This window comes from Lepidochelys kempii, chromosome 16 (genome assembly GCF_965140265.1).
Source record: "Lepidochelys kempii isolate rLepKem1 chromosome 16, rLepKem1.hap2, whole genome shotgun sequence".
Lineage (NCBI taxonomy): Eukaryota > Metazoa > Chordata > Testudines > Cheloniidae > Lepidochelys > Lepidochelys kempii.
This window is the reverse complement of record NC_133271.1, coordinates 6,284,684-6,388,347: the sequence shown is the minus strand read 5'-3', so window position 1 is coordinate 6,388,347 and position 103,664 is coordinate 6,284,684. Positions and strand designations below refer to the sequence as shown.

Here is a 103,664-nt window from a genome sequence, read left to right as displayed (position 1 = left end):
CTGCTCGCTACTTTCCAATCCACATGAAACGGGACCATTACCAGCCCAACTGACAAGTGTCACTTCATACCTCTGCATGCTATTTTGTAACACACTCACTCCTGACTCCTACAACTTACTTCCTGCTGTACTCACCGGGATGGGGGAAAAATCTTTGTTTAAAGCTGTCAAAACAAAGGGAGCTTACCACTTCAGAGATCTTGCCAAATTGGGAGAGGGGGTGGACAAGCCGCAATTTCTGCTTAAGGGAAGTGGATAGCACTGCAGTATGATCAGAGCAAGAAAGAAAAGGAAAGCCACTGAGACCTGAATTGCTTGTGCCTCCATCTAGCCATGAAAAAGGACAAGTCACTGGCCAAACTCCCAGCATATGAGGACAGTTTTCAAGAGCATGTCAAAAGAGCATCTTGGCAAACAAAGATATGAATGTCTTTGCTCATAGATAAACCAGATATTTGACCACCATTGCAAGATGGATGGAAAAGTGTGGATGATGAACAATCTCCTGTATTCTTTAAGAGCCCAATGGCATCTCAGTTTCTATAAGACCTTACTTGTGCCTGTCCAAATAGGGGTCACTGCAGGATCAACTGTGTCTGAAGTCAGAACAATCTTCCCTGCACAGAATGTGTCCATGCCAATGCCGTGAAGACCATGGTAACCCATACAGAGATCTCAACAGAGATCATAATGATAAACAAGATGATAATGATATTGACTAGAATTGCCACCATCACTATTACATTTCAATAATACCTGTACAAATTTCGCAAAGAAATTCAATGTTATGTCTTGAAATAATACACAGAGTCATTAAACTAACAGAAACAAATGAAAATTTATCCAAGTGCTCATTTTAACGTGTTGATGGTGTCATTGTTTATCCCTGTTTCTATGGTAAAGGACCACTGGACAGTTCCACATCATACTTCATCTCCATAATAGGCTTTCAAATGATGTATGATGTATTATGTGAGTATATAGAGAAGTTACACTAAGTCAATTAAATAGGTGGTTTGGGATATTAGCCACTCACCTATTAATCGAAATTATTTTCAGTGAAAGCAGGACACTGGTGTGACATTGCACCCCATATTCTTCATGGTGATATTATTTTTATATGTTTATGGCATAATTGTGATGCATTTTGTACAAGACGGTGCATGTGAGGTGTCATTGGAAAACTTATGATTGATTATCTTATTTGTATGCATGTATCATTTGTAAGCAGAGTCAGGATGAGCTCCACCCTGACATCTGGTGGTGAGGTGTGGCAAGTTGTGGAAAAGAACTTCAGGGGCTGATCTCATTTGCATAGGCACACCCACCCCGCCTAGAATGAGGCCATAACTGCCCAAATGGTCACTTTGGCTGTTGTGGGATCCCCAGTGTCTCTGTTATTGGGGCGGGAAGAATAAATTGTTATTACCCTGATTATGGGAACTGTGCTTGGAACTGTACTTGGCCTTTTGTTATGCTGGAGGGACTCACCATCAACTAAGTAGCACTCGCTAGGCAAGGGACATGGGTTCCAAAACTCTGTGAATTGTGAGAGGTGTGAGACAGGTATTAGTACCTGGTGGTGTGGGCCATTTTGTGAGGGCCTAAAACATCAATTGCACCTCTGTCTCTCTCCACTGTGGAATGTCAGAGCTAATTTTGGGTCTATTAAGAGTCTTGCTACACGTACTGTGCTGAATTGACTTATAGTGCACCAGCACTAAGGCTCCCACTACTGTGAGCTGAAATCACTGAGCGCTGTGTCAAGTAGTAGGGAGCCTAGAAGATCTAGAGTGCAGTGATGCTGTTTGTGGATAGGCTGGTGGAGTGTTTGTGAGACGGCAAGGTGAGCTGGGCAGAGCGGAGCTGTTCATGAGATGGCGGAGTGTTCGTGAGACGGTGAGACGAGCTGTGCAGAGCGGAGCCGTTTGTGAGACAGCGGAGCAGAACAGAGCCCTGTGCAGCAGTCGGCTTCAGGACACGTAAGGTGCCCCTTACCTCTTTCCCCCACACACAGGCACATTTTAGCCAGACGGGGGAGTAAAACTCTGCAGATGAACTTTTGAACTCTGGGGCTGGACTTTTTGGACTTCGGGTGATTTGTGGATTGCTGGACTCAAGAGAGTTTGGGTTCTGGGACTCAAGAACCCGAGGGAAAGGATGTGGCCCAATTTGCTGGGGTGGGTCTTTGTTCATGGTTTGGTTAATGAACACTAGTTGTGGTGTTTCCCCAATTTAATGCTGATGTCGTTTACCTCATGTTATTAAAGATTCTCTGCTCCACCGAGACTCTGTGCTTGCGAGAAGGGAAGTATTGGCTCTTTGAGGCGCCCAGGGGGTGTGTAAGATTTTCCCAGGTCACTGGGTGGGGGCTCGAGTCAGTTTTGTATTTGCTTTGATGAGAGGGAACCCCTGCGTACTGAACCCGGCCCTTGCTGCTATCAACTTGGCCTGGCAGAAGGATTACACATTTTTGTATCTGAAGTTATGAATATTGACTATGTATCTGTATTTCAAATGTAGTTACACCTGGGTGACACCCTCTAGTCAAGATGCTTCCAGTCTAGATAGGTGGTTGGGAAGGGCAGGTTCAGGGTAATGGATCTTTAGGAAAAACAATAGGACTTAGGAGAAGCTTATTCCCCACCTGGTGAGCCTTCCTGAGGATGCTCCAGACAGCCTGTAAGTAATGGCTGCTATGATGGGCTACTGAAGGAGAAATAGAGCTCAAGAACAGGTTTGCAGAGTTGGAAAATGAAGAAGGGGCTCAGCAGGTAGTCACTGAAGGTGGAAGGGCAAGGAAGAAGAGAAGAGTGTTTAGTCCGATCGGAAAAGGGGAAGAGTCAATGGAGACTACACCAAATATGAGCACTAGGAGGATACAGGATGGGTTGAAGAGGATTACAAGGGAGAATAGAAATGGAAAGAACTTGCAGCCAGAGGGAACAGGGGATAGACCGGAGAATCGCACCGTCACCAGGAAAAGGCAGGTCTACGTGATCAGGGACTCCTTACTGAGAAGAATGGACAGGCCTATAATCATAGCTGATCCAGAGAATAGAAGGGTGTGCTGTCTTCCAGGTGCTAAGATATGGGATGTGGACCTGAGGTTGAAAAGGATCCTAAAGGGAGCGGGAAAGAATCCACTGATCATCCTTCATGTGGGAACAAATGATACGGCTAGATTCTTGCTGGAACGTATCAAGGGAGACTATGCCAGGCTGGGGAAGACGCTTAAGGAAATTGGGGCTCAGGTGATCTTCAGTGGGATTCTGCCTGTTCCTAGAGAAGGGCAACAAAGGTGTGACAAGATTATGACTATCAACAGATGGCTCAGGCAGTGGTGCTATAAGGAGGGCTTTGGGATGTATGGCCACTGGGAGGCCTTCATGAACAGACGACAGTTCTCTCGGGATGGACTTCATCTGAGTAGGGAGGGAAATAGACTTCTAGGATGGAGTCTGGCACAACTGATTAAGGGAGCTTTAAACTAGGAATTTGGGGGAGATGGTTGGGAGATGTCCACGTAATCTCCATGCCGGATTTTAGCATTTAGAGGGAAGAAAATGAAGTAAGAAAGGATACAGCCGTGGGTAGGAGAATATAGATAAGGAGGAAGGGCAGTGTGGATCCCAGTCTAATAGGTCATACTGGCTGTAGAATGACCGGGCCTAATCGGGTACAGAATGTGAGCGAGGCCAAACAGCAAAAATGAAGATGTTTGTACCCCAGTGCGCGGAGCCTGGGTAACAAAATGGAGGAACTGGAGCTACTGGTGCAGGAAATGAAACCAGGTATTCTAGGGGGAACGGAAACAGGGCGGAAGAGTCGTCAGGACTGGAGTGCGGGTATGGAAGGGTCTGTGCTGTTTAGGAAAGACCGAAATAAAGGCAAAGGTGGTGGAGTCGCATTGTATATCAAGGATGAGGTAGAATGTAAAGAAATAAGAAGCGACGGAATGGATAAGACGGAGTCCGTCCGGGCAAAAATCACATTGGGGAAGAAAACTTCTAGATCCTCCCCTGGGATAGTGCTTGGGGTGGGCTATAGACGGCCGGGGTCTAATTTGGATATGGATAGAGCCCTCTTTAATGTTTTTAATAAAGTAAATACTAATGGGAACTGCGTGATCATGGGAGACTTTAACTTCCCAGATATAGACTGGAGGACGAGTGCTAGTAATAGTAATAGGGCTCAGATTTTCCTAGATGCGATAGCTGATGGATTCCTTCATCAAGTAGTTGCTGAACCGACAAGAGGGGATGCCATTTTAGATTTGGTTTTGGTGAGTAGTGAGGACCTCACAGAAGAAATGGTTCTTGGGGATAATCTTGGTTCAAGTGACCATGAGCTAATTCAGTTCAAACTGAACGGAAGGATTAACAAAAATAAATCTGCAACTAGGGTTTTTGATTTCAAAAAGGCTGACTTTCAAAAATTAAGGAAATTAGTTAGGGAAGTGGATTGGACTGAAGAACTTGTGGATCTAAAGGCAGAGGAGGCCTGGGATTACTTCAAGTCAAAGCTGCAGAAGCTATCAGAAGCCTGCATCCCAAGAAAGAGGAAAAAATTCATAGGCAGGAGTTGTAGGCCAAGCTGGATAAGCAACCATCTCAGAGAGGTGATTAAGAAAAAGCAGAAAGCCTACGGGGAGTGCAAGATGGGAGGGATCAGCAAGGAAAGCTACCTTATTGAGGCCAGAACATGAAGGGATAAAGTGAGACAGGTTAAAAGTCAAGTAGAGTTGGACCTTGCAAAGGGAATTAAAACCAATAGTAAAAGGTTCTGTAGCCATATAAATAAGAAGAAAACAAAGAAAGAAGAAGTGGGACCGCTAAACACTGAGGATGGAGTGGAGGTTAAAGATAATCTAGGCTTGGCCCAATATCTAAACAAATACTTTGCCTCAGTCTTTAATGAGGCTAATGAGGATCTTAGGGATAATGGTAGCATGACAATGGGAATGAGGATATGGAGGTAGATATTACCATATCCGAGGTAGAAGCGAAACTCGAACAGCTAAATCTGGAGGACCAGACAATCTTCATCCAAGAATATTAAAGGAATTGGCACATGAAATTGCAAGCCCATTAGCAAGAATTTTTAATGAATCTGTAAACTCAGGGGTTGTACTGTATGACTGGAGTATTGCTAACATAGTTCCTATTTTTAAGAAAGGAAAAAAAAGTGATCCGGGTAACTACAGGCCTGTTAGTTTGACATCTGTAGTATGCAAGGTCTTGGAAAAAATTTTGAAGCAGAAAGTAGTTAAGGACTACTGTCATTGAAGTCAATGGTAAATGGGACAAAATACAACATGGTTTTACAAAAGGTAGATCGTGCCAAACCAACCTGATCTCCTTCTTTGAGAAAGTAACAGATTTTTTAGACAAAGAAAACACAGTGGATCTAATTTACCTAGATTTCAGTAAGGCGTTTGATTCAGTGCCACATGGAGAATTATTAGTTAAATCAGAAACGATGGGGATCAATATGAAAATTGAAAGGTGGATAACGAATTGGTTAAAGGGCAGACTACAGCGGCTCCTACTGAAAGGTGAACTGTCAGGCTGGAGGGAGGTTACCAGTGGAGTTCCTCAGGGATCGGTTTTGGGACCAATCTTATTTAATCTTTTTATTACTGACCTCGGCACAAGAAGTGGGAGTGTGCTAATAAAGTTTGCAGATGACATGAAGCTGGGAGGTATTGCCAATACAGAGAAGGACAGGGATATCCTACAGGAGGATCTGGATGACCTTGTAAACTGAAGTAATAGTAATAGGATGAAATATAATAGTGAGAGGTGTAAGATCATGCATTTAGGGATTAATAACAAGAATTTTAGTTATAAGCTGGGGACGCATCAATTAGAAGTAATGGAGGAGGAAAAGGACCTTGGAGTATTGATTGACCACAGGATGGCAATGAGCCGCCAATGTGATATGGCCGTGAAAAAAGCTAATGCGGTCTTGGGATGTATCAGGCGAGGTATTTCCAGTACAGATAAGGAGGTATTAGTACCGTTATACAAGGCACTGGTGAGACCTCACCTGGAATACTGTGTGCAGTTCTGGTCTCCCATGTTTAAGAAGGATGAATTCAAACTGGAATAGGTACAGAGAAGGACTACTAGGATGATCCGAGGAATGGAAAACTTGTCTTATGAAAGGAGACTCAAGGACCTTGGCTTGTTTAGCCTAACCAAAAGAAGGCTGAGGGGAGATATGATTGCTCTCTATAAATATATCAGAGGGATAAATACTGGAGAGGGAGAGGAATTATTTAAGCTCAGTACCAATGTGGAAACAAGAACAAATGGATATAAATTGGCCATCGGGAAGTTTAGACTTGAAATTAGATGAAGGTTTCTAACCATCAGAGGCGTGAATCATAGAATCATAGAATATCAGGGTTGGAAGGGACCTCAGGAGGTCATCTAGTCCAACCCCCTGCTCAAAGGAGGACCAATCCCCAACTAAATCATCCCAGCCAGGGCTTTGTCAAGCCTGACCTTAAAAACTTCTAAGGAAGGAGATTCCACCACCTCCCTAGGTAACGCATTCCAGTGTTTCACCACCCTCCTAGTGAAAAAGTTTTTCCTAATATCCAACCAAAACCTCCCCCACTGCAACTTGAGACCATTACTCCTTGTTCTGTCATCTGCTACCACTGAGAACAGTCTAGATCCATCCTCTTTGGAACCCCCTTTCAGGTAGTTGAAAGCAGCTATCAAATCCCCCCTCATTCTTCTCTTCTGCACACTAAACAATCCCAGTTCCCTCAATCTCTCCTCATAACTCATGTGTTCCAGTCCCCTAATTATTTTTTTTGCCCTCCACTGGACTCTCTCCAATTTTTCCACATCCTTCTTGTAGTGTGGGGCCCCAAACTGGACACAGTACTCCAGATGTGGCCTCACCAATATTGAATAGAGGGGAACGATCACGTCCCTCGATCTGCTGGCAATTCCCCTACCTATACATCCCAAAATGCCATTGGCCTTCTTGGCAACAACGGCATACTGTTGACTCATATCCAGCTTCTCGTCCACTGTAACCCCTAGGTCCTTTTCTGCAGAACTGCTGCCGAGCCATTTGGTCCCTAGTCTGTAGTGGTGCATGGGATTCTTCCATCCTAAATGCAGGACTCTGCTGTTGTTGTTGTTGAACCTCATCAGATTTCTTTTGGCCCAATCCTCTAATTTGTCTAGGTCCCTCTGTATCCTATCCCTACCCTCCAGGGTATCTACCTCTCCTCCCAGTTTAGTGTCATCTGCAAACTTGCTGAGGGTGCAATCCACACCAATTTCCAGATCATTAATGAAGATATTGAACAAAACCGGCCCCAGGACCAATCCTTGGAGCACTCCACTTGATACCGGCTGCTAACTAGTCATGGAGCCATTGATCACTACCCGTTGAGCCCGACAATCTAGCCAGCTTTCTATCCACCTTATTGTCCATTCATCCAGCCCATACTTCTTTAACTTACTGGCAAGAATACTGTGGGAGACCATGTCAAAAGCTTTACTAAAGTCAAGGAACAACACGTCCACTGCTTTCCCCTCATCCACAGAGCCAGTTATCTCCTCATAGAAGGCAATTAGATTAGTCAGGCATGACTTGCCCTTGGTGAATTCATGCTGACTGTTCCTGATCACTTTCCTCTCCTCTAAGGGCTTCAGAATTGATTCCTTGATTCCACTGCTCCATGATTTTTCCAGGGACTGAGGTGAGGCTGACTGGCCTGTAGTTCCCAGGATCCTTCTTCTTCCCTTTTTTAAAGATGGGCACTACATTAGCCTTTTTCCAGTCGTCCGGGACTTCCCCGGATCGCCATGAGTTTTCAAAGATAATGGCTAATGGCTCTGCAATCACATCCGCCAACTCCTTTAGCACTCTCGGATGCAGCGCATCCGTCCCCATGGACTTGTGCTCGTCCAGCTTTTCTAAATAGTCCCAAATCACTTCTTTCTCCACAGAGGGCTGGTCACCTCCTCCCCATGCTGTGCTGCCCAGTGCAGTAGTCTGGGAGCTGACCTTGTTCGTGAAGACAGAGGCAAAAAAAGCATTGAGTACTTCAGCTTTTTCCACATCCTCTGTCACTAGGTTGCCTCCCTCATTCAGTAAGGGGCCCACACTTTCCTTGACTTTCTTCTTGTTGCTAATGTAATCCTTCTGCCAGGCCAAGTTGATAGCAGCAATGGCCGGGTTCAGTACACAGGGGTTCCCTCTCATCAAAGCAAATGCAAAACTGGCTCGAGCCACCACCCAGTGACCTGGGAAAATCTTACACACCTCCTGGGTGCCTCAAAGAGCCAATACTTCCCTTCTCGCAAGCACAGAGTCTTGGTGGAGCAGAGAATCTTTAATAACATGAGGTAAACGACATCAGCATTAAATTGGGGAAACACCACAACTAGTGTTCATTAACCAAACCATGAGCAAAGACCCACCCCAGCAAATTGGGCCACATCCTTTCCCTTGGGTTCTTGAGTCCCAGAGTCCCAGAAACCAAATGTCTCTTGAGTCTAGCAATCCACAAATCACCCGAAGTCCAAAAAGTCCAGCCCCAGAGTTCAAAAGTTCATCTGCAGAGTGTTACTCCCCAGTCTGGCTAAAATGTGCATGTGTGTGGGGGGGAAGAGGTAAGGAGCACCTTACGTGACCTGAAGCTGACTGCCCCACAGGGCTCTGCTCTGCTTCGCTGTCTCACGAACAGCTCCGCTCTGCACAGCTCTGCTCTGCATCTCACGAATGCTCTGCCAGCCTATCTACAAACAGCACCACTGCACTCTAGATCTTCCAGCTCCCTACTACTTGACACAGTGCTCGGTGATTTCAGCTCTCAGTGATTTTAGCTCATAGTAGTGGGAGCCTTAATGCTGGTGCACCATAAGACCAAAGTGAATTCAGCACAGTACCTGTAGCAAGACTTTTAATAGACCCAAATTTAGCTCTGACATTCTACAGCGTAGAGAGAGACAGAGGTACAATTGGTGTTTTAGGCCCTTACACCACCAGGTACTAATACCTATCTCAAGCCTCTCACAATTCACAGAGTTTTGGAACCCATGTCCCTTGCCTAGTGAGTGCTACTTAGTTGATGGTGAGTCCCTCCAGCATAACAAAAGGCCAAGTACAGTTCCAAGCACAGTTCCCATAATCAGGGTAATAACAATTTATTCTTCCCGCCCCAATAACAGAGACACTGGGGATCCCACAACAGCCAAAGTGACCATTTGGGCAACTATGGCCTCATTCTAGGCGGGGTGGGTGTGCCTATGCAAATGAGATCAGCCCCTGAAGTTCTTTTCCACAACATGCCACACCTCACCACCAAATGTCAGGGTGGAGCTCATCCTGACTCTGCCTACACTAACATACCTGAAGAAACCCTTCTTGTTACTCTTAACATCTCCTGCTAGCTGCAACTCCAGGTGTGATTTGGCCTTCCTGATTTCACTCCTGCATGCCCGAGCAATATTTTTATACTCTTCCCTGGTCATTTCTCCAATCTTCCACTTCTTGTAAGCTTCTTTTTTGTGTTTAAGATCAGCCAGGATTTCACTGTTAAGCCTAGCTGGTCACCTGCCATATTTACTATTCTTTCTACACATTGGGATGGTTTGTCCCTGTAACCTCAATAAGGATTCTTTAAAATACAGCCAGCTCTCCTGGACTCCTTTCCCCCTCATGTTATTGTAACCCTTCTGCCTGTCAGAGTTGGCAGCAACAAGGGCCGGGTTCAGTATCTAGGGGATCCATTCCAATAACACAATGCAAAACCGGCTCGAGCCCCCACCCAGTGACCTGGGACAAATATATACTACCCCTGCTAGGCGCCTCCAAGAGGCAATACTTCCCCTCTGGCAAGCACAGAGTCTGAGTGTAGCAAAAAGCCTTTTAATAACAGAGAGAAACAATGTGGCATTATGTTGGGGAAACACCACCAACAGGATTCATAACACAACCCATGAGCAAAAACCCACCCCAAGCAAATTGGGGCGTGTCCTTTCCCTTTGGTTCTTGAGTCGAGCAACCCAAAATCACCCAAAGTCCCAAAAGTCCAACGACCCAAAAGTCTCTGTCCCTGGTCAGGGCAGCCCCAGAGTTCGAAAGTTTATCTGTAAAGGTTTGTCTCCCAACCTGGGTGGAGATGGGGGGCAAGGGGGGGTTAAGGGGCACCTTACGTGGTCCAAAGCTGATTGCCCCCGCTCTCCATAAGGCTCCACTCCACCAGCTGCCCCCATGAGTTGCTCCAGGTATCCGACAAACTGCTCTGCTCCACCAGCCGCTCTGCTCCGCCATATGTCTTCAGGCTCCCCCACTACTTAACACAACACTCAGTGATTTCAGCTCTCAGTAAGTTCAGCTCTTTTGTGATTTCAGCTTGTAGTAGGGGAGCCTCAGTGCTGGTGCACCATTGGCCCAAAGCGAATTCAGCTCAGCAGCCTGTAACTAGACTCCTAATGGAATCAAAATTAGCTCTGATATTCCACAGTGGAGAGAGGAGAAAGTACAATTAGTATAGAAGGCCCTCACCAGGAGGTCTATACTACCAAGGATTAATACCTATCCCCAGCCTCTCTCTCTTCACTGGGTTTTGTAACCCATGATCCCTGCCTAGTGAGTGCTGCTTAGTTGATGGCGAGTCCCTCCATCATAACAAAAGGCCAAGTACGGTTCCACTGTCCTTGATTCACATAATCAGGATAATAACAGTTTATTCCTGCCCCAATAACAGAGAAACTGGGGCTCCTAGAGGAGCCAAAATGACCATCTCGGCAGGGTGGGTGTGCCTATCCAAATGAGATCAGCCCCTAAAGTTCTTTTCCACAACCCACCACAACTCGCCACCAGATGTCAGGGTAGACCTCATCCTGACTCTGCTTACATCATTCTCCCAAGGGATCCTGCCCATCAGTTCCCTGAGGTTGTCAAAGTCTGCTTTTCTGAAGTCCAGGGTCCGTATTCTGCTGCTCTCCTTTCTTCCCTGTGTCAGGATCCTGAACTCGACCATCTCATGGTCACTGCCTCCCAGGTTCCCATCCACTTTTGCTTCCCCTACTAATTCTTCCCGGTTTGTGAGCAGCAGGTCAAGAAGAGCTCTGCCCCCAGTTGGTTCCTCCAGCACTTGCACCAGGAAATTGTCCCCTACACTCTCCAAAAACTTTCTGGATTGTCTGTTCACTGCTGTATTGCTCTCCCAGCAGATATCAGGGTGTTTGAAGTCTCCCATGAGAACCAGGGCCTGCGATCTACTAACTTCCATGAGTTGCCAGAAGAAAGCCTCGTCCACCTCATCCCCCTGGTCCGGTGGTCTATAGCAGACTCCCACCACGACATCACCCTTGTTGCTCACACTTATAAACTTAATCCAGAAACACTCAGGTTTTTCTGCAGTTTCATACCAGAGCTCTGAGCAGTCATACTGCTCTCCTACATACAATGCAACTCCCCCACCTTTTCTGCCCTGCCTGTCCTTCCTGAACAGCTTATATCCATCCATGACAGTACTCCAGTCATGTGAGTTATCCCACCAAGTCTCTGTTATTCCAATCACATCATAATTCCTTGACTGTGCCAGGACTTCCAGTTCTCCCTGCTTGTTTCCCAGGCTTCGTGCATTTGTGTATATGCACTTGAGATAACTCGCTGATCGTCCCTCTTTCTCAGTATGAGGCAGGAGCCCTTCCCTTTTGCGTTCTCCTGCTCGTGCTTCCTCCCGGTATCCCACGTCCCCACTTACCTCAGGGCTTTGGTCTCCTTCCCCCGGTGAACCTAGTTTAAAGCCCTCCTCACTAGGTTAGCCAGCCTGCTTGCGAAGATGCTCTTCCCCTCTCTTCGTTAGGTGGAGCCCGTCTCTGCCTAGCACTCCTCCTTCTTGGAACACCATCCCATGGTCAAAGAATCCAAAGCCTTCTCTCCGACACCACCTGCGTAGCCATTCGTTGACTTCCACGATTCGACGGTCTCTACCCTGGCCTTTTCCTTTTACGGGGAGAATGGATGAAAACACCACTTGCGCTCAAACTCCTTTATCCTTCTTCCCAGAGCCACGTAGTCTACAGTGATCCACTCAAGGTCATTTTTGGCAGTATCATTGGTGCCCACGTGGAGAAGCAGGAAGGGGTAGTGATCCGAGGGCTTGATGAGTCTTGGCAGTCTCTCTGTCACATCGTGAATCCGAGCTCCGGGCAAGCAGCAGACTTCTCGGTTTTCCCGGTTGGGGCGGTAGATAGATGACTCAGTCCCCCTGAGGAGAGAGTCCCCGACCACCACCACCCGCCTCCTTCTCTTGGGAGCGGTGGTCGTGGAACCCCCAACCCTAGGACAGTGCATCTCATGCCTTCCAATCGGCGGAATCTCCTTCTGCTCCCTTCCCTCAGATTTATCACCTAGTCCACTCTCCGCATTCGTACCTGTGGAGAGAACATGAAAACGGTTGCTTACCTGTATCTGCGTTGCTGGTACGTGGATGCTTCCCTTTCTTCTTCTGGAGGTCACATGCTGCCAAATTTCTTCACCATCCTCCTGTCCCCGCTGCGCAGCCTGCTCTGAATCTTTAGAACATTGTGTCCATAGAAGCATATCCTGACGTCTGTCCAGGAAATCTTCAGTTTCTCTTCTGCAACGCAGGGTCGATACTTGTTTCTCCAGACCTTGAACCTTCTCTTCCAATATGGAGACCAGCTTGCACTTTGTACAGACAAAGTCGCTTCTGTCCTGTGGAAGAAAGACAAACATGGCACATCCAGTGCAGGTCACAACAGCTGAACGCTCCCCATCCATATTACCTTCCTTCTACGAGCTTCCTCAGGAGTTGTAGTGACTACTCAGAGAAGCCGGCAAAATGTAAGCCTCGGTGGGCTCTCCCCAGGCGAACTCCCAGGCAAACTCCCTCTGTTAGCCTCTCTGCTGTTTGCCGCTCACTGGCTTTTTATAATAGTCAAGCCCACTCAAGGCTCACCTGAAACAAAGCACTCCCAATTCACACTTTTCAAACAAACAACCAATCAAGCACACGGTCAAACTGCCAAACTGTCCCCACAACAGACACTCAGATACTCACCAACACAGCCTCCCTAATGCAGCCCTTAGCGTACCTCCTCTCAGACAGATCCCAGGGAAACTCCCCCTGTTAGCCTCTCTGCTGTTTGCCGCCCAGTTCTGGAACAGCCTTCCAAGGGAAGCAGCAGGGGCAAAAGACCCATCTGGCTTCAAGGTTAAACTCAATAAGTTTATGGAGGAGATGGTATGATGGGATAACATGATTTTGGCAATTAATTGATCTTTAACTATTCATGGTAAATAGGCCCAATGGCCTGTGATGGGATGTTAGATGGGGTGGGATCTGAGTTACTACAGAGAATTCTCTCCTGGGTATCTGGCTGGTGAATCTTGCCACATGCTCAGGGTTCAGCTGATTGCCATATTTGGGGTCGGGAAGGAATTTTCCTCCAGGGCAGATTGGAAGAGGTCCTGGGTTTTTTTTGTCTTCCTCTGTAGCATGGGGCACGCGTCACTTGCTGGAGGATTCTCTGCACCTTGAATTCTTTAAACCATGGTTTGAGGACTTCAATAGCTCAGACATAGGTGAGAGGTTTATTGCAGAAGTGGGTGGGTGAGATTCTGTGGCCTGCATTGTGCAGGAGGTCAGACTAGATGATCACAATAGTCCCTTCTGACCTTAATATCTATGAATCTATGAGTCTATGAGACTCAGCAAGGTATGCAAGGGCATGCGACCAGGCCATATGACTCAGGGCTCCATTTTGGGATGTCTGTATTTTTCCACAAACTGGTCTAGGAACCAAGTTTAAAACAAAGGGTTCCTGCCATATGCTAAAGCTATAAAAGGCAGGGAGTGACATCATCTGTTGTTCTTCACTCCCCACAGAAGAGGACTCCTGGAAACACCTGAGGAACAGAGACGGAACTGGGGGAAGTGCTGGACCCAGGCTAAAGAAATTTATAGCCTGTGTATGGAAACTGGGGAAACCCAAGCTGCAAAGCAAAGGCAGCTTGTGCCTTGAGAATCTGTGAGCCTGCTTGTATCATCACTCAGGGTGAGAAACTGTTAATTCAAATCCTATCCTTCTAGCATGTTAAGCTTAGTTTGCGTTTTTGTTTATTTGCTAGGTAATCCGCTCTGATCTGTTTGCTATAATTTATAATCACTTAAAATCTATCTTTTGTCGTTAATAAACTTATTTTATGTTTTAATCTAAACCAGTAAATTTGGAGTGATGTTCTTGGGAATCTTAGCTCGAGGGACAAGGGCTGTTGCATTTCCTTCCACATTGATGAAGAGGCAAACTAGATAATAAATTCATACTGGTCAGGGTTTTGACAGCTCTGGGGTTCTAGACTGGGAAGCTGGTGGTTATTTTGGCTATAGCATCTCTATTGTTGGTTCATGCAGTGGCTGGTCAGCCTGTGTGTGTCCCTACCTATGTGAATGCTGGTGGAAGTGTAGGACTGGGAGTTAGCCTGAAGTTTGTCACAGCAGCACAGTGTGAGGGGGAGCCCAGACTGGTGAGTCAGAGGGCTCAGTGGTACCCCAGTTATAGGTGGCACCCCAGGGAGAACCCATCACAACTGGAATGTGCATTTGATTTTTTCTTCCTAAGTGAAGAGCTTTGCACTTCATAGAATAGAATATCAGGGTTGGAAGGGACCTCAGGAGATTATCTAGTCCAACCCCCTGCTCAAAGCAGGACCAATCCCCACTTGTCTTTATTGAATTTCATCTTGTTGATTTCAGATCAATTCTCCAATTTGTCGAGGTTGTTTTGAATTCTAATCCTGTCCTCCAAAGTGCTTGCAACCCCTCCCAGTTTGGTGTCATTCGCAAATGTTATTAGCATACTCTTCACTTCATTATCCAAGTTGTTAATGAAAGCCCTGAGATATTTGGGATTCTGAGCTATGGAGAACCATTACAACTTCAGAGCAGAACACTTCTCACATGGAAGATGGGATGGATCCAGCACTGCTATGGTGCTGCAGGGAATCTTCCCACTTTGGGGGATTTAGTGGCTAAGGTTTACAGTGGCACTATCTTCTGTTATGCCAGTAGCATCTAGAGGCCTCAGCCAACGGCATGGTCCCGTTGTGGCAGGTGCTGTACAAACACAGAGTGAGAGACCGTTCCTGCCCCAAACAGCTTGCAATATAAATAGACAATACAGACAAAGGGTGAGGGGAAACAGAGGCTCAGAGAGAGGAAATGACTTGCCTGTGATCATTCAGGAGCTCAATGACAGACCCAGAAACAGAGCTCAGATCTCCTGACTCCCAGCCCAATGCCCCATGCATGGATAGAAAGAGACACATGGCTGGTTACAATTGCTGATTTAAACACTATTACTGAGATGCTTCTCATTCCTTTTAGACAAGTTATTTTTGAGAGGGCCCGATAACTTGGTCCCAGAAGAAGTGGTTTGAGAGACTTTGAAAATGGATATAAGGGGTTAGGCTGCCAGCTGTCCTGCCCAGGAGGAGTCACTGTTGGACAGGCCAGCTTTGAGTATCCCGACCGTTGGGTGTAGATGTGGGAGCAGAGACTCCTACAATGTATATGGTCCATCAGATGTGATCCTCCAGCAGGCCTGGGAGTTACAGACATTATACCGCCCGCAGTCCCACCACTGTGTATTGGGCTGCAGTTAGAATGTATCAGATAAGTAGCCATGGGCCTGGGCAATAGGTGGAAAGGGGACCTCACCTAAGCCTCACCTGGCTATTCTTGTCTCTCTTGAATTAACACTCGACTCTAGTGCTATTGGAGATCTGCTAAGATCCTGATTGTTAATAATTGATAGCACTTTTCACATAAGTATGAACTGTGAGTTCTTGTAATAGTATTCTTACTCCTGAAATCCCTGGTAGTTTCAGTAGCAGATGGTATGCTTCTGAATGTCCTGTTTTACAATATTACATAGTGTTGCTGTGCACTGTTAAATAGTTCCTGCATTCCACCCCAGAGATGGCTGCAATCCAGTGTTTTCCTAAGTGAATTGATTAACTTTTGCAAAGTGCTTTGATTATCCTGGCTTAAAGGTGCAGTAAGAAAAGGAGTACTTGTGGCACCATAGAGACTAACCAATTTATTAGAGCATAAGCTTTCGTGAGCTACAGCTCACTTCATCAGATGCATATCGTGGAAACTGCAGCAGACTTTATATATACACAGAGAATATGAACCAATACCTCCTCCCACCCCACTGTCCTGCTGGTAATAGCTTATCTAAAGTGATCATCAGGTGGGCCATTTCCAGCACAAATCCAGGTTTTCTCACCCTCCACCCCCCACACACAAATTCACTCTCCTGCTGGTGATAGCCCATCCAAAGTGACAACTCTTTACACAATGTGCATGACAATCAAGTTGGGCTATTTCCTGCACAAATCCAGGTTTTCTCACATCCCCCCCACCCCCATACACACACAAACTCACTCTCCTGCTGGTAATAGCTCATCCAAACTGACCACTCTTCAAGTTTAAATCCAAGTTAAACCAGAACATCTGGGGGGGGGGGGGTAGGAAAAAACAAGAGGAAACAGGCTACCTTGCATAATGACTTAGCCACTCCAAGTCTCTATTTAAGCCTAAATTAATAGTATCCAATTTGCAAATGAATTCCAATTCAGCAGTTTCTCGCTGGAGTCTGGATTTGAAGTTTTTTTGTTTTAAGATAGCGACCTTCATGTCTGTGATTGCGTGACCAGAGAGATTGAAGTGTTCTCCGACTGGTTTATGAATGTTATAATTCTTGACATCTGATTTGTGTCCATTTATTCTTTTACGTAGAGACTGTCCAGTTTGGCCAATGTACATGGCAGAGGGGCATTGCTGGCACATGATGGCATATATCACATTGGTGGATGTGCAGGTGAACGAGTGTTACTCCAGAGTTCCACACGATGGCGCCTTTGTTCTGGCCTCTGGACTTCTGTCCAGGCCCCACTGGGAGAATGTTATCAGAGAGTTTGTAAATAAAAAACCTGGCATGGGATTATTATTGGTGCCTTCGCAAAAAGAAAAGGAGTACTTGTGGCACCTTAGAGACTAACCAATTTATTTGAGCATGAGCTTTCGTGAGCTACAGCTCACTTCATCTCACGAAAGCTCATGCTCAAATAAATTGGTTAGTCTCTAAGGTGCCACAAGTACTCCTTTTCTTTTTGCGATACAGACTAACACGGCTGTTACTCTGAAACCTGTCATTATTGGTGCCTTGTTATCCATGGGGACTTGGGCTGCAACACCAAGTAGAAACAGCATGAGAAAAAAAGGGAAAGGAATGTGAGATTTTATTCTACGTTGCAGCCGCAGGGCACAAAGTGCCTGTATTCTGCACCTTGTGCTGGCCCAAGCACATTGTCAGCACTTAATAAAAACAGAATTAATAATAAATCATATGACTTAATAATAAATGAAATTTAGCTATGACTCAGTAATGCACTTTTTATCAGGAGATTTCAAAGCACTTTACACAGGAGGTTGGGCTCATTATCCCCATTTTACATACGGGGAAAACTGAAGTACAGACAGGGGAAGTAACTTGCCCAAGGTCACCCAGGAAGTCAGTGGCAGAGCTAGGAATAGAACCCAGGTCTGCCAACTCCCAGTCCAGTGCTCTAGCCCTTAGAAGTGCCCCTCCCCTGAGTGACATTATACACCTGCCTACCCAGCTGGCCCCATCTGCCCACCTCCCTGGCATCCACAATGAATTTCTAGACATTATATAGAGGACAATTTCCTAATTCAAATTTCCAAATTCCTCCCTCCATCCCCACCAACCCAGCTGTCCCTAGATTCTCCCCCAAGCCAGCTAGCAACCCCCTTGGGCTTTCCCACAATCATCCACTGTCCCCCTTGGGTGCCACCCAAGCTCTGCCCCCCAACTTTTCCCAGCCACCATCCTCATCTGCCTTCATCTTCCTCCCTCTCCCTGCATAGCACCACAGTCAGCTTCCTATCCTACCACCAGCCCCCCCACTGGCCCCTGGATACCTCCACAAGCCCAGTGTCCCTTAATTGCCCCTGGCTTTTCCCAGCCACCTCTCCCCATATAGCCCCCCAACTGCCCCTAGTTTCTGCCCAGGTACTGCTACAAACCTATCTGCCCTAGCTTTCTCTCCCAGACCCCCTGCAGCATGCACCAAGCTGCCAAGTTTTGTGCAACTCCCTGCCTTCCCCCCAGCTCAGGCAGGGAATATTACCCTTAAACTATAGATTCATACATTCTGAGGCCAGAACTAAGGGACCATTGTGATCATCCAGTCTGACCCCCTGTATAACATGGGCCAGAGGCATGCCCTGAATTCATTCCTGCTTGAACCAGAGCAGAACTTTTAGAAGAAAACATTTCTGATTTAAAAACTGACAATGCTGAAGATTCCACCACAACCCTTAATAAGCTGTTCCAATGGATAATTCCCCTCTCTGTCAAAAATGTACATCTTATCCCCAGTCTGGCTTCAAATTCCAGCCATTGCATACTGTTCAACCTTTCTCCGCTAGACTGAAGAACCTGCTGTTATCAAATTTCTGTTCCCCATGTAGGTACTTACGATGGTGATCAAGTCACACCTCTTCTTAAGTTAAATAGATTGAGCTCCTTGAGTCTATCACTGTACGGCAGGTTTTCCAATCCTTTAATCATTCTTCTGGCTCTGCTCTTAACCCTCTCCAATTCGTCAACATCCTTCTTAAATTTTGGGTACCAGAGCTGGACACAGTATTCCAGCAGTGGTCACACCAGTGCCAAATACAGGGGTAAAAGTAACCTCACTAGTAAAATGTTTTTAATCCTTAGTCCCAATTATCAGTCACAGTTTTCTGTTCTTTCTCCCAGCTGATTTGGCTCATATTGTTTTCAGCTTTGTGAAACTGGCCCTTTTAAAGCACCAAGTATATGTATTACTGGCTTGGACTTTATTCTGTTTGCACGTAATATAAGTTTGCATGTAAACTACCACTAATATTTAGTTCTGTGATAAATTCCTCTTTATCTCCCAAGACAAGGTCTAATATAGAATTTCCCCATGTTGGATGCAACATTTTTTGAATTAGGAAATTGTCCTCTATATAATGTCTAGAAATTCTGCAGATTTTTAGTACTGTCTGCATGAGCCCTCCAGCATGTCACTCAGATTGAAGTCCCCCATGATCACATAGCTTTTTTCCCATTATAGTTAGGTGCTTAATGAGCAGGTAGTCCTCTTCCCTAGTATGATCTGGTGCTTTGCAGCAGACACCAACTAGTACCCCTTGTGATGCTGGCAGCCCAGATGCCAGCTCTTGCCCGGGCTGCAGACATTCGCTAAGAACGGACAACCTCATAGCTGGAGACCAGATCAGGTCACTTGTGAGTTGCTTTTGCTCAAAATAGGTATTAATCTTATAAGAATGTATTTAGTGTTTTAAACTCTGAAATGCTTGAGTGTTGCTACCTGCATTAATCTCACTGATAATATCTATTTCCCCTGTTATAAATTTAAGTGTTTGCTCTGAAAATGTAAACCCTCCCCCCCGAGTCAGGAGAGACACATTGGCAAGTGTAAAATACTAGTTTGACACAGGTCTTATCTTCTGCCCAACAAAAGAAGGCCCATAGACACCAGACAAGCCATTGTGAAACATCAGAGGAGAAAAGACTTTGTTGTTTGCTCCCCTGCCTACCGTTGAAGAGGAGAAGTATAAGTGAACTCATCTCATCATCCTGAACTCTGGGAGAAGGCTCTCCCAGCACTGTAAAAAAACTACCCCCACAAGGGGAGTAGCCACCAGCACTGGGCCCAGCGCTGGTGCACTGTCTACACTGCCACTTTACAGCGCTGAAATTTGCAGCGCTCAGGGGTGTGTTTTTTCACACCCCTGAGTAAAGTGGCAGTGTAGACAAGCCCTAAGAATAGACAGATTACTACAATGCTGTCACTTTTAGGCTCTAGATGGTTACTCATTTGTGTGTGTTAGGTTGCTTTAACTTGTAAATAACTCTCTTATTCCTTTCTCCTAGGTAATAAACCTTTAGACAGTTTATTTCAGGATTGGCTACAGGTGTTGTTCTTGGTGTAAGATGTAGGGTACTAACTGGTCTGGGGTAAGTGACTGGTCTCTTGGGACTGGAAGCAACCTGAACGTGGTGTGATTTTTAAGTGACCATTTATCACTAAGTCCAGATTGTCTGGGTAGCAAGATAGATAGGAGAGTCCAAGGCAGTGATCCCCAAACTGTGGGGCACACCCCCCCCAGGCAAACACAGAGAAATTTTTTGCGGGGGTGCACAGCAGGGCCAGGGCCAGCCCCCACAGGAGGTCGGGAGAGAGCACCACGCTTCCAGACCCACTCCACCCCCAGCCTCACTCCTCTCCCCCAACCCCATTCAGCCCCCAGTGTTGGGCCTCCAGGCCCAGCTACACCCTCATTCCCTCAGACCAGCTCTGCCCCCAGCCACAGCTCCACTCCACTCTGCCCTCAGCATTCCCTCTCCACCCTCAGACCAGCTCCCCCTCTAGCCCCAGCTCCCCCGCCCCCATTCCCCACTTCTGTCCCCAGCTCCATCTTCTGCCCAAGCTTGGTTGCTGAAGAAACCTTGGCTATGCAGTACTCAGGGGTGGGGCGCGGACAGTTTCCGTTATTGGCATGTGGGGGTGTGACTGAAAAAGTTTGAGCACCACTGGTCTAAGGGGACTGTCTGTGACTCCAGGGTAAGACATTTGCCCATGAACTTTCCTAAATAATAACACCTAGCTCTTAGGCAGTGCTTTTCATCACTACATCTCAAAGCATTTAGAGGAGAGGAAAGTGATCAGGAACAGTCAGCATGGATTCATCAAGGGCAAGTCATGCCTGACTAATCAAATTGCCTTTTGTGACGAGATAACTGGCCCTGTGGATGAGGGGAAAGCGGTGGACGTGTTGTTCCTTGACTTTAGCAAAACTTTTGACATGGTCTCCCACAGTATTTTTGCCAGTAAGTTAAAGAAGAATGGGCTGGATGAATGGACAATAAGGTGGATAGAAAGCTGGCTAGATTGTCAGGCTCAAGGGGTAGTGATCAATGGCTCCATGTCTAGTTGGCAGCCGGTATCAAGTGGAGTGCGCCAAGGGTTGGTCTTCGGGCCGGTTTTGTTCAATATCTTCATTAAAGATCTGGAGGATGGTGTGGATTGCACCCTCAGCAAGTTTGCAGATGACACTAAACTGGGAGGAGAGGTAGATACGCTGGAGGGTAGGAATAGGATACAGAGTGTCAAAGTTTGACTCAGACTCACAATTTATCAGACCACTCTGTTTTATTAGCAAAGCTGCTCTGCTAATACATTTAGAAGTGAGCCCCCCCAAGTGGGGCTTGTGTCTTTTAATTTATACAGTTTTTTGGAGAACAAGTTACAGAGAAGTTACAGACAAAAGAAGAAAAAGATTTTAGTCACCACCCTTCGAGATCCCTGAGATCAGTCACGTATCTTCAATTACCTGCCACCCTTAACAATCTCCTTTAACAGCTTCCAGTTAACTGAACTAATTGCCCTTCACACCTTCCATTCTGATGCCTGCTTCTTAGACGTGCTGGCTCTATCCTAATTGCTTCTCCATTCAAAAGCTAACTGTCCCTAGTGTGCTCCCTCAGATACTTTGTAACATGTTTTGGCATGCCCTCTCATATACAATGTATCCAGCATGTCCCCTTATACAACGTTATACTTATACAATGTTATACTTCCACAAGAAGGACCTAGAGAAATTAGAGGGTTGGGCCAAAAGAAATCTGATGAGGTTCAACAAGGACAAGTGCAGAGTCCTGCACTTAGGACGGAAGAATCCCATGCACCGGTACAGACTAGGGACCGAATGGCTCGGCAGCAGTTCTGCAGAAAAGGACCTTGGGGTTACAGTGGACAAGAAGCTGGATATGAGTCAACAATGTGCCCTTGTCGCCAAGAAGGCCAAAGGCATTTTGGGATGTATAAGGAGGGGCATTGCCAGCAGATCGAGGGACGTGATCGTTCCCCTCTATTCAACATTGGTGAGGCCTCATCTGGAGTACTGTGTCTGGTTTTGGACCTTACACTACAAGAAGGATGTGGAAAAACTGGAAAACATCCTGCGGAGGGCAACAAAAATGATTAGGGGACTGGAACACATGACTTCTGAGGAGAGGCTGAGGGAACTGGGATTGTTTAGTCTGCGGAAGAGACGAATGAGGGGGGATTTGATAGCTGGTTTCAACTACCTGAAAGGGAGTTCGAAAGAGGATGGATCTAGACTGTTCTCAGTGGTAGCAGATGACAGAACGAGGAGTAATGGTCTCAAGTTGCAGTCGGGGAGGTTTAGGTTGGATATTAGGAAAAACTTTTTCACTAGGAGACATTGGAAGACTAGGTGAAACATTGGAATGCGTTACCTAGGGAGGTGGTGGAATCTCCTTCCTTAAAAGTTTTTAAGGTCAGGCTTGACAAAGCCCTGGCTGGGATGATTTAGTTGGGGATTGGTCCTGCTTTGAGCAGGGGGTTGGACTAGATGACCTCCTGAGGTCCCTTGCAACCCTGATATTCTATGATTGTATGAAAGCTCAGTATTATGATCTCCATTTTACCTATGGGGAAACTGAGGCACACAACAATTAAAGTGACTTGCACAAGGTCACCGGTACCTGCTATATAGGCAGGAATAGAACCCACCTCTCCTGAGTCCCACTTGAATGCACTATCCACTCGTCCTCACTGCCTCTCACAGACCAGGCTCTAACCATTGACTTTAACATTCCAGTCATGCCAAGCTTCCCATCGGGTTGCAGTAACCTCAGCTAGGCCACATACAGGAGCAGCTCCAATTCCCCTGGCCCCTAGCAGTGGTGTCCAGGCCGTGAAAGAATTTCTTCTCATCTCCCCCACAGTGTCTTAATTTTGCTCTTGACGTCCTGATTGTGTGCGAAACGCTGCACCTTTGTGTCCCCTTTTCACCCTTTGGGGGTTACTTTACGGCCCGGGTTCTGATTTGCATACTTAGAATCACAGAATCATAGAATATCAGGGTTGGAAGGGACCTCAAGAGGTCATCTAGTCCAACCCCCTGCTCAAAAGCAGGACCAATCCCCAATTAAATCATCCCAGCCAGGGCTTTGTCAAGCCTGACCTTAAAAACTTCTAAGAAAGGAGATTCCACCAGCTCCCTAGGCAACGCATTCCAGTGTTTCACCACCCTCCTAGTGAAAAAGTTTTTCCTAATATCCAACCTAAACCTCCCCCACTGCAACTTGAGACCATTACTCCTTGTCCTGTCCTCTTCCACCACTGAGAATAGTCTAGAACCATCCTCTCTGGAACCACCTCTCACGTAGTTGAAAGCAGCTATCAAATCCCCCCTCATTCTTCTCTTCTGCAGACTAAACAATCCCAGTTCCCTCAGCCTCTCCTCATAAGTCATGTGTTCCAGACCCCTAATCATTTTTGTTGCCCTTCGCTGGACTCTCTCCAATTTATCCACATCCTTCTTGTAGTGTGGGGCCCAAAACTGGACACAGTACTCCAGATGAGGCCTCACCAATGTCGAATAGAGGGGAACGATCACGTCCCTCGATCTGCTCGCTATGCCCCTACTTATACAGCCCAAAATGCCATTGGCCTTCTTGGCAACAAGGGCACACTGCTGACTCATATCCAGCTTCTCGTCCACTGTCACCCCTAGGTCCTTTTCCGCAGAACTGCTGCCTAGCCATTCGGTCCCTAGTCTGTAGCTGTGCATTGGGTTCTTCCGTCCTAAGTGCAGGACCCTGCACTTATCCTTATTGAACCTCATCAGATTTCTTTTGGCCCAATCCTCCAATTTGTCTAGGTCCCTCTGTATCCTATCCCTACCCTCCAGCGTATCTACCACTCCTCCCAGTTTAGTATCATCCGCAAATTTGCTGAGAGTGCAATCCACACCATCCTCCAGATCATTTATGAAGATATTGAACAAAACTGGCCCCAGGACCGACCCTTGGGGTACTCCACTTGATACCGGCTGCCAACTAGACATGGAGCCATTGATCACTCCCCGTTGAGCCCGACAATCCAGCCAGCTTTCTACCCACCTTATAGTGCATTCATCCAGCCCATACTTCTTTAACTTGCTGACAAGAATACTGTGGGAGACCGTGTCCAAAGCTTTGCTAAAGTCAAGAAACAATACATCCACTGCTTTCCCTTCATCCACAGAACCAGTAATCTCATCATAGAAGGCGATTAGATTAGTCAGGCATGTAAGTGATTCTTTGACATTGATAGGCACAGATGCCAGCCATTGAGCAGCTGTGCACCAATGGGCCAGGCTGGTGCCTGCAGCTCAGGGCCTGAGCCCTCTGTCCCCAGCCCCCACCCAGGACCCAGGCGGGAGACGCAGGGAAGGACAGGCTTGTGCCACGTGAGTGCCTCCAGGCATGGACGATGCTGGGCTCTATGAGTCAGGCCTGGGCAGGATGGGGCCTCTGGGATGGGACAATCTGGCCTGGGGAGGTCTGGGGGCGTGGCTGCGGACCATAGAGAGGGGCTAGAGCGGCTCGGCCAGAGCGGAAGCGAGGAGCGGGAGGGCCGGAAGCCCGCGCCGTGGGGAGGAGCCGGGGCCGGGGCCGGGGCGCTGAGGTGGGAGATCTGGCCGGGGCAGTGCGAAGCTGGCCGGGGCCTGGCTCGTGGACGGGGGGAGCCTGAGACGGGGGGGTCCTCATTGGCGGGCTGGGGCCAGCAAATGGCTGCAGCGGGGCTGCCGGGGGCCCAGGGGGGCCCAGAGGGGGCGGGCGCGCTGCCCTCTGACAGGCGCCTGCCCGGCCTCGCCCTCTGCCCGGCACGGAGCTGCCGCGCACGCCGGTCCCGTGTGTGTCAAGCCGCTGGCGGAGGGTCGGTTATTTAACAGTCCAGCTCCTGCATTATCGCGAGGCAGGCTGGAAATGGGAGAGACTGTGCCCGCTTAAAGGGGCCCCGGTAGGGTGGGAGCTCAGCGTCTAGTCGCCCTAGACCACTGCTCTGTAGTGGCGGATGCTAAGACCTAGAGCCACTTGTGCCAGCGCTGGGGCTAGTGGGAGCCCTGCTGCAGGCTGGGTTCTGGTCGCTTGGGGCATTTGCATCGCTATCTTAATTAAGCCTGCTGAGCTGATGGAAACCTCTTTATACGGCTCCCTAGTGGAGAGGTGGTTTCTGGGGCTCCTTGCATCTTGCACCAAGGCCATGCTGTCTGCATCTGGGGTCATTATCTTATCAAGTCCCTCTTTCTACCTGTAGCCCAGTACCCATGACCGGTGCTCTCCTGTCCACATGCACAGGAGACGATGGGGGTTTTGCTAAGAACTACCACAGTTCCAAGCTTCTGAGGGGTTGTTACGAACTGTGAGTCAAAGGTATATATGCTGTTTAACCTGTTGTTCCAGATTACAAAAAGTTCTCAATTGGCTACAGCCTTTTACGGTCCATATTATTGTCTTTGAAATCCAGCTGTAGTCCATCAAGATGAAAGAGCAAAGAGGGAATATTGTCAAGCAGGAGAATAGTTTTACTTCTCATTTATTGTATGGCATTAGCCAATTCACTGGTTTGTGCCTCAGTTTCCCCAGCTGTAAAATGGATACCATTATAATAATACCTGTCTCACAGGAGTGGGGTGAGAATTAATGAATGTTTGTAAAGGTCTTTGGGATCCCTAGATGAAAGGTGCTATAGGCATGCACACTGTTATTAAAGTGTGGTGTTAATGCAGATAATTGAAAAAGTCTCAGGGCTCAATCCTTCTCTCAGTGAATCCAGTGGAAGCAGGATCAGGCCCTAAATGTGGAGCGGCAGCAGCAAATTCTGGCTACATGTGCGTACCCCATTGAAGTCTCAGTCCCCCATGGGCCATCAGCAGTGTTTGAACCTGGAACCTTCATCACCAAAGCTTAGATGTCTACCTCCTAAGTTAAAGGACAAGGTCCATTAATTGTCAGCAGTAGCAGGCTGGTGCCTCTTGTGTGGACCACTCCCAGAGCGAGAGATGCCGCCCACTTTGCAAATGTGTTCTATATTCCCCCACCCCCCGCAGCAGGGTAAGCCTCTCATGCGTGTCTGAGCTGACCTAGAGTTCGTGTCTGTTTAGATGCCAGTTCTATAATAGCCTCTGCCTTGGGCCAATAGCTGGGGGTTGAAACCCAAAATATAGACCTTTACCCTTCCCTGAGGAGGATAGATAACAAGGTTGTAAAGTGACAAGGTGGGTGAGTAATCGCTCTTATTGGACCAATTTCTGTTGGTGAGAGAGACGAGCTTTTGAGCCACACAAAGCTGCTATTATGGTCTCTCTCACCAACAGAAGTTGGTCCAGTAAAAGATCTTACTTCCCCCACTTTGTCTCGCTAATATCCTGAGACCAACACCCTGCATTACCACCCCACTTGGGGTTGGCCCACACAGAGTGTAGCTGCCTCCTACTGCCCCCAGCTAATAGATCTTGTTCTTTAGCTGACGTACTAGAAGCTGTGCTTTTGTGCTGAAAGTCCCAGAGTCAAACACTGCTGACAGCCTGTGTAGGGGGTCACTGTATGAATATGTACATGAATAACTAGGCCCATATGTGAGCATTTGTAGTATTAGGGCCTCTGTTTGTTGTGACCTTTCACATGTGAACAATTTCATAGTAAATGTTAGTGTCCGTCTCGGTAGTATGGAGCCTTAAAGAGTTGCTACCTTAAAAAATAAAAGTAGAAAATTCATTAAGAAGCCATTTCTGTTTGGGGACAAAAAACCAGAAGAAAATCATTAAGGATCAAGTCAAAGGGAATTTAAAAACAACGCCACAGCACACCACCAAATGTTACGGTACGAACACCAGTGATTGGTAATGTGAATTTAGAAATTTCTCACTTTCCCTATGTGTGTGTTTGCTGCTTCCTGTAAAAAGCTGCTGTTCCTTCCTTCTATGACTCTCAATAAGTTTGATCAGACAGGAGAACCTTGCTACTCTGCATGACCCCAACCTGGGACGTTTCTACCTTCTGTAACGAACAGGCACCAACTTCCCCACTCTGTTTATTTTCAGAGCCCTTTGGTGACAGAATGACAGTATGGATGTTGGGGATAGTCCCCTTCTCCCAGACAGCATCCTCTATGAGATTTTCCTGTACCTGGACCACGTAGATGTGCTCTCGGTGGGGTTGGTGTGTCGGCAATGGCATGCGGTGGCCCGGGATGAGTTCCTGTGGAAGGAGCTGTTCTATAGATACTACAGGGTCTCTCGGGAAGTGCCACGGCACCCAGGTCTGGTATTTTTAACTATGTTTAGTAAGTTATCAATTTTGCATTGTTGAAAAGGGCTGGGTTAGCTGACTGGTAGACCACAGTCCTGTTAATTCACAAAACAGGAACAGCATTGGCAGCAGCACAAGATTTCCTCCATGCAGCCCTGCCAGTTTGCCCCCCTCTGACCTGTAGGGACCCCATCTCTGACTGATGGTATTCTATAAAGGCCCATCCCTGGAAAGCTAAGCACTGAGATGTGTGCGGGACATGCAGCTCCCAGTAGATTATTTAATCCTTGGCCTCTTAGACAGGTCAGTGTGACATGGGCACTGGTCCATGTGACATGAACTCGGGATTGCAGTTCAGGGAACATCAGCCATCACATAGTGACCTAGAGGGGAAAGGGTCTATTGCCCATCAGACCCTGTTGAAAATTGTGGAATGGAATTTGCTGAAAATTCAGAGATTTCCCTCCCCTACCCCATCCATGTCTAAAATTTAAAGAATTTTTTTAAACCCGTCTGCAGACTGACAGTTTCTTACAATACCTAGACCAGGCTGCTGGGTGATTATTGCCCCTTTAAGAAGGGCATAAGCAGGTACAACAAATCTCATGTTTATGGTGGTGTTGTGTTATCCACTTGAGGTCTCACTTGGCCTTGCACCTGAACATCTTCAACCACTGGTTGAGGACTGGCCAAGGAAGACAACAGTGGTCCTTAACCATGGATCACCAGGTCATATTCCTAGTGTAGACAGACCCTTGTTGCTGAGAGGACTCAGGGACTGGGCATTGCCAAGATGCATACAAGTCCCACTTGGGAGGTGCAGGCTTTATCATGATTCTGCGGAACTCTGCTCCCCACCATATGACATGTACAGCAGCCATGTGCTCATCCTCCAGTTCCACTCCCGTGGACGAGAGTGGGAAATCAAGAGGATGCAGAGGCAGAGAATGCCTGACCTTCCTGCTGAGTGAGGCAGGAGAGTCATGCTGTGAAGAATGAGTGAGCAAAGAACCCATTCTTGGGGGAGGGAGAAAAGTACAAAAATGGCTGCAAAAATCCACTTGGCTTCAACCCTGCAGCCTTTAGGATCTGTAGCTCCAGCATGGGGCTGCTGCCTGTTTTCTGAACCCTGAAGGTTTTCTCTGTCACCGTAGACCCTTGGATAACTGGCTTTTAGCTGTAACCAGCATAAGTAAATGCAAAATGAAGATGTATTTAATATTTCCACGTTAGTTTTGTTTGACTTGTGCATGTGCTCCTCTAATTCCTGTTTACTCTGTGGCCATAGCTGGCAAACCTGTTTGTTAGCTGCTGTTATGTCATTGGACCCATTAGTGCAGTAGAGTAAGTCCAGGAATTTGGTTGGGTACTTCCCCAGCTCTGTGGGGGGCTGAAAACAAAATAGCTAGAGCACTTGGTGCACTGGCCTGTACTGCTCTCCCTGTGTGACATACCTGTGACAAGAGGCCGATATTAAAGGATACTGCCAACAAAATGAGTGGCTGAACTGGAGTTTCAAAGAGGTCATCCACCCTAGGGGACTGATGGAAAGGAGCAGAGCCCCCCAGTCTGGTCAGTAGGTAGGTCTGCCTGTGTCAAGCTGCCCCTGTTGAGAAGGGACTACAATGTCAGGGTTCCAGTTCAAACCTAGGGAGAAGCATCATGTCTGTAGGTCTGTAGGTTCAGTAAATGGGATCCAGGGGCTGCTGTGACTAGGAGCATTAGTGGAATGCCAAATTAGAGCTGTGACCCATCTAGCCCACTCTTCTGTCAAGCAGGGGCCGGTGCTGGATACTACAGAGGAAGGTGGAAGACTCCCTTAATGGACGGTTGTGGAATATGCTGCCCATGAGTTTCTTCCTAGCCCTCAGTTAGTGGCTGCTTTATACCCTGCAGCAGGAGAGTGGATATCCCTAACTTTTGAACTATCTGACATAACTATGGATGTTCTCATTACCTATATAAAGATCAGCTCCTCCTCTGAATCCTTGGCCTCATCAGTCCTCAAACTGGCCTGTGGAACTCACTGCCACAAATTATGCATTTGTTTAAAAAAAATCTTTCTTTTGAGTCTTAAGCTTGTGACCTTTCATTTTCACTAAATGTCCCCAGGTTCTTATATTGTGAGAGGTCCTGAGGTATTTTTGTGCACCTCTGTTGCATCTCCTCTCTAAATTAAACAGGCCCTGTTCTTCTCAGTCCCACTTCATCTAGAAGCCTCTTCAGACCACAGACCATTTCTGGACTTCTCATTTTTCTATCTCATTGTTGGCAGAGGGAACAGAACGGAACTCAGCATTTCAGATGAGGGTCCCCAATTAATGTATATAACTACCACAATAGTTGGACAATGGCACAGACGCCTAGGGAAGTCATGGAAGCTCCTTCACTGGAGGTTTTCAAAAGGAGGCTGGACAGCCGTCTGTCTTGGATGGTTTAGACACAACAAATCCTGTGTGTTGGCAGGGGGTTAGACTAGCTCAGTGGCTCTCAGCCTTTCCAGACTACTGTGCCCCTTTCAGGAGTCTGATTTGTCTTGCGTGCCCCCAGGTTTCACCCCACTTAAAAAATACTTGCTTTCAAAATCAGACACAAAAATACAAAAGTGTCACAGCCACACTATTGCTGAAACATTGCTTCCTTTCTCATTTTTACCATATAATTATAAAATAAATCCATTGGAATATAAATATTGTACTTCCATTTCAGTGTGTATATAGAGCAGTATAAACAAGTCATTGTATGATATTTTAGTTTGTACTGACTTCGCTAGTGCTTTAGATGTAGCCCGTTGTAAAACTAGGCAAATATCTAGATGAGTTGATGTACCCCCTGGAAGACCTCTGCATAATTCCCTGGGTTAAATGTACTCTTGGTTGAGAACCACTGGACTAGATGACCCTCGTGGTCCCTTCTAATCCTGTGGTTCTATGACGATGTAATATTCTTACTAATGTCTATCCCATTCCTTATGCATCCTAACATGTGGTTTGCACCTTAACCTCTGCTCAGGGCTCAACAATAGGCATTCATTGGACTCTCCATGGTGATTCCTACATCTCGCAGTGTGGCTTAGAACCCACCAATGTTTCTGAGTTAAAATCCTTCAAATAGATGTTTCCTTGTATTTATTAAGATGGTCAGAGAAAATCTGATTAGCAATGGCTGCGACTATGGCAGCCTTGTCTATACTTGGGCTCCTGCCATTGCTAATGCTAGTGAGAAATATCAAGTCCCTGTTATAGACAAGTCATGTGGCTTTATGGCTTCCACTTATGCTGAGCTTTGACTCCTCCCTCCTATCCGCATGTGTTGTAGCTGCTGTTTCCTGGTACGAGGACTTCCAGAGGCTCTATGACACCATCCCCTGTGTGGAAGTGCAGACCCTGACGGAGCACAATGACCAGGTCTTACACCTTAGCTTCTCCCACACAGGTTACCTGTTTGCATCCTGCTCCAAGGACTGTACAGTTAAGGTAAAGGGCATGCAGCTTTTGTTCTGAGGGGTTTATTCACTCATCTAAGCTGGCCACATTCAGGTTCCAGCTGTGAAAATCTTCCGTTGAGCTCTTATATGCTGACCCTCTCTGGTTAGTGCCGTCAGGCCTTCTAGTCAGGAGCTGTGGGGAGGGATTCTGGGGCTGAAACTTCTTAGTGTCCAGAAAGCAGAGGAGGCATGATGGGCAGGTCAGGAGCATCTGAGTTTGTGGGGCTTTGGGCCATCCGGACTGCTCAGTCTGGCCCTTCTCCGAGTGGCTGGTTATCACTGTGACTTCTGGGACTCCTTTACTAGACCTCTTTTACTTCCTTTACAGGGCTTAGTGCATTTCTTGTGTGATGTGGCTCTCCTAAGTGCATAGAAATCAAGGAGGGGAAGCAGGGGTTGTGGAGGTTATGGGCAGGTTGCATAGGGACAAGGGTTTGGCTGGGGAAGGAGTGGGAGTTGGCTTTGCAAAGCAGTCTCTGGATGCATAGACTGTAAAGCCAGAAGGGACCATCATGATCGGCTAATCTGACCCCTGCTCATCACAGGCCACTGACCCTTCCCCACCCGCTCCTGTAACAGACCCCTAATGTAATTCCCTTGCCTGAGCTCTCCCTCGCTGAGATTTCTGACCTAAGCCCCAAGCCGTGTGCTGTCACCCCAGCCTGGGCAATGATTGGACAGGGATTAGGAGAGTAGGAAGGGGACCCAAGAAACAAGTGAGACATAGACATAGAATATCAGCGTTGGAAGGGACCTCAGGAGGTCATCTAGTCCAACCCCCTGCTCAAAGCAGGACCAATCCCCAATTTTTGCCCTAGATCCCTAAATGGCCCCCTGAAGGATTGAACTCACAACCCTGAGTTTAGCAGGCCAATGCTCAAACCACTGAGCTATCCCTCAGTGGTGTGAACAGTTTTGTGGGTCTAGGTGTCAGGGCTCCTGACTCTGCTACTGACTCGCTGTCCCTGTGGGTGAGTCATGTCCCCTCCCTGTGCCTCATCTGGGGGGCTCTGCACATTGACTGGGTTCACTTGGCCCTAACCTGGGGAAAGCTGGCTGGGTGCAGCAGGGTCCAGCCTGACTGCTGAGGTGGCCAGTGGCGGTGTGGAGGTTGGAAGGTGGACTAAGTTAAGGCCAGGTATCCCTAACTAGACACCAACTCCATTGCCAGGAACCAGGGAATCCTGTCAGACTGCAGTGACTTCTGCTAGCATAGGGCCTGGGCCCAGCTCCAATCCCACTCGCATTGCACTGGGGCCCACTGCAGTCAGAAATGAAGATGGTCACAGGCCCTTCCCCCAGCCGGGGGATGTGACCAGTGTTCCCTCTAATTTCTTACGCACGTGTGCGGAATGAGTTTTGTTATGGGCACCAATATGAAGGTGATGTGTGACATGACCCTGTGTGACACATCACCTTCATATTGGTGCCCATAACAAAATTCATGTGGTGGGCTTGGGGCCGAGGGGTTCAGAGTATGGGAGGGGGCTCAGGGCTGGAGCAGAGAGTTGGGGTGTATGTGGGGAGGTACAGGCTCTAGGCTGGGGATGAGGGGTGCAGGCTGGGCCGTGGCTGCAGTGGGAAAAGAGGACTCTTCCCAGCCCTCTCTCACCTCAGCAGCTTGGGGCCAGGGGAGAGGTGCTTCTTCCTGGCCCCAGCAGCTCCAGTGGGGCTGGCCTGAGCTGAGAGAGGGGCTCCTCTCCCTGGCAGCTCCGGCAGGCCTGGGTCGGGCCGAGGCAGGGGCTCCTCTCCTCCGGCCGCGGCAGGTCCACGCTGGGGTTGGCGGTGAGGGGCGCCTCTCCCTGCCACAGCCCTGAGCCCCTGCGCATGGCTTAATCGGGGGCCACGCAGCTTAGAGGGAACCTAGGAAATGACCCTAAAATGAACCAGGAGGCAGAACTGAGCTCTCAGAGGAACAACTGTCCTGAGTGCTGCAGAGCACCAGCCCTCTGAGGCTGAGGGAATGATAGTAACGGGGCAGTGCACTGGTTGGGGCCAAATTCATCGAAGATCTTCATAGCAATGACTGCAAACCCTCCGGTTCCCTTCTGAATGGCTTTCTGGCAGCGAGGCTGGGGTTAGCACATCTCCATCTGTTTGCTTCCGTGCCTCCTGACTGGTGCTCTGTGAATCCTGGTTAATGACACGCTCTGAGTGAAACAGCCTGCCCTGTCCCCTTTGTCCTCAGATCTGGAACAACGAGCTGGCCATTTCCCTGCTCCACAGCTCCAACATGAGGCTGTACAACTGGAGCTACACCCAGTTCTCCCAGTTCAACTCGGATGACTCCCTCCTCCTGGTGTCAGGGGTCTTTGTGGGGCCTCGCAACTGCTCGTCAGGAGAGATCGCTGTCATTAGCCTGGGTAATGCTCATTTCAGCTTGGCTCTGCCTTGGTGTGAGTGTGGAACTGGCTGGATAGCCACAGACTCAAATTGCCCTTGGAAAGCTGAAGGTGGCAGGACGGAGGGGCTGTGACTTGGCCCATGGCTAGGAAAGGGACTGGATGGGTTTTTCATGTCCCTTTTTAAAAGGGACCTTTGGCAGACTCTGATGCTGTTGAAAGTGAGGCACTGATGCCGCAGTCAGGCAGCAGGAGAGCAGGCAGTGGGCAAGCTTTCCCCCACAGCTCAGTCCTGAGGCTACCCCATCTCCCAGCTCTGCCAATAGCCTCTGAGTCACAAAACCGTTAGCTGGTCTTTTCCTGTCATATCACAGAGCTTTGCTGATGAACATCCCTCTTGGCCTGGATTGCCCTCTGCTGCTCCAGTCCTGGGACCATATTAATCTTGAGTTACAGTATCTCCTGCTATCTCTATCCTGGGATCCCTACCCAAGTGGAGGCTTCTTACAGGGATGGATTGGCTCAAAACCTGTGGGCCCTTGTAAATCGACAGTGACGCTCACTGCGCCGAGAAAGAGAGAGAGCCCTTGTATGATGTAGGGGAATATCTTGGCTGCTAGTTACCATAGCGCCACTGAAAGGCAGAGTGTGTTGGGAATCCACACTGATGATAAGCTGTAAGAGGGACCATCCATCTTTACATCCACTCTGCTTCAGGGATCAGCTGGGCCTCTGACTTGAATCCCCGTCCTGTGGGTCCTGTCTCTTGCTTCACTGGGGTCCTTTCTGTGGAGCTGTATTATCCTCCCCCTTTCTCCTTCCCTACAGAGAACTTCACGCTCCTCTCCAGGGTGAGGAATAAACCCTATGATGTGTTTGGCTGCTGGCTGAATGAAACCAACTTGATTTCCGGCAACCTGCACCGAATTGGGCACATCACCTCCTGCTCTGTGCTGTGGCTGAACAATGCCTTCCAGGTGTGTCCCAGGGCCATGCTTCTCCAGACTCTGGGTTGTTTAATAGCCTGGACAGTTCCCGTCAGCTGGGTGTGAGACATTGACTCTCTGACATCACTGCTGAGCCCCCTTTTTGGGGACCGATGCCTTAGAGAACCCTGGGCACTGCCAACAGGGGTGAGGAACGGAGCACTCTCCCACGATCATGCCTCCTGTAGTGGGAGTTAGGGTCGTTCTGGGAGCAAATACAGTGATAGCATGAACTTGGGAGAAGGTTAAGAGGGGTGGAGAGCTTAGGCTCAAGGTAGAGTTGGCTCAAGGCGGCCCTCCAGTACCCCGTTGCCTCCCTGGCACAGCACCCGTTGCAGTGGGCACTTCCCATGTGGCTCTGTGCTGTCTGCTTCCATGCACTCGTGTTGTTTTAATGGGGATGGACACTGGAGTCCAGCCCAGGGTCTCATTCTGGAAGGGACCAGAGGATGAGCCATGGTGAGCAGGTGGGTTAAGAGTCATTGGATGCCTTGATGGGTCCTGTGAGAGCTGGGTGCCTAGGGCTGGAGTCTGTCAGCTGTTGCCAACCTGCCATCATATCTGGGTGCTTGGCCTTATGGGACACAGGTGCTCACTGGACAGGGAATTAATATGGCCACAGATGGGCCAAAGAATCCTCCTTGCTAGAGGAAATGAGGGAAGTGAATGTCATGTGACTTGTTGGAGGAAGTGCTGTCTCGCACTTTGCGGCTTCCAAGGAGGGGGATCCAAGCACTGCTCCTGCTCTGTCATGGGTTCGCTGTGACCTGTGGAATTCACTTACCCATTGTGCCTCAGTTTCCTCCTTGGTGAAATAGGGAGAACAGTTCCTCCCCCTGGGGGGCAGGTGTTGGATAGGGATGTTGAGCTCAGTCTGCTTGTTGCGCTTTGAGATCCTCGTTTGACAGGCACTATCTGTTTGTACAGCTCTCCTCATTGAGCCTTACTACAGCAGGCTGTATTGGCAGGTATTGTATTTCTATTGGCAGGCTGACCCCTTGCTTCTCCATAGCAGATGGGAGTATTATTATTAGTTTGCCACTTGTGCCCCTTCCCCTCAGTTCTTTAGGCTCAAGCATGCTCTATTCCATCTGCCGCCTCTTGCATCAGTTACTACAAACTGCTCCGGAGAAGGTGGACAAACACTGCCTGGCAGCCCATCGCTGTCTTGTTGCTGGCCCCGGCAGCCCTATAGAATGAGAATAGCTCCTTCATCTTTCACTGAGTGCTATGAAACCTCAGTCTTTATTATACAAGCACCAGGGATCTGTCAGTGCTGAGCAAACGTTGAAGTGTTAACCCTCGCAGCCCCTGAGAGGTAAGGATTTAATTCCCCCATTTTACAGATGGGGGGAAAATGAAGCCTGGATGTTGAGTTCCCCAAGTTCTGAGCCAGACCCTGTAAGTCCTTTTTCTACCCGTTAGCCTGTACTCCCTTTTTAATGGTGTTGACAATTTGCAGGCCCAAAGAAGTGGAGCATTCATGTCATTGGCAGCCTATGTCAGTGCAGATTGCGAGATGAAGCAGTCTGCAGGATGAAGTAGCTGCAGTGAAACCCTCCCAAAGGAAGGAAATGGAGAAACAAACTCTAGGAAGCAAATTGGTAACTGTTTTTCTGCTCCTAGAATGGCCAATCATGCCGAACCAGTGGTCAGAATAGAAGCTTTGTTCCTGAACCTATGTTTGTTAGGACAGGCGGTGTCAGCTAGAGGACTAAAGCAGAGAACTCTGGGTTCTATTCCCAACTCTGCCACTGTCTGGCTGTGTAACCCTGGGTAAGTCACTTCCCATCTTACAGGTGGGGAAACTGAGGCACAGAGGGGACCTGCTATACTGGCCCATCTCCAGGGAGCTCCATTCACCATCACTTGTAAAGTGCTTTGACAGCCTCTGTTGAAAAGCCCTAAAGGGCACAGTGCTGTTTAGAGAGGGCTCCCTCTCTCGAGGGTTTGGGGCTCCTATGAAGTCTGTTGTAGAAGTGATTCTGAGCCCTTTTGTGCTCTCTGGTACTGTTTGGTCACAGCGAGAAGGCATCTGCGCACTCTCTCCCCTCTGTTAACAGGGCATAGAGTCTGAGAATGTGAATGTAGTGAAGAGACTGTTCAAAATCCAGAACTTGAATGCCAGCACTATCCGGACAGTGATGGTGGCAGACTGCAGCCGCTATGATGCCCCGGACCTGCTCCTGGACTACAAGGAGCAGCTGGCTGCTGCTACCTCTCCCTACCAGGTCTTCGACCTTGGCAGTGACAGTGAGGAAGAGGAGGTGAAGCCCAAGCAGAAGGTGATGCCAGAGCCAGTGGCGCAGGCATCACCGGGTGGTGGGAGCGGGACAGCAGAGGATGGGCTGCAGCAGTTCCTGGATGACATCCTTGAAGGCCGTGTGATGCCCGTCCTGAGTGAGAGAGAGCTGGAGACGAAGGTGGCAGAGCTGCTTGCTAGGAACCGGACTAAACCGCCTGAACTAACCCAGCTCCCCACAGAGGCCAGTAACAAGAAGAAATACTTAATCTTCACCACAGGATGCCTCACCTACTCTCCACACCAGATAGGTGAGTAGCAGAGCTCTGCCTTGCTCGGGCTCCCACTGGGCTCTGACGTTCACAACACAGTCTGAGGGACAAAGCTGGGCAATGACAGTCCACTTGCTGACTCAGTGCCTTATTGTAAGTGAACTGCTGTTTTAGTGCAGAGGCTCTGGTCACCTCCTAGCACAGTGGATTTCTGTTAGGTGCCTTCTGTAGTTAAGGTTTCAAAACCGCTTCCATTATAACCCCTTTCCAAAATGCTTCCCACCAGGCTGTGTTTTTCCAGACTTGGTCTCTGGCCAAAGGTGAAACTTTCTGGGAAGTTTATGCAAAATCCTGTCCGCTGTTTTGAGATTAAAAAAAGTTCAACTCCCTAGAACTTTTTAATAATAAAAATCTAGCCACCCCTTGTATTTAGTTACAGCTAGAGAAATGTAAATCTTGTCATAGCCAGGGACCTGTCTGAGGGCTCGAGCCCTTGCTGGGTTTAAGAGCTCCGAGCGTCTGCAAGCTACGTACTGAGCATGCACAGCAGATGTATTTTTATTTTTTCTTTCTGTAGTACTTAGAAAACTGCAGGTGCAACCAGTTATATGGGAGCTCTTGGCAATGCTGACACCTTATATGTCTCTGATTCTCCCAGTTTGGCTTGTTCTCCTTGAGACTCAGGGCAGCTTGGAAGAGGATCAGCTCAGATCTGAGTGCTCAGACCTCCAGCATATTAGGGCTTTGCACATTCAGCCAAAGCATTCCCACAGACGGCACTCTCTAAGGTCTGGAACCCCACTTTTAAGTGGTCTAATTGTAGAAGGTTCAGTGATTTCCAGCCCCTGCCTCATTCCCTTGCGGAGACAGAGCCACAGCCACAACACTAGTGCTGGCAGCTGACTGCCAGAGTCCCAGGTGACAGCCTCTTTGGAAGGGGGCTTTCCCTCCACTTTTCCGTCCCCCATGCTGGAGCCTTGAGTGGGAAGAGCCCTGTGGGGCTAGGGCAAATGCTAGAGCTGTGAGGAGTGTCGCCACCAGGAATGGGAGTGGGGACAACTGATCCTTCCCCCACCTACCCCCTAGCTTCTTTTCAAAAGGTGCCTAAGAAACAGAGCCCAAGGCCAGGGAGGAACCAACCACCTCTAGTACAAGCAGAAGGGGAGGGAGTGGGAAGCTGCTCTTGGTCTCCCTGCTCTGCATCTGTGGTGAAGTGAACTTTGCATCTTCCTGGTTCCTTCCCCTGCCTGCACTCCCCAATTCAGCCTCCATCCCCTCCTGCTCTCTTGGCTCTCATCTGATTTTACCACCTGCCTGAGCCAGAAGGGAAGGCTTTCCAGGTTCTAAGTTTGTAGAAAGCAGTTAAGATGAGCCACTTGGGAAATAGTCTTTGATCATATAATTGAAGCCTGACTCCTAGTGCATGATATACACAAGGGGCAGAGTTAAGGTCATGTGTCCAACCCTAGCTTTGGCATTTTGTGACTTTATCTGTGCACTGTAACACTGCAATAATGTAGAACTAGCATCTCTAGGTTCCACCACCAGCAGGCTGTAATATTCTGCCGTCTGGTCTTGTGTTGGTGTTGAGAAAAGTACAGCCCATCCTCCAACTTGGCCTGACATCACCTTTTCAGCATGGGCCCTGGTGGCTACAGGATGCTCCATCTGGATGTGAGCAGTCAGGTCCCTTGGATCAAGGCTGCATATTGCATGCTGGGACCTGTAGTGTACATAGGCTGAAGCACCATGTGAAAAATGGAAAACAACTGCAAATTATGTGCAGCCCTTGGGCTCCTGTAAAGCTGCCAGCATAGTCTTCTGTGGGATAGTTATGGTGCCTTTGAATTAAAGGGATTTCTTAACTTGGAACTATTGCCTAAAGCAGAGAGAGTGATCTTATACCAGGGCAAACCACTGGCTTCTTCCTCTCCCAATGGCAGGCATCACAGAATGTTTGCTGAAAGGTTTGTGTGTAGAACAGGCCTCCTGCATCTGCTCTCTGCCCCAAGGACTTGGTATTTAAATTTACTTGCTGCATGCTTGGAGCACACTGCTCCGATGGGTTGGGTGCACTATTGGAAGTCTTACATGCCCTACTGGTGTGTCATTGACTCACGTGAGACCAGAGTTCAGTCCTGCTACCAAAGCTCTTGGCTTCACTCATCTGACCTGTGCTGCTCTCTGGCAGGTGCTTTGGTGGCTTCCCTTTCCTCCCATGCTGCAGGATTTCTCTGCCAGACCTAGGTTTGAATCCAGGAAATGTGCTACTTAGTCTAATATTCAAATGAAACCTGTCACAGGAGCCAGGGAAAAGGTCATCTCCTTTTCCTATTGAGGTCCAGGCAAAGTTGCGACCCAGGGCCCCTGTTATAGGCTCTCAGCTGCGTCTCATTTGGGCTGCTGGGATGGATTTCCCCAGCCACCTCCCAGACAGGACCTCAAAGCTGGAATTCAGCTGTAATGGTGCTGTGCTCATGTGGTAAAACATCCCTCAGGGAACCTATTTGGTGCCCCTTTGTGCTGTACAGAAAACAGGTGTGACTGGGGTCCTAGTGGGGGCCAGCTGTGGTCACTCAATTAGGGTGAACCGCAAAGAATGGGGCAGACAAACCTGGTGGATATTCCAATACTTAGATTTACCAAGCCAGCATAAAACAGCTTCTGAGTAACCAGTAAGGTAATAAAGAAGTACAAACAACACAGTTCCCTTAAAGTGATCCAGCCTCAAGCCTCCATCCAGGTACCCACATCAGATATGATGAAATTTATGTAAATCTTACTTCATCATATAAAAGAAAAGGTTCTACCAATCCCAAAGAATCGGACACATTATCTTCCAGGTTAATGAATATTCCAGATCTTACCCAAATACACGCTACAGCCAAGTCTTATTAACTAAACTAAACTTTATTAAAAAACGAGAGAGAGAGTAGGGTTAAAAGACCGACAGACAGACAGGAGTTCAATTCATTGAGGTGCAGATTGACAGCAGAGATGGTGAGCTTCATAGCTGCAAAGAGTTCTTTCAGAAATAGGTCATTGGACTATAACCTATGTCCAAATATCATATTCAGGGCGTTCCCCCAGCATAACTAGGAACTCAGTCTTGCAACTCAAACTTCCCCTGATGAAGCCTAAGCAGCTCTGAGATGACAGAATCAGGACCCAAGGACCTTTTATACAATGTCATGTTTTTGACAAGTTGGAGTTCAAAAGGTTATTAGCGTGACTTTGAAGGAGGTCCATCACCGGTACTTAGCTATAGAATTAACATAAGGCAGTTTGCTTGTTCCTCCACCAGTCACAGTACATTTCAAAGAGAGATGAATACCGAGAGATCCCATTTTTACAATCATTTCAATGCTAGGATGTTCTTTTGACCTCTGAATTATCGGAATACAGCATAGGCAGGGACTGTTGATTACGTTGTTGACCCTACTCATACATGTGTAAATACCCAAAAACACAAACATTCTCTCCCCACATGTCTTATGAGGGTTTTTGATTTTGCAGGATGTTTAACCCTTCCTAGCCATGTGTCACAACAGGCTTTTCATGTGACTCTGGTCCTGCCCACAAGCTGATGCATTGTGGGCACAATCACTGAGGGCTTGTAAATTGCCTTGATCGCCAGATAAAAACCACCAGGCACAGCCACATTTAAATAATAACAGTAATGCCAGCTCTCACAGTGCTTTTCATCAGCAGATCTCAAAGCACTTTACACACCTGGTTGGTACCCTCCCCGTGAGGAGTGAACGGGAAAGTGGCCCAAAAAGGCTGGCAGTTGGGGCACTTCCACACTTCTCTGTGCTTCTCTACACTTCAAATGCAGCTGTAGCACTTCAGTGAAGATACTACCTGTGCTGACAGCAGGGTTCTTCCATCCACCTCCCTGAGAGGTGACAGCTATGTTGACAGCGCTAGGTTGACGGGAAATTCTCCTGTGTGAACCGGTCAGTATAACTGTCGCTCAGGGATGGGGATTTTTCACGCCCCTAAGCAATGTAGTTATACCAATCTGATTTCCTAGTGTGAAGGCCTGAAGTGTGTTTTACTGAGAACTGGTAGTGGTGTTGAGTGTGATCGTCCCAGGACTGATCCAGCTTGGAGGACTCAGAGCTGTGGCTTGGGAGCTCTCTGCCAATTACTGAAGGGGTTGGTGCAAGATCCTTAGCACAGAGCTTCTCTCTCAAGAGTGAGTTTAAAAAGGTGTAAACCAAATGTCTGACTACACCCCCCCTCCCCCAACTCGGTTGTCTCTGCATACATATATTTGCCTTTGCAGGATGCCTCTGAGGAATCTGTTGCAAATGACTACAGTTAAGATTCTGTCATAGGTATTTTTAGTAAAAGTCTAGGACACCTTACTTGACCTCCTTTGTACAAGATTTGGTGCCACTACATGACTTTGGTTGTAACAATGATCTACAGTTCATATTAATAACATCACAAAGTGTGAGCAATAAACAAAGATTCACAGAAGGCTGCATCCTGTCCCTGACTTTTACTAAAATACACTTGTGGGGGACTAACCGTCAGTCAGAGCGTTGCCAGGGGCTGAACTCCAGCAGCTGCTCCAGTCCCGCCACTGCTCCTGTGGCAAGGGCTGATGGCTGCTGCTCCGGCCCCACGGAGGTGGACCCGGCCCCACGGGGCCACCGCTCCAGCAGTCAGCCAGCCAGCAGCTCTGCCACTCCCGGGGCTAGCCGCCACTGTGGAAGAAGTCAGAGGTCCTGGAAGGTAATAGAATCCGTGACCTTCATGACAGAATCGTACTCTTACAACTCAGTTAACTTGTTCCCAGGCAGCAGGGAAGGGACCTTCTCTCAGGACTGGAGAAGGAGGATCCTGGGAACTACAGGCCAGTCAGCCTCACTTCAGTCCCCGGAAAAATCATGGAGCAGGTCCTCAAAGAATCAATCCTGAAGCACTTACATGAGAGGAAAGTGCTCAGGAACAGTCAGCATGGATTCACCAAGGGAAGGTCATGCCTGACTAAACTAATTGCCTTCTATGACGAGATAACTGGCTCTCTGGATGAAGGGAAAGCAGTGGACGTGTTGTTCCTTGCCTTTAGCAAAGCTTTTGATACGATCTCCAACAGTATTCTTGCCAGCAAGTTAAAGAAGTATGGGCTGGATGAATGGACTATAAGGTGGGTAGAAAGTTGGCTAGATTGTCGGGCTCAATGGGTAGTGATCAATGGCTCCATGTCTAGTTGGCAGCCGGTATCAAGTGGAGTGCCCCAGGGGTCGGTCCTGGGGCCGGTTTTGTTCAATATCTTCATAAATGATCTGGAGGATGGTGTGGATTGCACTCTCAGCAAATTTGCGGATGATACTAAACTGGGGGGAGTGGTAGATACGCTGGAGGGCAGGGATAGGATACAGAGGGACCTAGACAAATTGGAGGATTGGGCCATAAGAAATCTGATGAGGTTCAATAAGGATAAGTGCAGGGTCCTGCACTTAGGACGGAAGAACCCAATGCACAGCTACAGACTAGGGACCGAATGGCTAGGCAGCAGTTCTGCGGAAAAGGACCTAGGGGTGACAGTGGACGAGGAGCTGGATATGAGCCAGCAGTGTGCCCTTGTTGCCAAGAAGGCCAATGGCATTTTGGGATGTATAAGTAGGGGCATAGCGAGCAGATCGAGGGACGTGATCGTCCCCCTCTATTCGACATTGGTGAGGCCTCATCTGGAGTACTGTGTCCAGTTTTGGGCCCCACACTACAAGAAGGATGTGGATAAATTGGAGAGAGTCCAGCGAAGGGCAACAAAAATGATTAGGGGTCTGGAACACATGACTTATGAGGAGAGGCTGAGGGAACTGGGATTGTTTAGTCTGCGGAAGAGAAGAATGAGGGGGGATTTGATAGCTGCTTTCAACTACCTGAGAGGTAGTTCCAGAGAGGATGGTTCTAGACTATTCTCTGTGGTGGAAGAGGACAGAACAAGGAGTAATGGTCTCAAGTTGCAGTGGGGGAGGTTTAGGTTGGATATTAGGAAAAACTTTTTCACTAGGAGGGTGGTGAAACACTGGAATGCGTTACCTAGGGAGGTGGTGGAATCTCCTTCCTTTGAGGTTTTTAAGGTCAGGCTTGACAAAGCCCTGGCTGGGATGATTTAATTGGTGATGGGTCCTGCTTTTGAGCAGGGGGTGGGACTAGATGACCTCCTGAGGTCCCTTCCAACCCTGATATTCTATGATTCTATGACTGCATCAGGAAACCACCACTGCAGTAATCGTCTGGTCCCGGTTAAACCTAGTTCCAAGGAGATTATAGCCGTTGAAAGGAAGTGTTTTGTGTTTGCTTTTGGAATTGCTCTGGCTGTAAACAGTGGGAGTGAAGGGACTAAACACCCCCATCCTAGCTGCAAACCTCACTGGAAGGGCACAAATGATGCTTTGGGCTGGTGCCACAGGAATAGCCAGCAGAGGAGAGTGCCGAGGGACTGATGCCCTGTACTGTACCATGACTCTCAGTCCCCACCCGAGCCTTGTCATAAAGGAGTCAGTTCCCAGCCAGGGTCCCCCATGTGGGTTTCCTCACTCCTAGCAGCTTGTAATAAGGTTTCAGAGGGACGCTCCTTGCTCTGGAGCCTGCAGGGAGCTCCCCTCAGTCCTTTGGCTTTTGAATGTTACCTATGAGTCAGGCAGCAGCAGCGCCCTCTTGCAGAGCAGACTAATCCCCCTTTTTGCCTCTCTTTCCCCTGAAGGGATTAAGCAGATCTTGCCTCATCAGATGACGACTGCTGGACCGGTGCTTGGGGAGGAGAGACGTTCGGACGAGTTCTTTGATTCGCTGGATCATGTCATCGACATCCACGGTCACATTATTGGGATGGGCCTTTCTCCTGATCACAGGTGGGTGTGGCAGGATGCAAGGCACAGCAGAGCAGAGGGTCTGCCATGGGGATGGAGCCACTGGCCACCAGCTGATCACTTTAAGTGTAGTTAGTGTGTGTGTGTGTGGGGGGGGTGGTTCCAGAGCTTGGTGACTTTTTTTATTTAAGAAGAGCAAAGGGATTGTCCCTTTCCTCCATGGACTCATTAATGCGTGTACACAGGCACAGACTAGACAGGCCCTTGGTATTTGAGATCTCTTCTCCCGGCCCCTGGCACAAAGCAAAATGCATGGAACTTAATGTGTCTATTAGCAGGGTGATAAGCCAAGTTGGCTCTGCTGGGGTCTAACCCTGGGTTCTGAAAACTATCAACTACAGCACTGTGCAGAGGAATGTCTCCATGCTGGCAGGGAAGTGACCCTGCAGCCAGGCACGGCATGCATAAGCTGCTCCATGCCAGAGGCTGCTGTAGTGGGGCACTGGACCCAGAGGGTGTTTCGGAGCGTAAATGGCTCTTGCATGTAATCATGGTGGTGCTTCGCTCATGTGCACAGAGTTAAACTGGTCACAGGATCTGGGGTCAGGAAGGAATTCCCCTCTCAAGCAAGTCGGGGAGAGAGTTGAGAGGACTCTCCATTAGCTCAGCTGAGTGTAGCTTGCTCTTGAGTGCAGGGACCCGGGGAGCTTGGGCTTTCCTCTTGTCTTGTATGTTTCTGTTTCTCCTGTGTGTGTGTGAGAGAGAGAGAGAGACAGAAGTGGGGGAGGGGCGCTTGATTTAGCCCACACCGGGGAAGTGGTGGCCAGGAGTCTTGGCTGGGAGGGATAGGAATGGAATTGGGGACCAGCCAGATGCTGATTCTAGTAACTGCATGCAGGAGCTGCCTAAGGAGATGTTTTCCCCATCTGTGTGCTCTTGTTCTGGCTCTGTAGCTGGGCCAGGCCCTCTGAGTGGCTGGCTCGATAGAGGAGCTTGGTGTATAAAATGAACTCTCCTTGGAGTTTCCCAGCAGCACGTACTTAAAGGCCCCTTGTTAGGCACTTGGGGGGTTCCGACTTGCAGAACTGAGCAGGGATGGAAATGGCTTAATTGAAATCTTAAAAATAATTCATATAAACATCTGTTTCCAAAACTCCAGGCTCCTGATCCTCCAGAGTCTGTAACCCAAACACCACGGCTGCGAGCTTGCACTGGAGAGCCAGGCAGTGAAACCAGCCAGTGCCCTAGCACAGCCATGCCAGAGAGGTTTTCTAGACCGGATGGTAATGCAGTTACTGGAGCAGTGACCCAGCAGTGTAACCTCTCCCCTCCTGTCCCCTAGGTACCTGTATGTGAACAGCCGGTCCTGGCCGCGGGACTGTGTGATCTCTGATCCCATGCAGCCACCCCCCATCGCAGAGGAGATTGACTTGCATGTGTTTGATCTGAAAACTATGAAGGAGGTGAAGCGAGCCCTCCGCGCGCACCGGGCCTACACCCCCAACGATGAATGCTTCTTCATCTTCCTTGATGTCAGCAGGGACTTCGTAGCCAGGTGCCCAGTGGGCCTGTCCCTCTTGGCCGCAAAGCTAGTGGGATGGGAGGGGAGAGAAACCCAGTTCCCCGGACCTCTGTGCTGTGCTCCTTGGTTTTTTGTTATAGAGCTAGGTCTGTGGCTGAGATGGGGTAGATTCTGCAGCACAAGGCCCAGCCTCGGAGGCACTCAGGCAATTCCTTCAGCAGCGCGACTTACCTGAAAAACTAGGCTTGTACCGAATGGGATGACTGCCAACCACGTGCTCAGTGCAGTGACGAGGCTAGCAGTCAGTATGTTATGCTGTCCCCGCGCTCTTGATTTGACAGTACTGGGTGAGGGAGCTCTGGAAGGTGGTATCTGGGGAGGAGATAGTCGAGGCTTCTGGTGGTTTGGGATTGTGGAAGGAGCATGTTGATGGGTAAGTTAACTCTGAACCCTAAAGATGACACTGATGAGTACCCATTGAACTGAGCAGCACAACTCACACCAGCACTACTGCAAACTCAGACAAACACCCTTGCATCGATTCCCCTTGGCTCCTTCTTGGAAAGGTTTTCCTCACAGCTGTGAGGGCTGGACACAAGCTGGGTCAGTATTTTGGGTGTAACCCCAGGCCTTAGGGGAGAGGCACCTGTTTCCTCCATATATTTTTGAGGCTTTTGGGGAAGGCGGGTTAGGGCCCCTTTCCCTCTGGCCGAGCTGGGTTCTTACTGGTGTCTTCTGTTCAATGCAGTGGGGCAGAGGATCGTCATGGCTACATTTGGGACCGGCACTATGACATCTGCCTGGCCAAGCTGCAGCATGACGACGTGGTCAACTCGGTGGTATTCAGCCCCATCGAGCAGGAACTGCTCCTGACAGCCAGTGATGACACCACCATCAAAGTGTGGCGCTCCCCCCGCACAGTGCGCATCCACCAAGCCAGGAAACCTAAGCCCCGGAAGCTGCTCTTCTCCTGGCTCATGAACCAGAAGAGCTGAGCCAGGCACCTGCTCATGCTGCTGCCTCACTCCAGCCACACCCTCTATTGTGCTTTGGACAGTGGGAGCGTAGATGGAGAGTAGCTGTGTGCAAAAGGTCCTGGAAGGATCCTACCCCAAGAGAGAACCTCGCGCTCCCGCCAATGGCTCGCATCTGACAAAACTGTTACAAACTGCAGCCTGTGAGCTGGGTCCGATCTGGGCCTTAGCGGGTCACTGCAGGGCAAATTCCCCGTCCACATCTCACCAGTGCTGCTAGGCGGTCACGCTACTTGCAGCCAAGCTTTGGTCACTGATCAGCACAGACTCTGGTGGCTTATTTTTCTTCGAGAGCTTGGGATCTAGCCTCACTGAGAGCTGTTGGCTGCAAAGCAGTTTGCCAAAGGGAAATGTCGCAGCACTGCTCTTGTCACAACTGGACTGTTTTAGTAGCTGTTTTATTGATGTCTGTTTGCAGGAGGCGCTGACGGTGTTACTGGTTAGCTAGGTCCTGAATACAAACTGGGAAGCAAAGAGACTTTCAAAAGAGGCGCTCGCTCTAGAAGGGCACAGCATTATGGCACGTGCATTGGCTTGCCAGCACTAAGATTCTGCTGACGGCAGCTAGCAACTTTCTGCCCCACGTCTCCACCTCGGGCCTACCAGAGCCCAAGGCAAGCCTCGGTTGCTGCTTTCCAGTAGCTGTGAGCCTGTGCATCTCCACCACTGGCTTCCACACAAGGGTACGTGGAGAGCTGGTGAGTCACATGGGACAGATCTTGATGAGCTGCTAAATAACATTAAGATGCTACAGTTGCGTTGCCTAATGTGGTGTTTTCCAGGCAATCCACTGCAGTGGTGATCACAAAGCTGAGTTTCCCCCTTCAATGAGGGCAGCTTATGGGCTAGAGTTGGCCATGAGTGTAGCTCATGCTGTGACAGTTGGAAACTCTTGGTATTTGGTCTGCAGGACATAGCAGGTGCCTATGCCATCCCAGCTGACACCGAGTTGCTCACTAACTGCTACCTGGCTGAGACCTGTCCAAGTGCTCTTTCACTGGGGGTGACTTCTCCCTGCTATGGTACTGGCCTCCCCAAGCGCCTTTAAGTTCTCATCTAACAAATCATCTCAGGAAACAATGAGTCAGTCTTTGCTGTGCTTGGTCATGCTGCACTCCTGGTCTCACCCAAGTCCCCTAGAGCTGGGTGTGATGAGGCAGCCTGGGGAAGCCAAGACTGATGGGGGCTTCTAAAGCCAGCAGTGGGAGATGAGGGGAAAATATCTCACTTCCAGTAGCTGGACCTGGTCAAAGCTGATCCCTCTTTAAGAACTAGTTTGTCTTTGAAAACAGCCCTAGGATTTTAACTGGGTGTCTGATCTAGGATCCAAATCCACAGGCCAGGATTTCTGAGGTGCTGGTAACCGCAGCTCCCAGTATCTTCAAGCTGCATGTCTCAGCAGCTTTGGACATAGCAGGCTGGAATTTGGAGGCCTCTGAACTGGGAAGCAGTGGCTGTGGCCTGCACAGCAGGGACGGCTGGGGAGGAAGAGAAAGTTGCGTACTTGTTTGTTGTCTGTACGCTCTGCTTTCGGTCAGTCCTCTGGGCTGCAGCCTCTGTGCTGTGTGGACATGGAGGGTTTGAATTCCTCTTATGCGGGCTGGCAAGATTAATAGTGTTGCTCCCCTTCCCCCAGCAGCAGGCTCCAGGGGCTCCACCCCCATCTCCCCACCTGCAGTTCACATACCAGGTCTGTCTTGTCACTAGCAGCAACAACTGCCCCAGAGAGCAGGGAGTTTGTGTCTGCAAATGGTTTGGAAAACATGGATACTTCCCTTGGAGCTGTTTGATCATTAAGAAAACTAAATTCACTCCCCCGTGTGGGGATTTTTTAAATAGCTGGGAGATTGTGTGAACCCTTCTCCTGCTTGCTGCATTGGGCTTAGTGCTGGCTCCACACTGCCTGGGCACGGCAAGGTGGTCTGTTTGTTCAGACATTCTGCTCTTCGCTGCAGAGTGGCTTTCTACTACACAGGATCCAAGCTCGAATCGTCAGACGGCCTCATCTTTAGATGAGGTACAAGCCCATGTTTGTAACTGCCCAAAACAACCCCCTCTAGCCAAGAACTCTAGTACAGAGGCAATACGCTAGGTGGGCCTGTCCTTAGGATCCAGCAAGGACTTGAACATTGCACTGCTGACTGGGGCAGTGCCTGGAATAAGGAGAGACCCTCCTGACCCCCCACTGAGTCACAAAGTGTGGGTGAGTGGCCTAGGTGCCATCTGCCCATTCAGCATAGAGAGAGGCCCACCTTAGACCAGCACAGTAGGCAGGGAGCTGAACCGGGGTCTCCCATATCCCAGCTGTGTCCTAACCAGGGCCTGAATGGTTAAAGTGGGCCATGATTGCTGCTGCTGTTCACGTAGCCAAGCCCCTCAGCATGCCATTTACCCTGGGCTGTGGGGCTTAGGCGGCAGCTAGGCATCTGGCTGCCTAGAGAGAGCCAACAGGGCCCAGGCCCCAACCTAGCAACTTTAAGCACTGAGTGAGTTTAAGCTTCTACAGCTTTTTGTGGGAGTTTCATAGATGGCTGTGGAGCCCAAATGGGGATTTAGGTACCATGGGTGGAGCTTGGTGTCAGTGGCCAATGTTAGGCTGGGGGGTGATGTGTGGAGGGCTGGAGAAATGAGCACGGTTGTGGGAGCTGAAAGTAGTATGCTGAGGCGCTGGGAGTCTGAGCTGTGTTCTTGCCACAGCCCCATGATGGTGATGGCTGCCTGTTTTCCCTTCCCTGAAATGGGGCAATACATGTATTTCACATAGGCCATGAGTGGCTGCTGGGGCAGTGCCAATGAGCCATGACTCACAGGGGCAGGTTTTTTCTTTTGAACAAAAGTTTACAGACTGGTGGGGCTTTAGGCAGGTAAGCCCCTTTCTTCCCAGTCCCACATGCACATGTTGCAAAGTAAACTTGCCAGGGTAGGGCCTGCATCTGAACAGCTCTCGGCACCTCCAGGACCCAGTATATGCTACCACAGTAAGGGGGTGGGGGGGAGGGTTATTTGTCCTGTTCTTTAGCGAAGGGAAGGGAAGGAAAGGAGGCCATGGCACACAAGGGGTCCCGCTTTCAAAGCCTCCAGCCCATCAGTTTCACAGGAACGGTTTCTAGTTCCCATTCTTGATGGTGCTGCATGTTGTCCCATTACTGTCCAACCTTCCCTTATGATACAATACTTTATTAATGGTCTCACTCATACAACAGCACAGAGGACACTTCATTTCACATTTAGAGCCTGTGCTGTTTGGACACATCCATGAAAGGCTGGAGCCTAGTGCTGGTTCTAGAGAAGGTGTTGCAAAGCTGCTAATGGAGGAAATATTGGTATGGCTAAGCTAGCACACCGCAATCACCAAGCAGCTCAGGCCCCTGGAAGATTCATCAGCTACATCAAACTAAAGACATTTCCACAAGTGCCAAACACCCACACTGAGTTCTGAACACAGTCATGCCTCAAAGGAGACACTCTGCAGAAGTAAAACCCCATCTGGGGGTGAGGAAATGCTATGATAATGAAGCCACTTCTGTATATGGCTGTGTAAAAAATGGAAGTGTGGGGCAACCTTAAAGCCAGGCCTCATTCCTGCTAGCTGTTTACACTGCTGCTGGCTGTTGGAAAGCAGTGTGCCCATCCTTGGGTGCGCTGCAAAGAGCTGTGTTAGCATCTCCAGGCGGAGAGCTCCCGCTCTGTCTACATAGTGCTAGTGCAGCTAAACAGGAGGACCCACACTTTTAAAGCCCCTCTCACCAAACTTGTTCCTTCATCATAAGGCCGCCTCCTCTTACCCTCAGCCACTCACGGGCTGCCTGCAGGTGGCCTGGTTTCAGAGCTGCAAGAGCTCGGCCCCTGAGCTCCTCACACAGGAGCCTGGCCTACTGCACTTCTGTTTGATTAACTGTGGGTATGATTTGTTTGCTTTTGACTTTTGCTCCTGAGCAACCCTACCACAACAAGCCCTCAGCACTGATTTCTCTCCCCCGTGACTGGTGTACTAGCCTAAGGTTTCTTTCCCTCACAGGCTTGTGGGTAAAGAGGCTTGAATTTTACAAGAATCCTCCCCTGCATGGCTTAGCAAAAGACTCCTGGATTAAGTTTAGAAGCATGAGCAACAAGGGTGATGTCGTGGTGAGAGTCTGCTATAGACCACCGGACCAGGGGGAATGAGGTGGATGAGGCTTTCTTCCGGCAACTCACGGAAGTTAGTAGATCACATGCCCTGGTTCTCATGGGAGACTTCAATCACCCTGATATCTGCTGGGAGAGCAATACAGCGGTGCACAGACAATCCAGGAAGTTTTTGGAAAATGTAGGGGACAATTTCCTGGTGCTAGTGCTGGAGGAACCAACTAGAGGCAGAGCTCTTCATGACCTGCTGCTCACAATCTGGGAAGAATTAGTAGGGGAAGCAAAAGTGGATGGGAACCTGGGAGGTAGTGACCATGAGATGGTCGAGTTCAGGATCCTGACACAAGGAAGAAAGTAGAGCAGCAGAATACGGACCCTAGACTTCAGAAAAGCAGACACTGACTCCCTCAGAGAACTGATGGGCAGGATCCCCTGGGAGAATAACATGAGGGGGAAAGGAGTCCAGGAGAGCTGGCTGTATTTTAAAGAATCCCTATTGAGGTTACAGGGACAAACCATCCCAATGTGTAGAAAGAATAGTAAATATGGCAGGCGACCAGCTTGGCTAAACAGTGAAATCCTTGCTGATCTTAAACACAAAAAAGAAGCTTACAAGAAGTGGAAGATTGGACAAATGACCAGGGAAGAGTATAAAAATATTGCTCGGGGATGCAGGAGTGAAATCAGGAAGGCCAAATCACACCTGGAGTTGCAGCTAGCAAGAGATGTTAAGAGTAACAAGAAGGGTTTCTTCAGGTATGTTAACAAGAAGAAAGTCAAGGAAAGTGTGGGCCCCTTACTGAATGATGGAGGCAACTTAGTGACAGAGGATGTGGAAAAAGCTAATGTACTCAGTGCTTTTTTTGCCTCTGTCTTCACAAACAAGGTCAGTTCCCAGACTCCTGCACTGGGCAGCACAGCATGGGGAGAAGGTGACCAGCCCTCTGTGGAGAAAGAAGTGGTTCGGGACTATTTAGAAAAGCTGGACGAGCACAAGTCCATGGGCCCAGATGCGCTGCATCCGAGAGTGCTAAAGGAGTTGGCAGATGTGATTGCAGAGTCATTGGCCATTATCTTTGAAAACTCATGGCAATCGGGGGAAGTCCCGGACGACTGGAAAAAGGCTATTATAGTGCCCATCTTTAAAAAAGGGAAGGAGGAGGATCCTGGGAACTACAGGCCAGTCAGCCTGAACTCAGTCCCTGGAAAAATCATGTAGCGGGTCCTCAAGGAATCAATTCTGAAGCACTTAGAGGAGAGGAAAGTGATCAGGAACAGTCAGCATGGATTCACCAAGGGAAAGTCATGCCCGACTAATCTAATTGCCTTCTATGATGAGATAACTGGCTCTGCGGATGAGGGGAAAGCAGTGGATGTGTTGTTCCTTGACTTTAGCAAAGCTTTTGACGCGGTCTCCCACAGTATTCTTGCCAGCAAGTTCAAGAAGTATGGGCTGGATGAACAGACTACACGGTGGATAGAAAGTTGGCTAGATTGTTGGGCTCAACAGGTAGTGATCAATGGCTCCATGTCTAGTTGGCAGCCGGTATCAAGTGGAGCGACCCAAGGACGGTCAGTCCTAGGGCCGGTTTTGTTCAATATCTTCATTAATGATCTGGAGGATGGTGTGGATTGCACCCTCAGCAAGTTTGTAGATGACACTAAACTGGGAGGAGAGGTAGATACGCTGGAGGGTAGGCATAGGATACAGAGGGCCCTAGACAAATTAGAGGATTGGGGCAAAAGAAATCTGAGGAGGTTCAACAAGGACAAGTGCAGAGTCCTGCACTTAGGACGGAAGAATCCCATGCACCACTACAGACTAGGGACCGAATGGCTCGGCAGCAGTTCTGCGGAAAAGGACCTAGGGGTTACAGTAGACGAGAAGCTGGATATGAGTCAACTGCATGCCGTTGTTGCCAAGAAGGCCAATGGCATTTTGGGATGTATAAGTAGGAGCATTGCCAGCAGATCGAGGGACGTGATCATTCCCCTCTATTTGGCATTGGTGAGATCTCATCTGGAGTACTGTATCCAGTTTTGGGCCCCACACTACAAGAAGGATGTGGAAAAATTGGAAAACGTCCAGCAAAGGGCAACAAAAATGATTAGGGGACTGGAACACATGACTTCTGAGGAGAGGCTGAGGGAACTGGGATTGTTTAGTCTGCGGAAGAGAAGAATGAGGAGGGATTTGATAGCTGCTTTCAACTACCTGAAAGGGGGTTCCAAAGAGGATGGATCTAGACTGTTCTCAGTGGTAGCAGATGACAGAACAAGGAGTAATGGTCTCAAGTTGCAGTGGGGGAGGTTTAGGTTGGATATTAAGATAAACTTTTTCACTAGGAGGGTGGTGAAATACTGGAATGCGTTACCTAGGGAGGCGGTGGAATCTCCTTCCTTTGAAGTTTTTAAGGTCAGGCTTGACAAAGCCCTGGCTGGGATGATTTAGTTGGGGATTGGTGCTGCTTTGAGCAGGGGGTTGGACTAGATGACCTCCCGAGGTCCCTTCCAACCCTGATATTCTATGACGATATGGTGATATGGTGCTGGCCAGGCAGATTTGCTAGTGTCTTTCAAGGCAGTTGTGTGAAATGGACAGCTGGAGCTGTGATACAGCTATCCCATTACTGACTGGACTCAGAGGGGAGGTTGTATGAGGCTAGGATCACAGGCCATCACTGGTCTGTTTCCCAGCTAAGAAGCAGGTATCCACAGCTGGCTCAGTGAAATACACATACAGCACATTTCAAGCTGGTAATTCTCAGTGCATCCATGCACAAAACAGCACCACGGCAGGAGCTTCAGTACAAGTCTCAGCTACCTTCCGCCTGCCTCGTCCATGCGTACTTTACATCCTCTGAACAGCAGCACTGGGGAGGGAACAGCTATGCCTCCATTGGCTTTCCAGCCCCCACCTTTTCACAAAGTGGGTGCTGCATGGCACAGGTGCCATTTAGCTTCTCAAGCACTCTGGAATTTTGTGGACACAGACCTTGCTGCAGCTGAATGCATCATAGCCACCAGCAGGGGGAAGCCAATCAATTCCACTGACAGTAATTGAAGGGAGGCAGTAAGCTGAAATAATTGGGGGGTGGGGGGAGGGTAGGCAGTCCTGCATGGAAAAGCCATCAACCTTAGCACAGCTGGTAAGCGATGGGGTGGGACTCTCAGCCCTCTAGAGAACAACATGAAAAGCAGGAAATCTTTCAAGTGACTTCCTCAGAAACTAGGACCCCTTCTCTCCCCCTCCACTCTGCCGTGCTTAAACAGGCAGCAGCCCAACTGTGCCCTCAGCTGGAACAGGCTTGCTCATGCAATAGGACCCTCTTCCAGGAGATGGATATAACAGGTGGTTCCTTCTGTGCCAGAGCCGGGCTCCTCTGGTCAATATTACAGCCTGGATGGAACCAGGGGGTCTTCTCCAGCATGGGAGCACTGGGGCTCTAGCAGGAAGCCAGAGCAGGCTTTTGGGTGAATTTATACTAGGAGGGAAGGTGCAGCAGTGACAGCGCAAGCATCCCCCAACACCTCATGTGTCACACAGGGATCAACGGGGCCACTAACAGCATCCAGGCCTGTGCAGCAGGGCGCAATCGCTTGCTGGAGCCACCACACTTTGCACAAAATGTGGTCTAACAAGCACAGCAGCAGCCATTTGCTGCACAGCAGGGGAGTCTGGATGCTGCTCTCTTTGGAGTCCTCTCCCCTCACTGTTTAGGATAGCAGCTCCTGGGGGCAGGGGCCCAGCACGATGTGGAACAGGGCTGTTTCTGCAGTGCCAGTCCCAGCCATCCTAGGGAGGCTTTGAACCTTGGCAAAAAACTCATCCCAACACCTCTCCACAGGGAGGGAGAGCCAGAGAGCTCCAGCACAGCACCTTGGTCTCTCCTGCCACAAGCCCTATATAGAGCTGGCTTTGGGTTCCACCCCAGCCACCAGACTGAATCTTGGACAGAACCCACAGCAGATGCCAATATACAGTATGTGCCAGAGATGCCTTTCAAACCTCGGGGTCCCTGCTAGGGCTTTAGGCCAGAAATCTCCACTTGTCCCCTTACTGCCTGACTGCTCAACCCCCCAAAGGCAGCTGTACTCTAAATCCCCAGAGCTTGCAGTGGAGGGACAAGCCCAGCAGTGACACTGATGTTTCTCAAAAAGCAGGCCCCGGCCACTGAAGACAAAGCTAATACTTCCCAAAGCAGGGGAGAGCTCACCTCCCACTACCTTCTGCTGCAGCAGTTTAACTCTGCCATGGCCTTGTCAGTGGACCCTCCCAGGGCTGGAGGACGGTAGTATCAAGAGTCAGGCTGGCCCCTGCGAACAGCCAATCAGCTGCTCAGTCTACAGGAATGTGTGGTCTCCAGCCTCCTCAGGTAGGGAAAGCACTCTTAGCAAGTGCCCAAAGGCTCAGGAGAGTCACTGCAAGGGGGATTTGGAGAGTGCACGTAACAGAAAACAGGCTCCTGGCATAAAGGGGAACAGGCTGGAGAAACAGCTAGTTCCTGAGGGGTTGGGCCCCATCTGGGCACAGTGTTCTGAAACTGAACAGCCCCCAGGCCTGTTGCCACTGGGCATGCAGCAGCACTGCCTCAGGGCAGGGAACAGTGGCTGGAGTCAATGTAGGGCTGGGAGAGCAGAGAGACCCAGACAGCTTGCTGTGGAGTACTGTACAGACTGGAAGCCTGGGGCAGTGCAGGCACTCAGACCCCAGCCTGCTCCAGTGACCCTCCAGTATCTAGAAGTTGGTCTTTAAACTGAGCTGATTTAATTCCCTTTGACTCCCATGGAGCAGCTGTTTTACATCTGTTTATTGGCAGCTGGAGATCATGGAATTGGCACCTCTTTGGATGGGGAGTTCTGCATACAGATAATCCTTCCCCTGCCCCCATCCCTAGAGAACCAGCCACTGCTCCTGGCCCAGAAATGAGAGATGTGTAAATAACGGCTCAATAATAGTGGCCTCTCAGCTGGGGAGCAGTGCAGTGCTGGAGACCCCTGCTGGCTTACTTCTCTGTGGGCACGAGCCAATATGCACCCCTTTAGTCCTGGCAGAAGCTTCCCGTCACCCTAGCCTAGAATCAAAACTCATCTCCACTGACTGATTTCTGACCTCAGCTGAGGTGTCAGGAAGGGCTGGGAGGCGTATGGGGCCAAGTGGACCGAAGCAGGCAGCTGCCTACGCTTGAGTGGTGGCCTACAGTGAGACAGCCTGTCACTGGTCCAAGCTAGGACAGCGTGAAGGCAGAAGTGTCTCAGCTCTGTAGACCAAGTGGGGAACACACAATTTCTCTCTTTAGAGGACACATCAGCGGGGCTATGGCCTTCCTCCACGGAGAGGGCCACAATCTCACAACCCTGGATTCCCTTGCATTTGCTAACTGGTGATCGTTCCACAGAGAATTCCTTCCCCTGCACACAGGCAGCGGATCACTGATGCTAACTGGAAGTGGGGCTGTTGCTCTCTGGGGGCTCCAGCCAACCACCGGGAGCACCTCTGACATGGGCAGCAAGGCCAGCCTCTTTGCCTGTCCTCCAGGCCAGAAGAGCAGGGGAAGGGTTGGACAGGGCTGGGACAACACCTGAAGGATGGTTCAAAAAACAGCTAGCTGGGTGCTTTGGCCAAAGAGAACCTGAAGGTTTGTATTGGTGGGAGAAAACAGGACCCATGGGGAGAGGAGACAGAAAACCACAAATAAGGCTCTGAAGTGACTAATGGCCACTCTGGAGTTACAGGTGACCACCACAGAGTAACTCTGAGGGGCCAATTAGCCACAATGGCAACACACTGAGGGGGACCCATTCTCCACGAAATAGAAAAACAACTGGGGCCACAGTGCAAGGAACTCAGGGAGGGAAGAGTACACAGGGAAAGCCCTAAGACAGTTTCTAACCAAGCAGTTGCAGACTGGCTGGCTGGAGAGAGCACACTGAGCTGGCCAGGCTGCTCTGGAGAGCGTGACCGCGAAGGAAGCCACCAGTCAGTGCTACTGAAAAGCTACACACAGCAATCAGGGCTGCAGTGGCTGTTAGTCCCCCAGCCTTGTAAACAACTAACCCCCCTTGACAGAGTGAAGAGCCCAAGAGTTCACATTCAAGATCTCCTGCCGCCTGGGGGAGGACACTCGGTGGGGGACCAACGACTCCAGGAGAGGGAACACCAGAAGGGGCCTGCCTGCAAAGGCAAATGGAGAGATGCGCTAAGAGCCAGGATGAGAGTGGTGGGGAAAGGAGCTAATGAGCTCACCCCAGGAATGAGGGTTTAGCTGAGGGTGTGCTAACCAGCTCACACACGGGGTACCAAGGCTGTCCTGCCCTAAGCCCAGCTCCCGGCGTTAACCATTAACAGGCAACAAATTAGATTCCAAGGCACCTCTCTGACTGGTCAAGAGCCGCTCCAGAGAGTTACAAGACTCATCTGTTTGGTCGTTAAAAACACAAGCTATGCCAAAGGCACCTGGAGCACCAGAGCAGTAGGTTCTATAGGACACCTACACTGAAAGAAAGGAGGAAAATATTCCGCAGGTGCTGTCCTCCCTCACTCTACACTTCCCCTCCCATCAGATCACTTACAGATAAAACCCAGGCAGGGGTTTGGGTCTCTGACATGGACACTGGGAACAGCTTCCTCTTGCCCTACCAACATATGGCCCCACTCAAAGTGCCTCTGCAGCTATGTCTGCCAAAGAGAGGCCAGTGAGACTCTGCTAAACGGCTTCCCTCTCCCGGAGAGCTAACAGCTATCTCTGCCGTGCCAAGCCCACATACCTCCTCTGCCTGCTCCTAGGCCACGTCTTCCCTCACACCCTCATGTCAAAGATCAAACCAACCAGCAACACAGAATTACAGAACCTTTAAGCAAAAACACCAGAGAGAAACCAGCTCCCTCTAACACGGAGCTCTCCTAGGAGAATGAGAGGGCCTGGCCAAAGGGAGATGTGCAGTGATGCTCTGGGCAAGCTGAATGCCTGTTCCATTGTAGGAGTTGTGCATTAAACAAGTACATAAGAGCTGCCTTTGTTTTAGCTTGAAACCTGGGTGCAGGGAGCCCTGGTAGCTGATTCCTGCAGGGGATCATCCAGTCCCCATTGATCATGGATCAAACTCAAACTAACTTCAACACAAGCCTCTTCTCAAGGAAGATCTGCACTACAGCAGCTGGTGTTTTGACACCAAGGGAGGGTTCCCATCAGACACTGCATTTCCACTCAGCGGAGCAGGTCCCTTCAGGGACGGGGCCAGGTCTGGACTTTGCCCCTGCTTTGGGGCATGCTGAGGGTACAGCACAGGGCGAGCCCTGGTCGGCTAGCACTGTGCTCAGTGCTCCTGGTGGGGAGGAGGCTTTAGAGGCCTGTGAGATCTACGATGGCTTTAATAAAGATGGCGTCGTCACGCACGTAAGAGTTCTTGGCCTCCATCTTGGAGACTGGGCAGAAGAGTGGGCAGCCACTGGCAACGTTCATCTCGGTGACGGGTCGCTGGAAGGACGACGACGTCACATCGGGTCGGAAAGCGTCGATAATGTGCTCCCGGTTATTCTGATCCAGCAGCATCAGGGTCACCTAGAGGTGAATACAAAAGAGAAAGAGCATGAAGCAATATAGCAAACATGCAGCCCCCTGTCTGTGACTCCCATTCATTTTAACCTTTGGAAAGCTGCAGACACACACACAACCTTACGCATTCATGTAGCGGCAAGCTGGGGTAATACCTGCGTTCAGGCTCAATTCCAAGCCCCAGCAAGATCTACACCCTGCAAGAAGGCTCCCTGCTTTCTCCCAGTCTCTGCTGTGCCACAAGGGAAATTCTACACTTGGTTCAGAGGGACTGACAACTAGGGACTTTGCTAAATTCAATCCGAAAATGAAGTCCGCGCAGCAGCCCGGGTAGCCAGCAGCTGCAGATTTTGATATTCAATTTGATCCTGTCCCATCGCATGCATGTCCCTTTGAGATAAGCAAGGCACATCACACTGCTCCAATGGGTCGTTTCAAGCACCGCATCAGTTTATACCTGGTTCTTATTTTTAAAGTTTTCTTCACAACTGCCAAGGTTTAGAAATTTAATTTAGAAAATAAAGATGACAGTTCAGATTAAGGGAGCACAATTCAGGGTCCCTAAATATCGGAGAACACAGAACGTGGTTACTATGAAAGTTCTGCTCATTCTCCAAACACATCCCACTCCTGACTGTATCTTTGTCCCTCTTCCCCTTCCCCTCTCCTCTGGGCCTCTCTTGTAGTACTCTGGGCTTTCATCATGACAGGAGCCTGCATTGAAGAGCTCCCCCAAAGGCAGTAATCCTCAAACTGTGGGTCGGGACCCCATTTTAATGGAGTCGCCAGGGCTGGCTTAGACTTGCTGGGTTCTGGGGTGGAAACTGAAGCCTGAGCCCCACCACCTCGGGTCAAAGCCGAAGCCCGAGGGCTTCAGCCCTGGACAGTGGGCCTCAGGTTACAGCCCCACCTCCCACCTCTCAGGGTGGCAGGGCTTGGGTCTCCCCTCCTGGGGTCATATAGTAATTTTTGTTGTCAGAAGGGGGTTGTGGTGCAATAAAGTTTGAGAACCTCTGGCCTAGTGTCAACGATTGCATTCTCTGCCTCTGCTTGCTGGAGTGCCAGCTCTCTGGTGTCTAGGAGAGCAGGCATCTGAGGGGCCGAGTGGGGCTAAAGCCAAGGGAAATACATCAAGAGGCCTGGCAGGCCTTTCAGGCACCAGGACTGGTTCTGCACTAACTCCCAGCACCTACCTTCTGATTGAAGGGCCATCGCAGAAGTGCATCGTTGGGTCCTTTCATCACCACAAAGAACAGAGACAAGTGGGTCCCACGTCCAGTGCCGTCCCCATTTAGGTACACACGCAGGCACATCCTATAGCCATATTTGCTTGTGTAGAAAGCTAAGTGATGCAAAACATTGAGAATAAACAGGGGTGCAGAACAAGGGTTAGGGCAGCAGGGGAGCCCAGATGGTTCCCAAACAGTTTCAACTGTCTATTGACTTTGGCTTTTGAAGCGTAAGTAGGAGCAGCTCCCTGAGCTGGGGTCCCACAGGAGCAGCTCCATTGGGTGCAGATAAAGGGGGTTAATAAATGATGGCACATGTATTTAAAAGCACCCAAGACACTGGGGACCCAGTACATGAGGCACTAGGCCCAGTTAACATGCGTCCACTGTTACAAGACAAGAACAAGGAGTTTGCTGACCTTTAAAGGATTTCCCTCCACTCTTCTGCTGCCCTGCAGAGACAACTCCACTCTGACAGATGGAGCTGGAGCCTATACCTGCTTAGGAAACAATCCCACTGCTGCCTATGTTCCAGTGACAGGGCCAGTCACACCTGTGCAACCCTGTTAAAGGGAACAAGGCTGAACAAGTGTCACTGAGGGCCTAGTCTGGCCTACTCCCCTTCATTACTAGCAATGAGTGTACAAGCAGGAAAGAACCCAAACTGTGTTTGAGATCTCAGGCTGGCAGACAGAACACTCGCTCAGGCATCTTTCTACTTGTAAACTAACTACCATTGACCTGGAGTCTGGGGCTCAGATACTGAGCCCCACCGTGCCAGGAACACTCAAGTTACTTTAAAACAGTGCAGAGGTGTAGTTTTACATTCAGCCACCGCCTTTTGTTCCCTCTTTCTTTAAGCTATGCATCTCCTTTTCCACAAGGAAGGGGACAGCACACTGCGCGTAGCTGCGGCTATATTGCACAGTGTGCCTTTGAAGGAGTCATGCAGGGAACAGCCCGTTCATAACGATGCACCAATGTGGATACACCAGCGTGCTAACGCTGGCAGAATGTGAGGGGAATGGGTAGCTTGTGTGCACATGGAGGGTAATACGATCAGGCCCGTCTCTAAGGGACTGGGTGCACTGTTCTGACGGGATGCACAGGGGCAGTGTGGTCCAGTGGGTCAGACACCGAGCTGGGACTTAGGAGAGCTGGCTGCTACTGTTGGCTCTGGCACTGACAAGTCACTTCATCTCTGTTCCCCACTGCTCCGTCTGTCGGTGCAGACTGTAAGCTCCTGGGGACAAAGCCTGTCACTTCCACTATGGAGCTGTGCAGTACTCGGCACAATGGGGCCTGAGCTCAGCTGGGGCCTCCACGCATTACTGAGATGTTCATAATTCAAAAACAAACTGAGGGAAGAAGGGGAAGGACAGCTGAGCAAAGTACGAGGCAAGCTCAGGTGAAGACAGACCAACCAGCAAAGTACCGGAGATATGTATGCTAGAAATCTGCACCAAGTGTCCATTTAGCTCAGTAAGGAAAACTACGCACCTACAAGGCAATTTTTAACCAATCCTAACCTCTGTTTCTCTGCCTCATTTCTGCATTGCTAAAGCAACATCAGGACTGCAGCTTCCTGCCTGGTGGTGGGTCTAAGTAACATGCAGGAAACACAAACCTTTGAACTCAGGGCCTGGCAGGTAAGTTTTTCCTTCCCCATAAACATTCTCTTCTCAAGTGTTTTTCCATGAAAAAACCTCTCTCTCTCTTTCATTTCCAGTCCCTTTCAAACCAAGCACAACACATTGCTTTTCTGTGGGCCTTGGGGCTTGAACAAAAAGAAACCCAAACCCTGTTTGTAACAGGATCCACAAATGTCTATGCTCCCTTTGTTGCAGCAATTTAAAAAAAAAACACTGTTCCCACAGCTGTGAGATCATCCTGGCTCATTAATAAAGATGTGACACAGGATGTACGAATTAATATCTTATATAAAAAGAAAAGGAGTACTTGTGGCACCTTAGAGACTAACCAATTTATTTGAGCATAAGCTTTTGTGAACTACAGCTCACTTCATCGGGTGCATACTGTGGAAAACACAGAAGATGTTCTTATACATACAAACCATGAAAAAATGGGTGTTTACCACTACAAAAGGTTTTCTCTCCCCCCACCGCACTCTCTTGCTGGTAACAGCTTATCTAAAGTGTGGCGGGAGAGAAAACCTTTTGTAGTGGTAAACACCCATTTTTTCATGGGTTGTATGTATAAGAACATCTTCTGTGTTTTCCACAGTATGCATCCGATGAAGTGAAGTCTCTAAGATGCCACAAGTACTCCTTTTCTTTTTGCGAATACAGACTAACACAGCTGTTACTCTGAAATATCTTATAGAGCATCTCCCTCCAAAGTGTTTCCTACTAAAATGCAGCTACTTCTGGGGAAGAGTACAGGCATCAGCCAGCATATAGCATGTTACACAAGAAGGGAAGTGGGGGTGAGAGAGGAGACATTTAGGCCAAGGAAACTGGGTCAGACCCCTCCAGGGCTGTATGAGTTTAGTGCCCAGAGAGCAGACAGGATGTAAGATGTTCAGGTCTCATCTCAAAGGCGCACACCAAATGGCGTGGAACTCAGTGCGTCTGCTTCGGAAATACAAAGGGCAGAGTTGACCCTGCTAGAACGTGGAGTCTAGGGGGTTTCAAGGCTGATCACTGTTTTTAAGAGGAAGCCTTACTAGATCAAACACAGTTATGGGAAAGCTTCAGTTCCACTGAAAAACTGGAGAAAAGGGATTTTCCAAGGGGCAAAAATGTTTTTGATAGAGAATAAAAAAGTCCCCATACAATATAAAAATAACCACAACTGGTGATGTAAAACAGTTCTTTAGATTGTCTGTTTAAACTAGTCTGTCTCTGGCTTATGTGCAATTCCAAGGACTGGCTGCTTTAAAAAGGAATCGTCCTGCTGCTTTAGAAACAGAGCTGTTCCTGTCGGCACAGACACAGATTCCATAACCCTCGCTAGGGCACTAGCAACGCCGGGGCTCATTTAGTACTGAGCCCCTCCAAAGAGATGGGGTCGGGAGTGCTGGGATGCTGCTGCTTTAGCAAGTTCACAGCTCAAGCAAGACCAACACGGGTAGTGATCTGCAGACTCTCTTTAGAAGACCTGGAATGCTGCATGGCTGGGGTGAGCATGCTGACTATCTGAAGAGCAGGCAGCTGCGCAAGCCTCGCTGGAGATATGCATGTTTCTCAATCCCTGTGCAGTAACACAGTTTAGTCTTTGGACACACTGTATATTGTCATGTTATGCTCTAGGTACCTCGATTCCTTCCCTTGCTTACCAGCTCCCTGATGGCCCTAATTTTGGTTGTGCTGTGTAAAAAGGGCTATTATTGCCGGACTATTTCCGGGCCTAAGAGGGCTATATTTCCTGATGGGAAAGAAAAGTCTTCTGTGTACAAGGAAAAAGGGATATCTTATAGCAATGCAATTTCACTTATCTCACTGTAACAAATCAGTCTCTAATGCATTCTTGGGGGTGAGGGAAAGAACTTGGGAGGAACAATCTCTGCATGCCACATGCCCCTTTCAACACTACTCAAATGACTGGGCACAGCTGGAGCATGGACAGCCTCACAGTATTTTGCTAATGTCTAGGTAACAACCTGGAGAGAAGATGGCAGGACAGCGGCCAGCTATCGCCTCCTGACGTTTTCTGGCAAAGTCTGAAATCTTCCAGATGAAAACGCCATCATAGGTGGAAGCTTCCATGTCACGGATCTTTTGCTCCATGTCAGCCATGGCCAGATCTTTCAGTCCAGTGCTCCTTTCCAGCTGCCGGACCTGATCAGTGGAATACACAGTGCACCTTGTTTAGAAATATAAGTTGGTAAGGGACCCAGGAAAGTCAAGGGATCCTGTGAACCTCATTCAGGCCTGATCTTTGGGGGGGAATGTTCTCCAGATGTGATGGTGGCCAGGAGAGGGAAGAAATCCACCACTATTGGCGAACTCACTAAAAATAATTTGAGATTGCCCTGCTGCTCTTGAGCAAACAGTTAACCAACACCTCTCTTCACTGCCAGAGCAGGGCACTTTCTAGCTGTGATGGCAGAATCCGGTCAATGAAGGATGAGACGGCCTAGAGCCAGACAAAGATTGCAGAGCATACTGTAAGGGATCAGTTTTGTACTGGTAGGAGGATGACCTACGTAACAGGTCTTTTCCTGCTCTAATGTGTATGCGGTTTTGAAATGGCATCTAGATCAGTGGTTCCTACACTTTAACAGCCCGCGAACCCCTTTCACTAAATTGTGAAATCTCGTGAACCCCCTCCTAAAAATGAATATTTCCAGGGATTTAAATTTAAATGTCCTCCGCACTCTGTGGGGCTCCTGCTGCTGGACCCCGTTGACCGCCCTGGTCAACTGAGCTCCACTGAGCTCAGGTAGCAGGTCCTGCTGACCACCAGGGCTCAGGCTGTCAGCCCCAACTGCCTGGCCCTGCTCTTCCTAGGGCTCGGGCTGCAGCCCCAAGCGCAGTGCTGGGGTTTGGGCTGCCGGCTCCCCCGCTCACGGGGGCAGGGCTCAGGCTGCCAGCCCCAACTGCCTTGCCCTGCTCTCCCTGGGGCTCAGGCTGTCTGCCCTGCAACTGGGTCCCACCTGCTGCCTCCAATGCCCGGGGTCCTCTGGCCGCCATGAGTGAAATTTTTCTGGTGAACCACCCGTAATGTTCTGCGAACCCCAGTTTGGGAACCACTGATCTAGATACTAGGGTGATGGACACCCTGAAAAAGTCTAAGACTTAGTCTACACTCAAAACTTGTGTAACTATGTCAGTTGGAGATGTGAATTTTTACCAATATAGTTATACCAGTATAACTTCTAGTGTGGACACATGTACACCAGTATAAAGATGCCTTATTAGCTTATTTTGGTTCCCAAAGCAGAATAAGCTTTGACAGTATAACTGCTTCCACACTAGTGTGGGGCAGGGGGAGGTTTGCTGCTTTAACTACGCTGGAACGTTTCAAGCAGAAAACCTTTCTAGAGTAGACAAGCTGAGGATGCAGGTAAGACTGCAGAAATTGAGGTTCTCCCACTATAAGGGTGAGGAGCTGACCAGGCTCAGGGGTCATTACAAATACAGGAGGGATCTTTCAACATCCAGAAAGCTGAAATGCTGCCTCCTCTGTATACCTCACAGGAGTACGTGTCCAGAGAGCTTTTTCTCAGAACATCTCAAATATACTCATAGCTTGGCTCCTGATAGCCGTGAGGTCATATCACAGACCCCTGCACACATTACATTTGCACTAAAGCTAAAAACTTTAATTACTGGGACAATTGATTTGAAAGATGTTCATAGAACACAAAGAATCAGAAGCCCAAAGCCAGAGGTTACAGACCTTGTTACTGAGCATTTCAATTTTCTCCTGATCCAGCCGATGTTGCCGACTATACGCCTCCACTGTCAGAGACACCCTTTCCACTTCCCGATTCAGCACACACACAATATTTTCAAATGTGATCGTCTTCCTCTCTAGGGCCTCGCACCTCCCCTGCAGCTCCAAGGACTCAGAGAGCTCTGATTCAGAGCACAGCGAATTGGTTGTTAAGAGCATGGAGTTGTCCTGCATTGACCCACGGGTTGGGTGGTGCTTTAAGTCTCCAGACTCAGCCTTGAGGCGGAGCACAAAGCCCAGCAACATATACAGATGCTCCCCCACACATTTGCTTTCGTGCTCCAGCAGCTTTTCATTTTCCACCTGCAGAAAAAGAAATACTCATTCCCATTTGCAGCAAGTTAGCTTCCCACTATGGCACGAGATCCACAGGACCGATTCATCCCCTCCGATTTACAACTGTAACTAACATAAGCAAAGGGTAATGCAACGAAAGACACAGTTACAAACTTGTTGTTCAACAGCAAGCAGGTTTTTTTTTTTTAAAAGGAAAATTCTAATCTTACACAATGACAGATGTTGAACATTCACCCCACTGTAGATATGATAAAGCTTTGCCCCCCTTCTATAGCACCTTCAGTCCAAGGATCCCTCAGAAGCACTTTACAAACAGTAGTGAATGAACCCTCTCGAAACCTCTGGGACGGGATGTATTACTATTATTATCCCCAAACTGCAAAGAGAGAAAGTGATTTGCCAAAGTGAGAACCCATGTCGGCTGATACCCTGTCCTGTGCTTTACCCATAAGCTCAGCCATCACACAGAATCAGGAGTCATTTATTTATAAAATCACATCTGTAATAACACCATCCTCCCAGCTACTCAGGAATTACATGAAAACCGTCTAAGACCTACTCTTTGGCATGTTCTGAATGGAGGTGTTTACTACTCTCCAAATTCTCACTGTCTGAAGAGTCCACACTACGAAAGACTGCCCCATCCCTCCCACACACACGCACCCGAGCATGGCTTACTCCTCAGGCATTACCAACCTCCTTTGGCACTTGCCTGCAGCAGTGTGCTATGGCATGCTACTGCATAGCTGAAAGTACCACTCAGCTAAATTGCTGCAGGCAGATGCCAAAAGCATTCCTCTGGGTTCTGGCTCCAACACCAAAAGGATCTAATAAACCAATCCTGGTCCTGATCCAGGAAGGTTTCTTTATTGCACTCAGGCTGATTTGTACTTTCAGCTCCTAAAGGCTGCTGGGCTGCCTGGTCTTGGATCTAGTGAGTTACAGACAGGCTGAAATTATTTGCAATTGTGTAGGGTCAACAGGAGGGTCGTGTGCAAACTGCTTGCAGGTTAGGGCCCAGAATGAAAAATGTGTCCTATTCCCAGGGAGATAAGCCTCATTGGGCAGAGCCTCACAGTCTTTAAAGGTAGATTATCACCGTGGTTTGGTATCCAGGAGCGGCAGTCTGACTTTAAGCACAGGGAGTTTGCTATTCACCGCCCGGGAGAGCTTACTGAACGGCTTCTCTTCCATTCCCCACAACACCCGGCTCCAGAGACAAGAGTGACTATTAGCCTTCATTGGCCAAGCTCAGAAGCCTGGACACACTTCCCCACAAAACAGTCTATAAGAAGATCCCTGAACCACGCTCCCAGGGAACAGGAGCGCCTGCTTTCTCTGAATATTAGCATTCTGCTATGAGGAATTTTTCTGCACTGAGGAAACAATCACTTCAAATCAATTAATTCTCTAGATACATCCAGCTCTGGATACTGGACAGAAAATCTTAGACATAAGTTGCGTTCCCACTGCTTAGCTAGAGCATCAGCAGCACTCAAATTTCAACCCCCCACCCCCACCATAGGCCAGCTACATTTCACTTCACTCCATCTAGAGCTCTGTGTGTGTGGATGCAAGATGAGCTGGGGCAACACTCAAGTTATACCAAAAACTAACACTGCAGTGAAGACAAGGCCCTAGACAAATATTAAGAAACTGGCCTTACCATCTCAGTGCAGCCGACAACGTGAAATCTGCAAGGCACTTTACATTTGCCACAAGTCTTCACATGGTCCTGAAACTACAGAAAAGGGAAAAACAACATGACAAATATAAGCCTAATTCTTCCATTTTACACACCCCAAGTAACTCCACGCCCTACACCCAAGACAAGACAGAAAAGTGAAGATGAACTAGAGGATAACTGACCCTTCTTTACTGATCATGACACAGTTGTGTTCCATGAAGCTGATCCAACAGTGCTTAAGGGCCAGAGAGTTGATTCACCCAATGGTATTGATCGGGCACTTCCTCTTTAGGTGCCCCAACAGCACAGGACACAATGCAGGGATTGGCAGGGCCCAGGGGGAGCAGGGATAATCCCACTTGCCACTTCTGCATTTGCTCCTTAGTGAAGATACAATTGACCATCGCCTGCATAATGAGATCTGTCTTCAGTGACTGTCCAAGGGAACAGACAAACATGGCAGCCTAGAATCTGGCCAAACAAAGCTGTACAGGAAGCTCTGGGATTACTTTGAAGTGGCCAGTTAAAACAAGATGCCACCTACTAAAGGTGGGGGCCTCATTGCAGCTCTCATCATAACTCAAACATTCCTTTGCAACTGAAATGAAGCTCCTTTAAAAAAAAAAAAAAAAAGGCTTCCCAGGAGCACATACAAAATGTGCCAGATCAATGGGGATTAGTGTGACCAATGACACACTCTTTCAAAGTGATGCCATATGGCAAGCCCATAAACTTTGTCAGGGGTGGAACAGCCATTTTGGACAGATGGACATTCATCCAACTTTGTGCAGGTTTCACAATCACGTAATTGAGCAAATAAAAAAGACAAGCCAACAAATGCAAGAAGGTTTCAAGAGTAAGAGTGACATTCCACCCTTAGCAGTCCTGCTGCTTCTTGCAAGCACTGCATGAAGCCATGGGAGTCCCAAAGCTTCCCCTCTCCCCCGCATATTTCCAGTTCACTCCTTTGGTGTAACTGTGCCTGCGGGCTGTTGGAGATGATGCACTGTATCAAATCCATGACTTTATACAATGATGGCTCCCAAGGCAGTGTGCTGAGATCACATCACAGCTTGATATTTTTATTTCCAGCTAAGCATAGAAGACCTAAGAACTAGGAGCATGCTCATGTTATTTCTTGTTTGAATCCCTACTGCAAACACTTTGCCACAAGCAGGTGCCCTCTTTCAGGGTCCACTAATCCTTTCATAGAATCATAGAATATCAGGGTTGGAAGGAACCTCAGGAGGTCATCTAGTCCAACCCCCTGCTCAAAGCAGGACCAACCACCAATTAAATCATCCCAGCCAGGGCTTTGTCAAGCCTGACCTTAAAAACTTCTAAGGAAGGAGATTCCACCACCTCCCTAGGTAACGCATTCCAGCGTTTCACCACCCTCCTAGTGAAAAAGTTTTTCCTAATATCCAACCTAAACCTCCCCCACTGCAATTTGAGACCATTACTCCTCGTTCTGTCATCTGCTACCACTGAGAACAGTCTAGAGCCATCCTCTTTAGAACTCCCTTTCAGGTAGTTGAAAGCAGCTATCAAATCCCCCCCCATTCTTCTTTTCCGTAGACTAAACATCCCCAGTTCCCTCAGCCTCTCCTCAGAAGTCATGTGTTCCAGTCCCCTAATTATTTTTGTTGCCCTCCGCTGGACTCTTCCCAATTTTTCCACATCCTTCTTATAGTGTGGGGCCCAAAACTGGACACAGTACTCCAGATGAGGCCTCACCAGTGTTGAATAGAGGGGAACAATCACGTCCCTCGATCTGCTGGCAATGCCCCTACTCATACATCCCAAAATGCCATTGGCCTTCTTGGCAACAAGGGCACACTGTTGACTCATATCCAACTTCTTGTCCACTGTAACCCCTAGGTCCTTTTCTGCAGAACTGCTGCCGAGCCATTTGGTCCCTAGTCTGTAGCTGTGCATTGGATTCTTCTGTCCTAAGTGCAGGACTCTGCACTTGTCCTTGTTGAACCTCATCAGATTTCTTTTGGCCCAATCCTCCAATTTGTCTAGGTCCCTCTGTATCCTATCCCTACCCTCCAGCGTATCTACCACTCCTCCCAGTTTAGTATCATCCGCAAATTTGCTGAGAGTGCAATCCACACCATCCTCCAGATCATTTATGAAGATATTGAACAAAACCGGCCCCAGGACTGACCCTTGGGTCGCTCCACTTGATACCGGCTGCCAACTAGACATGGAGCCATTGATCACTACCCGTTGAGCCCGACAATTTAGCCAGCTTTCTATCCACCTTATTGTCCATTCATCCAGCCCATACTTCTTTAACTTGCTGGCAAGAATACTGTGGGAGACCGTGTCAAAAGCTTTGCTAAAGTCAAGGAACAACATGTCCACTGCTTTCCCCTCATCCACAGAACCAGTGGAGACAGGAAACACTGTACCTCAAACACAGCAAAATCTGCTACTTCTCAGCACGGCAATGGCTTTTTGGTAGCTGCCCTGCAGGACCATGCACACGCTTTGGAGAGAAGCACGAACAGCTACACTGGAGCATGGAGTTGTTAGTGCTAATCATAGCGCACATGGGAGCCCGAACAGCACTGACACACATCATCCTGTTTTTAAACCTTCCTTCTACCAGTTAGATATGCTGGACCTTTACCGGATGACAATTCACAGCCACATGCTTCACTATGTGGAAATGAAAAGGCGTTTGATTAATTTGACAAATACTCCCACACCCAGGTGACTCACTCACTTAGGGGGCTTGTCCACACTGGTGCATTGTGCACTAACTGGCTGTATGGACCCTACTGGTGCACACTAAAAGTTCCCTAGGTATTACACTTTGACCTCGGGGGGAACTTTTAGTGTGCAACAGCAGGGACAACGTGGACCAGTTAGTGTGCAACATGCTAGTGCACACTAGAATTTACACCCCTCTAGTGCAGACTAACGTACCAGGTAGATAAACCCTTCGTGATTCAAGTTATTCTCTGAGTTATGCGCAGCAGCGTGGTTACGCTGGGACAATGTCTACTGTGGAGCAACAAAAAATTTGGAGAGAAAGGAAAGAGAAATGAACTTTAAACAACTGAAGGTCCCACTCCATATTGGTACAAGTCTGGGTCAGCTGTAATGGCTTCAGATTTCAGACTCAGGCAGACTGGCGTCCAATGATCACAATGCCAGGGCTATAGGATAGAGGTGGGCAAACTACAGCCCACAGGCCACATCTGGCCTGTGGGACTGTCCTGCCTGGCCCCTGAGCTCCCAGCCGGGGAGGCTAGACCCCGGCCACTCCCCCGCACTCCCCCCTCCCTCGCAGCCACGCGGACAGCGTGGCTTGCACCCGCCCACCTCCCAGGCTTTCCAATAAACCTGTCCTGCCGCTCTGAGAGGCACGGTAAGGGGGCAGGGGAAGAGGGGGTTGGATAAGGGGCAGGAGGTCTCAGGGGGTAGTCAGGGGGCAGTTGGATGGGACGGAGGTTCGGGGGATGGCAGTCAGGAGAAGGCGGGGGGGTTGGATAGGGGTTGAGGTCCCGGAAGGTCAGGGGGTCCCAGAGGGGGGCGGGACAGGGAGCGGGGGGTTGGATAGGGGGTGGAGTCTTGGGGGGGCAGTTAGGGATGGGGGTCCTGGGAGAGGGCGGTCAGAGGACAAGGGGGGGTTGGATGGGTCAGGGGTGTGGATAGGGGTTAGGGCAGTCAGGGGACAGGGAGCAGGGGGGGTTGAATAGGGGGTGGGGTGGTTAGGGGCAGGGGGTTCCAGGGGGGGAGGGGGCTGGTCAGGGGACAAGGAGTGGGGCGGGGGGGTTGGATGGGTCAGGGTTCTGAGGGGGGCAGTCAGGGGGCAGGAACTGGGAGGCAGTAGATAGGGGACGGGGGCCAGGGTGTTTGCGGAGGTACAGCCTTCCCTACCCGGCCCTCTATACCATTTCGCAACCCCAATGTGGCCCTCGGACCAAAAAGTTTGCCCTCCCCTGCTATAGGTGTTGAGGCCTCTACTAGTGTCCACTTTGAAACCTTCTTTACCCAACTTTTCAGACTCTCTCCTGTTCCCAGTGGGAAGCCCATCCATTTCAGCTGCCTCAAGGCAGCTTTCAGTTATTAGATGGGAGAGTGACCGAGGAGTTCACTTTTCCAAAGTGACTCACAATCAAGGTTTTAGAACTTCAGTGCCTCATCACTTGTCCCAAGAGTCACTCCTTGGGCAATCGCTGTGGAGTCCAATGCTAGGTCTGAAGGGTTGTAGGTCTTTCATTTAGTGGAATAGCGGTGTTCCTTCCCTACTAACTACAGCAGTTAACGTAACTCTATCATCTAGGATACGTGTTGCTGTGGCCATGTTGGTCCTAGGATATTAGAGAGACAAGATGGGTGAGCTAATATCTTTTATCAGGCCAACTTCTCTTGGTGAGAGAGACAAGTTCTGAACTCTGTGTAAGCTTGAAAGCTTGTCTCTCTCTCCAACAGAAGTTGGTCCAATAAAAGATGTTTACCTAAGATAAGTTACCCACTATGCAAGGATGAAAGAGTCTCTCTGGTCATTGTGGTTAGCACCCAAATACAGCATTAATCAGAGTCTGATTTAGGTGGAGTTACTCACTACTCATGAAAAAACATCAAGTAATTATAGTGCATCACAAATTGAGATAACACCAGTGCTAAGAGCCTTATGGAAAATTGTAACTGGGTGTGAATGGCAGCTGCCTCTCAAAATTAAATGTGTTCAATTGTTTTCCTTCACTCCTCAATACAGACTGAACACTCTCATGAGCTAGCTCAAGGGTCCCTCTTCTATGCTCACAGAATTCAAGTCACATTCTGTCAGAACTCAAACCACATGCAGCGTGTGCTATGAAACAAGAATGTTCAAATACCTTCTCTCTTGGAATCTTCTTTTTCCCACAGCCCTCACAACTCAGTGGAAATTTAGGGCAGATCTCATCGTGAGCCTGTAAAAGAAGTGACAAGGGGCCATTTGTACACCTAAAACAGCTTTGATAAGGCCACTGTGAAGAATGCAACTCAATGAACCCAATACTTTATTACGAATACATTTTACTAGCAAAAGGCCTGTCATGTGACAGCACATAAATCAAATCCTGGCCTAATCGTGGTGTTTCTTTATGTCAAGTCATGTTTCTACATTGCAGTTTCCAGGCTGTTATGGTGTTTGAGTGCCTTTGTGCCTTTCCAAGTACTCAGCATTGATTTAAGAGTGTTAGTTTCAGCTCATACTAATTGTGAGAAAAATCAAATTACTTCTTTGATTACTTCTTCTACTACTTTGATGGAATAACATAATCAAGAGGAAACTACAGTTGTAGCTTTGCCTGGAACTCACATGTTCAGGAGATTTATGTGAAAAAAACCACCCTCCTGATAAGAAGTTTCCATGATCTGCCAATCCTAACGGACATCAGTTGGCTGAATTAAAACCCCAAAGCCACACTTGACAGCTACAGATCATGAGCTTTCCAATGTTGCCTCCCATGTCCAGATCAGTTCACCAAGCAAGTGCTTCTCAACCAACCAGACAGACAATCATATTTTAAAGATAAAATTTTTTTAAAACCCTACATTTGTTCTGCAGTAAGAACTTTGTTTTAGGACGGAAAAGAGAATACACAAAAATGACCCTAGAAACCTGATTTTTTGACCCCTCAACAGATAAAAGTAAAAATTAAGATGGGAACTCTAAACATCCTCTCATCTTTTCATATCTTTCCTGTAGTGCTGAAACCCTCTCTTCCTACATTAGTTCTGTGATAAGCAAAATGTCTAATCACTCGATCTTGTGTAAGTTAAAATCTCCTACCCAAAAGGGAAATTTAGACAACGTGTTTTAGTACTCTTCTTATGTGCCAGATAGGTTATGCCATCTTTCTGATATTCTACTGGAGTTCTATTGCCTATACGTATATTGCAAGTCAGATTAAAACAGATTAAATATATAGAATTGTTCACTTAGTACTAGAAACTCATTCATTTTAATGAACTTCCTTTTATTAATACACAGTTCTTTCTGTTGTCTAAAATCTGAACTATTTGGGAACCTTGCAGGTCATGTTCATACTGTACAAAACTCATACCTCTTAAAGACTTGTTTTGTTTTTTAAACCACTAGCTACATTTCTACCACCACATCAGAAACGGAAAAGAGAAATCCATTTGCTAACTCATATTAATGTTTTACTAATTACTCTTTTCCTTCCATAGATTAAAAGAACAGTATTTGAGCCAAGAGAGCAGCTGCAATGTCTTTGGAGATGTGAATGCTACAATCTACTGACAGTTCAAACAGGCTGGATTAACTGTGTACGTCAATACCAAGGATTAGTAGAATTCTGTAAAAGTTGGTGTGGGGTGTGTGACTTCAAACCACTCAAAACAGAGGGGTTGATTCCCTCCCTACCCAGCAATTGCTCCTATCCTAAGAGGGCTCCAGACAATTTCTTCATTCCCTTCCTTATCCCATAAAATCTTGATAACAGCACCACTTCACTTCAGTAAAGGGAGGAAGGTTTGACCACAAATGCAACTATTTCAAAAAGGATAGCATATACAATAGATGATCTGACGAGGTGGAGCTGTAGACTCCCTCAAGTCTGCCATTTACAAACAGGTCTCATTTCTACCCCTCTTCCCTCCAGCCACTCTCCTTTCCTAGCCCTCTCATTCAATCCCCACCCAGCTCCCAACCAGTCTAAGACTGCTGCACAGCATTTATCTTCCATGAAGGAAAGAACATTTATGTTCTAAGTAGCAGCCGCAGATAGTGCATGTTCAGTAGAGTCTATCTGAGAGATACACTCTGTTCATGCCAGCAGGAAGGGAAGTACTGATTGAGCACAAATCTGCTGTTATGGTGTAAATGAAACTGCACTGTGCTGTATCTCTCTAAGACATCTACAAATATTAGCTTTAACAGGCACATTTCAAAAAAATTCCATACAAATATCTGAATTTTTTTCTGGATTCTCCACTGGTTTTCCCTGCACCATATCCTTCTCCGCTTGCAGCACAGGTACCATGGAAAGCTGTTCAAAGCAAAGCTATTTTTTTACTTCCTATAAAAGGAAGCCACCCCACCCTTGGGCCAATGAGGCAGAGGGATATCATTCAAGAATGATGCATTACAATCTAACCCCACCGGGATGGAGCAATCATTTACAGCCCCCGCCAGCTGGCAAGGTATGCTGCCACAAGGGCAAATCTCTCTTTTTAACTTGAATGTTCAAGGTTTCATCTCCATCACTTTTAGGCAGCTTGCCATTACTCTCAGAGTGGGCTGTATAACAACAAAGTCTCCTTTCCCATTACATTATCGCCCTGCAAGCAGATTGGAAAAACCCAAGAGAACAGAGGGGAGTGGAAAGGCTTTAGTCTTGCTTAAACACTAAGGGGCTGATCTTGCAGCTATCGAATTCCAATCAGTCAGTGGCAAAATGGCACACATCGTGGTTTCATATCAGACCCTAAGAATGCAACTGAACCAACAGTACAATGACAATCCTGGGTAAAGTTAGCATCTTGCAAAGCAACATCTAGCTTCTCTCATTCAAGTAAAGCTTGAAGTATTCATTAGTTTGCAAATAACTTCCTTTCCCTAAAAGCGACAGTGAAACAGCCCAGTGATTGCTCCATTGTACAAGCCACTTCGAGGATCTCTACACTGGAGTTTGTGGTCTTCTTTTAGCTTAACTGATTGCCAAGTCACTCAGGATAACTAAGACCCTTGGAAGTGCCAATCTAGACACTTTATGAACATTTGTTCAGGACACAAATGATTGTGATTTACCCTAGCAGCTAGTTAAAACAGGACCATAAATTTCAGACTAGACAGATCCTTGCTTCTCTCAAGAAGTGCTAATACAATGATCTACCTCTAATGGAGAGTCCTCACACTTGCTCACTTGCCTCAGGGTGCTTGTCTAGATGGGTCTCAAGGTAAGGATACCTGAAGTGTGCTTATGCTGGGACTCTCATACCTTAATGTCTGGAAAGTAGAAAAGCGATTTGCAGTATTTGCAGTTGAGGCTTCTCTCGGGGCATTCCCGCTCCGAATGGCGCTCCTTTTCATTCAGTTTGATCATTCCCTTACATGCCAGGCACTCAATCAACATGAACGGGCAGTCCCCTTCATGGCAGCTCTGTGACAACAAGAGCAGCACATTTCAATACAACCATACAAAAAACCCCACAAATGCAGATGCTTTGAGATGCGTAAAGCCCATTTCCTAATGGCTCTCAGGATGAAAAGGCCTTCTGAACCTGCACAAAGAGGGCAAAGGAAACTAACAACTTAATTCTATTTTCACTAAGACTATGTCTACACTATGCACCTTTTGGCAACACATCTGTGCCACTACAGCTGTGCCACTAAAAGGCACACAGTGTAGCTGCGGTTTGATGGCAGGAGAGAGGTCTCCTGCTGGCAAAATCATCCACCCCCAATGAGCGGCAGTAGCTTTGTCAAAGTGCTGTTCACACCGGCACTTTTCATCGGCAAAACTTGTGTCATTCGGGGAGTGTGGTTTTTTCACGCTCCCGAATGACAAAATTTGTCATTCAGGTTCCAGTGTAGACAAAGCCTTAGTGTCTTATCCGAGTGTTATCCAGAATGGGGGATAGGGGGGCTGCCAGAGACACACGGGACACAGCAGAGTAGTGGGGGTGGAGTAGGTTGCATAACCCCCAACACCACTGCAAATGTTCTCCCCCACTGCAGGTTGCTCCTTGAAGGCCATACTATGCTGCCCTTGGAGTGCCCTACTGTAGCTGTTCACAGGAACAGCCTGCATACAAAAAGCTGCAGGCTCTGCCAGCAGCCCGATGGCCCAAGCTTCTCTTCTCTGCTCTCATGGCCCTCAGCTCAGCCATGAGATTACTAGAGACCACGTGGCCTTCTGGAGAGACTGGGGAATGCCATCAGGAGCAGAAGCCACCATGGGAGGGAAAAAGGGAAAGCAATAAAAGAGGAAAGAAAATGAACAGAGAGATTGCAGCCGATATTCTGTATAGTCACCCCTTTGGCAGAACTGTGCTCCAGAATCTCAGCTTTTATTTTAGAAGTTTCTAGTCCATATAACTGTGGAGAAAAATCTTGAAGAGGTGCCCAGTACAATCTGCAGATAGATGTCTGCCTTCATTTGTAGAGAGACTGAAGCAATAGCTCTACGAGGTGGGACCAGCCTCATTTATCACAATCAGGGCTCCAGGGACTCCAAGATTCTCTGGCTCTGGAATGTGGCATTTTTCCCAAGATGCCAAAAAAATTCAGCATTTTTGCCATGGAATTTGTCACTCCGCTACAGCCAGATGACTGATATTTTGTTTTCTGTCTCCCTCCTTGCTGTGGCTCTCTCTCCCACTTTCCTCATAAGTGGGTATTAACTGGCTTACAGTGCATACTCCTGACACTGCTGCATGGTGCCTGGCAGCAGGCGGTTGGCAAGCTGGAGCCCAGCTTGCAGCCAGAAGTGTCAGCTGGTGAATGCGGCTACCTAGAGAACAGCAGCACAGCAGCTGATACCAGTAACAAGCTCTCCTTTTTCTGGGGCACTTAGGGGAAGGAGACTGTGGGCCAAGCCACTTGGAGGGCATGACAAATAAACCATCCTCGGAACGAATCACTGTCAAAAAGAACTGAAGATTAATTTTATGTTGTGTTTTCTACTGTGAGCTTTGGCTGTGTGTGGTAGGGGGATGGAAATGGGTCTCTGCCGATCAGAGGATTTTACACTGCCTCCTATCACTGTAGGATCTGAATGCCTTCCATGTAACATCCATAGCAACAACCAAGTTCATAGTTGATTTCATGAAGTCTCTGGCTCTCCCTTTTCAGGGTATACACTCTGATTGGGGAGGATTTGGATTTTAATTTTTTTAGATTTTATTGATTTATTTTTAGATTGACTTTTGGTATAGGGGGCTTTTAGGTTGGTTCGGGTTTATTGGACACAAAGGAGTTTCAGCACTTTAGCGTCGTTCTCACATGGAAAAGGCCTTTTTGAAGAGGATGGGTTTTGCAGCATTTCCCAAAGTCTGTCAGACTCTGGATTTGCCTAATCTCCACTGGAAGTTCGTTCAAAACTAGGATCCCCTTGACAGAGAATGCTTTGTCCCTAGCTCTCATGTCCTTTGTCCTGGGTTTTATGATCTACATTGTCCCAGAGGAATGCAGCTGTTGCAGTGGTTCATATATCAAAACATGGTCTTGAACTCGCTGGAGTTTGATCCATGAATTGCTTTGAAGCTTAGGACCAAAATCTTAAACTGAAGCTGATTAGGAGCCAGTGAAAGGACTTGAGCATGGGCCTGATGTGCACACGGTGGCCTAAATGAAGAAGGTAGGCAGCTGCATTCCGTACCAGCTGGAGCCTATGCATTGTCTTCACATTCAGCTTCATATACAGTGAATTTCATTTCATGGCAAAAGATTAAATTAACCTTGATAAGGAAATTGGGAATCAAAGCCATGGAGTACACAAGGCCCTGGATATAGGGCATAGTAGATAGCACCCATCCATCACCTGACGCGGCGCTCCAACCAAAGATATTGGGAACTACTGGTCTGAAGGTACCTGCTCTGCAAACCATCACCTTGGTTACATTTAACAGCTACAGATCACAGTTCTTTGGAAACCACCATCTCAGTCTCTCCTTTGTTGCTAATGAGGACACTCCATTCCCAAGATTCTTCTGACAGCACTGAGATTTCTCACACTGCCACTTTCTGGTTTTAGCTCAGTATTCAATGGTTATCTCCACCAGCCAAACAGTATAGCTTAAAAGCACCCAAATACCGCAACTCTGAGGGGTATATGGTCAACTTGCTGAAAGCCATACAGCCCTGCCTGCTTTGAATAAAGAAGCAACCCTCCTCTTTTAAACACAGAGGATACTTCAGGTCCCAGCACGCAATGCTTCATCTTGATTGAAGCTGCTCAGTCACTTGAATTGGAGTATTCCATGCTGGCACTTTTCATCTCTATTGGTCTGGCCTCCATACGAAAGATGAGGTCACCAACAAGTCATAAATTAGAACTCTGTGGACAACATCTGGCCAGCCCTGACAGGACACAGCTCCCACCTCCCTTCCAATTTTTAGGGAAGGATGTGGGCAAGGTGAATCAGACAAATCTGTGTCCCAAAAGTATGGGAGTTTGGACATTAAATATTAATTTTGTTCTTACTTTAGTCTGAGGAGGGAGGCGGCTTTCAGGAAAGGAAATGTGTGAGGGAAGAAAATGCAAACATAGTCAGGACCAGTGCCCTTTATGCACTGGAAAATCCGCACCAAACCAGGTTTCCCCCAAACAGGGTTTACTTTAGATTTCGATCTTTTGAGTTTCTTAAACATGAACCAAAAGCACCAATTAAATTCCATCAGCTTTTACACAAAAGAAAGAGTGTGATAACAGCCTTGGCATTTCTCTGAAGAAAGTCTCTGAGAGTGCAAAAATGTCAATTCCCAACTGACTGTTAAATGTTGCCTGAAAACTTAAACAGAACTGTGCTCAAACTAAGGCTGCAAGGTGGGGTTTCATCAAGGCTTTAGAAGGGACATGTGACTGATCTGAATGTCCAGGATACTGAATTACAGCATTACATTTTCAGAGAGCCAGATGCTAGAAGTATTAATCAGCAAAGCCACCACAATATCACTGAGTTGTTTTGAGAAGTAAACACTGACATATCAGGCCCTTTCAGATGGGGCTTTCCAATCCCCTCCCACACACATTTTCTGGCACTCCCTGTAGCTTACCTCCCACAGAGCAGGTTGGACAGGAAACAAAGTACATCTAGGCAATCAGCTATGCAACCTTTACCTCTAGGACTTTAAGGGAGGCCAGTTTTCAAGTCTGTGGATTTCAACCCTAGCTCTAGAGTAGAGGTATCAAATCACTAGACCAGGGGTGGCCAACCTGTGGCTGCGGAGCCACATGCGGCTCTTCAGAAGCTAATATGCGGCTCCTTGTCTAGGCACCGACTCCGGGGCTGGATCTACAGGCACCAACTTTCCAATGGGCCAGGGGGTGCTCACTGCTCAACCCCTGGCTCTGCCACAGGCCCTGCCCCCAACTCCACCCCTTCCCGCCCCCTCCCCTGAGCCTGCCGTGCCCTCTTCCCCGCGCCCCCGCTCCCCGAGCCTCCTGCATGCACGAACTGCTGATCAGGAGGTGCAGTAAGGGAGGAGGAGGCACTGATCGGCGGGACTGGGAGCCGTGGGAGGCTCTGGGAGTGGAGGGGGGCTGCTGACACATTACTGTGGCTCTTTGGAAATGTACATTGGTAAATTCTGGCTCCTTCTCAGGCTCAGGTTGGCCACCGCTGCACTAGACCTTCTCTCCAAAATAGGACTTCCTCGAGCCATCTCTAACTACAAGTACAGGGCACTGCAACAAACATTTCCACTCAGGAAAGTGGGATCTGACTCCCTTGCACACAACTTTGATCACCATTTTCAGCCTATGAACTGGCGGAAAATGGTGCCCCAATGCTATAATCCAACTTGGAACCAGAAGCTTCCAACAGGGAAATACAACAGAAGTTTCTTCCTAATTTCAAAGACAGAACTCTGGTGTCCTGCCCAGCATCACAGAGTGCTCCAACCACAAAGCTTTAGTTGCAATATCTTACTATAACAAACACAGACAGTGCTGCAAACCCTTTAATATTAATTCCCAAGGAGGAAAGAAAAGGAGGGGAAGCAATTCCAAGGGCCCGCAGGTCTGTACTACATTCCAAGGAAAGCCCATTGAACTAAGAGTCCACCAAGAGCACTGAAATCTCTCTAACAGAAAGACTACTCTGGCCAGCCACAAAACTTCAAGAAGTAACTCTGAAGCCTGAACCCTGTGGGATGGGACGTTAGCTTCCCCTCTACCGACCGAATTAAATTCTGGAAGGGGAGCCTTTACTACTCACACAGATATTCAACTGGATGTTCTTATTCTCTTACACAGGCTCAGCTGAGCTCTGATGAAAGGCTCTAGGCCTACAAAACTGTTTGCAAAGTCCATGGTATTAACATGTGGAATTTGAATCTGGACCAGGACAGGTTAAGATCCAAACAGACAAGAAAGCTCATCTATACTTATTAGCTGAACTCAACTCACAAGGAAGGTTGAGTCTCTTTTAGACCAATTTACTGGCTTCTCCCTCCTGGCCTTTATTTTATCTGAAAACAGACCAGCAAGTCACAGAACTACCTGGCAGACTAATCCAACCTCTCATTTAGTCTATTTAAATATTGCTCTCAGGATTAGAAGGGCAGATCCTGATGCTCCACTCAGGTCTCCCTAGCCTTCAAATGACCCTGTGTTCCCCAAGATGGAGTCTAAATTAAAGCAAGCCCTTATGTCCCTGTCAATTTATTTTAAAATCCTGCTGATGATTAAGAAAGTCTCTCTCAGAAGCTGAAGGACATTCACTTCCCTCATCCCTCTGTTGCAAGGTGGGAGAGAAGTGACATTTCATGTATTTTTAAAGTACCATTTTATTGCTGTGTGAAGAGTTGAGGACTTAGATGATCCTTAGGAGTCTGTCTGTACCTACTCTAGGTACATATTTGGCTCCCAGCACCATCATATCTCAGCACCTGGAAGTCACAAGGATATATTTTCTTGGTTATTTCTCATGCTCCAACTGCCTAACTTCACAGTCTTTGCATCTCTCATCTGTGATTTTTTCCCCTTTCTGCAAAGCACCCGTTTTTAAAAACCCTTTACCATAGCACACTTTCTATCTACACACACATATTGATCAGTGAGCTTTCATGTGGAAACAGCTTTTAGTGCACAAAAGAAAAAATCTCTTCTGAGGCAGTGTCCACATGTTCCAAGCATTTACCAGCATATTCAAAACACAGTAAGAAGAAAATTGTATTTAAAAATTCAGCTCTCTTCTGACAGTGCTGAATATTTTAATACTTTTCACAATAGGAAGAGTTGAAAGAGACGGCATGAACTTTGCCCACACACTCAGTTTTAAAAACATGCTGCATTTGAAACATGACCTTTGGTAGCTTAAACAGGAAACAAAACTTGGAGAGCTGAGGAAGGACTTTAAGGGCAAAGGGCTGAAAATTTTCAGCTGCAGAAGCTGGTCCTCTTCCTCTCCCACCCCTGTGAAATTACTAAAATGCCAGTGACACAATCTCCTAATTTATAATCAGAGGGCAGTCAAATGAGTTTCTCTTGATGCTAGTGGCTGCGAGCTTTTAAAATGAACAAACAGTGAATTATCTTTTAGGTACTTTCCATGGTCTGTCTGAAATAGCACAGCAAGGGGCTTTCCATGGTGGGAGTGTTGCTGCTGCTGAAGGCAGCAACACACATTGCTGCTTTCAGATGACACAGCACGGCTTTAGGCACGCTATACAGAAGAGCTCTGACACCACAGCACCCTTCTGCAACCCCTGCTCACCTAATCACTGTATCTGTACTAGCCAGAAAGGTACACAGGTATGTAGGAGGCTGGTTAGACCCTGCATTGACATATTTGTTGGGCTCGTCCCTTCACTCTCAGTACCACTCAATCCAACACCTTGCCACAATGGGGAAGAGATATGAGGTATCAGATAAATCAACTACTACAGTTGCCATAATCCCTCTCCAGCTCCCTCCAGACACAACAGTCACTACTACCATGCCCACAATCCTTGCTTTACTCCTGGGGGAATTCTGAGCCATGCCGAAAACATGCCCACCTGCAGATTTCTTTGCTTCCTTGCAGAAAGTGATGGAGAAGCCAAGGGAAGCCAGGGGGGATGGGAGGGGCAGGGGATGCCCATGGGCGTAGTTTGGGGAGGCATTGCCCCCCAAACAGAGGCAAGGCGTGGGGCGGCACACAGAGTCACGTGCCACTGCCCCCCCCTCCGTTTCTGCGAGCACAGAGCTGCCTGGCTGAAAGAGGCTGCCACTCGGTTCAGCTGACTTTGCAGCTGGTTGCCGCCTCCTGAGTCCCAGTGCCAGCTTGCCTTCTGTGTGCTGGGAGACGTCCTGTTTTCGGTATAACCATGAGTGCCTGTGGTGGGGCAGGGAAAAGGGGCTGGTGTGTGGGAAAGGAGCAGTGGGGAAGGAAGGGGGATGAGATGGGGGGGGCAGGGTGATAGGATGGGGAAGAGAAGGAGATAGGGGAAGCAGGAGCCCAGCATGCGGCATCCCCTTGGCAGCAGCTGAAGTAGGGGCTCCCCTGTTAAGCAGGCCCATCAAACTCCCATCCCAATGAGTCCCACCGCCCCTGTACGTGACCACCCCACTGAGCCCCAACCAGCTATACCCAGACCCTCACCCTGACGAGCCCCTCCTCCCTTGCACCTGGACACCCCTCTGAGCCTCAACCACCTTCGCCTGGACCCCCCTGCAGAGTCCCATTGCCCCTGCACCTGGACCCCCCCAACAAGCCCCTGTGCATTCAGATCCCCCACTGAGCCATCCACACCCAGACTGCCCCACACAGAACCCTCTTCCCCACATCTGGATCCCCCACACTAAACCCTTCTACACGCAGATCCTGCTAGGCTCAGCTTGCCTGCTCACCCACACCTGGTGTGCCTGGTGCAGAGCCCAAGTTGTTTATGGGGCAGGCTTGGCCCTTGCGCTGTGTCAGGGTTGGGTGCAGCCTCACTGCTGAGTCCCTGTCCGGCGGGAGGGGGAGCAGAGTGTTGGAGGTGGGAGATCACCCTGCATGCAGCTAGTTACCTGCGCTCCCCACTGCCATGCTGGAGCCTCCACATTTATGTATTGACAAATACCATTTTCAGAATGTTGAAGAATTTTAAAATATTGTGCATAAAATTTTTATTTTTTGGCGCAGAATTTAATTTTTTGGTGCAGAGCTCCCTCAAGAGTATTGCTTGTCGCTCAGGATAGAGTTCCAGGCTCAGAGCTGCACAGCATGGCAGCCCAAGATGCTTCCACTGGACTGCCTCAGATGGACTTAACTTTATTTTAGCAAAATAATCTTCAATGTTTTCTGATCGTTAAGAGCAGATTAAAGGAGAAGGCTAGTGCTTGTCAACTAATAACTCACATGCATACAGCACATTCCATTCAGAAGGATCCCAAAGTGCCCCCTCTGCTTCCCCACCCATGAATAGCTTCTCTCACTACTGGAGCACAGACACCTCTCGGGTGAAGTGGGGTAGTGATATACAGTCCACAGCAATACTACAGAATAGTTTGGGATGGGAGGTGAAGAAGAATCCTGTATCCCTCTTTACATGCAAGAAGGAATTAAGAAAGTAGAATGTAATTACCCAACTTGGAATTTAACCAGGACACCAAGGCTAACACCCCTAATCTTGCAAGAATGCTATATGATTTTTAAATGGCTACCGGAGGTCAGCTCTTCAATTGAATGTCTTATCCAAAAGAAGAAAAGGAGTACTTGTGGCACCTTAGAGACTAACCAATTTATTAGAGCATAAGCTTTCATGAGCGAAAGCTTATGCTCTAATAAATTGGTTAGTCTCTAAGGTGCCACAAGTACTCCTTTTCTTTTTGCGAATACAGACTAACACGGCTGTTACTCTGAAACTTATCCAAAAGAAGTTACTTCCAACAGCAAATACTCCTTATCATGCTAGGTTTTGGTGCAGCACTGACTGGCAAGGAAAAAAGCTCGCTCATGAATAACCAACAACATGGCATGTGGCACCTTTTCCTTGGAGGTGTCTCGTCCAAGTAGTGACCAAGCCCAACCCTGTCTAACTTGTGAAATCTTACAAGATCACACAGACATATGGCTACAGAGGATACCTCTTTGGCCCTACAGAAACTGCCCTCATGCCCTTTTTTGGAAATAAAATAGAATTAAAGTTCTCAAACAGTCTCTCAAACCTATTTCCAAACTAGTCAGTAGCTGTTTAAAGTGAGGGGGCTGAATACCTTCCTGCCAGACGTAGCTCCATTTACCTTAATTGAGCTGGGCTCACTTATGCCACAGTTGAATTTGGTCCCACATGTTAAATTGGGGCACAAAATTTCATGCTAACAACTGCCAGTCATACAGCACATAATTGAACTCGGAACCCAGCAATGCTAAACTGAATCCTCAGTAAACACACTGGTATCCTGAAGCTGTATCTCTAATCTCCTCCCTATAAATTAGAAACGCTACCAACAAGCACTAGGGTTAGATCTTGAATTTGACATTTATTTCAGTCAATTGCATAAATACCCCATGACACTCATAGATCTAGGGGTGAGATTTTCAAAACAGTCTAAGGGAGCTCAGCACCCAACTCCCACTAAATTTCTAGGCTGAAATCCAAGCCTAGAAGTATTAGAGTATTGGCCAATTAGAGCCCAAAGTGCAGATAAAGTTCTCTACTAGTGGCCACTAAAGGCAAACCAGAGGACTCAGACAAAATCAGAAGTAAACGTAGTTCTTCTTGCCTCCCTGTAATGGCATTGCTAATAGAATCAAGATGTCACATTACACAGATTGATCTTAAATGCTTTGTCAGGAGTAAAACATCACTTCCTCACCCCAACTCCTCAGGAGTCACCTGCTATTATCTCAGTCCCTTCACTCAGTGGTTCTCACGGTCTGGGTTATGATTCCAGTGTTTCCAGAGGGTTGTAAAAATTTCCCAACAGACCAAGTTTTCTTTTATATTTATTTTTTTAAATTGTTCCTAACCCATCTGATTGCAAATAAATCCTTACAATGCAAATTACTGCAGTAGACTCTATTCACTACAGAGTGCTGGGAAACGTGCCATTCATGAAATTTTCAATGGGGATGTATCTTTCCAATGAGATCAGTATCATATGTATGTATATGTGCTAATGGTCACATTCACTGGGCCATAAAAACTGCAGATGGCATTGAACACAGAATTGGTGAGGTTCTGATGCTAAGGGAAAGAGGGGGTACAGAGGACATTTTGTCCAGCAAGCTGATGGAAGAGGTTATTTTGGGGCACACCCACTGAATCCATGACTCTATGGACCTCTTGACCAGGCCTCCTGTGTGTTGGGGGATGGCCCCACCTTCCCAATTACTATAGTCCCTGGATGTAAAAGAGCAGTGGGCAGGACAAGAACTATATCCACTCCACCATCCCCAAAACAAATTCATTTATTCAGGCCTGAAGGTAAATGCCTATTTTGGCCATAATATATGGCAGAGACAAACTGGAAAGAATCCAGAGAGCAACACAAATGATAAAGGATTTAGAAAGCCTGCCCTCTGAGGAAAGGTTAAAAAACCTGGGTATATTTAGTCTTGAGAAATGGAGGCCAAGGGGGGACCTGATAACAGTTTCTAAATATGTTAAGGTCCATTATAAAGAGGACAGTGATCCATTGTTCTTTGTGTCCACCAAGGGTAGGACAAGAAGGAATCAGCATAGTTTGAAGCAAGGGAGATTTACGTTAGATATTAGGAAAAACTTTCTAACTCTAAGGAGAGTTAAACTCTGGGAATAAGCTTCCAAGGGAGATTGAGGAATCCCTACCATTGGAGGTTTTTAAGAACAGGGGGACAAACACCTGGCAGGGATGTCTAGGTTTACTTGGGCCAGACTCAGCACAGGTGGCTCAACTAGATGGCCACTGGAGATCCCTTCCAGCCTGATATTTCTATGATTACAGTTTTTTGAGGAGTTTTTTTTAGGCTGATGCAGCAAGAAGGATTCTGGGATATGGTGTCTTGGAAGTAAGAAGCGAGTGATTTTGGAGGTCATAGAAGGAAAAAATGGTTGGTTTGAGGGATCATACAAAGTATTTGAAAACTTCTCCAATCAGTCTACACCCTCACTAGGATACACAACCACCTAGGTTAGATTGGAAATCTCTGAAAGCTCCAGGAGGCCAGAGCTTATCTAGGATTGAATTAGAGCAGCTGAAAGCTCAGAGGCTGAAGGCTAATGCCAGCAGGAACTCATTTAATTCCCAGTGTCTTGCCCATCACCACTCACATGCAAAAGAAAGGAGAAAGCAGAATGAAGAGATACATGGAGAGACTCTAGTCTTTACCTCATACTCTTTAATAGTCCCTTTCCATGGGCAGCCATCGTTAATACAGACAGCCGGCAGACTTTCCACCTCCCGACGAGCTGCGTTATCTGAGAAAGCCTCAAATGGGAAAAAGCAAAGACAAGTTACTCTGGGATTGCAGCTTTGATCTAGTCTCCTGATTCTTCACATGCCATTGCTAAGAAACAGTCTTCCCAAACTTGTTGTCCCACAGTACCCTTAGAGATGCATCTTGTAAACCAGTTCCAGCCAAGGCCGTAGGAGTTAGCTAAGATAAACTCATAGCTGGAAACCAAACCAGCTCACCTGTATGTTAGTGTTGTTCAAAACAGGTATTAGTATCATAAGAATGTATTTAGTGTTTAGACTCTATGAAATGCTTGTAAATTGCTGCATGTACTAATCTCACGTATGATGTCTGTATTCCAGGCTATAAGGAAATATGTACATTTTGCTTCATAATTTTGAAAATGTTTGCTCTGAACTTGTGAACCCACACACAGGAATCATGCCCCCAATCCATTAAAGAGGCCTATCAAGATTAAAAGGGCCATTAAGGAACATCACAATGCACAGGATTGGTGAACAGCCCTATCACCCCTTGGAAACGTACATGCAAGGGAGTTTGTCTCATGGACTGGAAGGCTATAAGGCCGTGTCTACACTAGCAAGTTTACACCGGCACAGCTGTACCAATGGAGAGAGGTCTCCCATTGACATAATAAAACCACCTCCACAAGTGGTTATGTCCGCAGAAGAAGCTCTCCCAGGGCCACAGATGCCGGTGAAACTTATGTTGCTCAGAAGGGGTTGTTTGGTTTTTTTTCACACGCCTGAGCAACATAAGTTTTGCTGACAAGTTTTGCTGGTAATGTAGATATGCCCTAAATGTAAAAGACAAAACAGGGTCACAATTCATTTCTTTGCTGTTTGAACTCTCACACTAAACTAAGGCTATGGCTACAGAGCTGACATTGGTGCAGCTGTGCCGCTGCTAATGCAGATGCTCTAAGCCGACAGGAGAGCTCTCCCATCAACTTAATTATTCCAGCCGCCACGCGTGGCCGGGGCTGTGCCAGTGGAAGAAGCTGTCCCGCTGACATAGCGCTGCCCACGCCAGCACTTAGGTTGTTGTAACTTACTTTGCTCAGGGAGGTGGCTTATTCACCCTAACTTATACCAATCTAAGCTGTAGCGTGTACATAGCCTGGGGATGTGTGCCTAAGAGGTTACCCCTTGGCCTCTCCTGAATGACATTTTGAATTGACAGATTACTACATCTCTGTCACCTTTAGGAACCATAGATGGTAACTCATTTATGTGTATATGCTTGCTTGCTTGAACCTATAAATAACTCTGTTATTTCTTTTTCCTAATTAATAAACCTTTAGTTAGTTTACTGCAAGATTGGCTACAGGTGTTGTCTTTGGTGTGAGAGCTAAGACACCCCAGATCAATTTGTAAGTGACTGGTCACAACCTGAGTATTTTGTGATTTCTGAAGTAAGTGGCCATTTATCACTAAGTCCAGCTTGCCTGGGTGGCAAGATAAACTGGAGAGCCCAAGGGGACTGTCTGTGACTCCACAGTAAGATTGTTACAGTGATCCAGGAGTTCACATTTCTTACTGGGTTGGTGAAATCTAATTATAAAACATACCACCAGTATGGGGTAAGTACCCTGGTTTTGACAGTCTGCCCTCAGGCAGGCACTCATGTTCGTGAGCCACTCCAGACTGTGTGACAGCATCTATGACAAATCTTTATTGCAGAGTTTAAACAAGTAAACTGTGTTGTAAGATGTCCTGAATTTTAGAAGTTGGGGAATCAATTGCAGCACTATCATAACACTTGGGATACTGAATTCACACCTGTTAGATAATGGATTCCATCATTCTTAGGTACCAGTCTCTGGCCTCTCACTCTAAACAAAAACAGGAAATGTTTATGAATGACTTCAATGTTCTCTGCTTTGGAGAGATCTTACTTACCGAATTTGTTTCTAAAATAGAAACTCCTTCTTCATATATTCCTTCCTGAATACAGGCTGCACACTTCTGAGGCCCAGAGCTAATGGGGTGGGGGAAAAAATCAGCCACAAAATAAAAAGATTCATGCTGAATTTGTGATTCAGAGACAATAGAGGCTTCTCAAGAGAGCCTTCAGAGCCAAAGAAGGTTTATTTACACAAGTATATTTTTAAAACAGCAAATGGAGCCATTTACTAACATACATTTTGCATTCATTGATTGATCCTTTTTAATGGATATACATTTCTGCTCTATTTTAGTTATTTCTTCCTTGTAGTGATCTTTATTCTAGTTTTCTTCCCCTCATGATTAACTGTTCTTATATTTAAACTTTCCCCCATGCCCTTAAAAGTGAAGACAGAGAAATTAAGAAGGCCAATTGAAACTTCTTTTGCGATCATAAAACGTATTTTTACATTTCACACAGGTGGCATTATTGCCAAGCAGGGACCTCCAAGGAACAAATTCTTTATACGGCCCCGATAGTCACTTACAACAGTACTTAATTAGAGTGGATCAACCTAGATGGACCATCTGGTCTTTGTCACACCCAATAATCTCCTGGGTTTCGGCTTGACCATACCACCTGAAGAACACAACTCACTCAGGAAACTCTGGGTATGACTACATAGCGTTTTGGAGCCCACGGGAAAGAGCCCTCCAGCTCAGACCCACAGACTTGGGTTAGCGGGCCTTGTGCTATCGCTCTAAAAACAGCTGTGTAGACAGTGCTTTGAAATGACAGCTGGGACCGAAGCTCAAGCTCTGAAGCCTGGAGAGAGCAGGCTTCAGAGCCCAAGCTCCAGCCTGAGCTGCAACTTGAAAGAGCTGTCTACACGCTGTTTTAGAGCACTAGAGCAAGCCTTGCTAACCTGAGCTGGTTGACCGGGGCTGGGAGGCTCCTTCCCGAGAATGGCAAAATGCTGTGTAGACATACCCTCTAGGGCAGTGGTCACCAACCCCTCTACCATGATCAGCTGGTCGATCCTGGAGCCTCTGCCAGTCGATTGCAATCTCCAGGTCACTAAAAGTCTGGCGGTGCAGCAGGCCTCAGGCAGGCTGCCTGCCTGCCTGCCCTGGCCCCACGCCACTCCCAGAAGCGGCTGGCTGCTAGCTCGTCTCTGCGACCCCTGGGTTGGTGCGGGGGAGGCAGCTCCGCACGCTACCTCCCCCCCCAGCAGTGTCCCCACAACTCCAGTTGGCTGGGAACCAGGGCCGCAGAGATGTGCCAGCAGCCAGCCACTTCAGGGAGCACCATGGGGCTATGGCAGGCAGACAGCCTGCCTGAGACCTGCTGCGCTACCGGCTGGGAGCCGCCTATGGTAAGCGCCTCCTGGCCAGAGCCTACATCCCTCACCCTCTCCTGCACCCCAACACTCTACACCAGCCCACAGGCCCATCCTACACCAAACTCCCTCCAAGAGCCCTCACCCCCTCATGCACCACAACCCCCTGCCCCAGCTGCACCAAACTCCCTCCCAGAGCCCACATCCCTCACCCTCTCCTGCACCCTAACACTCTGCCCCAGCCTGGAGCCCCTTTCTGCACCCAAACTCCCTCCCAGAGATTGCACCCCTCACTCCTGCACTCCAAATCCCTGCCCCAGGCTCAGCCCGGAGCCCTCTTCCACACTCTGAACCCCTCAGCCCCAGCCCAGAACCTGCACCTTCTCCCACACCTCAACCCTCTGCCCCACCGCGGTGAAAGTGAATGAGGGTGGGGGAAAGCAAGCGATAGGAAGCGGGGAATGGAGTGAGCAGGGTGGGGCCTCAGGGAAGGGGCAGGGTAGATCCTGGGTTGATCTTAAATTCAAAAAGTGATCTTGTGTGTAACAAGGTTGGAGACCACTGCTCTAATGCCTGAAGAGAACCAGATGCTGAAATTAAGAGACAGACATAAAACGTGGCCCTCACTCACAACCCACTGAAAATAAGGCTGTATTTCCTTTTTTGCTTTCCTTTGCTTCTAATCATTTTGTTTCAGACTGGAGAGGGATAAATTACCTTATAAGTTTCTTCAGACAGTAAGAACAATAGCGGTGTCCACACTGAGCTTGAAATGGCCTCCTCAGAATATTCTTGCACTCGGAGCAGAGGTATTTGCCCTCCAATTTAGTCCCCAGTATCTCCTTTGAAAATCCAGGCTGGTTTAAATCCAAAGAACCAGGTGGAGTCGAGTTTGCTGCTGCCATGTGAACCAAAAACCCCAGATGTGCCTCAAGAGCCTGAAAAAAGAAAAATGTTTTGTCCCATTTGATTATCTTGTTCTCAGTTGGACACGGTTCACCTTTCACTACCTTCACTGCATTGATCACCTGGAAGCCACCGCAATAGCTGAGCTTGTTATTCCTAAGCACAGGTCTGCAGTGTATTATACACAATGAAACAGCCAACTAGGCAGATTGTGTCTTCTGGCACTTGCCAGGGGCAGGGGCTCTAAAGTTAAATCCGAAACAAGGAAATGGGATGGGGTATCCTTGCCTAGTTCCCCACCCACCTTAATTATGGAAAAACAAACTTTGGACAAATTGCTGCCTCCAGTCCAAAACAAGAGAGACCCGAGAGGAGACCACTTGCCCAATGTCAAACTGATCAAGAGAATAAACAAAGAGCCTCCTGAAAACTTCCTACATGTCAAGTGACACAGCCATGATCCAGTGCCACACACTTCCATTTCTGGCAGTTGTCAAAATTCACTGTGATCCTATATAAGGCCAGCGGCTCATTTGAGTCACAGGTGGAACCTGTTTGAACAGCCGAGAGCCAAGATTTACAACATCCAGTCAGGTGTCTGAGGGTTCCAGGTTTCTTTGAAGGTTTACAAAATGAAAAGGCAAAAATGGTATAACCTAACAAAAGGAGTAATATACTGGGAATAAAAGGCAGTTTAGCGATTTATTTTTACTGTGTGCGCCATTCAGAAAACCGCCCTCCCAATGCTCCCATGTACAGACTAGACCAAAAGGTGTGTTAACTACATGTACGTTATCTTTGTATCAAAACAGCCAAACAAGCTATAATCCGGGGTTAGACCGAGTTCCAAGCATTTAGCATTTAAATCTGATGTATTCTGAGACCATATTTACACTACAGCCACTACATCGACACAGGTATAGTGCTGCAGCTGTACTGTCGTAGCAAAAATGCTTCCTAGTTAATGAGAGGCGGTAGCTAGGTTGATGGAAGAATTCTTCTGGCAACCTAGTCGTGTCTACACTGGGGACTAGATCGACCTAACTACAGCCCTCAGGGTATAAACATTTTCAGCCCTGAGCAACATAGCTAAGTCGATCTAACTTTTAAACATAGACCAGGGCTTAATGTCATTGTGTTGCCTGATGACTGACTTTAACCAGATGTTTTTAATGTAGTCTAAATTTATTAAGAGAAGTAACTTGGTGTAAATGTTGGCTATCGACCATCGACCAAGACTGTAAAAATGCCTCCCTGAAATATAAATTAACAGTTCTAGAAAAATTGAGGGCATCTTGCAGGATCTCTCCCTCCACAAGTGTCCAATGGCACAAAAGCAATTAAGTGTAGCTGGACCATGGAGAAGATACGAAGGGGCATGGGGTGGGGAGTGTATCCAGAACACTGGGAACAAGCTACGTAAAAAAGAACACATGTTGCATAATTGAATCATTGTGTGACCCAGCCAGTCTTTAGACCAGTGGTTCTCAACCTGCGGCCCAATCAGCACACAGCTCCAGCCCATGTGACATCTTCAGGGCCATACAGGTAGTATTGGATGTGGCCCACATAACACATTGAGAACCACTGCTTTAGAGGAAACCAATTTAGGTCAAAATCCTGCTTCTTCTGAGGCAGTGGTGCCTTGGGGAAGATAAGGAGTTACAACCAGCAATGCCAGGAGGCATAACTCCTCCACAGGTAATAAGCGGAAGATTGCTGGATATTGCCTCTCACCAGCTTAAGACCCTGTCCTTGTTCCAATCAGAAATCCTCCCACTTTGGGGAGGGTGAACACTGCCAACAACGGCAGCCACAGCAAATTATGGATGAGTGCGGGGGGGCAGGGAGGAGGAAGGAAGGGGGATAGAACAAGAGGAAGGCTCCTTCTGATTGCATGCAATTATGTAGGGCCAGAAGAAGGGTAAAGCTGTGCATGTAATGCCCTAACCTCAGAGCCAATATTCACTGACAAGAGAGCCGACATCAGGGCAGGTGACAATGCTCTTGGTTCACAGACTGCATTATACGTTTGCAGCCAGACTTGAATAATCAGAGTCTCTCTGGAGAAAAAGTAAAATTTCAGCGGGAATGTTCCCAACGGAGAGGAACCAGTGTATGAAAAATTAAGCACACTGATCTCAGAACAATATATTCTTAAGGGTATCTAAAGGGTTCCAAACGGCCACAATTTGACCTAGAGGTTTGTATACATGACTGGAAATCAGCAAGTCTAACTAGGTTATATTCCTGGCTCTGGCACAGACTGAAAGCCTCACCTTGAACATATAAATCCCCCTCTACACCTCATATAATGACAGGTTTCAGAGTAGCAGCCATGTTAGACTGTATCTGCAAAAAGATAAGGAGTACTTGTGGCACCTTAGAGACTAACAAATTTATTTGAGCATAAGATTTCGTGAGCATCCGATGAAGTGAGCTGCAGCTCACGAAAGCTTATGCTCAAATAAATTTGTTAGTCTCTAAGGTGCCACAGGTACTCCTTTTCTTTTTGCCTCTACACCTCAGCTGTCAAATAGAGTTACCAATACTTTGCTACTACACAGGAGAGTCCTGAGGATTAATTTATCAATGTTTATAAAGTGCCCCGAGGGCCATTGCTGGATGGCACTCTATAATAATAATATATTTATTACCCTGTCCAAGTGGGCTAACAAACCGCCGGTTTCCTTCCCTCTACTCCCAGTAAAACTACCATAACCAAAAGCAAGGCGAATTGTTTTGGACCTGGCCTAGATACAGTAGCTCCTGTAACTACCATCATTTCTGGGGAGAAGAGGCATAACTTATAACCAATCACTTTTAGTTCTGTATTGCTGCCTTTTTCCCCCCTGCAAGACAAACTCAATGGCACAGCCTGTTAAAAAGCTTTCCGGATTGGCTAGGCATTACTTTGATGGAGTAGTTCATGTAAATTCCACATAACCCAGAATCACTAGGTACGACCAATTCAGAAGTCAGTCTGATACAAGAGCAATAAGCCACTCCACTGCTGGCTGCATTTAATTTCGCCAAGAATTTCGACATTCACCTTCAGTAAAAACCCTGGCTGTTTCAGGAAGGGAAAAAAAATATGTTCTGGCTCAATCACAAGATATGGGCTTGATGGAGGAATTATTGGGTGATATCTTTTGGCCTATGTCATACAGGACGTCAGACCAGATTCTCTTAATGATCCCTTCTTCTGGTCTTAAAGTATAGGAATAGAGGGTGCTAATGAGTCTGCACTTCCCTCTAAGGGAATACTTAGCCAGGAATTAGAGGTAGTTGGGGACTTTTCTACAAAATGGTTTTTCATCAGAAATGCCAATCTATCAAAACGAAAACTTTGTGTGGTAACAGATCAGTTTCAATGAAACTTTCTTCTGAAAGGTTTCTCGTGTCCAGGACAGAATTTCTGGTCAGACAGAAGCTACCCACCAGAATAGCTTGATAGTCAGAGTAACGTCCCTGCTCCAAATTAGGTAGAACAGAGACTTGAACTTCGGTATCCCACATCCCAAGCAAGTGTCATAAACACCAGGCTTTTCTGGAGTGAGTTCTCTCTGACTCTCCATGAAATATTTCAAAAGGTTTTGGGTTTGTCCCAGTAAAGAACAGAAAAACTTTTCAATTCTCAAAACCGTTTGACAGCCATTTCCTGTGCAGCTCTACCAGTGACCTAGAGCAGGGATAGGCAACTGGTGGCCCAAAGGACAAATCTGGCCTGCTAGATCATTGTAAGGGCCAGGAAAGGCACAGGGCTTTGCAGGGGGCAGGTCCTGCCTGCCCACAAATGTACACATCAGATAACGCTGTGACAGGAGTCAGCAAGCCAGAGCAGTGAGCCAGACCCAATTCCATGGGACAAGAACTGTTGCTGTGGGGTAAGCACAGGATGGGCTCTTTTGCCAGTCCTGCACCAGGACCAGATTTCCCCCTCCCCACAACCTCTCAGGGCAAGACCCAATTCTCCGCCACATCACACACCCCTGCTAGCTAAAAGATTTTAGTGGATTTTGTAGCCTTCTACTACCTTAAAGTTACCCATCCCTGACCTAGAGAGATGCTAGAGCACACCATGCTGCACTTTACATATCAGCTGAGATCTAAAAAATGGTCATTGCCTGTGGTCATCAAAAGATCACAAGGCGAGCTTAAATAGCAGGTGGGTGAAAGTGTTCTCATGTGTTCAATTTAAATAAGTACAGGGGCACCTGTGGGACATTGTAACCATAAATAAATGGACCTGTACATTTTATCCTTTATTCATGTTATGCTTATCTAAACATTTGTACTATGCTCATCACTACAGTAGCCATCTTTCTTCTACACCCCACTCATTTATCATCATGGAAAGACCAGATCAGCAAAGCAGTTTTTACATTCTGATCAGAAGATTGAAAGAAGTGCATTAATTCTAACTCTTCTAAGAGCAAGTTCCCACAACTATGGGCCAATTACTGAGAAAACTGAATCTCACACTTGAATCTGACTCTGCTGGCATTATTAACCACTTCCATTCTTTCAGTGGAATATACCTAGAATGGAAGGTCATAGCCTCAGAGAGCAAAGTGATCTCTTAGGTACCTTGGGTCAATCCCATGAAAAGCTTTGAAGACAAGGACTGAGCGACACACACTTTAATGTTCAGGTCTAGTTTAATATAAATGTAGTGCCCTTTATAGACAGAGTAACTCACAAAAATGTTATTTTTGCTAAAAGTACCAGTCATGTTAACGACAGTAGTTAAATACATTATACAACAGCTGCATAGAAAACAAAAAATTAGTGGGTCTGGCAAGTGAGGGAGAGAATGTATAGGTCTGCCGCACTGCAAGAAAAACTCTCATTAATAAGAGTGTAGTCCTATTACACCAACATATTCATGTGCCTACAGTTGTTGAACAAGAGTAATGTGAGAATATGGACTCTAAAATCCATACAGAAAGATTATTTTTAACTGTTTTCCTCTTTTTCTAATTTTCAGGTGAATTTCATACTTGAAAACTCTGAGGGCTGAATGCCCCCAGGCATCCACAGGACAGCAGTACTTCAGGATCCCCATCCTTGTGTTTAACCACTGACACAATGTAACCCATGGTTTCAGAGTTGCAGCCCTGTTACTCTGTATCCACAACAAGAACAGGAGGACTTGTGGCACCTCAGTACTCTAGGTGCCACAAGTCCTCCTGTTCTTTTAATGTAACCCATGACCATTCTGATGAGCATGCCAGCCAGGTGTCAGTAAATGTTTTCCACAAAGGTTTCTGCAAGCCCATCTCCTCCTATCTGCTGGGAACTAGACTGACATTCACCCGCTACGTTTAAAAAGCCCTTTAAGGTTGTCAGGGACCCTGTGGAGGCCACCTTTTTGACACGTATAGGTCTGTATATTTCCCACAGTCCTATTTCCCAGCATTTTGGGCAATGTTAAGTAGGATGTGAGGCAAGCGTGAATCATGCAGAAGTGGCGAAGTTTCAGCTTTTCTTGCTGAGACCACACTATTGTGCCTACTGGGCGGCATTTAGGTTAAACGGCTCTGCGGCAGCCAGGGATCTCCCGCTAGGGAGTCTCTTTGACTAACGAGGAGCGGCTTAACGAAAGCAAGCCCTGACTCGAGCCATTCAGTCTGATCACCAAAGCCCAATTCAATTCGAAACAGAAACAAACCCGGAGCAAAGGCCAGCAGCAAAGAGCTTTCCCACGGGCTGACAGGCGCCACGGCACCAGGCGCCCGGAGCGACCCACCCGCCAGGCGCGCACGGGGCTTCCCACGCGCGCCAGCGCCCGGGGCCGCCGCCGCTGGAATTCCCCTCAGCACTTCCCGTCCCGAGTTCCCCGCGCCAACGGCTCCCGCTCGAACACCCCGGCCGCCCGCGAGGCCCCCGGCCGCGCTTCCCGCGCCGGGCCCCGCCCACGCACGGACCCGAGCCCAGCCTCCCGCGGGACAGGGGCCGCTCGCTCGCTCGCTGCCGCCAGGCGCAGCCGCCGGCCCGGGCCCCACACGCTGCGCGCGCCCGCCCCGCCTCGCCTCGCCTCGCCTGGCCTCGCCTCGCCTGGGGCCCGCAGCCCGCCCCGGGCCGGACACTGGCCGGGCGCCGACCGCCCTGAGCCCGCGGGCGGCCGGGGAACCGCCCCGCTTACCGGCAGCCTCGCTCCGCTCCCCGCCAGCCACACCGGAAGCACCGCCATAAGCCACGCCCAGCGGACACGTCCCCCGGGCCCCGCCCCCGAGGGCTAAGCCCCGCCCCCGCCCGGTGGCGCTGCCAGAAGTGGCCGTTGGCGGCGGTTGAGGGGCAGGTTGGGGGACGGGCGGCGGCGGCCCCCTCCCCCTCGGCCCGACCCACGGGGCCCCGCGCCTCCGTCACCCCCAGCCCCACCGCACCCTGCCCCCCCAGCCCCGCACCTCCGTCACCCCCTGCCCCACCGCACCCTGCCCCCCGGCCCGCGCCTCCGTCACCCCCAGCCCCACCGCCCCCTGCCCCCGACCCCGCGCCTCCGTCACCCCCAGCCCCACCGCACCCTGCCCCCCCAGCCCCGCACCTCCGTCACCCCCAGCCCCACCGCACCCTGCCCCCCGGCCCGCGCCTCCGTCACCCCCAGCCCCACCGCCCCCTGCCCCCGACCCCGCGCCTCCGTCACCCCCAGCCCCACCGCACCCTGCCCCCCCAGCCCCGCACCTCCGTCACCCCCAGCCCCACCGCACCCTGCCCCCCGGCCCGCGCCTCCGTCACCCCCTGCCCCACCGCCCCCTGCCCCCGACCCCGCGCCTCCGTCACCCCCAGCCCCACCGCACCCTGCCCCCCGGCCCGCGCCTCCGTCACCCCCTGCCCCACCGCCCCCTGCCCCCGACCCCGCGCCTCCGTCACCCCCAGCCCCACCGCACCCTGCCCCCGACTCCGCGCCTCCGTCACCCCCTGCCCCACCGCACCCTGCCCCCCGGCCCGCGCCTCCGTCACTCCCTGCCCCACCGCCCCCTGCCCCCCGGCCCGCGCCTCCGTCACCCCCTGCCCCACCGCCCCCTGCCCCCCGGCCCGCGCCTCCGTCACCCCCTGCCCCCCGGCCCGCGCCTCCGTCACCCCCTGCCCCACCGCCCCCGGCCCGCGCCTCCGTCACTCCCTGCCCCACCGCCCCCTGCCCCCCGACTCCGCGCCTCCGTCACCCCCTGCCCCACCGCCCCCTGCCCCCCGGCCCGCGCCTCCGTCACCCCCTGCCCCACCGCACCCTGCCCCCGACCCCGCGCCTCCGTCACCCCCAGCCCCACCGCCCCCTGCCCCCCGGCCCGCGCCTCCGTCACCCCCAGCCCCACCGCACCCTGCCCCCCCAGCCCCGCACCTCCGTCACCCCCTGCCCCACCGCACCCTGCCCCCGACCCCGCGCCTCCGTCACCCCCAGCCCCACCGCACCCTGCCCCCGACTCCGCGCCTCCGTCACCCCCTGCCCCACCGCACCCTGCCCCCCGGCCCGCGCCTCCGTCACTCCCTGCCCCACCGCCCCCTGCCCCCCGGCCCGCGCCTCCGTCACCCCCTGCCCCACCGCCCCCTGCCCCCCCAGCCCCGCACCTCCGTCACCCCCTGCCCCACCGCACCCTGCCCCCCGGCCCGCGCCTCCGTCACTCCCTGCCCCACCGCCCCCTGCCCCCCGGCCCGCGCCTCCGTCACCCCCTGCCCCCTGGCCCGCGCCTCCGTCACCCCCTGCCCCACCGCCCCCGGCCCGCGCCTCCGTCACTCCCTGCCCCACCGCCCCCTGCCCCCCGACTCCGCGCCTCCGTCACCCCCTGCCCCACCGCCCCCTGCCCCCCGGCCCGCGCCTCCGTCACCCCCAGCCCCACCGCCCCCTGCCCCCCGGCCCGCGCCTCCGTCACCCCCTGCCCCACCGCACCCTGCCCCCCGGCCCGCGCCTCCGTCACCCCCAGCCCCACCGCACCCTGCCCCCGACCCCGCGCCTCCGTCACCCCCTGCCCCACCGCCCCCTGCCCCCCGGCCCGCGCCTCCGTCACCCCCTGCCCCACCGCACCCTGCCCCCGACCCCGCGCCTCCGTCACCCCCTGCCCCACCGCACCCTGCCCCCCGGCCCGCGCCTCCGTCACCCCCTGCCCCACCGCACCCTGCCCCCCCAGCCCGCGCCTCCGTCACCCCCTGCCCCACCGCACCCTGCCCCCCCAGCCCCGCGCCTCCGTCACCCCCAGCCCCACCGCACCCTGCCCCCGACCCCGCGCCTCCGTCACCCCCTGCCCCATCGCACCCTGCCCCCGACCCCGCGCCTCCGTCACCCCCTGCCCCATCGCACCCTGCCCCCGACCCCGCGCCTCCGTCACCCCCTGCCCCACCGCACCCTGCCCCCCGGCCCGCACCTCCGTCACCCCCTGCCCCACCGCACCCTGCCCCCCCAGCCCCGCACCTCCGTCACCCCCTGCCCCACCGCACCCTGCCCCCCCAGCCCCGCGCCTCCGTCACCCCCTGCCCCACCGCACCCTGCCCCCGACCCCGCGCCTCCGTCACCCCCTGCCCCACCGCACCCTGCCCCCCCAGCCCCGCGCCTCCGTCACCCCCTGCCCCACCGCACCCCCGTCACCCCCTGCCCCACCGCACCCTGCCCCCCCAGCCCCGCACCTCCGTCACCCCCTGCCCCACCGCACCCTGCCCCCCCAGCCCCGCACCTCCGTCACTCCCTGCCCCACCGCACCCTGCCCCCGGCCCGCGCCTCCGTCACCCCCTGCCCCACCGCACCCTGCCCCCCGGCCCGCGCCTCCGTCACTCCCTGCCCCACCGCCCCCTGCCCCCCGGCCCGCGCCTCCGTCACTCCCTGCCCCCGACCCCGCGCCTCCGTCACCCCCTGCCCCACCGCACCCTGCCCCCACGCCCTGTGCCTCCGTCACCCCCTGACCCACGACACCCTGCCTCCCAGTCCCACGCCTCCGTCAACCCCTGCCCCTCCGCACCCTGCCCCCACGCCCTGTGCCTCCGTCACCCCCTGACCCACGACACCCTGCCTCCCAGTCCCACGCCTCCGTCACCCCCTGCCCCTCCGCACCCTGCCCCCCCAGCCCGTGCCTCCGTCACCCCCTGACCCACCGCCCCCTCCTCCCCTCGCCTGTGCCTCTGTCACCCTCCTCCCCTCGCCTGTGCCTATGTCACCCCCAGACCACGGCACCCTGGCCCCGTCCCCCTGCCTACGTTACCCCTGACTCACGGCACCCTGCCCTCCTTGCCTGTGCCTATGTCACCTCCAGATCCACGGCAACCTGCCCACTCTGGCCCTGTACTTGGGTCACCCTCTGACCCATCCCCTCATGCCCATGGTACCCTGCCCCTCCCCTCACCAGGTCCTTTGCCTGTGACACTCCTAACCCCCCAGACCTGTCCCTGTCACCACCTGTCCCCTTCTCTCGGCCCTGTGTCTGTCTCACCCCCATCCCAGCACCCTGCACCCTCCCCCCAAACCCACAACACAACACAGTCCGCCTGCACCTCATGTGTATCCGTCCCTGTGTTAAGGCTATCTTGGATGCAGATCATAGTTCTCTCCCCAGATCTCCCAGGAAGCATGTTCTCTACTCCTTCCTCAGAACAACTAGGGGGTTCTTAAGAGGATGATCTAAATCCCCCTTCTAACCTGCCGCTCCCACACACAGATCTCCAGCCTCATCGAGGGCCCCTCTAGAATGGAGGAGAGGGGAGAGCTGTGTGCAGAGTCCACCACTTCCCGCACACATCCAGAGATGATCCTCCAATCTCCACACACAGTTTGTAAGCTCCTCAGGGTTGTCTCCTTTCATTTTGCTGAGCTGTAAATGCCAGGCACATCCATTGTGCCACAGAAGTAGACAATACTAAGACATTAATAAAGCTTCTCAAAAGTCCCAAGTGTCATAGCTTTCCCCCCACTCTCCACCCCCTTGCTTTAAGTTAATAAAGAATCACAGAAATTCCGCTCCCTGCACTTTCCGTAATCAGACACCTCATGCAAAACACTGCTTTGCCTGACTTGGGGCAGCTGAGGCAGCCACAGCTCTTCCCAGCATCGTTCAAAAGAGAACCCCTTACTAGACAGAATGAAAGTGAGTGCTGAGGTCTCTGTTTCATTTCTCAATTCCCTGGTGGATGCTAGTTTGGGGAATGAGGTGCTGTTATCTGAGACAGCCAGACTCAGAAGAACATCTGGGTACTACTACTTGCGTTCATCCCAACCTCAGCATGATGGGATCCCAACACCTTACAAAGCTACAGAAATGAAAGTACTTCTCAACAGCGTGCGATCTTACAGAAACCGAGGTGCCCAATAGCACAGAGTCAACAGCAGAGCTGAGACTATAACTTACATCTTGTGTCCCCCAGTCCCGTTCTGTAATCACTAAACATACTGCCTCCACCCTGCAGAGGCCCACAGCTTTTATCCTGTGCTTGAGAACAGCAGGCCCTTATTGAAAGCCCATTGAAGTCAATGGAGACTCACACAGACTTTGGATCAGGCTCATTCTATAATCCCCCAGGGCGAAATCCTGACCCCCACGGACTTCAATGGAGCCAGGATGGCATCCATACAGTACATGTGTGTAATCCTTCAAATGAATTCTTTTCAAATGAATTCTTCAGACTGCTAGAAAACCTTAGTCCAAGCCTTTCAGCCCAAGGTGCCTAGGTCAAATCCAGCCCAGTGTGGCAGTGGTTCAAAATCAGTGACTCCTGTCAGATGAGTTGCTGATCTCGGTCAAATCCTTAGTGGACAGGTCGGTGCCTGCACCACCATGGGAGGCTGGTATCAAAGGTCAAGGCAGGCTAAGCCTCCACTAACCCAGGCCTTGCCTCCCTCCCCCTCTCCCCTGAAGCCAGCAGAGACTTAGCTCCAGCTGGCAGCCTGGAGCTGGGCCCCGCCAGGGGCAGCCCGGGGCTGGGCCAGCAGGGCAAGGCCTCCACCAGCCGTGAGGGGAGGGTGCTCCTCCTGCTGTGGGGGGAGCATCCAAAGGTGGGGTTCATACCACCACCATCAACTAGCCCCTGTTGGCAGCCTCAGCAGAGGGGTCCATGGACTGCATGGGCACTGGAAAGTACTCACCCCCCTGAGGTGGTCTTTAGAAGTCAAGCTGATTAGCAGGGCAGTTTAGCTTCTATCCAATCTATCTGTGTAGGCATCTGTCTTGCATCAATAATGCTGCAGCCCGTTGGCTGGGTACATGATGAATTTCACTCCTCGTAAGACAATCTATCCCCCACTTGAGGTTCCCCACTAAGAACTCTAGGCAATGCACATCTTCTCCATGCCATACAGAACACCTGCAGACCACTCTGAGGCATGTGGGCTAAACCCCAGGATGAAGACTGGCCTCCAAAGGCTCTTTAACACACTTGATTACCTTAAACAAAGCAGCAGAGCTCCCTTACCTTTGAGAAGAGTGACATTGCTCATTCCAGCTCTGAGAATCAGCTCTTGGCTGAGCGGTGGTTGCTTAGAACAGAAAGTGGAAGTGAGATGCATGCCTAGAGGAGAGTCAGCAGGGGGCTGGCTTTGTTTTAATAAGAACTGAGGAGAAGGGAATTGAAAACCAGAACCCTGTGTGACGTTCCAGGCCATCAATAGCCTCCCATAGGTGCTTTCACAGGGGGAACTTGGCTTTGCTAAAGGTCAGGCCAAAAGACCTGTGACTTTTACAAACACAGGTGTACATTTCAAAGCAGATCATTCTATTCTGCCTCCCTAACCACCCCATAGAGATCATTTGATACTTAGCTTAGCAAATCTAAGTCCTTTTTGGGCAGTGCAAGGGCTCTTGGGTCTCTTCATTGTGTCCCCACCATCAAGAATACCATGTCTCAGTGCCACAGGGCTGAGGTCTTCAGTGCTCTTTACACTAGCCGGGTGTGAAGTAGTCAGATTGTCCTCTTCCCAGGAAGCTCAGTTCACCTGGAGCAAGGAGAGTCCCCAGCAGGCACAGAGCTGGCATATTCAGGTCTGCACCACTGCCCTCATGGAAGCCGCTGGGGCAGGGGGATCTATGCCACAGCTATTCCCAGGTGTTAGATTGGCTCAATGGAAGGGGTGGGGGGAGGGGGCATTGCAGCTAGAGTGCAAGTTATGGCAGTCCCTGAGGCAGCTATAACCTACACACTAAGGACTGAATCGGTCCCTGGCAAGCCCTGGGACAGCGCTGCTGGTCCCCACACTGGGGCTTAGTCCAGAGCGGGAGTCACATACACACACCCCAGCTCCTTCAGCATCCAAAGGGGACTGTGGGCTACTCTGGAGCTTGTCAAGAAAAGCTGCTTCTTGTAGGGCTGGCCCAAGCAATTCTGGGGCCTCCCACAAAGCCCCTAGCTGCAATGCTCCAGGTTCAGTGTGCAACCTGCTCCCCAGCTGGTGACAGGAGCAGGTACCAGGCCTGCAGTTGAGGGAGCTGATAGATGACAGGGAGAGTGATTAGCCAGATTTGGGGGGTGTTTGTGCAGTGAATTGGGGGACTAGTGGATGGAAGTATTCTGTAAATGGGGAGAGCCTCAACCAGGGCTCCTTGCCTCCACCACCCCACACTGGCTGGACTGACCCCGCTGTGGATGCACTTGTAGGGTTCCCACTCTCAAGTCCCAGGCAGCTGGCTTTACAGCAAAGCTTGGCCAGCCTCCTTTGGGGCCCTCTGTGTAGAGGAGGCAGGGGGCTTTTGCTGCTATAACCTGCTTCCTTGCCTCAGCTGTTCTTCTCCCACTGCCGGGTGGGGGTGCAGCCTCACCTGGAGCAAGGGGTGTAATGCCCAGCTAGGCAGACGTCCTCTCGCTGGAGCGCTAAAAGCAGGCAGCAGCGAGGGGCAGCACCCTGAGCACAAACCCACTTGGGCTCTGTGAGTACATACTCAGGGGGGCTAGCTCGTGCCACTACTTGCAGCTGCCCAGGCTACTGTGGCTACACAACTATTCTTAGCGCACAAGGTTGGTGAAAGTTAGTGTGAGTCTGTCTGTGTGAGCCAGGAATCACCCTGTGATGGGTTAGAACCCTGGGGAAGTCACCTGATGTGCTGAGATACCACTGAGTCTACCTGTTCTGCCAGCCTGGGCCCCCTTTCACCTGTCTTGCTAAGCCAGGCTCTTAAAACATCCTCTAACACACACAGGCAGGGCCATACCCAGCTGCAGATCAGCTCTGGGAAGACTCAGCTTAAGGGATTTGCTCCAGCACTCAGATATCCACCTCCCTTGGAGTACAGACCCAAAGATATATTATATTTGCCTCTTCCCTCAATATGGAAGAGGGTATGCACAATTTCTCACACTCCTTCCTCCCCGATAGAAATCACATAACCCGGGTTCTATTATAAACCAGACATAAATGTATTAACTATAACAGGTGTATTTTAAGTAGTTAAGGAGGTAGCAGACAGAACAAGGCAGATTACTAAGAAAATAAAACAGAGCATGCAAACTAAGCTTAATACATTAAAGAAACTGGTGACATGTGAGTTCTCACCCTAAATGTGGTTCTAATAATCTTCTTCACAGGCCAGATGCCCTTCCAGTCTGGGCTTAGTTCTTTCCCCCCGTTCAGTCTTAGTTGTTTCCAGACATCATCTTGGGTGGAGTAGCAGGAGAGAACTGACCACCAGGATTACCACACTTCCCACCATTAAATAGGATTGGCATAAGGTGGGAGTCCTGTGTTTCCTAGTGTGACACCCCCCCCTTCCCTTACAGTGGAAAGTTCCAAGTCGTCTCAGGCAATGTTTTAGACAACACAAGACCACCTGACTCTGTGGGGCCCTTGTAGCCATTCTTCACAGGCTGACCCCCATGTTTATAGGGAAACTAAACTTTTTTTACAGTCAATTGTCCTTGTTGATGGGCCATCCGCCCTGTCTGGCTTTTCCATTGTTGTACCTGAAGTGTTGGCAATGGGCGTCACCCAAAGTAGCATAGTTGAAATACAGAGATATAGTCAGTATACCTAACTTCAGATACAGAAATGATACAGGGACACAAATAGGATAATCACATTCAGTAAATCTTAACCTTTCCAATGATATCTCACATGAGCCATCTTGCATACAATATATTTCAGTTGTCATATTCATAATCATATTTTCATAAAGCATAGGGAATGCCACATCACACACACCCCTCAGCTCCAAGGGTCTAGGTAACTTGAGATCGCAGATTGGGGCAGAGGCAGGGAGAGTAATCAG

The 103,664-nt window shown here is 49.3% G+C and overlaps 2 protein-coding genes across 9 annotated transcripts; one reads left to right on the top strand and one right to left on the bottom strand.

The window, feature by feature from the left end:
• The first annotated feature begins 24,578 nt into the window (after window positions 1-24,578).
• FBXW5 (F-box and WD repeat domain containing 5) lies at window positions 24,579-51,243 on the top strand. Of its 5 annotated transcripts, none has more exons than XM_073314130.1 (10): window positions 24,579-24,639; window positions 25,273-25,388; window positions 27,059-27,276; window positions 30,585-30,742; window positions 32,942-33,116; window positions 33,924-34,072; window positions 36,145-36,634; window positions 43,323-43,470; window positions 44,771-44,983; window positions 45,699-51,243. In XM_073314130.1, the coding sequence occupies exons 3-10, from the start codon at window positions 27,084-27,086 to the stop codon at window positions 45,943-45,945; spliced, it is 1,773 nt and encodes a 590-aa protein (XP_073170231.1). In that variant the 5' UTR covers window positions 24,579-24,639; window positions 25,273-25,388; window positions 27,059-27,083; the 3' UTR covers window positions 45,946-51,243. The 5 variants fall into 5 exon arrangements, with proteins under 5 accessions (XP_073170231.1, XP_073170235.1, XP_073170232.1 ...); XM_073314131.1 differs by lacking the exon at window positions 24,579-24,639 and adding an exon at window positions 24,760-24,891; XM_073314134.1 differs by lacking the exon at window positions 25,273-25,388 and having other exon boundaries at window positions 24,612-24,639.
• On the bottom strand, window positions 48,789-100,955 carry TRAF2 (TNF receptor associated factor 2). Of its 4 annotated transcripts, none has more exons than XM_073314136.1 (11): window positions 100,882-100,955; window positions 89,308-89,528; window positions 87,266-87,344; window positions 85,277-85,375; window positions 74,273-74,434; window positions 71,159-71,233; window positions 66,279-66,353; window positions 64,259-64,618; window positions 62,517-62,694; window positions 58,859-59,007; window positions 48,789-57,671 (listed from the first exon to the last, which is right to left on the bottom strand). In XM_073314136.1, the coding sequence occupies exons 1-11, from the start codon at window positions 100,897-100,899 to the stop codon at window positions 57,453-57,455; spliced, it is 1,635 nt and encodes a 544-aa protein (XP_073170237.1). In that variant the 5' UTR covers window positions 100,900-100,955; the 3' UTR covers window positions 48,789-57,452. The 4 variants fall into 4 exon arrangements, with proteins under 4 accessions (XP_073170237.1, XP_073170238.1, XP_073170236.1 ...); XM_073314137.1 differs by lacking the exon at window positions 100,882-100,955 and adding an exon at window positions 100,556-100,584; XM_073314135.1 differs by lacking the exon at window positions 100,882-100,955 and adding an exon at window positions 95,645-95,697.
• Between the last annotated feature and the right edge of the window lie 2,709 nt (window positions 100,956-103,664).

What these genes read in the sequence shown, in the direction of transcription:
- FBXW5 (XM_073314130.1), top strand. Translation starts at nt 27,084, where the DNA reads ATGGATGTTGGGGATAGTCCCCTTCTCCCAGACAGCATCCTCTATGAG. An exon ending in GGAAGTGCCACGGCACCCAG is followed by an intron (nt 27,277 to 30,584) that starts GTCTGGTATTTT and finishes CATGTGTTGTAG; the next exon opens with CTGCTGTTTCCTGGTACGAG. An exon ending in AGCAGGGACTTCGTAGCCAG is followed by an intron (nt 44,984 to 45,698) that starts GTGCCCAGTGGG and finishes TGTTCAATGCAG; the next exon opens with TGGGGCAGAGGATCGTCATG.
- TRAF2 (XM_073314135.1), bottom strand. Translation starts at nt 95,692, where the DNA reads ATGGCGGTGCTTCCGGTGTGGCTGGCGGGGAGCGGAGCGAGGCTGCCG. An exon ending in TCTACTTTCCAGACATTAAG is followed by an intron (nt 71,234 to 74,272) that starts GTATGAGAGTCC and finishes CTTCTTTTACAG; the next exon opens with GCTCACGATGAGATCTGCCC. An exon ending in AGAAGATTCCAAGAGAGAAG is followed by an intron (nt 66,354 to 71,158) that starts GTATTTGAACAT and finishes CCTTTTCTGTAG; the next exon opens with TTTCAGGACCATGTGAAGAC.